General features: G+C 44.7%; 1 protein-coding gene across 1 annotated transcript; it reads right to left on the bottom strand.

Annotated features, from left to right (window-relative positions):
• Window positions 1-25,323: 25,323 nt before the first annotated feature.
• On the bottom strand, window positions 25,324-134,127 carry LOC126262766 (glutamate receptor ionotropic, delta-1-like). The gene is made up of 8 exons (XM_049959579.1): window positions 133,849-134,127; window positions 98,558-98,682; window positions 98,309-98,479; window positions 73,109-73,335; window positions 66,179-66,390; window positions 53,072-53,346; window positions 37,081-37,275; window positions 25,324-25,534 (listed from the first exon to the last, which is right to left on the bottom strand). Exons 1-8 carry the CDS (start codon window positions 134,125-134,127, stop codon window positions 25,324-25,326), a joined length of 1,695 nt encoding a protein of 564 aa, XP_049815536.1.
• Window positions 134,128-144,179: the final 10,052 nt, after the last annotated feature.

The following is a 144,179-nucleotide window of genomic DNA, read 5'->3' as shown; positions in this document are numbered from 1 at the left end:
CACTCCTACAAGAATATGATACAATATTGAGTCCTGACAGTACATTATTCATGTGAGTTGCTCAGATTTGAGTTTGGTTCTAGGAATGTGGCTACAAAGCAACTTAAAATTTAATTTTTGTGAAAGCTCTGACAATAAACCTTCCAAAAGTTTGCTATGTTCCATGTGTGCCAAGCCAGAGTCCAAGCAGATCAAAAATTATTCTTAGAATAGAATAGAATATTTTTATTAGCCTTTCAGTATTTTTCATACTATTGGCTTTGTCAAAGTTTACAGAGGGTTTTAGTTTCAGTACTATATTCAAATAGTTACAGAAAGGAGAGAAAAGGAACTAAAGACCTTATCTTCAGAATTATGTAAAACAATGTTTTATACAGTAATTAAATACACACATAAAAAAGGAATCACAGTAAATAACTAGCTTATATAATATCAAAACATTTTCTTCATAACTTAGGTAAAACATATATTTTGATGATTAGTTTCTAAGATTCAGGCATTACACATACTTCCATTTATCATTTCAGTAGGAACTGAAACACATCTGGCTCCTACTTAGTTACACCACTTTGCATTCTTTCAAATCAGATAAATCAGGTTGCTTACATTACTTCTTTCCATGTAATGCTGTCTGCATCATTTGACTGACTGGTATCTCATGGACAGAAGGAGTTTATGTTGAAATTATGGTATTACTTCATGTTCAGCAGTTCTTCTGTGCAGTAGAAGGAATTGTCAAGCAGGTATGACTTCAGTTTGTGTTTGGAGTTAATTTTATTATCTAGTAAATCCCCTACATCATTGGATTGGTGGGCACAGATTTCTATGGCGGATTATCTCACTCCTTTCTGGGCTATTGTTTTTGGACTGCATGAGACAGTAAAAGTACTGTGATGATGGCATTGGTATGCTCAGCTGTTTAAAGAGGTGTCTACAAGAGGTTTTAGACTGGACACTGCATATTAACCTCATTACACACTGCTGTGCACTAAACATTGGAAATAGAAAAAGAAAGTCAACTTTTCTTCCATCTCCAAAATCTGATATTATCCAATACACCAAAGTTGCTGAGCTTAGACATTTAAGAGGGACTGGATAGGAATTTGACTATTAAAAAAAGGTAAAGATTTCCCGAAGGGCTTCTGCAAAATTACAGAAATGGATTTACTTACAACAGTTGCAAGCCAAAAACTAGAAAATAAAACATGATTTTTCATTGTTAGTGGGCCAGTAGTAATAATAATAATAGTTCTTCACAAATCATGTCAATGCTTGGGTTGTGGTTTCAGTTTTCTCTGGGTGAACAGAACTGGAGTAATTAATTCCAGAGCTTTATTAGCAGCCACACCAACTAGACAGACAGATGCTGACCTTTCACTGGTTGCTCAGAGGAAAAAATTCAAGGCAAAAATGATGTGACCAGAAGAAATAAAGAAAATGCATACTGAGAAGATGAAAGAAGTATTGCACCTGAGAAAATTTCACATGAAATAAATGCTTCATGTAGTCCTCTAGCAACCTGTACACATATAATAATAATACCTGGAGTTTTCCCGGTGTACTGAATATTCTATGAGGTTTCGGGATTGCAGCCAAATCATGTTGACTTCTTGCCACAATATTTTGGCTGGCAACCGTTCAGCCATCTTCAGGCTGGAGACTGCTAGTTCAGGGTGTCAGGTTCTTAACAAAAATTGTGCACCACAGATGGAACAGTTGTTGCAGGGAGAGCGGACTTTGATAAACGATACTCCTGTGACAGCCACCAATGTGCATTCGTCTTCATGCCAATTTTTGCTATAAAGCCGACTCTGTGAACTAGCAGTCTCCAGTGGTTGACACCTGAAGATGGCTGAACAGTTGCTAGCCAAACTATTGTGGCAACAAGTCAACATGATCCAACTGCAAGCCTCAAACCTCATACAATAAGAATAAGAATAATTTTTCATAATACAGATAAGGTTAAAACAGAGATGGATGGTTTACCCTCATCCAAGAAGCCAATATTACTAATAACAACAAAACTGTCAATAATAAGATAATCATACAAGTTTACAAAAAGAAAGGAAAGAGACAAATAAATAACCAAAGTATTTTTCACTACTCATATCCGTATTCAGAAGATGTCATTCTACATTCACTGAAGCACAGTTGAGAACTGACTGACTAAAAGTTCTACACTCACTTGTTGACAGCACAACAATCATCTCAGATGCAGAGATAGTGGTTGAGGAAAATTGGTGAACAAGTGGACTTCTTGAGGTGGGGATAGTCTAAGGCTCCACAGTTGCAGTTGCCATCATCCCAAACAAGGTCCATGCTCAAATGAGGGTGGTATGTGGGTGTGTGATATTTGAGTCAGTCCGCTTGGATTAGCATCTCCAGGTGCTAATTTCATAAGTGGTCATGATAGTCAGGACAGCATTTGTATATGTGGCAGCTTTACTGTGACCTAAAGTATTGCAAGAGCTCGTTAGGGCCATCATAGCTTGAAAGAGGTAGTCTTATGCTTATATGACACTCATTACTTCCCTCACAGTGTTGCTGTCTGTTCTTCAACTTGCAAGTAGGATAAGTAAGATGTGAACACAGAAAAGGAAATCATTATACACACATTCAAAAGGCTTCAAGTTTCTTAATTCAACAGGGCAATGACTGGACATCATAACCCCGCTGACTGCAGCAATAGCAGTACTCTGATGCACTTCTGTGAATAATACACAAGAATTGTTAACAACATACCACAATTTCCAGGAAAGATGCAGACAAACAATAATCTCCAAAGTCAACAAATCACAATAATTTCCTGAAAATATCAGTTCTGAATAGTAATGACAAATGATACATGGCATCTATTGTTTTCACTATCTGAAATCAGAAGGGTGCACATAATAGATTAAAGGCTGGACTGTCACAGGAACTTAAAATAACTGATTTCATCCAAAATATATCACCTGAGTGTGTATATAGGTATGTAACAGCAACACTTAACACATATTACTTGGGTCGTCACTCTTATGTGGACATCCATGGCTAAATCAACTTAGATGTCAATAGCATCTTATGATTACTGAAGACTAAACTCCATCTGAACAGATGACAGGAGGCCCAATGGTAACAACCGGCCACCATGTCATCCTCGGCCAATAGGCATCACTGGATGTGGATGTCAAGGGGCATGTGGTCAACACACTGCTCTCCTGGCCACTGTCAGTTTTTGTGACCGGAGCTGCTACTTTTCAAACAAGTAGCTCCTCAATTGGTCTGACAAGGGTTGAGTGCACCCCATTTGCAAAAAGCACTTGGCAGATTCGGACAGTGACACATCCAACTGCTAGCTAAACCTGACGACACTTAACTTTGGTGATCTGATGGAAATCGTTGTTACCACTGAGGCAAGGCCGTTGGCATGATTACTGAAGAAGACAAAGCAAAAAAGGAGATAAACAAGACAGACAGACCATAAATGGAATAAAAAAGAAAAGGATAGTGGGTCAGTGGACTCAAGACTACATCCTACCAATGCAAGTATTTCAAGTTAAGCCTTTAACACATCTGACATAACTGATCATTCCAAGATGAAAAACTCAACTTTAAAATGTCAATCAGAAGCAACATCTATCTTTTACAATGACTCTATTAGTCCACAGCCCACTTGCACAATCATACATTTTACTTTGTGCCATGAATGAATGGAGAGGAAATTCTATTAAGTACAACATAATTTCTTTGCTATCATTTATCCCATCATAAGGAGTCTGTTGTTTCCATGATCTGTCAAATTTACTTCAGTTTAACTTTATGCCTGCATGCCATTTGTCAATATAGTTGTCACTTAACCTGAGAATGGGAAGTTGTGTTTGCCATCTCTCTCTGTATTCTATAAGGTTTTTTCTGTGTGTTATCACATTTTAACTGATGCACAGATTAGGAGTCAGACCTGTAATTGCCTAAATGGTTATGAAAAAACACCTAAAATTCACGCTCAAGCTTGCTGGTGTATCAGACGAATGGTAGTCAATCCATCATCTGAATTTGTTCTAGGTCACCTCTCGGTTTCACAAGTTTGCACATTTCTTGTTAACCTGCATGAGCTGATCAGTTGAATACAATATAATACTCCACAATAAAGGACTCATAAACAAATGCCACAATTCTTTCCCATACAATGGCAACAAATAAAGTCCAACATACATACACACTTACAAGAATGACTTTCTTCCTCTTGAAAACATTTTCACTTGCCATCTTCTCACAAATAGGTGCAACAGTGCCTCCTGGTAATTGGTCTCTAAACTACATATCAGAAACTTCAACATAAAAATAATCAACGCCATACAACATCATTAATGCATATAAATTCTCCTACTGCTACAAGAGGCCTCTACTCACCCACATTACTTATCTTTCTTTCAAATTAAATTCTATGCTTCATATTTTTTTCATTACTTCAAGACTGTATGTGTCACTTGACTATCTGGCATCTCATGGGCAGACAGGGGTGAGGTTAGATTATGGTAATTGGTAAGGAGCACCTTTCACTGCATGATAGACACTGATTATATATTTCATGTTAAATTAAAGTGCGTAATACGCAGTAGAGCCACGTGTTATCAACAGGAATTATGTATGGTGGAAAAGTTCCAAATAAAATGACAAGAAAAAATGTAAAGGCTTCCTTTAAAGCTTGAGCAGTTTACAGATTTAGGTCCTATATTAGTACCTACCGTCAACGTCATCAGCACCACATAGAAACAAAGAATGCTGGAAATAATTTTTCAGCAAAAGAACCAGTCCCCCACAACTTTTACATGGAGTATATATACATGCAAGAGATTCTTTACATAAAATAAATACATGTGTAAGAGAAACAGTAAACTATTACAGATCTAGACAAGGTTCCAATGCGTGTGCTAAAGGAATGGAGTAGCAGAGAAAAGTGCACCACAGAGATATTATAAATGAGTGCTTAACATCTGACTGCTTCTCTGATTATGTATGGCATGCATAAGTTCTTCTGATCCACAAAGAAGGTGATACAGAAAATGTAGAGAATCACAGAGCACTACTATCTTTATTTAAAAAGTAACAGGAGCTATTATGAAAAACAGACTTATGGATAGTTGAAACAAATACCAACTTCTGTGCGCAGAATAGGTTGGTTTCAGGTCTGGAAAGGGAACTGAAGCAACTGCAGCAAAATTTACAAAAATGTTTTTAAGAGATTTGGATTAAAAAGAACGAGTATATTTCCTAAACCTTAGTAAAACATTTAACACGTGATCCTGAAATACTTCTGTGTTAACTTGAAGCACTGGGAATAAATGAAGTGTAAATACATGGTTTACATCTTACCAATCATAGTGCATAAGGTAGAAATCTCCCCATATTTCCAAAACATACAGTGAAACATCTTTGAGACCTAAAACATGTGATCAGTGGAGTCCTTCAGGTGGATGCGTTAGGCCCAATACTGTTTCTTGTTTACATAAATTACTTCACACAGTGGATCACACAATGTCAACCAGTGTTATTTGCTGATGGCAGCAATATAATAATTACAGATAGAACCCCAGAAATGTTAGGTATGAAAGCTGAGAAGCCACTTATGGCAGTCCACAATTGGTCAGTAATAAGAACTTCTATACAAACAAAAATCATAATGTTGGAGGGACTGGAAAGTAAACACATAAATTGTTAACAAGTTTTTATTTTTAATCAATGATGTAATCATCCTCATCATCAAAAATATTTTGTCATCTTGTGTGCAAATTTTCAATGCCAGATGAATAAAAATCAATTGGTTTTTGAGAAAAATATCTGGAGATGGCATTTTGGACATCTCCCACATTTTCACATTTTTTGACACATAGAAAATTATGTAGCAGTTGGAATAAATGGAAATCCAATGGCACAATATTGGATGAGTATGGTAGATGAGGTAATACCTCTGACCCCAATTTATCAGTTTCTTGAAGGGTTCATCCTGAGCAGTGCATTGTTACATTATAGTGTTGCAGAATAACGGTTGTTCTGTTGTCAGTTGCTAGGCACTGTTTAATTAAAGATTGATTTACTCTAAGTAATTACTCACAGTAAAAATCTGCATTCACAGTGTGTCTTTGTTTCAGCGCTTCAAGATGAGGACCCATCGGATACTCCACAAACACACAAAAGCGCCTTGCTTGGGTGTGAACCTTGCTGCATTGTACTTAGTAGTGATTCATTCAGACAGCTACTGCCTTTTGCATTTTGGATTATCATAGAGGAACAATTTTTTCCTCCCATGACCAAGTGACCAAAAAACACTTCTGCATTGTGCTTGACGTTACTAGCTGCATGCAGTGAATCGATTAGCTTTGTTTGTCTTTAACAATCTGTTGCAAATGTTCTTGGATTGTTGACTAAAGAGTGAAAGAATGTTTGGTGGTTCCTCAACTGTCTGACATGGATTTGCTTCCACTTCCACACTTAAAATGTCTTTGTCTAAAGTTGTTGGTGTCCCTGATTGATATAGGTTGGAAAGATCAAAATTACAATTTGAACTTCGAATACCGGTACCACATCAGTCCGACACTCTTGGATAAACTTTGCAAATGTTTCTGGTAGGAACTGTTGCATTACTACCCTTTGCGAAACTCAAAAAGCATACAATGCCAGATATGTACTCTTCTGGCATTTGGCTGGTCATTTCACAATAAATTGCAAAAGAACTAAGATTTAATCATTTATGAGTAAACAACTCACAGTAACATTGAAATTCATTGGCATGATTATGAGGTACACGATGAGCTGACAAATGACTGTTGGTCTCCTTGCACAATTAATCACAAAACACAGTATCTTGGATTCAAAATTATTATTTAGAAACTTCCTTTTTGTTACAGAATCATTATCACACTCCAGTAACCAAACAACTGAACTCTAGATCTCCCGCTATTTGAATTTCAAAAAGTCATTTGTTTTGAAAAGAAAAAATAAAGTAAAAACAAAGAACAATTATTTACAGAACTGTAATTTATGAACATCAAAAAATCAGGTGACTTTCTTTGTGAGACTGTTGGAGGTGTGGAAAACTCATTCACTGATGAAGTGCCCCGTAGATTATCCTGTAGGTCACTGGTGTTTGAATTCATAAGGATGTACACAGGTTTCAATCTGTCTAGTGAAATGTCTGTTGGCACATCCTTAATTTTTAGAGTGAAATATTTTGTTTTTCTCTCCAAGACTTCATAGGAAGGCATAGTTTATCCATAAGTTCGTGTCACTGAGAAGTGAATGCTGGTAGATCTACTTTTAGTTTGTTTTCTGACCTTACAATGAAATCACTAGGCAATATCAGAGTTGTGCCATACAGCATCTCCGTAACTGTTGAGTTATTTTCTTCTCTCATACAGCAACGCAGTCCTAGGAGAATTGTTGAAATCATGTGACTCCATTTATTTTTACAATGTGCACTGATGGCTGCCTTCAATATTTGATGGAATCTCTCTATTTTCCCCTTTGATTGTGGGATTGTGGTATATCATAGTCAGAGTTATTTAGAACCACAAACCTTAACTAATGCTTGGAACAGCTGTGATTGGAAGTGTGCTCCTTGGTCAGTCACTATTTGGTTAGGTGGTACAAATCTAGTGGTCCAGGAGTTATAAAATGCTAGTGCCATGCTTTCTGCTCGAACATCATGTAATGGAATATTTTCTGTCCAGTTCATGAACCGCGAGATGCACGTTAAACAGTATACGAATTCATCTGAGGGAGGCAGAGCCCAATTAGATCGATTTGTACCACCTTAACTTGTTCATCTGTGCTTGTAAACTGACCAATAGCTGATTTCGTATGTCCTGTCACTATTCTTTTGGCATGCTATGCACGATTTCGCCCAGTTTTGGGTATCTCGTTTTATGTTTGACCAAAAAATCTGAATGTGAGTAATTGCACAGAAGACTTAATATCGAAATGTGTCGTACTGTGGTCAGCGTTGCCAACACAGAGAAATGTATTCTGCTAAACTGAAGTTAAAATTCTGTTAAAATTCGCTAAATGCTTATTACTGTTATTTACCCTCCTAAAAACGAAATTTCAATGCACTGATAACTTACAAAGACATTTTCTGTCATCGTCATGGCATATTATTATTATCACTAATACTAATAGGCTACTACTACTAAAAGGAAGTTTACTAAGTTCAGATTCCACTCACCATATTAATGCAGTTCAGGCCACAGTATTTCATTTTCCTCCTCATCCTGATGTAGGTTGTCTGTTGAAGCACTGGGACTGCGTGAAAGTATCCCTGGGGCGTACGCTGTCACGGTGGCGATTTCTTGGAGAACATTCTCTGGCAGATTGTAATAGTGACAGCACTTACCAACACGATTATGACCAACTCTTACTGTAGTTATGGCGTTCACCATAATAGTAGTTATTCTGTTTCAGAGAGATGTTTTTATTACAGGGTGTTTCAAAAATGACCGGTATATTTGAAACGGCAATAAAAACTAAACGAGCAGCGATAGAAATACACCGTTTGTTGCAATATGCTTGGGACAACAGTACATTTTCAGGCGGACAAACTTTCGAAATTACAGTAGTTACAATTTTCAACAACAAATGGCGCTGCAAGTGATGTGAAAGATATAGAAGACAACGCAGTCTGTGGGTGCGCCATTCTGTACGTCGTCTTTCTGCTGTAAGCGTGTGCTGTTCACAACGTGCAAGTGTGCTGTAGACAACATGGTCTATTCCTTAGAACAGAGGATTTTTCTGGTGTTGGAATTCCACCGCCTAGAACACAGTGTTGTTGCAACAAGACGAAGTTTTCAATGGGGGTTAATGTAACCAAAGGACCGAAAAGCGATACAATAAAGGATCTGTTTGAAAAATTTCAACGGACTGGGAACGTGACGGATGAACGTGCTGGAAAGGTAGGGCGACCGCGTACGGCAACCACAGAGGGCAACGCGCAGCTAGTGCAGCAGGTGATCCAACAGCGGCCTCGGGTTTCCGTTCGCCGAGTTGCAGCTGCAGTCCAAATGAAGCCAACGTCCACGTATCGTCTCATGCGCCAGAGTTTACACCTCTATCCATACAAAATTCAATTGCGGCAACCCCTCAGCGCCGCTACCATTGCTGCACGAGAGACATTCGCTAACGATATAGTGCACAGGATTGATGACGGCGATATGCATGTGGGCAGCATTTGGTTTACTGACGAAGCTTATTTTTACCTGGACGGCTTCGTCAATAAACAAAACTGGCGCATATGGGGAACTGAAAAGCCCCATGTTGCAGTCCCATCGTCCCTGCATCCTCAAAAAGTACTGGTCTGGGCCGCCATGTCTTCCAAAGGAATCATTGGCCCATTTTTCAGATCCGAAACGATTACTGCATCACGCTATCTGGACATTCTTCGTGAATTTGTGGCGGTACAAACTGCCTTAGACGACACTGCGAACACCTCGTGGTTTATGCAAGATGGTGCCCGGCCACATCGCACGGCCGACGTCTTTAATTTCCTGAATGAATATTTCGATGATCGTGTGATTGCTTTGGGCTATCCGAAACATACAGGAGGCTGCGTGGATTGGCCTCCCTATTCGCCAGACATGAACCCCTGTGACTTCTTTCTGTGGGGACACTTGAAAGACCAGGGGTACCGCCAGAATCCAGAAACAATTGAACAGCTGAAGCAGTACATCTCATCTGCATGTGAAGCCATTCCGCCAGACACGTTGTCAAAGGTTTCGGGTAATTTCATTCAGAGACTACGCCATATTATTGCTACGCATGGTGGATATGTGGAAAATATCGTACTATAGTTTCCCAGACCGCAGCGCCATCTGTTGTTGAAAATTGTAACTACTGTAATTTCGAAAGTTTGTCTGTCTGAAAATGTACTGTTGTCCCAAGCATATTGCAACAAACGGTGTATTTCTATCGCTGCTCGTTTAGTTTTTATTGCCGTTTCAAATATACCGGTCATTTTTGAAACACCCTGTACATTTAGTTGGCTAAAGGCCCTTTCCACTTCCGCATTGGACCATGCAGAAACCAAAAGCGTAATAGTCAGATCTGAGAGTTCTCGGAAAGGATTTAAGCGGCCGACACCTATGTGTGAAATAATTTCATTCCATAATGCCACAGTGTTGTTGATTGGTTTCCATTGGACAGTAGTGAGCTTAGACCACTGAAAATCAATTTTTGTTGCTGCACTGTCTGACAAGCCCATTTCCTTAGCCAGCAATTATTGGTTCTCTGATCACTATCAAGCATTCTGTTGGAGCAATTAAGGATAGTTTTTGCAACACCTTTACATTTTGGGGCAAGCGGCGTTGCAGCTCAGAAGCAAGGGATACAGGTAAATGTTCACATCTTTTCCTTATGGCCTTCTCAACCTCAGATGTAATTTTGTTGCAAGTATTCATATTCTGCAGTAAGACTTCGACTTCGTGACTTTAGTATATTCTTGACGACTTATATTTGCGAACATCCTCTGTTAAAAGATCGCCTCTGTACCCTGGTACAACAATTGGTACTGATTAGTAAAACAACATCGTTTAGGAGCCGTGATTGGTTTGCAGAATTTGACTGGAATTCCTTATTTACCAACTGACATTCTTCCAAGTAAAGTTTCAGAAAAGTAAGATAAATTTTGTCATCACTGTACATACTATGGAGGACTTGGGCAGTATAGCACTTCTCATGAAGCGCTGCTATCTCAAAGAGGGTTTTTAGTTCGAGCCACTGAGACAAAGCACGAGGAACAGCCCCTAAAATAGACATCCAACGTGTATTGCACTTCTGAACTACACTCCTGGAAATTGAAATAAGAACACCGTGAATTCATTGTCCCAGGAAGGGGAAACTTTATTGACACATTCCTGGGGTCAGATACATCACATGATCACACTGACAGAACCACAGGCACATAGACACAGGCAACAGAGCATGCACAATGTCGGCACTAGTACAGTGTATATCCACCTTTCGCAGCAATGCAGGCTGCTATTCTCCCATGGAGACGATCGTAGAGATGCTGGATGTAGTCCTGCGGAACGGCTTGCCATGCCATTTCCACCTGGCGCCTCAGTTGGACCAGCGTTCGTGCTGGACGTGCAGACCGCGTGAGACGACGCTTCATCCAGTCCCAAACATGCTCAATGGGGGACAGATCCGGAGATCTTGCTGGCCAGGGTAGTTGACTTACACCTTCTAGAGCACGTTGGGTGGCACGGGATACATGCGGACGTGCATTGTCCTGTTGGAACAGCAAGTTCCCTTGCCGGTCTAGGAATGGTAGAACGATGGGTTCGATGACGGTTTGGATGTACCGTGCACTATTCAGTGTCCCCTCGACGATCACCAGTGGTGTACGGCCAGTGTAGGAGATCGCTCCCCACACCATGATGCCGGGTGTTGGCCCTGTGTGCCTCGGTCGTATGCAGTCCTGATTGTGGCGCTCACCTGCACGGCGCCAAACACGTATACGACCATCATTGGCACCAAGGCAGAAGCGACTCTCATCGCTGAAGACGACACGTCTCCATTCGTCCCTCCATTCACGCCTGTCGCGACACCACTGGAGGCGGGCTGCACGATGTTGGGGCGTGAGCGGAAGACGGCCTAACGGTGTGCGGGACCGTAGCGCAGCTTCATGGAGACGGTTGCGAATGGTCCTCGCCGATACCACAAGGAGCAACAGTGTCCCTAATTTGCTGGGAAGTGGCGGTGCGGTCCCCTACGGCACTGCGTAGGATCCTACGGTCTTGGCGTGCATCCGTGCGTCGCTGCGATCCGGTCCCAGGTCGACGGGCACGTGCACCTTCCGCCGACCACTGGCGACAACATCGATGTACTGTGGAGACCTCACGCCCCACGTGTTGAGCAATTCGGCGGTACGTCCACCCGGCTTCCCGCATGCCCACTATACGCCCTCGCTCAAAGTCCGTCAACTGCACATACGGTTCACGTCCACGCTGTCGCGGCATGCTACCAGTGTTAAAGACTGCGATGGAGCTCCGTATGCCACGGCAAACTGGCTGACACTGACGGCGGCGGTGCACAAATGCTGCGCAGCTAGCGCCATTCGACGGCCAACACCGCGGTTCCTGGTGTGTCCGCTGTGCCGTGCGTGTGATCATTGCTTGTACAGCCCTCTCGCAGTGTCCGGAGCAAGTATGGTGGGTCTGACACACCGGTGTCAATGTGTTCTTTTTTCCATTTCCAGGAGTGTATTTTCAGTGCCTTAACTCCGTCATTTACTGCACTGAATAACTTTCTGGGGGTCAAACCGCACAATAACCCTGGGTTTGGTGTGGGGCGGCGGTGAGGTGGGTGGACTGCCGTGGCCTGTTGTCGGGTTGTGAACCACTGAGGGCTACGGCGGGACGAAGCCTCTCTGTTGTTTCTAGGTCCCTGGTTCAATAGACACACACATACACACACACACCACTACACTTGCTTCTATGCAAACGCACCTTTTTGAAAGGCTGCAGATGTGATCTACAGATCTTACAGCGCAATGGTTAGCCACAAATAAACATAATGCAGCTTCTGCAACAGAAACTTCATTGGACAGCCAAACTACATGTCCATCTACACTACTGGCCATTAAAATTGCTACACCACGAAGATGACGCGCTACAGACGCGAAATTTAACCGACAGGAAGAAGATGCTCTGATATGCAAGTGAGTAGCTTTTCAGAGCATTCACACAAGGTTGGCGCCGGTGGCGACACCTACAACGTGCTGACACGAGGAAAGTTTCCAACCGATTTCTCATACACAAACAGCAGTTGACCGGCGTTGCCTGGTGAAACGTTGTTGTGATGCCTCGCGTAATAGGAGGAGAAATGCGTACCGTAACGTTTCCGACTTTGATAAAGGTCGGATTGTAGCCTATCGTGATTGCGGTTTATCGTATCGCGATATTGCTGCTCGCATTGCTCGAGATCCAATGACTGTTAGCAGAAAATAGAATCGGTGGGTTCAGGAAGGTAATACGGAACGCCGTGCTGGATCCCAACGGCCTCGTAACACTAGCAGTCGAGATGACAGGCATCTTATCTGCATGGCTGTAACGGATCGTGCAGCCACGTCTCGGTCCCTGAGTCAACAGATGGGGATTTTTGCAAGACAACAACCTACTGCACGAACAGTTCGACGACGTTTGCAGCAGCATGGACTATCAGCTCGGAGACCATGCCTGCGGTTACCCTCGCCGCTGCACCACAGACAGGACCACCTGCGATGGTCTACTCAACGACGAACCTGGGTGCACGAATGGCAAAACGTCATTTTCTCGGATGAATCCAGGTTCTGTTTACGGCATCATGATGGTCGCATCCGTGTTTGGCGACATCGCAGTGAACGCACATTGGAAGCGTATATTCACCATCGCCATACTGGCGTATCACCCGGCGTGATGGTATGGGGTGCTATTGGTTACACGTCTCGGTCACCTCTTGTTCGCATTGACGGCACTTTGAACAGTGGATGTTACATTTCAGATGTGTTACGACCCGTGGCTCTACCCTTCATTCGATCCCTACGAAACCCTACATTTCAGCAGGATAATGCACGACTGCATGTTGCAGGTCCTGTACAGGCCTTTCTGGATACAGAAAACGTTCGACTGCTGCCCAGGCCAGCACATTCTCCAGATCTCTCACCAATTGAAAACGTCTGGTCAATGGTGGCCGAGCAACTGGCTTGTCACAATACGCCAGTCACTACTCTTGATGAACTGTGGTATCGTGTTGAAGTTGCATGGGCAGCTGTACCTGTACACGCCATCCAAGGTTTGTTTGGCTCAATGCCCAGGCGTATCAAGGCCAGAGGTGGTTGTTCTGGGTACTGATTTCTCAGGATCTATGCACCCAAATTGCGTGAAAATGTAATCACATGTATAATATATTTGTCCAATGAATACCCATTTGTCAACTGCTTTTCTTCTTGGTGTAGCAATTTTAATGGCCAGTAGTGAATTTCTCGTGGTGTTTCCACATTTTTGTCCAGCCCCTGTATGTACAAGTAAAAGTTGATTTCGTAAAATAGTTCTTGAATTATGGAACACAGCATTCGTAAATTGAAAGTCTAATTATTGGAATTTTCTGCTACCATATTTAAACTGTGTATTTTTTTTTAAATTCTTTATTGTAATGTGAAATTTTTTACCACAGTGCGTACTCTCTCTCTATTTCTGACAGCTAATTTTTCCTATATCCATTGTGCTATTAAAAGATGTAGTGGATCAAAGTGTATCAATAACTGTTGTTGGAGATTCATTTTCATTAAAATTGTTGTACTGGTATTTAACTAGGAGAAATTCAATAATGTGATGCAATAATCTTTATTATTGTTGCGAATATTCATTTTTAAGACTCAATAACACCGAGTATGGTCGTTTACAAACACAAAGCCTAATGAGTTACTGAACATACTGTATTACATAAAAATGCATATAAAAAGCAAAATACAGCACTGATTACTACTTTGCACAATAAAACTATTACGTTTACGAAATTCTCTCTTTTATTCCGGTACACAGCCTGAGAAATAAAAAAAAAACAGGCCTACGTATACTTGAGTTCTTCATGGTGGTGTAATAACGTGACGAAAGCAAAATTCGTATCAAATGGTTTCCTATGTGGAGATATGGTTCACTTCCTGACTTGTGCAGAGATTCTAGAACTACGTTTATTGCAGAGCTATGATAAAGAGAGACATTTTCCTACAGCGGCGAGAGGATATAGCGAAGTTAGCCAGCGTGCAGATTATAAGATGATCAGCTGTTGTGAATTTATTGTGGAGGGTCGACTTGGTCCCAATAGATGTTCTTGTCGAGAGACGGTAGCAATTTGATGAATGTCGCTGAACCGAACCGTACTTTCTGCCGTGCTGTTTGTAAGTTTCCCACTTTCTTCTTCAGATTCTGACCGGAGAGGTTTGGCACCACAGGTATCACTTCAGTCTGCGACCTGAAAGAGAAAAGAACAAATGAAGAGCAACATTGTGCCATTAACGCCTCAGAAGTATGCAGGGCCGGTCCGAGAATGATTTTCCACGCAAGCGACACATCATTTGGCGCCTACTCCCTCCTCCCCCTCCCCTGCCCCACCACACAGACATTAATTACCTTGCCACAACACAGAGATTCCTCTGTAACAGGACAAAATTTTTGAATCGTATTGTAGTACTGTGTATGAAAAGAACAAACAATTCATTTGCATTTCAGATAATGCATAAGATCATTAAAACATTAATAAAAGCTGGAAGAACTAGCCCTTGTAAGCTCCTCTTCTCTCTGCGCATTATTTTGGTACTCGTCCGGATTCTGGGCCGCTAGGGAGCCAGCTCACAAACTTTCTTGTTCGGATCCTGTACTGCCAGGTTAACACATAAGTCATCAGATACGAATGAAAGTTTACGTTTATTTTATCGATTGCAAAAATCTTAAATCGAAACAGTTATTAATTTCCTTAATGACCATGCGCCACTAGCAGACCGTCCTACACGTAATACAGGGTGTCCCACTCAAACGGCTCTGATTTCAAAGACCCAGGAAAGAAAAACCACAGTAGATACGACAATGAAGGATGCACCACATTGTAGAGCATCTCAAAGAACTTATTTATTTATCATCAATGCACCTCAACATGTGAACCATTTGTACCACGAAGAATATCGAGTCTATGTTCAATTTCTTGCAAAGTTATTTGTAACATTTCCCCTGTTATTGTTGCAATCGCATTAGCGATACAATGTCGCAACGTAGGAATATCGTACATTTTGGTCGCATACACGAGGTTCTTCACGAATCCCCACATGAAGAAATCAAGCGGCGTAATGTTGGGTGAATGTGGCGCCCAGGCAATGGGTGCTCCGCGTCCGATACAACGACTGGGAAATTTCCTATCCAGGAACTTGCGAACAGCCGTTGACCAATGCGGTGGAGCTCCATCTTGTTGAAAAATGATGTTGGGTTGCAAGTCTTGTATGTGAGGGTACACAAACTGCTTCAACATGTCCAGATACACTGACCCATTCACTGTTTGTTCCGCAAAGAAGAACGGTCCAACAATCCTGTCGTGCATTAGCCGGCACCAGACGTTTAGTAGAGGGCTATCACGAACATGTTCAATGACAACGAGCGGATTTTGCGAACCCCAAATCCGAACATTATGCCTATTAACCCTTCCTGATAAATGAAACGTTGCCTCATCTGAGAATAAACATCTTTCCAGGAAGCTGGAATCCGTATCAATACGCTGCAGCATATCCACAGCAAATTGTTGTCGGCATGGTTTGTCGTTCGACGTCAGATGTTGCAGAATTTGCACTTCGTAAGCACACATACGAAGACGCTGGTGAACTGCATGATGCATTGTTGATCGAGGTACATCAAGTTGCCGGGATGCTTGACGAATTGACTTGTGTGGACATCTGAGAAACGTTTGTCTGATGTCGTCCACTGTCTCCGCAACGTGCATCGCCAGAATGTTTCACAACACTTCCTGTTGCCAGAAACTTCCTATACCATTCCTTAATTGTTTTCACGTCAGGTGGATCACATTAATACACACGACGACAATTTCTTTGCACAGTAAACGACGGTTTTGTTTCTGCAAACCACACTACTGCTTGCGCGCGCTGTTGTGGAGTCGCCATTTTCACTTCATGTGATCATGCTGCGCTCTGGCGACGATACTTGGCACTTCTGATGTGGGAATATAAATTATTTGAGATGCTCTAAAACGTGGTGCATTTTTCACTGTCGTATCTACTGTGGTTTTTCTTTCCTGGGTCCTTGGAATCAGGGAGGTTTGAGTGGGACACCCTGTACAAATCATGCTACTCAATATACATGCCAGGCCATTGCAGTCTGCTAGACAAGCGTCCACTCTCACGGACCCTATGCATAGCGCTGAGCCCGCCTGATTTGCAGTTCTATTTGTCTCTGTTAGCTATTGCGAAAATTTTATGTCGTCTTTTTGTTCTGCTGGCTGACTACTACAAATTAAAATAGAACTTTATGACCATTTTGAAGTCCCATTTTGTCTCCGTTCTTCTCCTTGGCTGACGATCATAACAAGGTATATCGACTCCTCAAAATAGTTTTTCAACTTGTGAGGAAGAATTCGGCACTAATAAAATGCTAGCGTGATGCCTCTAAGATCCTGTCTGGTAGTTATGCTAACTGAGATTGTATGCTCTCATTTTTTTTACGGCACACGTTCGAACTTGCATCTCTGCGTGATATTTCAACACTAAATTCATTTTTTCTTGCTGTGATGCGAGTCGGCAGCCGCTATTTTCCGAGGAGCCAAATGTTATATCCAGTTGCTAATGATAAATGGGTGGAAGATGGCCAAGTGGATCTGTCGGCGTAAGAATCTGCACAGGCAGCCATTAGATTAGCTGACCCAAGTGGATGATGATGATGATGTTTGGTTTGTGGGGCGCTCAACTGCACGGTTATCAGCGCCCGTATAAATTCCCAGCTTGTGCTCAGTACAATGTCGCCACTTTCAGGAATGATGATGAAATGTGAGGACTGCACGGTTATCAGCGCCCGTATAAATTCCCAGCTTGTGCTCAGTCCAATGTCGCCACTTTCAGGAATGATGATGAAATGTGAGGACTGCACGGTTATCAGCGCCCGTATAAATTCCCAGCTTGTGCTCAGTCCAATGTCGCCACTTTCAGGAATGATGATGAAATGTGAGGACTGCACGGTTATCAGCGCCCGTATAAATTCTCAGCTTGTGCTCAGTCCAATGTCGCCACTTTCAGGAATGATGATGAAATGTGAGGACTGCACGGTTATCAGCGCCCGTATAAATTCCCAGCTTGTGCTCAGTCCAATGTCGCCACTTTCAGGAATGATGATGAAATGTGAGGACTGCACGGTTATCAGCGCCCGTATAAATTCCCAGCTTGTGCTCAGTCCAATGTCGCCACTTTCAGGAATGATGATGAAATGTGAGGACTGCACGGTTATCAGCGCCCGTATAAATTCCCAGCTTGTGCTCAGTCCAATGTCGCCACTTTCAGGAATGATGATGAAATGTGAGGACTGCACGGTTATCAGCGCCCGCATAAATTCCCAGCTTGTGCTCAGTCCAATGTCGCCACTTTCAGGAATGATGATGAAATGTGAGGACTGCACGGTTATCAGCGCCCGTATAAATTCCCAGCTTGTGCTCAGTCCAATGTCGCCACTTTCAGGAATGATGATGAAATGTGAGGACTGCACGGTTATCAGCGCCCGTGCTCAGTCCAGTATCGCCACTGTCAGGAATGATCATGAAATGATGAGGACACTACAAACACCCAGTCATCTCGAGGCAGGTGAAAATCCCTGACCCCGCCGGGAACCGAACCTGGGACCCCGTGCTCGGAAACTGACAACGCGACCGCAAGACCACGAGCCGTGGACGACACAAGTGGACTTTAAATAAATATATTGTAGTCAACTAGTGTGCGAAGAAATGCTACATTGTTGACAACTAGTGGCAGCCGTGACTAGCTGTAAGCAGAGGCCCACCACGGGTAACTCGGTGTAACGTTCAGCACCAACTAGCGACATGGAAGTAATCTTGAGCTAGAAGACTGATGTCCAGGGGCCGCCGCTTGTAACACAGTCCTGGCGGTCTTCATTGGTCGGCGGCCTGGACGTTCTTCATTGGTGATGATGTTCAAAGCGCAGTTCACGGCGCCCGCAGGAATCTTCGAGGCACAGGCTTCGGCAGTATCGATAAAGTACGATTCTACATTTGGCTAAATTAATTTTCTTTATAAATATTTACTATTAAAAACAGTCTTGATCACGATTTATTTATCAAGGTGACCGGTTTCGACCACTACTGTGGTCATCTTCAGACCACAGTAGTGGTCGAAACCGGTCACCTTGATAAATAAATCGTGATCAAGACTGTTTTTAATAGTAAATATTTATAAGACATTGATCACTGTGAAAGGTCTCTGTTGGATTCCTTTCATGCTTAATTTCTTAAATCTGTTGTCATTTACGGCATAAATTCCTCTTCTAAATTTACTGTGGCGTTTCTATCTGGGAGGAGACTGAGTAGTGGAACGTGTTACTTTTACACATAAACAAGAACGATCTGTCACACTACTACACTTTAAAACACAGTTAATATGTAATTCATGTCACACAGTCTCATACGGAACCTACATCCGCTTTCTTTTATATACTGTATATGATAAGATACTGTCATCCCCCTTCCCTTCTGTGTGAGAGGATGAATGAGCAATTGTATTTCTAGTTGCATGCTTGAGGGTAACAGACAAGGCTGTCTGCTAGAGAACAGTAGGACCAACGTCGGAACAGGTAGCTACGCTTTCTAAAAGCAAAGAGGTTTCTATCCTTAGTATGGTCCTGTCCGTCCGTTGTCATGTTGGTATAGGAAGCTGCCCCTCTGGCCACTTCCGTTTGTATTTGTGAGCCACCCTCAGGAAGCACGCTCGGTAGTAGCGCAGGTCAGTTGGTCCGTGGCGAGCGTCTGAAGTGGTAAGATCTCCGGCTAAGCGCGTGTCTGCTAAGTCCGTAGGACAATGGATTTGTTAAGTTCAGCCTAACTGAAAATTTAAACACCTTTATTTCGGGTTTAGCTCTAAAATATCTAAGGTTATTTTAAATTGCAGCGCAGTGTAATTCTCGTGTGAAGTTCAGATTATTTTCCGGTAGTTGCTTTGTCACTACTTTATGAGTAAGATGGAACCACGTGTTGATCAGTAACTCTAACTAAGATCAATCTTAAATGCGAATGCTTGTGTGATTATAACGTCTCGTCTCGACAATATTTTTCAATATAGCAACTTTTCTTTATGTTCAACCCACGTGGGGTGTACTTTGCGAGACCAGTACCACGTGCTTATATAACTGTTTGACCCGTCAGGTTAACAGTAAGACGTTAGTAACCAGTTCGAGGTTTTTCTTTTGTAAATTGCTTTTCGATCTAATTTATTTTAATTATCAAAATTATTGTGGAGTTATACGCTTTGTGTAAACCAAGTTGACCACGTGAAGCATGTGGTGTAATCATCAAAGTAGCCCTCAGCTATTCTTTTTGGGAAGATTTCACAGAGAGTTAGTATGAGTTTAGTATACCAGTGTGTGGTAATTACATGACGGACAGGATTGTGCTACGAACGTAATTTCTTTGGCTGAAAATTTGAATCTGTTTGTAGTGGTTAACTTTCTCTTGCATGCGTTTCAACGTTCTTTGTGTGTTGTTTTATGAATGCAGTGTTGTATGCAGTCTCCCAATCTTGGCTCCATATTTGATGTGTTCCGTAAGATAGCAATCTCACATTTTCACAATCCTAAATAAGGCACCAGTTTAGTTAGGAATCATGTGTAATATGCTGAAATTTCAATGATCAATCTTAAAATAAATTTCCAAATATAAACTGATTTCTTTCTTTTTATTTAAATTCTCTTTTTTATATATATATTACCGGTTGTTGTATGACTATTAAAAGATTATAATTAATGTTAGTCTGTTTGGGAATTTGGTAAACCTACACTAGATACCTGATGAAACAGTTGCTTAGTAATGCAGGATTAACTTCCCCAGACAGCTCACAGCTTTTAACCCGCTTTTATTGGCTAGCAGTAACGCTAACATAGCAAAATCAAAGTAACAACATTACAACTGCTGTTCCCGTAATGCATTGAAAAGTAATTTTCTTTATGCCTTGAGCCACCACATAGAGCGAACATATTTAATATAATTACTTTGCTTTCAAATGTGTTACACGTTATACCAACTGCGTCAAATATACTTAGCATTCTTCCAGTAAGCTTAAGCGAGACGCCTTCCTTCCCCAAGGCTGGATATACACTATGTGATCAGAAGTATCTGGTCACCTGGCCGAAAAAAACTTACAAGTTCGTGGTGCCATCCATCGGTAATGCTGGAATTCAGTATGATGTTGGCCCACCTTTGGCCTTGATGATAGCTTCCACTCTTGCAGGCATACGTCCAATCAGGTGCTGGAAGGTATCTTGGAGAATTACAGCCCATACTTCACGGTGTGCTGCACTGAGCAGAGGTATCGATGTCGGTCGGTGAGGCCTGGCACGAAGGCGGCGTTCCAAAACATCCCAAAAGTGTTCTATAGGATTCGTGTCAGGACTCTGTGCAGGCCAGTCCATTACAGGGATGTTATTGTCGTGTAACCTCTCCGCCACAGGACGTGCTTTACGAACAGCTGCTCGATCCTGTTGAAAGATGCAGTCGCCATCCCCGAATTGCCCTTCAACAGTGGGAAGCAAGAAGGAGCTTAAAATATCAATGTAGGCCTGTGTTGCGATAGTGCCACGCAAAAAAACAAGGGGTGCAACACAATCACGCCATAAGACCACAGTTGGCACTACACACGCTAACAGATGACGTTCACCGGGCATTCACCATACCTACACACTGCCATCGGATCGCCACATTGTGTACAATGATTCATCACTCCACACGACGTTTTTACACTGTTCAATCGTCCAACGTTTACGCTCCTTACACCAAGCGAAACGTCGTTTGGCATTTACCGGTGTAATGTGTGGATTATCAGCAACCGCTCGACCATGAAATCCAAGTTTTCTCACTTCCCGCCTAACTGTCATAATACTTGCAGTGGATCCTGAAGCAGTTTGGAATTCCTGTGTGATGGTCTGGATAGACGTCTGCCTATTACACATTACTACCCTCTTCAACTGTCAGCGGTGTCTGTCAGTCACCAGACGAGTTCGGCCTGTACGCTTTTGTGCTGTACGTGTTCCGTCACGTTTCCACTTCACTATCACATCGGAAACAGTGGACATAGGGATGCTTAGGAGTGTGGAAATCTCGCATACAGACGTATGACACAAGTGACACCCAATCACCTGACCAAGTTCGAAGTCCGTGAGTTCTGCGAAGCGCCCCATTCTGCTCTCTCACGATGTCTAATGACTACTGAGGTCGCTGATATGGAGTACCTGGCAGTAGGTGGCAGCACAATGCACCTAATATGAAAAACGTATGTTTTTGGGGTGCCTGGATACTTTTGATCACATAGTGTACGTGATCCACTCGCGGGGGAAACTCAACTCCTAGCTATCACAAGACTGTGGCTGACCCCTATGACTGATGGCCAATCGTGTGATGATGTGGCATCGGATCTTTTTTTCTAATTCCACGCATAACAGAACATTTTTATGTTGACACTCAGATGCCAGTCATTGTACCTGACACTGATCATCAGCAAGTCTCTCAGTATTTAGTGTAAAGATGTCACTTGCTTGTAAATAACTATATCTTCTGAGAACAGCCTCCTAGGTCTAAAGATGTTATGTACCGGATGATTTATACTGTAGCTACCCACCGCGGTTTCGGACGGATAGCATTAAAAACGGGAAGGCTTCAGACACAGCCAACCGATTCAGCTTACATTTGGCTGGTCGGCTGTTACATGCTAAAATGAAAGGCTTTAAGATATCTTGGCTCTACAGCCATCCATTTTTGAGAAAAACTACTTCTAAAGTTCCTGACATGCAATCGATTCAAAACTGACGGGATATACAGGGTGAAAAGTATTTAAACTGACAAACTCTGGGAGGTTGTAGGGGACATCAAAACAAATATTTTTCCCTAATGTCATTTTTTCCTATGAGGATTATTTAAACCACTGGAGGTCATATTACGCTCTTCAGTTGTTAGAGGCCGTATTACTGTTATTAGAGGTCGTATTACGCTCTTCAGTTGCAGGCAACTGCTGTCCACCAGTGTAGTAGTGCATTGTCTCTGTTTACTAATGGATCGATACACCTGGAGTGAGTACACTGATATGGTTGGTGCGTACTACATAGCGCATCACAACGGACGAGCTGCACAGCAGGTTTATCAACAACAATATCCTAATCGCCGTATCCCGCATCATACGACCTTTGCTGCTGTGTACCAACGTCTGCGTGAGACTGGGTCATTTAGCAGATTACGTGGATAGGGACGCCGTCGCACAGCAAGAACGCTGCAATTTGAGGAAGTTGCTGGAAGACGTCCCGCTCGTTACAAGACAACACATGTGGTTCCAACATGACGGGGCGCCGGCACATTTCAGTCGTCGTGTGCGTCGATTCCTGGACCGACGGTTCCCAGAAACGTGGATTGGCAGGTGGTCCTGTACCATGGCCTGCTCGATCTCCAGATATGTCCCCTCTGGACTTTTTTGTGTGGGGAGAGATGCGCAACCTTGTTTAGCAAACTCCTGCTGCATCAGAAGAGGATCTGGTTGCCCGGATAGTAGCAGCAGCAGGAACAATTCAGGATACTCCTGGGGTTTTTTCCCGTGTCAGACAGAACATGATCCGACGGTTTAACCTTTGTTTACGTGTCAATGGAGGCATTTTTGAAAATCTACTGTAATTGAAATTGGGTTGTGTTAATGTGTTGTCTCTTGGTCATAAAAAATGGAAAAGTGTTTGTTGGTTTAATTAATTTGCCGCCAGATAAATCTTCCTCTACCGGTTTAAATACTCCTCATAGGAAAAAATGACATTAGGGAAAAATACTTGTTTTGAGTCCCCTACAACCTCCCAGAGTTTGTCGGTTTAAATACTTTTCACCCTGTATATATCTAATGGAAAATTTTACATCTTTCGAGGCATATATGGTGTCCGCAAACGCACATTTTCATAGACATGTAGGAAAGAAACTGTTACGACTGTCCCTTACGTACCATAAGGTAGACGCTGATGAACAGAAGCGCCGCTGGTGTGCCGACCATCGCATTTGGCTGCGAAATTGAGAAACTGTGTTCTGTTCCCACCAAAGTTCTGTAGTTTTTTTTATTTGTACTTTCTTTGCATATCAGAATTGGTAAGAACACCAGGATTGACAAGGTAAGTATGCTGTGGCCGCCCACTTCATACATCACAGCGCCTACTGCATCGGCATCCCACTCCACGTCCAACCAACACGGGATGCCTGCATCACGCGGCGTATATTGATCAGGAAAACCTACGTCGTCTGTATTGTCATCACAAATATGTACCACCGGCCACAATGCAACTCAAGACCTGGTCTCCACCTACGGCCGCCAGGAACCGCTACCTGTTCGTGGAGCCTGCAGAACAGCTTCACCGGAGATCGCAGTTAGCCCAGGAACTACTTTGACACGCCAGGCACATGATCGCAAATAGTTCCGGCAGATACATCCCCCAAAAGGGCTTTATAGGGAGGGGCTCTGCCGGCAAAGGGCAGTTTGACGCACCGCTTGGAACTGTACAGAGCTACCACCTCAGCAGTCCATGCAAGATGTCTCTTCTAGCTGGCCGATCTCTTGCATATGGACTTGGTATAGTCGAATAACATCTTGACATTGTAGAATGGTTTTATTGTGGTCTCCCCCCTTGAAGAGACGGATCATTTCTATTATTACTTGTTATTTTATATTTGTGACGATCCGCAGTTGGGATCGAATATGTTGTTCTTTCGAAGATTGTATTTTTGTTTCGCTTTGGTGAGTACAACAAATTGTTTTCAGACTTGTGTTTCCCGCATTTTTATTCCGCTAGTGCAAATACTTCAGTGGCGACGAATTGGTTCAAGAGTTTCCCGCATTTGTTCTGTTGTTGTCCGCTATGGCAGACGGTATTCCAGATATTAATGAACAAACAGCGCGGGTTATAGCACTGCTGGAAAGTGTGCAACAAACGAACGAACTCATTATTCAGCGTTCACAGGCGATATCCACCCCCCACCCTTTTGGGGTGCCTATGCAGGGGTCACACCCAGCTTCCCCGCTTCTGGTGCTCTGTGCCGCGCCCCCTGCGTTTTCGACAAATCCCTTGAGCTTTAGGGCAACTACGTGGCTCTCATGCAGCAACACTTTATTGCTCACGATGTCAGTGGTGACGTTCAGCGTCGCGCATTTTTTCTCGCCTATGTGGGTCCAGAAGTTTATCACCTTCTGCAACAGTTTCATCCCAATACGGAACTTCATGCCCTCTCCTACGAGGTGGTGGCTTCTGGCCTTTTGGATTATTTTGACTCTCAGGTCCACGTGGCAGTGGCACGTCACAAGTTCTTCTGTTGTCAGAAGCTTCCCGCGCAGTCATACTGGGAATGTTTTGCTTTGTTGCAAAGTCTCTCCCGTGACTGTCGTTTTTACTGTGGCAACCTCCATTGCAAGCAGTCTTGTGGTTCGGCACTCTTTTCTGATATGATTCTTGTCCATGCCCCAGGTGATACCTTATGGAATGATCTTCTGAAGCTGAGAGATCCCTCTTTAGACACCTGTTTATCCATTATCCGCCCTCATGAGCAGTCTTTCGCTCTGCTTCCATGCTGCAGTCCCCGGCCCAGGACTTCGCCGCCCGCCCCACGCGACGCCAGTTCACTCACCGCTGCCTCCGTAGCAGCGGCGGGCGCCTCCTCCTGAGGCCGCACCCTCCCTCCAGGACCATAGCGCAGGTCCCCACCTGCGTCAACGGCGGCCGCAGCAGCAGCAGCGATGTCGGTTGCCCTCCTGTAGTCAATGCTTTGTCACATATTAGAGGCAAGATTGCCGCTTCTGGAGGGTGACCTGTTCGGCCTGCAGAAAGCGGGGTCACAAGGCCGAGGTCTGCCGGTCGTCAGCGTTGATGGCCATGGACCACACTGGTTTGGACGCCTCTGACTCTGTGGTGGATGAGACAGACCCGCTGCCACCAATTTCCTTTGTGAAGTCAGTTTTTCCACTCACTATGACAGTGTTCATTCTGTGGTTGGAGAGCACTCCTCTCCCTTTTGAAGTCGTTGAGGGGTCTTCCACTACCTACATCAAAGAGGATTACCACCATCAGCTGGGTTCACCTCTACTTCATCTGTTCCATACTTCCCAGAAGAGCTACAGTAATGACGTCATCTGACTACAGGGAGGGTTCTTGGCTTGTGACCAGTACGTCACTCACGATTTCACTGCCCGGGTTTTGATCCTCGCCGCTCCCAAGGCCACAAACTTACTGGGAATGGATCTTTTTCCCTTGCTGGGCCTCGAGATACATGACTCGGGCCCGGCTGTCCAATTGTTGTTGGCAAACAATCACTTACAGCAGCTTCTGGATGACTTCCCAGACATGTTCTCTGCCACATCTCTGGGTTCGAGCCCATGTCGAATTCCTCGCCTCAGCGTTCCCGAAGTTCCACAAGGTTCACTTGGTACCATTTGCCCTCTGTGACAAACTACAGCAGGCGCTTCGTCGCCTAGAGGCTGAGGGCATCCTGACCCCAGCCTACCATAGTAGTCCTTGAGAACCCAAACGGATCTTTTCTCATTTGTGGGGATTTTAAGGTCACTGTCAAAGCCCAGTCTGTTATTGACTTCTATCCCACACCAAAGGGTGATGACATATTGTCCGGGCTGGCTAGCAGCAAGGTGTTAGCCAAAAATGAGCTGCAGGATGCCTACCTCCAGTTGCCTTTGTACGAGTCGTCGAAAACGATCTTGGTAATCAATACCACTTTTGGGCTTCTCCATTACAGCTGCCTCCTGTTTGGCATTGCCAGCGCTCCAGCCATCTTCCAGCACTATTTGGAAACATTGACAAGAGACATTCTGGGGACAGATAACTACCCTGATGACATCTTAGTTGCTGTCATATCCAGCCCAGACATGGTCTGGAACCTCTGACACCTCTTCCATGTTCTTCAGGGTGCCAGCTTACGTTGAAACAAGGAGAAATGTCTTTTTTTTTTGTTCCTCAGGTGACCTACCTCGGCCATGTTTTGAGTGCTAATGGCATTCGACCGATGCCCCAGTATGTCGAGGTTATTCAGCAGCTGCACCCCCAAAGGACATCACCCAGTTCAAGTCAGTCCTGGGTCAACTCAATTACTATCGCCGTTTTATCCCACATGCCGCAGCTCTGGCGGAACCCCTTTCACTACTTCCTCCATAAGAATGTTACCTGATACTGATCACCGGCTTGTGATAGGGCGTTCCGCCATCTGAAGTCTTCTCTCCTGATGCTGGCTTGCCTTGTCCCTTATGACCCCCCCCCCCCCCCCCAAGCCTCTCACCTTGGCTGCTGATGCATCAGACTATGATGAGGGGGGCCATCTTGTCTCACATCAGCGATGGAGTCGAGCACCCAGTGGCCTTTGTCTCCAAAACACTACCCCTTGTTCAGTGTAACTACAGCCAAATTGAGAAGGATGCCTTGGCTATCATATTTGGGTATAAAAAAATCCACAATTTCATCTACAACCATCGCTTCACCTTATACACTGATCACAAGCCTCTGATCGTGTTGTTCAGTGCTAAGTCCGTCATCCCCAAGAGGACTGCTCGCTGCCTCGAGTGCTGGGCATTCTACCTCGTGGAATATTCCTGCAACATCCGTGTTTGGGCCACAGCTCTTCATGCCAACACAGATCTTCTCTCTCATCTTCCAGTGGGCGCCGACCCTGATTCCATGCTGACCCGGTTGCCTGTTTCCACTTGGATGATACCAGTGCTGAGGCAGTAGCTGATTTGCCACTGGACGCCAAGCTAGTCGCACATGTCACAGCAGACAACCTGACACTCCAGGTGCTGATGCACCACATTCAGCGTGGGTGGCCGTCAGACTGTTGTTAGATGCCACAGCTGGAGGTCCAGGGCTACTGGCACTGCCCTCAGGACCTGTCTGTCAGAAATGGTGTCCTCCTCATCTTGGGTGATAACGATCTTTGGCGGCTTGTACTGCCACCCTCCCTCCACCAGCAAGCCTTGGAGCTCCTACACGTTGGTCATAGGGGGATTGTCCTGACAAAATGGCTTGCATGCCAGCATGTCTATTGGAGGGGATGGACGCTGTCATCAGCCACATGGTGGCCTCAAGTCCCTCTTGTCAGTGGCAGCAGTCAGCACTCCCTTTCCCATTTGAACTTGGATTTTTGGGCCCATTCCTCCGATCCTCCAGGTTTAACCTTGTGGACACAGGCAGTGGGTTCCTTTACATCTCCCGCGCGTCCTCCACTACATCCGCCCATACCATCCAAGCTCTTTCCCGCATCTTTGCCATTGAGGGCCTTCCGGAGATGTTGGTGACCGACAACAGCCGTCAGTTTACATCTGCTGAATTTACCTCCTTCTGCACCACCCTGGGGATCCAGTTGATTCATACCACTGCCTTTTGCGACGGATTTTTTACGTGTATGCGTGCGATGCACCAATTGCGACGGATTATACGTTGCTGCTGCAGTGCAATTTCTTTTATAATTTTTTGTTCACCTACCTCTTTACAGCGGTAGATCTTCGCATGTAAAATCTCCTGACTGGAGCTACTTACGAGATCACAGAAAAGCAGTGTTGAGGAAACTGTAAAGCCATAGCTACACGCCAGGGACCACTATAAGTAAAATTTGCTGAAAATTGTCTATGTACTTTGAAGAAATGATTTGGAAAGGGGATGTCACTCGTACTTTAAACGTGAAGTTCAAATTTAAACCTTCAATAGATCTTTATTGCCATTAATCAAGATCATCAGCCCACATTTACGAAAATTACTAAAGTTTCTGCTCACAGTTATCACCATACCTAAAACCACCAGAACTTTTACCTTCCCAAATTCCGAAATCAATTACTTGTAACACAGTCAATGATCGGCCAAATACTTCAGTGGTTGTCTTTAGTTAAAGTTTATGCTCGCCATAAAATACTCAGTAAGAATACACTCAGTACCGCCACGCTATATAATTCAAAGTTCACTCGCGATTTTCGTCGGAACAAATTATCACAACACTCTAAAGTTTTCATAACCAGTTTATGGTCACTAACAGATACCATTAACACTGGACCGTAACGCGGAAGTCATCCCAAGACTTCATCTTACACATAATGCGAAAAGTCACATCCATTCCCGGCGGGGTCAGGGATTTACTCTGCCTCGTGATGACTGGGTGTTGTGTGCTGTCCTTAGGTTAGTTAGGTTTAAGTAGTTCTAAGTTCTAGGGGACTGATGACCATAGATGTTAAGTCCCATAGTGCTCAGAGCCATTTTTTTTTAAAAGTCACATCCAGCATAACCGCCTCCAACCAAAGCTAGGTCGCGACCCTCTCTCTCTCCCACTCCTTAAAACTATATCTCCTCGCTAGGCGGCCAACCGTCTCGCTCCTCATTGGCTGGCAGCACTTACGACCAATGAGAACTCACTTCTAGGGCGCGGCTCGCGCCAAAATCTAGCAAGCACCAACCACTTCTCTAGGCTCACTGACGTCATCAAATTAAGTAACACAAAACTCTCTAATTAAATAAACAAAACAAAATGAACTATAAGCTTTACTCTATATCTGGAAATTTATTATGTAGTCGCGAATGTTCTGGCTGTCTTATTCATAAGCATACATACTTGGACATCCGACATTCACTAGTAGGGGAACCACTAATGGATTCTTTCCCATGTTACGGAGTTGGAACACTTGCCAGTTCCTGTAGAGAATACATGAATGATTTTTAATGATGCCGAACGTCCCACATACTCTCACACACGCATTCTCATTCACACGCACCCTAGCACACAATACACATATTTACTTAGAATTCTTGAAATTATTATTATAGAAAAGTCACAGAGGTTTTCTGAAACTAAAAACTTTCCAAATTTGTATATGAACACTGAAAGTGTTATCAGATCATCGTACACAGTAACTGAATGTGAACTATTACATCACTGTATTTATTTAAATTCTTAACTGTCGGAAAATTACGTTTTTTTATGGAATTTTACTAACTTCCAAAATACAACTATTTTTTATGTCAGACTTTGACATATTGTTTATTTTCACAACAGAAGAATGTACATCAAATATGACGTTCCTCAGGTTATTCCTTTATTAGTTATTAATATTTTTAGATTCGTATAATGTAAGTGGCCTGCCAGCGCTACGCCACTGCTTTCACACGCGCAGCTGCAACAGATGGTCGTGACGTCAGTCTGCAGGACACAACTCGTCCGTTACTGACCGTATAATACTCTACCGGCTTACATTGCAGCCCACATACGTTCTGAAGTAAAGCTTTTAATAGACAAATGGGCGATTGCGCACTAGCTGTGACGCCACACTTTCATCGTGCATCTAATGGATGAGCCGAATGGCTTATCCATACATTCGAAGTCCAGATGTCGAAATTGCGTCCCCAACATTCCCTGGACGACGCCCTTTATACATAAATACACAGAAACATACTTAAATAGAATTGTACACGCACAATAATCTAATTTAAAAAAGAATATTTGTAGGTCAAAGACAAAGTAGTGGAAATGTTATGTTGGCAACACTACAAAACACAAACAGGAACACTTACATGAATTACGAAAACGAACAGAATACAGTGCTGTGCATAAAAGTGTGTTGTGAGAAGTGCATAGTGCTGGGGAACATCTAAAAGTAGACGAAAATTATCAGTTTCTAACACAGAAAAACAACGATGTGCTAGCAGAGGGCATTTCCCGATGTAAGCGAGGAATAAGTCGAAAAGTCACCGTAAGTACAAACCAACCTATTCTTAACGAACTGTTTTTCGATCTAAACAGCAAATCAAAATGTAAATAAACTTAATTACAGATCTCTGATGACGCTTTACCTCAATAAAGCAAAACGCGTCTGGTGAAAAAATCACGCATTTTTTTAGTTACAACGAGAGATAGCGGGCCGTTGTGGCCGAGCGGTTCTAGGCGCTTCAGTCCGGAACCGCGAGACTGCTACGGTCGCAGGTTCGAATCCTGCCTCAGGCATGGATGTGTGTGATGTCCTTAGGTTAGTTAGGTTTAAGTAGTTCTAAGTTCTAGGGGACTGATGACCTCAGATGTTAAGTCCCATAGTGCTCAGAGCCATTTGATCCTTTTTTTTGGTCTACATTTAGCATAGCCATCCTGCATAAGCCTATCAGTGTCTCCGAGTTTCTCAGAAAATAATAATTATGTCAAAACTGCCCATAAAGTTAAACAAAGTGCTGGACCATGGAGTTCGTGAGCAATGCATTGAGATGACAAAAGTCGCGGGATACCTCCTAATATCGTGTCGGACCTCCTTTAGGCCTGCCTGGCGTTGTGCAGCAGCTCAACGTGGCGTGGACTTAACAAGTCGTTGGAAGTCCCTTAGGCCGGTATTACACTATCAAATTTCTTTGTCCAATATCTTTGTCCAATATCTTTGTCAAAGATTTTTGATAGTGTAATAGGGACTTTGTCAAATGTCGTCCAATATTTGATCAAATCTAGGGCCTCGCTGTATATTTGATCAAAGAAACCGCTTGTCTTCTGTTCACTGCAATGTGACATGTTACCACATGGAGCGCTAGCATCGCTGCAGCGTTCTGTCGTCTGTAGTGTTTTTATAACCATTGCCGGTAAATACAATTGGTGTGTGCCGACAACTACAAAATTAATAAAGATGTCTGAAGCTGATGCGCTTTACAACGTGAGGCACCCTGAATACAAAAATAGATTAAGAAGATTGGAGACCTGACCTGACCTGACCTGACCTAACCTAACCTAACCTAACCTAACATAACCCTCTCCTATAGCAAGGAATCGGAGTGTTACAGTGGCCTGTCTTCTGAAGATGTAGCAGTTCTTAAGTGAATATTGTGCTTTGTGATATGAGGATACACTTCACTGAGCACATACAGAAATGTATGCTCATCCATTTTTAAGTAATTGATGTACGACTTGACGCCTTCCACTGTAAGCTCACGTAACAAGTTTTCTTGAATTCTTTTATCGTGTCGTCGTAAAACCCATGGCTTCACCCAGATTAGATTAGTTTTTCGTTCCATAGATCCGTGCTGAGGAGATCCTCGTGGATGTGGAACATGTCGATTTTTTTAAGCTGAAATAACAATACTAATAGTATGAATAAATACAATACACCATTTGTTTCTATTAAAAATTTCGCCAATGGAGTAGAAGGAGTTGGCCAGTAGTAAGTTTTTCAGGCTCCTTTTAAACTGATCTTTATTTCTAAATTTTTTATGTTTCCTGGCAAATTATTGAAGATGAGTGTTCCTGAGTAGTGGACCCCTTTTTGAACTATATTAAGTGCTTTTAAGTCCTTATGCAGATCATTTTTGTTCCTGGTATTGTATGTATGAACTGAGTTGTTTGTTGGAAAAAGAGATATATTATTTACGACAAATTTCATTAAGAAGTAAATATACTGAAAGGCAGTAGTTAGTATATCCAGTTCTTTGAAGAGGTTTCTGTAGGACGTCTGTGAATTTACTCCACAAATAATACGTATTACTCACTTTTGGACTCTTGAAAAATTTTGTTTGACTTCAAGATTTACCCCAAAATATTAGCCCATATGACATTATGGAATGAAAGTAGGCAAAGTATGCAAGTTTTTTCATTTTTATGTTGCCTATGTCTGCTAACACTCGAATTGCAAATACAGATTTGTTAAGGCGTTTCTGCAGCTCTGTGGTGTGCTCCTCCCAACTGAATTTATTATCAAGTTGTAATCCCAGGACTTTTAAGACTGTCAACCTCGTATGTATGGTTCCATTTTTCCCCCACTTCTTTTCCGCATGTGCACACAATGCAATTGGGGTACGTACAACTGCTGCGGTTAATAACAAGTTGTCAGCCATCTTGAACTTTGACGAAAAATTTGATGACAGTGTAATACCCCTTCTAGCGCTACGTCAAAGATATTTGTCAAATATATTCGACGGAATATTGGATCACATCTTTGATCAAATCTTTGACAAAGAAATTTGATAGTGTAATACCGGCCTTACGGAAATATTGAGCCATGCTGCCTCTACAGCCGTCCATAACTGCGAAAGTGTTGGCAGTGCAGGATTTTGTGCGTGATCTGCCCTCTCGATTATGTCCCATAACTGTTCAATAGGATTCATGTTGGGCGATCAGGACGACCAAATCATTCGCTCGAATTGTCGACTATGTTCTTCAAACCAGTCGAGAACATTTCTGGCCCAGTGATATGACACTGTTGTCTGCGAACATAGTGTGTCTATTAATTGCTGAAAATGGTCTCCAAGTAGCTGAACATAACCATTTCCAGTCAATGATCGTTTTACGAGGTGCATTCAAGTTCTAAGGCCTCCGATTTTTTTTCTCCGGACTGGAAAGAGATAGAAACATGCGCATTGTTTTAAAATGAGGCCGCGTTCATTGTCAATGCGTCCCAGAGATGGCAGCACCGTACGGCAGATGGAATTTTACCACCAGCGGCGAGAATGAGAACTGTTTTAAATACTTAAAATGGCGACGTTTTCCTTAGTTGAACAGCGTGCAATCATTGGTTTTCTGAATTTGCGTGGTGTGAAACCAATTGAAATTCATCGACAGTTGAAGGAGACACGTGGTGATGGTGTTATGGATGTGTCGAAAGTGCGTTCGTGGGTGCAGGCAGAACATCGTGTGACAACAAACCGAAACAACCTCGGGCTCGCACAAGCCGGTTTGACGACATGATCGAGAAAGTAGAGAGAATTGTTTTGGGGGATCGCCGAATGACTGTTGAACAGATCGCCTCCAGAGTTGGCATTTCTGTGGGTTCTGTGCACACAATCCTGCATGACGACCTGAAAATGCGAAAAGTGTCATCCAGGTGGGTGCCACAAATGCTGACGGACGACCACACGGCTGCCCGTGTGGCATGTTGCCAAGCAATGTTGACGCGCAATGACAGCATGAATGGGACTTTCTTTTCGTTGGTTGTGACAATGGATGAGACGTGGATGCCATTTTTCAATCCAGAAACAAAGCGCCAGTCAGCTCAATGGAAGCACACAGATTCACCGCCACCAAAAAAATTTCGGGTAACCGCCAGTGCTGAAAAAATGATGGTGTCCGTGTTCTGGGACAGCGAGGGCGTAATCCTTACCCATTGCGTTCCAAAGAGCACTACGGTAACAGGTGCATCCTACGAAAATGATTTGAAGAACAAATTCCTTCCTTCACAGCAACAAAAACGTCCGGGAAGGGCTGCGTGTGTGCCGTTTCACCAAGACAACGCACCCGCACATCGAGCTAACGTTACGCAACAGTTTCTTCGTGATAACAACTTTGAAGTGATTACTCATGCTCCCTACTCACCTGACCTAGCTCCTAGTGACTTTTGCCTTTTTCCAACAGTGAAAGACACTCTCCGTGGCCGCAGATTCACCAGCCGTGCTGCTATTGCCTCAGCGATTTTCCAGTGGTCAAAACAGACTCCTAAAGAAGCCTTCGCCGCTGCCATGGAATCATGGCGTCAGCGTTGTGAAAAATGTGTACGTCTGCCGGGCGATTACGTCGAGAAGTAACGCCAGTTTCATCGATTTCGGGTGAGTAGTTAATTAGAAAAAAATCGGAGGCCTCAGAACTTAAATGCACCTCGTAGTCAGACCAGAGGATCCAGTCCATTCCATGTAAACACAGCCCACACTGTTGTGGAGCCCCTATCAGCTTGCACAGTGCCTAGTTGACAACTTGGGTCCGTGGCTTTGTGGGGTCTGCGCCACATTCGATCCCTGCCATCAGCTCTTACCAACTGAAATCAGGACTCAGCTGACCAGGCCACAGTTTTTCAGTCATCTAGGGTCCAACAGACAGGGTCACAAGAACAGGAGAGGCGCTGGAAGTGATGTGCTGTTAGCAAAGGCACTCGCATCGGTCGTTTACTGCCGTAGCCCATTAACGCCAAATTTCGTCGCACTGTCTAACAGAAACGTTCACCGTACGTCGCACGTTGATGTCTGCGGTTATTTCAGTGTTGCTTGTCTTTGCCACTGGCAGCTCTACGCAAAAAGCCGCTGCTGCTGGTCGTTAAGCGAAGGCCGTCTGCCACTGCGTTGTCCGTGTTGGGAGGTAATGCGTAAATCTGGTGTTCTCGCCATACTCTTGACACTGTGGATCTCTCAATATTTACTTCCGTAACGATTACCGAAGTGGAACGTCCGATGTGTCCAGCTCAAAGTACGATTCCGCGTTCAATGTTTGTTAACCCCCTGGTGCGGCCTTAATGACGTCGCACACCTTTTCACGTGAATTTCCTGGGTATAGCTCATTCAGTGCACTGCCCTTTTATCACAGCAAACATAAACATAGCCAAAGCCTTGCAGACAAACAAAAATTACACGAAGCGAAATGTAGTGTGAGGAGGGCTATGCGAGAGGCGTTCAACGAATTCAAAAGTAAAGTTCTATGTACTGACCTGGCAGAAAATCCTAAGAAATTTTGGTCTTATGTCAAAGCGGTAGGTGGATCAAAACAAAATGTCCAGACACTCTGTGACCAAATTGGTACTGAAACAGAGGATGACAATCGAAAGGCCGAAATACTAAATGTCTTTTTCCAAAGCTGTTTCACAGAGGAAGACTGCACTGTAGTTCCTTCTCTAGATTGTCGCACAGATGACAAAATGGTAGATATCGAAATAGACGACAGAGGGATAGAGAAACAATTAAAATCGCTCAAAAGAGGAAACGCCGCTGGACCTGATAGGATACCAGTTCGATTTTACATAGAGTATGCGAAGGAACTTGCCCCCTTCTTGCAGCGGTGTACCGTAGGTCTCTAGAAGAGCGTAGCGTTCCAAAGGATTGGAAAAGGGCACCGGTCATCCCAGTTTTCAAGAAGGGACGTGGAACAGATGTGCAGAACAATAGACCTATATCTCTGATGTCGATCAGTTGTAGAATTTTGGAACACATATTATGTTCGAGTATAATCGCTTTTCTGGAGACTAGAAACTACTCCGTAGGAATCAGCATGGGTTTCGAAAAAGACGATCGTGTGAAACCCAGCTATTCGTCCACGAGACAGAGGGCCATACACACGGCTTCCCACGTAGATGCCGTGTTTCTTGACTTCCGCAAGGCGTTTGATACAGTTCCCTACAGTCGTTTAATGAACAAAGTAAGAGCATATGGACTATGAGACCAATTTTGTGATTGGATTGAAGAGTTGCTAGATAACAGAACGAAGCATGTCATTCTCAATGGAGAGAAGTCTTCCGAATTTAGAGCGATTTCAGGTGTGGCGCAGGGGAGTGTCGTATATACATACATGGCCTTGTGGATAACATCGGAAGTTCACTGAGGCTTTTTGCGGGTGATGCTGTAGTATATCGAGAGGTTGTAACAATGGAAAATTGTACTAAAATGCAGGAGGATCTGCAACGAATTGACGCAAGGTGCAGGGAATGGAAATTGAATCTCAATGTAGACAAGTATAATGTGCTGCGAATACATAGAAAGAAAGATCGTTTATCATTTAGCTACAATATAGCAGGTCAGCAACTGGAAGCAGTTAATTCCATAAATTATCTGGCAGCAGGCATTAGGAGAGATTTAAAATGGAATGATCATATAAAGTTGATCGACGGTAAAGCAGATGTCAGACTGAGATTCATTGGAAGAATCCTATGGAATGCAGTCCGAAAACAAAGGAAGTAGGCTACAGTACGCTTGTTCGCCCACTGCTCGAATACTGCTCACCGGTGTGGGATCCGTACCAGACAGGGTTGATAGAAGAGATAGAGAAGATCCAACGGAGAGCAGCGCGCTTCGTTACAGGATCATTTAGTAATCGCGAAAGCGTTACAGAGATGATAGATAAACTCCAGTGGAAGACTGCAGGAGAGACGCTCAGTAGCTCGGTACGGGCTTTTGATGAAGTTTCGAGAACATACCTTCACCGAGGAGACAAGCAGTATATTGCTCACTCCTACGTACATCTCGCGAAGAGACCATGAGGATAAAATCAGAGAGATTAGAGCCCATACAGAGGGATAGCGACAATCATTCTTTCCACGAACAATACGAGACTGGAATGGAAGGGAGAACCGATAGAGGTACTCAAGGTACCCTGCGTCACACACCGTCAGGTGGCTTGCTGAGTACGAATGTAAATGCAGATATACGTCGTGTATGCGATACTACCGCCATCTGTGTATTTGCACATCGCTATCCCATAACTTTTGTCACCTCAGTGTAATAATTTTTTGTTTTCGAGGAGAGAGCTGCAACTGACACATCGAAACTCCTCGTAATATCGCGACACGTCTGGTGGGCTGAGGCAGCGGTGCTGGCTTACCGACGGTACTGCCGGACCTCGAGCAGCAGCAGCAGGCCGGACAGGAAGATGGCGCAGCCGAGCAGCATGAAGGCGGGCGACATGGGCACCAGGTCCACGCTGGCGTACTCCGTCTCCGAGAGGCAGCGCACGCGTGTGAAGTACCACGCCTTGCGCAGGTAGCTGATGTGGCCGCGCTCCCACATCATGCGCAGTCTGCAGGCACACCAGGTCTTCCTCACTAACCTCGTATTGTTGTATAAATTGAAGGCGGATGGGGCAGAAAGGAAAGGAACTATTGATGTCCGCTGCATCGCGACTTTATAGGAATCAGCAGCAGCGAGTGAAAATGTGTTGTGGACTAGGATTCGAATCCGGGACCTCCTGCTTGCAAGGCAGTTGTGTTAGTAAGTGCGACATCTTGAACTATCTTCGTACACTTTCCTGTTGACCCACATTCCCATATGGCGCTAGCTGTCCACGGTCCCCATCCACGTCCTCCATGTTCGCTACTTTGGGATTCTCACACGAGGTCGAACTTAACTGCGCACGTCCGAAAGAACAGACACCACGCATTCATATAACTGATTCGTCTCGATGGGCAATGAATCCACCACCTTCAGCGCAGATGCACAATTACAACCGATCTCCTGTGAGAATCTCAAAGTAGCGAGCGTGGAGGACGTGCACAGGGACTACGGGTAGCTGACGTCACGTGGGAATGTGGGGCGGGCGGGAGGTGTGCCGAGATACTCGGCGTAGTTGTGACAAACACAGTGTCCAGATGGAGCAGTGGTTAACGTAACTACCTTGTAAATTCGAGACCCAGTCTGGCATACATTTTCAGTCGCAGCTGCTGATTCCACATAAATTCCCGATGCAGCACCTTTCCTTTCCTTTCTGCCCCCTCCACCTTCAATTTACATTGTTGTATTACAGCTTTGGATTCCATGTGGTGCCTGTTCTTTCGGACATGTCTGACAGAATATGTGTCTGTCCTTTCGGACATGTCGGAAAGAGCAAACTCCACACATTCATACAAACTAGAATTAGATACCGTCGGTAAATCAGACATCCCTCTCCTTAATAGTAGACGATGGAAAGATCACTCGAGAGGCATCTGTCGTATCGCTGAAGTCCTCTCCCCGTCTTCAAGCGAATACGTTGACTCCTAGGGTGTCAAACATAATCTGTTACTGGGCTGAGGATTCCTTGGCAGGCGGGATGCAGCATATTATCGCTGACGGAGAATGATCAACAGGTGAATGAAAACGTGAAACACGGAAAAAGTAAGTAAAATGTTTATTATTTTAAAAGTAATCGACATAACCGTTAATGCATTTAATCACAAGTTTGTTTGTGTGGTCATCCTCTGCAGCAAGCACATAAATACTTGTTTTGTAAATAAAACTGCCTTTTCCTGCTGCCAGTTACTTTATTTATCCCAGACGCGTTTCGCCTTCTCCTGTTCTAAGGCATCATCAGTGGGATCTATAACGATACAGTTTTGTTAGTTTTAGATTATTAAACAGTTCACTTCGCGATTTTTTTTGTAAAAAAAGTAATTACTTACGATTTGTGATCTGCGTTTCCTCACATCTGGTCTGGAGGTCACATTACAACTTTTATCACTCCCATGTGATCACATCTTTGTGTTCTCGCCTTCCACAGACTGTTCGCCATGTTTCTCTCTCTTTTTTGTGGTGGACTATTGTTCTTTTGTCACTGTAATAGTTGTATCGAGTGACAAAAGAACAACAGTCCACCACAAAAAAGAGTGAGAAAAATGGCGAACAGTCTGTGGAAGGCGAGAACACAAAGATGTGATCACATGGGAGTGATAAAAGTTGTAGTGCGACCTCCAGACCAGATGTGAGGAAACGCAGATCACAAATCGTAAGTAATTACTTTTTTTACAAAAAAAATCGCGAAGTGAACTGTTTAATAATCTAAAACTAACAAAACTGTATCGTTATAGATCCCACTGATGATGCCTTAGAACAGGAGAAGACGAAACGCGTATGGGACAAATAAAGTAACTAGTAGCAGGAAAAGGCAGTTTTATTTACAAAACAAGTATATACATTTAATCTACTGTGACATAATACGGTCAGTGCCTCCAGGTAAATATGTTTGCGGTTGCCTACGGAACCATGGTTGTACCCAGGTGTGCATCTGTTCCTCCGAAGCAAATATAGGAGTGTATGGAGGAAGTTTAAGGGCTTCCCTGCGAAACATGTGGACGCGCATCATCCTGCAGCAGCATGATGCCATCGATCAAGATTCCCGGGCGTTTCGAATTTATGGCGAGGTTCAGTTTTTGCGAAGTGTCCACGTACCACTGTATGTTAATTGCGGTGCCACGTTCCAGAGAGTCGATGAGCGGTGGGCCCTTCCAGCTAAAGAAACAAGTCATCATGACTTTCCCGGAGATGTCGTGTCTGTTATTTCGACTATGCTGCTGAAATTTCGCTGGGAAGCTCTTTAAACATCCCCCACGCAGTTCAGATCTCCATACTTTTGGAGGACTAAAGAAAGACGAGACTGTTGATTTGCTTTGGACGAAGAGATCCACGCCTGGGTACGACCATGATTCCGTAGGTGACCACAAACATTTTTCCATGAAGGCATTTGCCCTCACAATCTTGGATTACGTCACAGGACGGATGATGGCACCCTCTGGTGGCAGTATTGTGCACTAGGGGAGTTGGAGTCTAGATCTCGTGGTGGAGACACTGCCTGCAAAACAAAAAGCTGTGTTCAAGTTGTTTTCTCGCCATTTCACTCCACCATCTTGGATTACGTAACGAAACAGACGACAGCGCCCTCTGCTGGTGGTATTGAATACTAGATCCAGACCTTGTGGTGAACATACTGTTTGACACTGTCTTGAATAACTGTACTTGCGTCATCACCTGACGTCACGGTACCATCCTCTGGTGGTGACGATGTGTACTAAGTCAGTTGGGCTCTGGACCCAGTACCGAACACACCTGCTTGAAACTGGTTAAATAACAAAGATGTCCTTTTTTGCAACTAATCCTTAGGAGGAGGTGGCAGTCGGGCGACTTAGGTTAGTGGAAGTAGCCCAAGTGAACTATCTTCCCGCGATTTCCTTTGCTTCGTAGAGATAACCGCCATCTCGGATAATGGTACTTTTGGGTGGTAGCGCTGTTGTCCCAATACTCTGAGGTTGAGGTACTGTCAACAGAGTCAAACTGGAGAAATGTGTTCGTCGCCAGGGTGGCTAAGCTGGGAAGACATAAAGGATAAAGCTGTAGAATGTTAACAATGTCTGTTTTAGTTTAAAAGCCTTTAAGAGTTTCCACATAAGAAATTCTGAGGCATTACCTTTCAGCAAGCCCTCGTAAAGGAAAACTTCATTATAATATTTTGTGAGGCAAAAAGGAAAGTTCCAGGTGCAGTCAGTAAGGACATCAGCTGATAGTTCAGAGTCGAAAATATTCTCCCCTAAGAGAGCGCGCAGTTCTATTTATATAGCATAAATATTACGGAAAGTATTTCTATTAAATTAGTTATGAAGTCCCACAAAATTTTGAAAAATGCCAAGGCGAATAAAAAATTGTGGATGCAGCGAGACGCAAGCCCGCTCTACATTCCTTCATAATTTTCCTATCCACTACGCTTCACTGAATTCGTGTAACATACGGCCGTGTACTTTATATTACGATCTTCTGAAGGCTTTAATCGCCAATACGTTATTAACTGTTACTTAATTATAACAAATCGTACCACGAACGAAGTGTTTTTGACGAATGTTCATTGTACCATAGCCTTTCCTAACACACAAGCTATAATATGAAAATAACGAGGTATGAAAATTCTTTAAGCACCAATACTAGTAGGACGTTTCATGTCATTTTTCTATGCCCAGTCCTACCAGTAGCGACGCGTTCTCGAGAGATCCTAAATGTACTAGTGCTTTGAAACAGCATCTGTTATTTAGAACGTAACTTACCCACCAAATATGGGATTCAACAATATTGTTATGGCGATTAATTTTGAAAAAATAAACAGTTTACTTACTTTTTCCTATCTCTCTCGTTTTTATTTGACTGTCCCTTATGGAAGTAACTTTAAGCCACCACGAAAGTGTAAAGAGATTCATGTTGTATGTTAACGAACTTGCGGACAATATTAAAGGTAACCTCAGGCTTTACACAGGTAATATACTTATCTACAGGGTGTTTCAGACGCTTTGCAGCAAACGTCTATGCATGATAGATCACATCATGGGGCAAGCTTTTATTGGTGACAAAACGTTCATTGACGCTTCCCGGTGACAGTAGGCATATTTTTGTTCAGTTCGCCGGGCCTAAGACGACGAGGTTACACCGAACTAGCAGGGTTTACTAACCAGGTGTGCCGCGTCTGCGTACTGTCTACCCCTGCAAAGTGACAGAGTTATTTTTAAAAGAAAACCTTACGAATGAGTGTCTCTAAGTAGAGACAGAATCAGAAACTGGACCTATTGCTTCTGATGTGAGGTGGATAACATGTTTGTAGGCAACACACATTGCACCCGCATGCTGCAGAGTGTCTACGCTCTGCCGCCTCATGGGGACGCTTAGCGTTGTCATGAAGTGTCTCCGGGAAGCGTCACCAAACATTTTGTCTGTAACAAAAGTTTTTGACGATAACATGATCTACCACCCCTATGTGTTTGATACGAAGACTTGCTGACTTGCATAGTGAAGTACTAGATGAAAAATCTGCAGAAATAAGCAGTTAGATCTCGATAACATTCGTATGTGTTATGTTCTTTCTGACGGGAGGCGTGCAAGGGTAGTCATTGCAGTGGCGGTCAGAACTGTGTGGTGATGACTTAGTGGTCACTGTGTCTGCCTAGTGAGCTGGAGAACCGGTTCGAATCCCGGTCAGGCACAAATTTTCAACTTTCCGCATTGATGTATATTAATGCCCACTAGTAGCTAAACGTCATTAACTTCTTTGTGTTTAGATCTTGGCAACATCCAAAGTGCTGCAAAGACTGGCAACTTGTTTTAAACGTACAGAAATGTTAAATATTAATTTCACAAAACGAAAAAGGCATAGTATCCTTTGCCTGCAACGTCAGTGATTCATAATTACGAGGGCTATTCGGAAAGTAAGGTCCGATCGGTCGCTAAATGGAAACGAAAGTAAAAATCAGAAATGTTTTATTTGCAACAGTTAGCTATGCTTTCCAGCTATTTCTCGACATAGCTGCCGCTCGGACTGATATACTTGTCCTAGCATTCTATCAACTTTCCGATACCCTCATCATAGAAGGCAGCTGCCTCTGCTTTCTGCGAAGTCTCTACGCTGACCTGCAGCTTTTTGTCAGTGCCAAAATGTTGTCTCCATAGCCAGCGGTTCATGAGAGCAGAGATGAGAACCTGGGGGAGCCATGTCCAGGCCGTATGGTGGGTGATCAAACACATCCCATAGAAAACATCCTCATTTCCCCTGCAGTGTGCGGCAGAGAATTGTCTTGAAGAAGGAAGTTCATGGCAGTTATGTTGTGTGGGCTGCATGATATCAAGCGAAGTCTCTCACAGACACTCGTATTTGGCGGAAGACACTATTTTCTGTGCATATTTACGCGCTCGCTGTGCGCTCAGAACTGAAAATAGTGACGTGACGTGATCGATGAGCGTTTCAGAGACACTGTCCAACACATCTATGCAAAACTTCATCGGACCTTACTTCACGAACAGTCCTCGTAGCATCAGTCAACTCATACAAAAACCTAGGTATAACACTTTGTAGGCATATTAAGTGGAATGATTACACATGCTCGGTTCTAGGTAACGCAGGTGGCATACTTCCGTCCATTATTAGAATGCTAGAGAAATGCAACCGCTCTACATAGGTGATCGCTTACAAGACACTTCTGCATCTCATCTTAGAATATTGCTCAAGTTTGTGGGAACCATAATAAATAGGACTGACAGGAAGTATTGGAGAACATAGAAAAGAGAAGAAAGGCACGAATGATGAAAGGTTTGCTTGACACACGAGAGAGTCACTGAAATGTTGAAAAATCAGAGTTGGCAGTCTCTTGAAGATAGACGTAATGTATCCCACAACAGATTACTTACAATTTTAAGAACGCCGGCCGCTGTGGTCGAGCGGTTCTAGGCGCTTCAGTCTGTAACCGCGCGACGCTACGGTCCCAGGTTCGAATCTTGCCCCGGACATGGATGTGTGCGATGTCCTTAGGTTGGTTAGGTTTAAGTAGTTCTAAGTTCTAGGGAACTGATGACCTCAGATGTTGAATCCCATAGTGCTCGGAGGCATTTGAACCATTTTTTAAGAACTAGTATTAAGTGAAGTATCTAGACATATTCCTTAGCCCTTAAGTACCCGTAAGGATTGTGTAGACAAAATTTGACTAATTACAGCACGCACGGAGGAATGCATTTAAACTGTCGTTCTTGTTGCGCCCTATACGCGGCTCTGTACATGTGGTACAGTGCTAAGTACCCTCCGCCATGCAATTCACAGTAGTTTTTAGTGTAGGCACCTAGGTGTAGAAGACCCACACCCTACATTCTATGCTTCACACTCTTATTTCGGTTGGTGCTGCACTCTCTGTGTTTCTGCACCACCAAAATGGGACCCATCACCGGCTGAGGAAGACGACCAAGTGCTGTTTCCAAAAGACGCAGAGCCTTACTGACACAATCAGACTGTGGGATCGTGCCCACTCGTGTAATATAGGGTGCCTAGGAAGCTGTTTTCTCGGATAGCTAGACAACAGTTCAAGCAAATCTTATTAATGGAGTTTATTACAATAAGTTAAATTGACAATACTTAACTTTGCGCTCCTACAAAGATGGGTCGCAAGCAAATGGCGACATGCAGATAATCAGTGTCTTTCCATAAATACAATTTCCATGAAAGCAAATCACCAGAGTTCGTAAGTCACTGCTATAGAGTTTATATCACAACTCGTCTTCTAGAGCGGCTCTTCTCGTGAGGCCGAGCGCTTATTTTCTCTTCGTATCTGTCGTGGTGTCGTCCTAGTCAGCGTCTGACGTCGTCTCACAGCCTCCTCTGCTGTTGCGTTCCGGGCCGACGTGCCGGCGCTTGATGTTACGCCGGAACACAGACACGTTACTCAGTAGTCTCAGCTATACTCCCTAAGCCTGAAAGGTGTAAACATTTAGTAATAAACAAATAAGAGTCATGTCCTCTGCTTCGCTTTTCATATCGGATTAGCGTCCTCCACTCATATCTTGTTCCAATATCCGGTAACACACGTAGAATATTTACGCCAATCCTACACTATAAAGCATTCGAATCCCGGAATGTAATGCGGACTAGATGCCATGCGAGTCGCAGCTAGCCTAGGTACTACTATGCTGCTTAGCAGACTGGACTCGCATTCGGGAGGACGACGGTTCAATCCCGTCTCCAGCCATCCTGATTTAGGTTTTCCGTGATTTCCCTAAATCGTTTCAGGCAAATGCCGGGATGGTTCCTTTGAAAGGGCACGGCCGATTTCCTTCCCCATCCTTCCCTAACCCGAACTTGCGCTCCGTCTCTAATGACCTCGTTGTCGACGGGATGTTAAACAACACTAACCTAACCTAACTACTATGCTGCGCCAGGCACGTGCTCGCAAGTAGTCCCGGCAGATACATCCGCCAACGGGCTTTATAAGGCGGCGCACTGCCAGCAAAAGGCAGTTCGATGCACCGCTCGGAAGGATACACAGCTGTCGCCCCGGCAGCCACCGCCAGACGCCTCTTCTAGCTGGCCGATCTCATGGTAAAGTCGACGAACCTCTTGGCGTTGTAGAACTGTTTGTGTTCGCTCCCCGTGAAGAGCCGGATCTTTTTAATTATTATTATCTGTTATTTTGTATTTGCGTCAATCCGCAGTTGGGATCGAGTCTGTTGTTCTTTTGGATATTGTATTAATGTTTCATTTTGGTGAGTCCAACAAATTGTTTTCGGACTGACATCTTGGGTTGTCGGGTGTTCTGCCGGATATCAGCGTCGTACTTGCACGATATTTCGGTCACGTAGCTCGTAACCTTCATCAGGTGCGACCTGAGACTGCTCCTCGAGTGGACCTGGTCCAGTATTTATGCCTATGGCCTTCCCCCTCCACCAACGGCTGCAGGCGCTTTCTCTGTGGTCCGCGCCCATTCCCTGCGACCTGCTGGAGCGTTGCTGCTCCGTTTTCCGTCCGCTGCGGTTCTAGGTGTTCCCTCTGCGGTCCGCGCCCACCAACCCCGCTCCTGGGGGTTTCATCTACGGTCTGGGGTACCAAGCGTTCCCCCTGCGGTCCGCGCCCGCTCACCACGACCTGTTGGAGCGTTGCCGCTCCATTTTTTTCGTACCAGAAAGTCAGTATCAGCAGGAATAGCACCTAGATGCTCACCCTGCACCTTCACGAGCATAGGATTGCTCGCTAGTAAAAGTGCAGTGCAGTGCTCCATTTTTCGTCCACTGCGGCTCTGGATGTTCCCTCTGCGGTCCGCGCCCACCAGTCCCACTTCTGGGTGTTCCATCTTCGGTCTGGTGCTCATGGCAGTCCGTCAGGGGCTCGTTTTCCATCTCCATGTCTCTGGTTCTTCTGTTTGTGCAGTGTTGCAGCTGGCCCCGTTGCTCCTTTAACAGTTCCAGAGCCGGATCCCAGGCTCTGCTTAGCTGGTTTCCTGTGTCACGGTTCATAAGATCGTCAGCCATTTTAATTTCTATCGATTCTCTTATAACACTGTCCCAAAATCTGGGTGTTTGTGCTAGAATCCTGGTATCCTCATACTTCATGGCATGATCTAGTTCTAGACAGTGTTCAGCAATGGCTGACTTAGTCACCTGTCTTAATCTAGTGTGCCTCTGATGTTCTTTGCACCTGATCTCCACAGTTCTTGTCGTCTGGCCAATGTAGGACCTGCCACATTGACAAGGTATATTGTAAATCCCTGGTTTTCGTAACCCCAGGTCGTCTTTGACACTCCCCAGCAGTCCCCCAATCTTGTTGGATGGACAGAAAACACACTTGATATTGTGTTTACGGAGGATCCTACTGATTCTGGCAGAAATAGAGCCAGCATAGGGCAGATATGCCACCTTCTTTGTTTCATCTTGGTCTTCTTCAGGAACCTGTGGTATGGTGGCTGGTTGGAGTGCCCTCTCAATTTGTGTGTCCGTGTATCCATTCTTGGAGAAAACTGTTTTGAGACGTTCTATCTCTATAGGTAGATTCTCTTGGTCTGACAGGGCATGTGCTCTGTGGACCAAAGTCTTCAGAACCCCATTCTTCTGTGCAGGGTGGTGGCAGCTGCTGGCCTGCAGATATAAATCAGTGTTATATTTAGATTAAAGTTCAGTCTTGATCACGTTATGTCTGTTTTAATGAGTAACCGGTTTCGGTTTTTTCTATAAAACCATCTTCAGACCCATTGGCTCCTTTGGGCTGGTAGGTGGAGCTCTCCTTGATGTTGTGCAGTCAACATCAAGGAGAGCTCCACCTACCAGCCCAAAGGAGCCAATGGGTCTGAAGATGGTTTTATAGAAAAAACCGAAACCGGTTACTCATTAAAACAGACATAACGTGATCAAGACTGAACTTTAATCTAAATATAACAATTAATTGATCACTGTATTCCAGAAATGTTTACCAAAATTGTATAAATCAGTGTGTGTTGGTTTTCGGTACACACTGTGGCCAATTGATCCATCTGCTTTCCTCTGGACTAGTACATCCAGAAATGGCAGCTGGCCATTCTTCTCCAGTTCCATGGTGAACTTGATATTAGGGTGGCATGAGTTAAGATGTTCAAGAAACTCATTGAGCCTGTCCATCCCATGTGGCCAGATCACGAAGGTGTCATCCACATACCTAAAGAAGCATGTGGGTTTAAATGTGGCTGTCTCCAATGCCCTCTCCTCAAAACTCTCCATAAACATGTTGGCAACCACAGGGGACAGTGGGCTGCCCATAGCTACACCTTCAGTTTGCTCGTAATATTGGTTTCTGTACAGGAAATACGTGGATGTCAGTGTATGACTGAACAGGTCCAACAGAGCACCGTCAAATTTCTCTGCAATCAGTTCTAGTGAGTCCTTCAGTGGGACGCTGGTGAACAGCGATACCACATCAAAACTGACCATGATGTCCGAATCTGTGATGTGCAGTTGCTTGAGGCGTTGCAGGAAATCTTCTGAGTTGCGGATGTGGTGAATACATTTGCCCACATATGGAGACAGGAGACCTTTCAAGTACTTGGCTGTTGTGTACGTAGGTGCCCCAATATTACTGACAATTGGACGTAGGGGCACGCCCTCCTAGTGTATTTTAGGCAGACCATACAGTCTAGGTGGCACTGGCGCTTTTTCCCGTAGTTGTCTGATGATCTTATCAGGCATCCCTGTTTCCTTCAAGAGAGCACTAGTCTTCTTGGCCACCTTGTCCGTGGGGTCACACTCCAGAATTCTGTATGCAGGGTCCTCCAGAAGTTGGCGTACTTTCTCATCATAATCCACCCGCTGCAAGATGACAGTGGAGTTCCCTTTGTCTGCTGGCAGTACCACAATGCTGTTGTCTTCCCGGAGTTTCTTGAGTGCAAGCCTCTCCTCGGTTGTGATGTTCGATTTCGGCGGCCTGGCCTTGGTGAGGGCCCTGCGGGTCTCTCGGCGGACTTCCTCTGCCACATTAGGTGGAAGTGTGGCTGCAACTTGCTCTACTGCACTGACGAAACCTGAAATGGGTACATTTCTAGGGGTCGTAGCAAAGTTGAGACCCTTGCTGAGTACCTTTAAGGTTGTATCATCAAACTGTATGCCACTCAGATTCGTCACAGTGCGTGTCTCTTCCATCTGCTGTGCTTTCTTACTCATGCGGTCAAACTTTGCAGATTGGCAAGATGAGGCATTCCTTCTAGCACACTCAGCTAAAGACCAGGAGGCACGGTCTACCCAATCCCAATCTTCTCTTGTTAAGGAGGCTGCCATGTACAGATGAATGTGTAACAGCTCCCTGGCCACAGCATCTAACCTGTGTTTTCGGACTTGTTTTTTTCGAATTTCTATTCTGCTAGCGCAGATACTTCAGCGGCGACGAGATGGTTTACGAGTCTCCCGCGTTTGCTCGGTTGTTGTCCGCTATGGCAGCCGGTATTCCAGGTCTTGATGAACCCACAGCGCGAGTCATAGCGCTGTTGGATCGTATGCAACAGACGAGAGCTCCTTGCATTACCCAAGTTCGACAAATCCATTGAGCCTTGGGGCAACTACATGGCCCATCTGGAGCAACACTTTGTTGCTCATGATGTCACTGGCGACGTTCAACGTCGGGCATTTTTCCTCGCCTATGTGGGCCCGGAAGTTTATCACCTCCTTCAACAGGTGCATCCTTATACAGAACCTCATGCTCTCTCCTACGAGGCATTGACTTCTAGCCTATTGAATTATTTTGACCCTCAGGTCCACGTGGCGGCGGCTCGTCACAAGTTCTTCTGTTGTCAGAAGCTTCCCACACAGTCATACAAGGAACGGATTGTTATGCTGCAAGGTCTCTCCCGTGGCTGTCGTTTTTCTGTGGCAACCCCCATTGCAAGCAGTATTATGGTTCGACACTCATTCATGATATGAAAAATGAAATGATCGTATGGCATTGTTGGCCGGGAGGCCCCTTGCGGGGAAGTTCGGCCGCCGTATCGCAAGTCCTTTTTAGTTGACGCCACTTCGGCGACTTGCACGTCAATGATGATGAAATGATGATGATGAACACACAACACCCAGTCATCACGAGGTAGAGAAAATCTCTGACCCCGCCGGGAATCTAACCCGGGACCCCGTGCGCAGGAAGCGAGAACGCTACCGCAAGACCACGAGCTGCGGACATTCATGATATGATTCTTGTCCATGTCCCAGATGATACCTTATGGATTGATCTTCTGAAGCTGGAAGATCCCTCTTTTGACACCTGTTTATGCACTATCCGCACTGGTGAGCAGTCCTTTCGCTCTGCTTCCATGCTTCAGTCCCTGCCGCAGGTCTTCACCGCCCGCCCCCTGCATCGCCAGTTCCCATCACTGCAGCCGCCACAGTGAGGTTGCCACTTCCAGAGGGTGACCTTTTCGGCCTTTGCGGAAAGCAGGGTCACAGAGCCGAAGTCTGTCGGTCGTCTTCGTTGATGGCCATGGACCACACTGCTGTAGACACCTCGGACTCTGATGTGGATGAGACTGACCCGCTGCCATCAATTTCCTTTGTGCAGTCGGTTTCTCTGCACACAACGGTGGCGATCACTCTGACTGTGTGGCTGAATGGCACTCCTCTCCCTTTTCAAGTGAATATGTCCTCCGCAACAATCATCCATGGGGATTCCCACTGTCAGTTGTGTTCACCACCGGTTCATCCGTTTCATTCTTCTCTGAAGAGCTACAGCAACGATGTTATCTGACTACAGGGGTGGTTCTTGGTTTGAGTCCAGTACCCCACTCACGATGCCACAGCCTGGGGTTTCGGTCCTCGCCACCCCCACGGCCACCAATTTATTAGGAATGGATCTTTTTCCCATACTGAGCCTTGAGATACATGACTCGGTCCCGACCGTCCAGTCATTGTCGGCAGACAATCACTTGCAGCAGCTGCTGAATGATTTCCCAGACGTCTTCTCTGCCGCTTCGCCGGGGGTCTCTGGGTTCGAAGCCCATATTGAACTCCTCCCCTCACCTATCCCAAAGTTTCACAGGACACGCTTGGTACCTTCTGCTCTCTGTGACAAACTACAGGTGGAGCATCATCGCCTGGAAGCTGAGGGCATCCTGACCTCTGTCCACCATAGTCATTGGGCTACGCCCATCGTGGTCCTTGAGAAGCCAAACGGACCTCTTGACATTTGTGGTGATTTTAAGGCCATTGTCAACGCTCAGTCTATTATTGATTTGTATCCCAAGATTGATGACATCCTGTCCCAGTTGGCTGGTGGCAAGGTGTTTGCCAAAATTGACCTGCAGGATGCCTACCTCCAGTTGCCTTTGGATGAGTCATCGAAAACGATATTGCTAATTAATACCCCCTTTGGGCTCTTCTGTTACAATTGTTTCCCGTTTGGGGTCGCCAGTGCTCCAGCCATCTTCCAGCGATATTTGGAAACATTGAACAGGGACCTTTCTGGGGATGGCTAACTACCTTGATGACATCTTAGGCGCTGGCATCTCCACGCCGGACTTGGCCTGGAACCTCCGACACCTCTTCCAGATTCTTCAGAGTGCTGGCTTATGATGCAACAAGGAGAAATGTCTTTATTTGGTTCCCCAGGTGACCTACCTCAGCCATGTTTTGAGCCCTAATGGCATTCGTCCGATGCCCCAGTATGCCGAGGCTATTCAGCAGCTGCCACCCCAGACGGACATCTCCCAGTTCCAGTCAGTCCTGGGTCAACTCAATTACTACCGCCATTTCATCCCACGTGCCACGGCTCTGGCACAACCACTTCACTGCCTCCTCTGTAAGAATGTTGCCTGGGACTGGTCGCCGGCTTGTGATAGGGCGTTGCACCATCTGAAATCTTCTCTCCTGATGCCAGTTTGCCGTGTCCCTTATGACCCCACGAAGCCTCTCACCTTGACTTCCAATGCGTCAGACTACGGTGTGGGGGCCGTCTTTTTCACAACATTGGTTACACCGTCAGTGAGCGAGCACCGCGAGTTCCTGCGGCTAATAAGGCGAGTACACCGTTTGTTTACATGGGGGAGTTGGGAAATAAGTTTCTCCTATCAACTGTGGTCAGAGTTGTGTGTGAAAGGAAAAAAAAAAAGATAATGAGACCTGAAAGACATATCTTTATTTTTCTACATAATTTCCAAATGTATTGAGACATTTGTCATACCGCTTTATAAGCTTCAAAAAGCCTTCCAGGAAAAAATCAGGGCGTTGCATACGGAAGAAGCGTTGAACGGCTTGTTTGACGTCAGTATTGCTGCCAAAGCGCCTTCTGCCGAGAGTCTTCTTCAAAGCAGGAAACAGATGGAAGTCACTTGGTGCGAGATCCGTACTGTAAGGCGGATGGTGTAGCCGCTCCCAACCAAGAGTTGCAATACGGTTTTGCGTTCCCGTCGCCGTGTGTGGTCTCGCACTGTCGTGCAACAGAACAGGCCAGGCTGCTTTTTCCGAATCTCCTCTTTCAATTTCGACAGAGTGGCACAGTACCGCACAGCGTTGATGGTTGCTTCCTCCAGACAGTCCAGCAGCAAAACTTCTTTGCCGGCCCAGAAAACGGTAAGTAGCACTTTACTTGCAGACGGAGTGCTTTTTAATTTCTTTCGAACAGGTGATGACGGATGTTTCCACTCCATGGATGCGGCCTTCGATTCGGGCGTGTAGTGGTGGACCCACGTTTCGTCCCCCGTCACAATCCGAAACAGAAGGTTATTGCCAGATTCATGGTAACGCACGAGCTGTTCCAGGCTGAACGCCATGCATTATTCCATGTGTGTTGGGGTCAGTTGGCGGGGCATCCATCGTGCTGACACCTTCCTGTATAGAAGAATGTCTTGGATGATGTTGTGAGCTCGCTAGTGTCCGATTCCAAGTTCTGCCGCTACTCCATCGATGGTGATACGCCGGTTCGCTTTAATCATGTCATCCACCTTCCTGACATTTGCATCTCTAGTGGCCATGAGCGTCCGTTCAGCTCTCGAAATGTCCTGCACTTGCTGACGTCCATCACTGAATTGCTGGCACCGTCTCCGCACCATTTGCCTCGACATCACACCCGACCCATACACGTCAACAAGGCGGTTATGAATTTCTGTGCCCCTTAGGAACATGGCTCCCAAGGAGTGGAAGGAAGCCAGTGTGCACTCCGTGTGCATAACGGGGGGAGTCATTCCGGATGTGGGAAGGGTGCTTCTGGATGCCATGAGGAGAAGAGGGTGCAGTCAACTGCAGGTGGTGCCTCATGTCGGAGGAGATTCTTTCTGGTTTCGGGCAGCTAGCAGAAATGGTAAAGACTGCCAGTCTTGCTTCAGAGATTAAGGCAGAGCTCAATCTGCAGCATCGTCGACAGACCCGACTATGGTTCTTTGATGCAGAGCCGAGTGGAGGGTCTGAATCAAAGGCTCAGGCGGTTCTATGACCGTGTAGGCTGCAGATTTCTTGACCTGCGCCGTCGGGTGGTGGGTTTCCGGGTTCTGCTTAATAGGTCAGGAGTCCACTACACACAGAAAGCGGCTACACGGGTAGTGGGGGCTGTGTGGAAAGGACTGGGCGTTTTTTTAGGTTAGAGGGTCTCAGGAAACAACAGAAAGGGCGTCCGCCTAAAAGGGGGGAGGTAAAACACAGTAAGGTAGTTGTAGAAACGATCGGTATTGTAGTTGTAAATTGTCGTAGCTGTGTTGGGAAAGAACCAGAGCTCCAAACCCTAATAGAAAGCACTGAAGCTCAAATAGTTGTAGGTACAGAGAGCTGGCTAAAGCCGGAAATAAGTTCAGCCGAAATGTTTTCAAACGATCTAACAGTGATCAGAAAGGGTATATTAAATACAGTTGGTGGATCAGCACCATCACTTATTAATTTATGTCGTATATATCTCTCAATTGCTGTCGTTACTATCTCTTTGAAATCACTCCACAACGTTTCTACACTTACATGATAAAGCAAATGGAATGAAATGATCGAATGGCATTTAATAGCCGGGATATCCCCTTCGGGGTTCGGTCGCCGTATTGCAAGTCTTTTTAGTTGACGACATTTCGGCGGCTTGCGTGTCAATGATAATGAATATGATGAAGGGCTCACAACACCCAGTCCCCTGCCGGGAATCGAACCCGGGCCCCCTTGCGTGTTAGGCGGTAACGCTACCGCTGCGCTACGGAGGAAGCAAAGCCTTCACTATTATGGGTGTGAATGTGCCTCTCGGGGTCTCACAGCCCACAGAGCCTGCAATGGTTTTTCTCTCGCTCTTTCTATATCGGGAAATCAGCTGGTGCAAGCTTACAACAGGTGGATAATTAGGTGTTTAGCGGAGGAGGTGTGCACGCTACCCGAAGTTGAAGAGCTCCTTGACGGGCGAGTTCCTGCGGACGGCGGTGTAGGTGGCGACGGGCGTGAGCAGAGGTATGAAGACCAGCGCGCACTTGTCGTCGTCGGAGAAGAAGCGGTCGATGAGCGGCCCGACGCGCACGTCCTCGGCGTGGAAGGCGAACAGCTCGGTGGCCATCTTGCGCACGCCCACCTCGGCGGGGAAGAAGTTGGGCCGGCCGCCGGGCGGGTACAGCTTGCGGCTGCACAGCGCGCGGTCCACCGGGTCGTCGCTCTTCTGCGGGCACGGGGTCACCGACCGGGATAGCTCACTCACATCTATTTAGTTTATTTACATCTACAAATGGTTCAAATGGCTCTGAGCACTATGGGACTTAACATCTGAGGTCATCAGTCCCCTAGAACTTAGAACTACTTACACCTAACTAACCTAAGGACATCACACACGTCCATGCCCGAGGCAGAATTAGAACTTGCGACCGGAGCGGTCGCGCGGTTCCAGACTGAAGCGCCCAGAACCGCTCGGCCACCCCGGCCGGTTTTTATCTACAAGAGGCGTTTCAAAAGTCCGTGCAAACATAAAAACTACTTACGTGGTTAGCGTAAACCTTTTTTATTTTTCGACATAGTCTGCTTTTAGACTTATACACTCCTTTCAACGCCGTTCTAATTTGTTGATCCCTTCCGAATGATAGGAAATGTCCAAGTCTGCAAAATAGCTATTAGTTCCTGCAATCGCCTCCTCGTTTGAATAAAACCTTTATCCCGCCAGCCATTTCTTCAAATTAGGGAACAAATAGTAGTCTGAAGGAGTGAATTCTTGAGAATAGGGGGGGGGGGATGTGAAACGAGTTGGATTCCTATTTTCATTAATTTTGCGACCACAACTGCTGAGGTGTGTGCTAGTGCACTGTCGTGATGGGAAAGGACTTTTTTGTGGTCCAATCGCCGGCGTTTCACTTGCAGCTCGATTTTCAAACTGTCCAATAACGATGAATAATATGCACCTGTAATAGTTTTACCCTTTTCCAGACAGTCGATGAGGATTATCCCTTGCGAATCCCAAAAGACAGTCGCCATAACCTTTCCGGCCGAAGGAATGGTCTTCGCCTTTTTGGTGCAGATTCTCCCTTGGTAACCCATTGTTTAGATTGTTGTTTGGTCTCAGGAGTATAGTAATGTATCCGTGTATCATCCACAGTGATGGAACGACGCTTAAAGTCCTGCGGATTCTTCCTGAACAGCTGCAGACCATCCTTGCAATACTTCACACGATTCCGTTTTTGGTCAAGCGTGAGCAATCGCGGAACCCATCTTGCGGATAGTTTTCTCATGTCCAAATGTTTTTGCAAAATATTATGTACCCGTTCATTCGAGATGCCCACCGCACTAGCAATCTCCCACACCTTAACTCTTCTGTCATCCATCACCATATCGTGGATTTTATCAATGATTTCTGGAGTCTTAACTTCCACAGGGCGTCCAGAACGTTCAGCATCACTTATGCCCATATGGACACACCGAAAATTTTGAAACCACCTATAAACTGTTCTAATCGAAGGTGCATAGTCGCCGTAATCGTTTATCAAGCTTCTCTTTAGTCTCCTGAGGCGTTTTGTCTTTCATAAAATAATGTTTAAACACCACACGAAATTCTTTTTCGTCCATTTTTTGACAATCACTCGACTTTCTTGTTTCACACGAATGCCAAACACAAAGAAATACACCAATATGGCTGAAACTTGGTGTGCGTTCTTTGCAAAGATGCTACTAACTAAACATGACCTCGATAAGCGCCGGTGGTCCCACTTCTCGGACTTTGCACGGACTTTTCAAACGTCCCTCGTACATTTCCTTGTGCTGACAAACTATGGTATCATACACAAGACTCGATTCTGACATCTGAATTTATTTATTTCCATGAAAACTACACTGAAGTGACAGAAGTTAGCGATATGCACACGTGCAGATGGCAGCAGCATCGCGGCCAGAGATATAAAAGGGCAGTGCATTGGCGGAGCTGTAATTTGTACTCACAAGGGAACCTCCCCATCGCACCCCCCTCAGGTTTAGTTATAAGTTGGCACAGTGGATAGGCCTTCAAAAACTGAACATAGATCAATCGAGAAAACAGGAATAAGTTGAGTGGAACTATGAAAAAAATAAGCAAAATATACAAACTGAGTAGTCCATGCTCAACATAGGCAATATCAAGGACAATTGTGAGTTGAGGGGCGCCGTGGTCCCGTGATTAGCGCGAGCAGCTACGGAGTGAGAGGTCGTTGGTTCAAGTCTTCCCTCGAGTGAAAAGTTTAATTTTTTTTATTTTCAGACAATTATCAAAGTTCAGGCACTTACACATAATCAACTTGGCTCTCCAAAATTTCAGGACATGTTCGGATTTGCTTGGACATATGCAGGATTTGACGGTCTACACAAGGAAAAACGTTAAAAACCGTTAAAAACATATGTTTTGACAGAGCACAGGGAAAACTGTGCGACTGTGAAACTGTTGCATTCATTTGTTGCAGTTTATGTGACACACACTTATGTTTTCATCACTTTTTTGGGAGTGATTATCACATCCACAAGAAAACCTAAATCGGGTAAGGTAAAACCCATTCGCCAAGTGTACAAGTTAGGTGGGTCGACAACATATTCGTGTCATGTGACGCACATGCCGTTACCAGTGTCGTATAGAATATATCAGACGTGTTTTCCTGTGGAGTAATCGGTTGACCTATGACATTGCGATCAAATGTTTTCGATTCCCATTGGAGAGGCACGTCCTTTCGTCTACTAATCGCACGGGCGGTGCGGTCGCAAAACACAGACACTAAACTTATTACAGTGAACAGAAACGTCAATGAACGAACGGACAGATCATAACTTTGCGAAAAAAAAACTTTTCACTCGAGGGAAGACTCGAACAAAGGACCTCTCATTTCGCAGCTGCTCACGCTAACCACGGGACCACGACGCTCCTGAGCCTACAGTCCCCTTGATGTTGCATATCTTACACATGGACTACTCACTTTGTATATTTTGCTAATTTTTTCATAGTTCCACGCAACTTCTTCCTGTTTTCTCGATTGATCTGTGTCCAGTTTTTCAAGGCCTATCCACTGTGACAACTTATAACTAAATCTGAGGGGGGTGCGATGGGGAGGTTCCCTTGTCAGGTGATTCACCTTAAATGGTTTCCGACAGGATTATGGCCGCACGACGTGAGTTAAAAGACTTTGAACGCAGCATGGTAATTGGAACTAGACACATGGATGGTTTACTTAGGGAAACCGTTGAGACTACCAAATTTCAGGTATTATCGCTTACCACAGACAACGCAGTTGCCGACGGCCTTCACTTAACAACCGAGAGCAGAGGCATCTACGAAGAGTTGTCTGTGCTAACAGACAAGCGACAGTGCGTGAAATAACCGCAGAAATCGATGTGGGAAGTACGCAAAAGTATCCGTTACGACAGCGCGACGATATTCGGCGTTAATGGGCTATGGTAGCAGACAACCAATGCGAGTGCCTCTGTTAGCAGGACGACATTGCCTGCGGTGCGTCTCCTGGTCTCGTGATCATACTGGTTGGACCCTACACGACTGGAAAATCGTGGCCTGGTCAGAAGAGTCCCGATTTCAGTTGGTAAGAGCTGGTTGGTAGGGTTACAGTGTGGCGCAGACCCTAAGAATCCATGGACCCAAGTTGTGAACAAGGCACTGTGTAAGCTGGTGGTGGCTCTGTTCTGGTGTGGGCTGTGTTTACATGGAATTGACTGGGTCATCTAGCCCGACTGAACTGATCATTGACCGGAAATGGTTATGTTCGGCTATTTGGAGACCCTTTTACAGCCGTTCATAGACTTCATGTTCCCAAACAACGATGGAATTTTTATGGATGAGAGAGCACATGTCACCTGGCCATAGTTGTTCGCATTATGTTTGAACAACGCTCTGGACAGTTCGCGCGAATGATCTAGTCAACCAGATCTCCCGACATGAATCTCATAGAACATTTATGGGACATAATCTAGAGGTCAGTTCGTGAGCAATATCCTGCACCAGCAACACCTTCGCAATTATGGAAGGGTACAGAGGCAGCATGATTCAATATTTCTGCGGGGAAGTTCCAACGACTTGTTGAGTACATGCCATGCCAAGTTACTGCACTACGTGGGGCAAAAGCAGGTCCGACACGATATTAGGAGGTATCCTATGACTCCTGTCACTTCGCTGTATGTGATGCTCCCCGGCCGAGCAATGCGTAAAGGGGTGCGCTTGTGACTCATACTGGCAACATTGTGTAATGTTTGTTACTTTGATTTGGTATGAAAGTGTTACTGCTAGGCAATAAGAGCGGGTTAAACGCTGTGAGCTGTCTGGGGAAGTTAATCTTGCATTACTAAGCAACTGTTTCATCAGGTATCTAGTCTAGGTTTACCAAATTCCCAAACAGACTAACATTAATTATAATCTTTTAATAGTCATACAACAACCGGTAATATATATATATAAAAGAGAATTTAAATAAAAAGAAAGAAATCAGTTTATATTTGGAAATTTATTTTAAGATTGATCATTGAAATTTCAGCATATTACACTTGATTCCTAACTAAACTGGTGCCTTATTTAGGATTGTGAAAATGTGAGATTGCAATCTTACGGAACACATCAAATATGGAGCCAAGATTGGGAGACTGCATACAACACTGCATTCATAAAACAACACACAAAGAACGTTGAAACGCATGCAAGGGAAAGTTAACCACTAGAAACAGATTCAAATTTTCACCCAAAGAAATTACGTTTTAATAGCACAATACTGTCCGTCATGTAATTACCACACACTGGTATACTAAATTCATATTAACTCTTTGTGAAATCTTCGCGAAAAGAATAGCTGAGGGCTACTTTGATGATTACACCACATGCTTCACGTGGTCAACTTGGTTTACACAAAGCGTATAACTCCACAATAATTTTGATAATTAAAATAAATTAGATCGAAAAGCAATTTACAAAAGAAAAACCTCGAACTGGTTATTAACGTCTTACTGTTAACCTGACGGGTCAAACAGTTATATAAGCACGTGGTGCTGCTCTCGCAAAGTACATCCCACGTGGGTTGAACATAAAGAAAAGTTGCTATATTGAAAATATTGTCGAGACGCGACGTTATAATGACACAAGCATTCGCATTTAAGATTGATCTTAGTTAGAGTTACTGATCAACACGTGGTTCCACCTTACTCATAAAGTAGTGAGAAAGCAACTACCGGAAAATAATCTGAACTTCACACGAGAATTACACTGCGCTGCAATTTAAGATAACCTTAGATATTTCAGAGCTAAACCCGAAATAAAGGTGTTTAAATTTTCAGTTAGGCTGAACTTAAGAAACCCATTGTCCTACGGACTTAGCAGATACGCGCTTAGCCGGAGATCTTACCACTTCAGACGCTCGCCACGGACCAACTGACCTGCGCTCCTACCGAGCGTGCTTCCTGAGGGTGGCTCACAAATACAAACGGAAGTGGCCAGAGGGGCAGCTTCCTATACCAACATGACAACGGACGGACAGGACCATACTAAGGATAGAAACCTCTTTGCTTTTAGAAAGCGTAGCTACCTGTTCCGACGTTGGTCCTACTGTTCTCTAGCAGACAGCCTTGTCTGCTACCCTCAAGCATGCAACTAGAAATACGTTTGCTCATTCATCCTCTCACACAGAAGGGAAGGGGGATGACAGTATCTTATCATATACAGTATATGAAAGAAAGCGGATGTAGGTTCCGTATGAGACTGTGTGACATGAATTACATATAAACTGTGTTTTAAAGTGTAGTAGTGTGACAGATCGTTCTTGTTTATGTGTAAAAGTAACACGTTCCACTACTCAGTCTCCTCCCAGATAGTCAGAAACGCCACAGTAAATTTAGAAGAGGAATTTATGCCGTAATGACAACAGATTTAAGAAATTAAACATGAAAGGAATCCAACAGAGACCTTTCAATTGGTAACTTCTAGTCTAAGCTGACATGGACAGAATTTTATGAAGGAGCGGCAGTATAACAGCTCAATGTCAAGCGGCGTAAAGAACATTATAACTTGAAAATGATGGACTGAGGTGCAAAGAATGAAATGTTGAGTGGTGATACACCACAAAAAAAGAACAAATAGAAAAAGTATGTATATGGGTTGTTAATATAAAATGCTGTAATGTAAAACGTTTTTGTCTCTTCCTCTCTCTCTCTCTCTCTCTCTCTCTCTCTCTCTAGTGTAATACACAGCGATTCAGAAAGAACGCCCTTTTCATTTGGCTATTGTGACTGCACGTACATACCCAGATAGTCGATAACACGCTAGCAGCATTGCAAGGGAGTGGGAATTTCAGTTACGATGGCGAACTCAATAGTAGCGACCCAACGAGCATCTTGCAGATTAAACCATCCCCGTCCAGTCACGCGGTATCAACAGGATGGTGCAACTGCGCACACTGCCTGACTGCCCGTGGACGAACTGTGTGAAGCGTTTCCTGGGCGTCTCGTCTCCGGATCTGGTGATATGGCTTCTCTGGCACCTTCTCCCGATCTGACGGTTCCCGATTTCTTCCTCTCGGTGTGCTTTAAGTCCAGAGTGATCGAAACTCGCCGTGCAAACTTCCAGGCGCTGGAGGCCAACATCCTTAGGGAAGTCGTCCGGTATTCCGGTTTCTGTACTGGGGAACACTTTCCGATGCAACTTCGTAGCTCGTCTACATGAGTGCTCCGATAGAGACAGTGCTCATCTGAGTGACGTGATGTTTAAGAAGCAGTGCTATCTACTGCATGGAACACCAAAGTCTCAGTAACACTTCTGCATTTGTAAATCATGAAGGGCTGTGTTAATAAAGCTTTTGTACACGATTCAAAATGGGCGTTCTTTCTGGCTTAGCCTGTATTATGGAGAAGGTACGTCATTATCATTAATAATCATGTTTTAAGGAAAATTTAAAAGATGTAATTGGTTAGCGGTGTTTTAAATAAAACATACTTCATCCTCATAATGTTTGTTACCCCTTTGAAGTGTACTGCGTAGCAAGTTATGTAGAAATGCGCTTCTGAAATTATTTACTGTCTTGTACTTGCAGACGTTATTTCAAAAAATTAATAGACACCGGTCAGAGACATTGAGCCGTGATAAAAATTGCTGTTTTGAAGAGCGCGCCGCAGCGCGTAGTGTGAAGCAGTCGCCCTCCGTTTCTGGCGGTGGCGCAGCTGTGGCAGTCGCAGCTTTGGTGTCTCCCTCTGGTCGGAAAGGGGAAAGGTTGCCTGTTCACGTGCATTTAAGTGGCACTATGAGCTCGTCAGTCTGGGGAGTCGGTGCAGTGAGTTGACAGAGTCAGTCGGAAGGCAGACCTTCACATGTCAGTCAGTCGGCTCTAAGTTTCAGTCGCTGTTGGGCTATGGACTGAGTCGGGTTCGTCGTTACTCCGCTGTCGGACGAGTTGGCAGTCAGCAGCAGGCAGGTCCGCACGGTGCAAGTACGCGCCGGGACCGTGGTCGACGCAGACGGAAGGCCGTTGGTCGATCGGTCGGCTGGTCGTCAGATGGCGACATGTGGTCTGCTGAGCGCTGACACCGGCATCAGTCGGGAAGAGTTGGCAGCGAGCAACAGTCGGGTCCGTGGGGTGTTAGTATTCGCCGGGACCGCTGTCGGCGAAAGCGGGCTGCCGTTGATCGTTTGCTCGGCCGGTCGTCTTAGTCGACGACGTCTTCGATCCTCAGGATGAACACCATTTTCCGAGTCGGCGTGGGGTTGGACCTTGTTGGTTCGTTGGAACTGAGCAGCGACGCAGTCTCCACAGCATCAAGCCAGGCCGGGGCTTTTGGCGGCGGGCACGCGCTGTTGCATCTGGAGGCGATAGCTGCGAGAGCGACTTTTCGCTTTCCTCCGAAGCAAGATCCTCAAGTTGAGTAATTAGTTACTGCTTTTAAATCTCGACTGTTACGATTTGTTCGTTATTTGTGGATTTTTGTTTCCTCAGCCGTTCACGCGTTTGATAACGAATTGTGTGTTGTTCTCTAGAACCCGCAGCCTTTTTCCGTAGTGATTTGACAGTTGTGACTTGTATTGTCTGTATTCTTTTAAACTTGTCTCGAGTGGTGTTTGATGCCTTGATCTTGGAGAGTCCGAGTTAGAAGGTGTGCGTATCTTGGTTTACTCGACACCGGCCGATATTCTCTGTTGTTTGTGCAGTTGGATCTGACGGTTGCAAATCGGTCAGATCGACGGTGGGAGTGCTAGTACGTCTGTCGTTCGGATCAACCTTTAAAGCTGGCAAAATGAGAGTCTTTCCACTTCGCCAGTAAGAGAACTCAGCGTGTGGTCGCCCGGTCGGGGCTTGGTTCCTGCATCTGAGTCTGCACGTTAGGCCGCCAGTCTGCTCGAGTTTGCTCAGGCAACGGTCATTGGCGGTTGGGTAGATCGGTTGGTCGGTCGCGCAGTGAGACACAAGATGACTTGTCCGTCTTGAGCGTCGGCGCATGTGAGGTCGCCACGTGAGTCCAGTGGGCCGCGGCGCGTAGCGAGGGGTGGTGGCTTCGCGGTCGACACGAGAGCAACAGGAGTCAACCCACGACATCAGTCTGGCCGGTGCGAGCTGCGACGCCGTGGTGACTGGTTCTCCGAGCGCTTCTGGGCCCCTTCAGTTACCATCTTGTGGAGCTTGCTCGGTCCTTTCCTGCTGCAGGGATGTCGTTTTGTCAGTGGGCGTGTTTCCTCTGCATGGTTGGGTCCGAGCCAGTATTTCCGCCGTCGTGTGTCTGGAAGTGAGTGGGAGACGCACCAACAGTGAAGTCGCGACGGAGCAGCTGTCAGTCGGTCGGTTGGTGCGGACCAGGAAAGACGGGAGATCGGCGCGCCTTCCTGCGTCCGTTGAAGCGGCTGGCAGCGGACGGTTCGGGAGAGCGATTTGGGAGTGCTGCGCCAGGTCTTCTCCAGAAATCGCAGTTTAATAGAAGTTAAGTGATTGGTGATATGTTGTGTGATTTACTCTTGTTAAATTCTATTTGTTTTCTTGGTCAGTCCCTCGTCCCCAGCTTGCTCGTCTGTCTCTTGGCCGCATTTGTTAGGCAGTTGGTGTCTGTCTGTCGTTTGGAGCTGCCTGTGTCATGTTTGTCGGATTTGGTGTTTTAACGAATTTATTGCTTGCAGTGTAACGGCCTAATACCTGAAATATGTTTTGATCTTTGGAAACCTTGATATTATTACCTATGGTCTTGAGAGGCGGTATCTGTGTACTGTAGAGCTTCTTAACTATTGTTTGGCCAATCTTGTAGAATTTTATATAAGATTGGATTTCATATGGCTTTTATTTAAATGGTCATTTTAGTATATAAAGTTGCCACCCTTCCACCGTAAGACTTTTCTCAGAAGTTAAAATCAAGTTGCACCTTCGGTGGCAAGTTGATCTTTTAATTTTATTGTTTTGTACCATTTCCATCCCTCCTGCGGGTGCATAGTTTGTGTGCTTGTGTGAATTGTTAAAACGTTTACTTTAAGGTAATCTGGTGTGTTGCAGATCTGCACCTGTGTAGTCTTTCAGAGGTTGTTATGAGCGGTCGTAACTACGGCCGAGTCATGAGGGCGGCAAGGTTCTCAGCCCGAAAGCTCCTACACTCAAAAATTTGTTTCTTCCTGCCTCTGAGTAAATTGTATCTTGATGTTCAAAGGGTGCTTTCTGCTTATAATTTTAAGTCTGTTTCTTAAAAAAAAAGCTTTTAGCAATAAAATTCCCATTTGTTAAAAGCAATTTGGTATTGATTTCATCAGTTACTCCCTGGCAACTACTTCCACGCTCACATAGTGTGATTAAATTTGTTAATGTTCTGGATGAATCGCTAGTAAATAAAATAAATTTTTAAGAATATTCTTTGAAATTAAATCCACGGTTCAGACATAAAATTAACAAACTTGTTTTTACTCAGCTGTGATTTGTAAGACACACTGGCCTCGTTCCGTACCACAATGGGAAATCGCAGATTCTTTTTTTTTTTTTTTTGTTTCTATTGAGGCTGTCACTGCGAACGTTGCATGGCGACCAGTTGTAGTTTCTATAATATTCTGTTGCCATTTAAGCAGCGCATCAGTTTGCGAGTACATTAACTGGAACTTGCAAGGGCATGTGACTCCCACAACTATCTACCAGAACGTTTAGTAGCCATCTACAAAAACACATTCCACTGGACGGTAGGTGTAGTTAACAAAGGTGGCACTGCACATGCGGCACTCGGCGGTCAGCGGGCGAGTGTGAGGAGTGGGAATGAGCCGACAGCCGACAGCCGTGACCCCATGTTCAGTGCTGTAGTTTCACTAAAGAGATGAAGAAGCTGAGGTGACATTAAACGTTTGGATGAAGGGGGTTTAAATTTATAAGTCATTGGGAGATATCTGTAGGAAGACGGTAGGCGGTAAGATGGGTATTGGAAAAGACGGAAAAGAAGGACGAATGTGGATGGTGGAGAGGGCCATGGTGTCATGAGAGAAAGGGAGGAAGTGAAAGGGAGGGAGTGAAAAGGGGAGGGAGGAGAGAGGGGAAGTCCTGACGTTGAGTGAAAATACACTCCTGGAAATTGAAATAAGAACACCGTGAATTCATTGTCCCAGGAAGGGGAAACTTTATTGACACATTCCTGGGGTCAGATACATCACATGATCACACTGACAGAACCACAGGCACATAGACACAGCCAACAGAGCGTGCACAATGTCGGCACTAGTACAGTGTATATCCACCTTTCGCAGCAATGCAGGCTGCTATTCTCCCATGGAGACGATCGTAGAGATGCTGGATGTAGTCCTGTGGAACGGCTTGCCATGCCATTTCCACCTGGCGCCTCAGTTGGACCAGCGTTCGTGCTGGACGTGCAGACCGCGTGAGACGACGCTTCATCCAGTCCCAAACATGCTCAATGGGGGACAGATCCGGAGATCTTACTGGCCAGGGTAGTTGACGTACACCTTCTAGAGCACGTTGGGTGGCACGGGATACATGCGGACGTGCATTGTCCTGTTGGAACAGCAAGTTTCCTTGCCGGTCTAGGAATGGTAGAACGATGGGTTCGATGACGGCTTGGATGTACCGTGCACTATTCAGTGTCCCCTCGACGATCACCAGTGGTGTACGGCCAGTGTAGGAGATCGCTCCCCACACCATGATGCCTGGTGTTGGCCCTGTGTGCCTCGGTCGTATGCAGTCCTGATTGTGGCGCTCACCTGCACGGCGCCAAACACGCATACGACCATCATTGGCACCAAGGCAGAAGCGACTCTCATCGCTGAAGACGACACGTCTCCATTCGTCCCTCCATTCACGCCTGTCGCGACACCACTGGAGGCGGGCTGCACGATGTTGGGGCGTGAGCGGAAGACGGCCTAACGGTGTGCGGGACCGTAGCCCAGCATCATGGAGACGGTTGCGAATGGTCCTCGCCGATACCCCAGGAGCAACAGTGTCCCTAATTTGCTGGGAAGTGGCGGTGCGGTCCCCTACGGCACTGCGTAGGATCCTACGGTCTTGGCGTGCATCCGTGCGTCGCTGCGGTCCGGTCCCAGGTCGACGGGCACGTGCACCTTCCGCCGACCACTGGCGACAACATCGGTGTACTGTGGAGACCTCACGCGCCAGGTGTTGAGCAATTCGGCGGTACGTCCACCCGGTCTCCCGGATGCCCACTATACGCCCTCGCTCAAAGTCCGTCAACTGCACATACGGTTCACGTCCACGCTGTCGCGGCATGCTACCAGTGTTAAAGACTGCGATGGAGCTCCGTATGCCACGGCAAACTGGCTAACACTGACGGCGGCGGTGCACAAATGCTGCGCAGCTAGCGCCATTCGACGGCCAACACCGCGGTTCCTGGTGTGTCCGCTGTGCCGTGCGTGTGATCATTGCTTGTACAGCCCTCTCGCAGTGTCCGGAGCAATTATGGTGGGTCTGACACACCGGTGTCACTGTGTTCTTTTTTCCATTTCCAGGAGTGTAGTTGAAAAAAGCAGAAGTTGGTAGGACTGGTGAATGTCGGAGCAGATTTCACTGTCAAGGAGAGGGAGTCGGTTGAAGTTGCGTTCAGGTAGGATACTGAGTGTACGTAGGTGTATGGACGGTGCGACGTGTTTGAAAGGCGCGGCAGCGCACCAAGGTGCGTGAGTTGTTGATTACTGTGCCCTCTGCCAGTGTAAGTGGTAAAAATGTGAAGTATACAGAACATATTTCGCTGTTTGACATTCTTGAAAATTTTATAGTTTACAACCATTTCTGTTCCCAAATTACATTTATATATTGCATAATAGACATGAATAAAATCCGATTTATTTAATAGTTATTTGTATTTTTGACAAGATATTACTGTGACAGAGTCACAGTAAGTTTGCGTTCGATTTTCATTTTCTCTTTCGTGCATCAACACTCATTCACTCACTTATACACGCAAAGGTGCTTCGAGTAACAAGCAGACAAACACATAAAAAAAGAAAAGAATTATGTATACATGTGAATGGGAGAACAAACCAATCACTGTTGCATATTTGAAATCAATTTATTAACTGGTCAGCTAGTCACTATCTGGTATATTTAATAGAAAGAACCAAGAAATATCTTGAATCTAGTAGCATTTACCCATTCTGTTAACTACAGCCTACCGTACCTTCCTCATTCCAAATGAAGACCCCAGTACACTCTTTTTCCTGCATAGCTGCACTCCTAGCCACCTCCAACCACCTACATCCCATCTTATGACGCCTCTCATTCCTAATACCATATCCTTTCTTGTATCGTTTCCACTCCAGTCCCAATTACAACAAAATTTCTTACCTATAAAGTGTTATCAACATTCTCAGAGGACTGCACACATTGCCAAACTCTCATCAAGCTCCACGTCCGTGTTTTTGATTCCTCTCTTCCTGTCTATGTGTTTTTATGTATTTTAACTGTTTCACTGAAAGGCTGAAGAAATGGAAGAAAGGGAACTTGGCTGCAGGCAGTGAGTTCCTTATTGGGGGGAGGTGGAGGCGGAGGGGATATGAATAACAGACACAGAAAAAAGTAGGAAGTTAGCCGTACCACGAAGAACTGGTAGGTGTAGCTGACGTTCTCGAGGCCGAAGCCGAGCGGGCTGTCGGCGAGGTCCTTCTTGTTGTTGATGGTCCTGGGCGGCGGCATCAGCAGCGAGGACACGATGCCGGCCGCGTAGTGCGTGTCCAGCAGGTTGGTGCACAGGAAGCTGACGAACAGCAGCACGCGCCAGCTCAGCCACTCAGAGCTGCGCGACACGCCTGCCGGGCGACACACACAGTCAGCGGAGGGTGCCGCCCCGCCCGAGTTTCACTGTCGTCACCAGTGTGCGGCACAGCTTTTCCACTTTAACCTGGTGTAGTCGACACCGAGCCACATGTTACACAGGACGTCAACATATACACTCATGGAAATTGAAATAAGAACACCGTGAATTCATTGTCCCAGGAAGGGGAAACTTTATTGACACATTCCTGGGGTCAGATACATCACATGATCACACTGACAGAACCACAGGCACATAGACACAGGCAACAGAGCATGCACAATGTCGGCACTAGTACAGTGTATATCCACCTTTCGCAGCAATGCAGGCTGCTATTCTCCCATGGAGACGATCGTAGAGATGCTGGATGTAGTCCTGTGGAACGGCTTGCCATGCCATTTCCACCTGGCGCCTCAGTTGGACCAGCGTTCGTGCTGGACGTGCAGACCGCGTGAGACGACGCTTCCTCCAGTCCCAAACATGCTCAACGGGGGACAGATCCGGAGATCTTGCTGGCCAGGGTAGTTGACTTACACCTTCTAGAGCACGTTGTGTGGCACGGGATACATGCGGACGTGCATTGTCCTGTTGGAACAGCAAGTTCCCTTGCCGGTCTAGGAATGGTAGAACGATGGGTTCGATGACGGTTTGGATGTACCGTGCACTATTCAGTGTCCCCTCGACGATCACCAGTGGTGTACGGCCAGTGTAGGAGATCGCTCCCCACACCATGATGCCGGGTGTTGGCCCTGTGTGCCTCGGTCGTATGCAGTCCTGATTGTGGCGCTCACCTGCACGGCGCCAAACACGCATACGACCATCATTGGCACCAAGGCAGAAGCGACTCTCATCGCTGAAGACGACACGTCTCCATTCGTCCCTCCATTCACGCCTGTCGCGACACCACTGGAGGCGGGCTGCACGATGTTGGGGCGTGAACGGAAGACGGCCTAACGGTGTGCGGGACCGCAGCCCAGCTTCATGGAGACGGTTGCGAATGGTCCTCGCCGATACCCCAGGAGCAACAGTGTCCCTAATTTGCTGGGAAGTGGCGGTGCGGTCCCCTACGGCACTGCGTAGGATCCTACGGTCTTGGCGTGCATCCGTGCGTCGCTGCGGTCCGGTCCCAGGTCGACGGGCACGTGCACCTTCCGTCGACCACTGGCGACAACATCGATGTACTGTGGAGACCTCACGCCCCACGTGTTGAGCAATTCGGCGGTACGTCCACCCGGCCTCCCGCATGCCCACTATACGCCCTCGCTCAAAGTCCGTCAACTGCACATACGGTTCACGTCCACGCTGTCGCGGCATGCTACCAGTGTTAAAGACTGCGATGGAGCTCCGTATGCCACGGCAAACTGGCTGACACTGACGGCGGCGGTGCACAAACGCTGCGCAGCTAGCGCCATTCGACGGCCAACACCGCGGTTCCTGGTGTGTCCGCTGTGCCGTGCGTGTGATCATTGCTTGTACAGCCCTCTCGCAGTGTCCGGAGCAAGTATGGTGGGTCTGACACACCGGCGTCAATGTGTTCTTTTTTCCATTTCCAGGAGTGTAGTTCGCAGTGCCACTGTTCACCCTCTCTGGCTGGTATATAGCTCTCCGAAGCTGTCTCATATGTGGTAGTGACAGTCCTAGCACTCAATAACATGTATGGAAATTTCTGCTCACCAGTTGTGACTCCTCAAAGGGAAAATGGACAGTGGCTACCGATTCATGAAACAGTCAAAACTACTAACTGAACCATACATTATCAGTAAGTTACGGGACTGTCGAGCCCCTCCCCCTCCCCCCCAAACTACTTGAGACAGTGATAATGACTGCACTACCCTCGCAAAAAAGTGGCGTGTGACACATTAATAATGAGAATTGAAAATTAACGTTTTTCAGAGGTACCAAATTCAAATATGCCTTAAGCGATTTATGGAAGCAACGGGAAACCTACAGCTTGATAATTGGATGGGAGTTTGAGCCGATATTCTGTCGAATGAGAGTCCTTTGTCTTGTACCGTCTCGCTCGGTGTGCCAGAGATACACCGCCCTTAGGCAGTTTCCCGCATCCACCTTGGTGAATATGGGACTGGTCCCCATGTACCGCCGCATTGACACGATGCACCAACATTTCGAAAGATGTTCTGACACTTTCACATGTATAACTCTAGACCACCAGATGCGAACAGATGGTAATGGTAACACGAATTCCTTTGGGAGGCTGTGGGGCAGGGTGGGAGGGGGGGGGGGGAGGAAGAAGGAAGAGATGAGGGACAGGAAGGGCATCCAACCACCCTATACAACTAACACTGCCAAATACAGGTTACAACGCCAACCCCATTTAAAGGCACATTTGCAGGATGGGCGTAGACATATAGCAAAACGTACATATAAGTTTAGAATATAAATAAAGAATTACTTAAGATATTAATCGGTATAAGCGGTTCTATCGATTGTGGCGTGCAACCGCTGAAACATTAGAATAATTACGCAGTTCAGTTGTCTTGCCTAGATGACGGCACCTTTTTTGTTCTATAAGCCGTCCTGATCGGGCGCATATCTGCCATCGCTACAGAAAATTATTTGGCGCACCGCCATTATTCTCTGAGACGCAGTCTCACTAGGCGTTCTCATAGTAGCACACAGCAACACAAATAATGTAAATGTCTACGTAATTTAATTTAGTGTAATATTTTGTGAATACAGTGATATTATTTATTTAATCTTGTGTTTCATTTATGTTTCAAGCTAATGTTCCAATTAAACGACGTCTTAACAAGGCTAAAGGTTCCGTGTCACAAATTATATCAAAGGTCTAGAGCCAACCAAAGCTTTGGAATTATGCAATCTACGAAGTCCGATAAAGAAATATTTTCAGAAAAATCACTCATGGTCAAACTTACAATGAACGGACCTTATGCAAAAAGCCATTGTCAAGCGCGCAAAGGTTGTATAAACTGATCACATACTATTATCATTACTTATTATTATTTGTTTGTTCTCCGATATTGTCAAACGAGACAGAAAAAGCCACTATAAATTAAACCCATGAAGATACAGGATAACGCCAGGAAAAATAATAAGAAGAACAGAATAAAATGGAGAAATCTTGGAAAAGAAAAGGAACAAGGTATTAGGAAATACAACAATAGAAAACACATTTAAATTAAGAAGTAAAACAGATGTATACAATCAAGTACCAAAAAAATACAGGCAAAATTATGAAAAATCCAGTGATGTTCTGAGGACATATTCAAAGAATGAGTCTTAGCAGACTGAGAAGAAAAATTGTACAGGAATTTGAAAATTTAGAAGACAAACCGAACTGGCTTGGGAAAGTTCATGAAGACATAGAAGAAATTGACGGAAAGAAGAAAGAAATAAAAGACAGAACAAAATGTAAGAATGATATTGAAGTTGAAATGCTTTCCGAGACAAAGGCACCATAACAACTAGGGGGACAATGGGCAGCAGAGAGGAAAAGTAAAAAATAAAGAAAACAGGACAGATAAAGAAGTACTGGAGAAAGCGTAAAGCTTAATGGCTTAAACTTAATTCTTAGCAGGCTTGTACTGAAATAACAAAATAAAGAAATAGAAGGATTAAGTATGTAAGCTGCAGCAATGCAATTAAAGTACGTTAAAATAGTTTGATGTAGACAAAATAATCTGTTTTGTACAACTGCAGTCACCTTTAACAGAAGTCAATTACCTTCTTTCCATCACACACTGATATCAGAAAGAAAAGAATGAAATGCCCATTGTGTCAATGTGTCACATTTCCTAATTTTCAGTTATTATTTCGGAAAAAAACACTAGCATTATGGCATGTTGACTTTTATGGCAGACCTGTAGTATTTTTCAATTATGAGAAATTGTATGGTGGTAAGCTGACATAGTAAGACTCACGACTCCCTGTGATCATTGACTATATTCTCAGATGGTGGCTTTTGTGTGCTTGTGACCCAGCTGGTATCAGACCTCCGGCATTGCCACTGATGGCTCTAGCTGACAGTCACTGCATTCAGAACCAAAGTGATGAGCCAGCAGGTGCTGAAGTGTTTGACATCACACCCAGCGGGAAAGTGTCCTACATAAAGCACAATATCGAACTCTCTCACGCTGAGTGGATCTATCTCCTAGCGTTCTGAAAAATTTGCCTTGGGGTTGTTCATGCACTTGGCTGACGCACTCAGATAGTTCGTCTTTCCTCTCGAATTATTTGTTATAGTCTGGGAGACGAGTCTTTGGTATTGACAGCTCGGTAGCGTCTTTCCGTTGCCTAGCGACCGCAGGCAGGCAGCCAATGACGGCCTGACTTTGAGCGGGTAGCAAGGGCCACGTTGCCGCTCTGAAACCCGGTCGCGCGCGCGCGCTTATGAAACTTACCAGTGTCTCGCGTGCAGGCGGTGCGGTCGTTCGTCGTTTGTCTGAAGTTGAATTTGCAGTTTATTTCGTTTGTGTTGTTTTTAGTGTTTCTTTGTTTATGTTTCGTTGTAAACAATGTCTAGTGCGGCGGGTAGTACCAGCCCAACACAAGAAGTGAAACGGAGGAAGAAAAGTGTGCTACACACCCAGGCCCGTGAATTCGTGTGCTCTGTGAGGGATTACTTTGAGAAAGAAAAGGACAAAGGTGGGCCCTTAATTCTTGTTGTTCAGGTTGTGAAGAGAACTGCAGCAGCATTGAAAATAAGTAAGAACACTGTTGTAAAGAAAGGGAAAGAACAGTATAGTGTAGATTGTGACGAGAGTGTCACAACAAAGCTGCACACACCAGGAAAGAAGCGACCGAGAAATAAGCAGGTGACAGCTTTGGACGATTTTCAGAAAGACGCTATCCGTCGTCATATATACAGCTATTATAAGAGAAGGGAACATCCCACTCTATCTAAATTACAGGTGTCGCTTCAGAAAGACGATCTTTTTAAAGGGAGCAAATTTTCATTGCGTACAGTGTTGAAAGACATAGGCTTCAGCTATTCACTGTTTAACGGACGCAAAATGTTAATGGAAAGGACAGATGTAGTTGCATGGCGGTGCAGATTTCTGCGCAGGATCATGGGTGTGGAATTAAAGTATAGTGTGGTTAGATGAAACTTGGGTCAATGCCAGCCATTCTTTACGTAGAGGCTGGAATGATGGAACGCCCGAGAGGACAATGGCAGTGCCTGTTGGCAAAGGAGGGCGTATTATTGTCTTACATGCAGGAACATCGAAAGGTTTTGTGCCAAACCGCTTGAAAATGTTTCGGTCAAAAAAGACGGAAGATTACCATGAAGAAATGAACAGTGTACTATTTCAAGAATGGTTCGAGACATCGCTTATGACGAATCTGACAAGTCCATCAGTGATTGTTATGGACAATGCGCCTTATCATTCCGTTGTTCACGATAAGGCACCAACCTTGGCAACAAAAAAAGACGATATCATTCAGTGGTTGAAACGGCGAAAAGTAGATTTCAGAGAAGATTTAAGGAAGGCGGAACTGCTCGAAATTGTGGCACAAAAGAAACCCCAATTTCCAACATATGTAATTGACGAGATTGCTAAAAGGCACGGGCATGAAATCGTTCGGCTTCCTCCATACCACTGTCACTTCAATGCAATTGAAGGAGTGTGGGCGCAGATAAAAAATTACATTGCTGCAAACAATAAAAAATTCACGATCTCTGAAGTGGAAACTCTCCTTCCAGCAGCTATCAATAAAGTGACAAGTGAGACGTGGGCTAAAATTGTAAACAGCACTGCAAGTGCCATCAGAGAGGCGGCCAAAACCGAAGGGGTTGTGGAAGAATGCATCGAAAATTTAATTATACATCTGGGAGAGAGCAGTGATAGTTCGAGTAGTGCTGAGGAAGACAATGTCAAATCAGATTCTGACAGTGATGTGAGTGGTGTTTTTCCATTACAGTACAACGTATTAAGGAATGTAAGAAGGGAGTTTGCTATCGATCTACAACCAGATCATCATATTGTGAGTACTTTCTTCAGATTATAACTCTTAATACACTGACCAATTATTCTGTAGCTTGTAGTAGAACAAATTAATAATGCTAATACTTAACAATGGAAACCAAAACTGCCAATGTTCAACAACTTGCGAAAATAGTTTTCATTTCAGTTGTGAAGTTTAACAAATAACTTTATTATGTTTCAGCAGTTTTCGAGTTAATATATTCCAAGCATCAACCTTAAATAAATTCACGCGTACCAATACGACTTGTATTTTGTCTCGCTTTTATTTCTGCTGCTAGAGAATGCGTGTAGCAAACAGGGCGCCGCGTGCTGTGAGCCACGTTCGGCAACAGCGCCGTCTGCCCGCCGGAACTGTCAGTACCAATCACTCGTCTCACGGACTATAGTAATGCACACTCGTCTACAATGTTGCTCTCTAGAACCATTCCTGCATAATCTTGAGTAACGTTCAGTTTTCTAAAATGCGAAAAATTATATGTCATGCAGAATTCTGAATTCGTCAGGTCCCTTCGTCAACCTCCAACGCACTCAAGCTTAATTTACGGATCAAAATACGTGCGAAGTACCCATCCAGTCTGTCCGGCATACAATAGCGGAGCGTGCTTCTCTAGGGAGCAGCATCGTCCAGCGACTTTTCTTATCGACCAGGCCGGACGTTGGGGGTGCCCTGAGACACACACATCTCAACGCTGTGTGTCGACTTATTGCCCGTTGTTCTTCCGGACGTGGACGGCGGTGGCTCACCTTGCTGCCCGATGGCAGAGGAGACGAGGAGGAAGGTGGAGTTCCACGAGTTGTCTATCTCGTCGACGGTGGCGGTGACGCGGTGCTCGACCCAGCAGAAGAGCCGCGACACGACCAGGATCAGCACGAACAGCGCGCCGCTGCTCACCCACAGCTCCGCCGTGTACGGCTTGAAGATCGTCGTAAGGACGCTCGCCGACTTGGGGTGCCGAAACATTATTTCCGGCCTGCACGATAAGAAAGCGTATTAGTATCAGAGCCAAACCATCAGTAAGCACAGACGTAATTCAGCAACTTGTTATTTGTCTATCATATCGATTTATCTATGGTACACTCCTGGAAATGGAAAAAAGAACACATTGACACCGGTGTGTCAGACCCACCATACTTGCTCCGGACACTGCGAGAGGGCTGTACAAGCAATGATCACACGCACGGCACTGCGGACACAACAGGACCCGCGGTGTTGGCCGTCGAATGGCGCTAGCTGCGCAGCATTTGTGCACCGCCGCCGTCAGTGTCAGCCAGTTTGCCGTGGCATACGGAGCTCCATCGCAGTCTTTAACACTGGTAGCATGCCGCGACAGCGTGGACGTGAACCGTATGTGCAGTTGACGGACTTTGAGCGAGGGCGTATAGTGGGCATGCGGGAGGCCGGGTGGACGTACCGCCGAATTGCTCAACACGTGGGGCGTGAGGTCTCCACAGTACATCGATGTTGTCGCCAGTGGTCGGCGGAAGGTGCACGTGCCCGTCGACCTGGGACCGGACCGCAGCGACGCACGGATGCACGCCAAGACCGTAGGATCCTACGCAGTGCCGTAGGGGACCGCACCGCCACTTCCCAGCAAATTAGGGACACTGTTGCTCCTGGGGTATCGGCGAGGACCATTCGCAACCGTCTTCATGAAGCTGGGCTACGGTCCCGCACACCGTTAGGCCGTCTTCCGCTCACGCCCCAACATCGTGCAGCCCGCCTCCAGTGGTGTCGCGACAGGCGTGAATGGAGGGACGAATGGAGACGTGTCGTCTTGAGCGATGAGAGTCGCTTCTGCCTTGGTGCCAATGATGGTCGTATGCGTGTTTGGCGCCGTGCAGGTGAGCGCCACAATCAGGACTGCATACGACCGAGGCACACAGGGCCAACACCCGGCATCATGGTGTGGGGAGCGATCTCCTACACTGGCCGTACACCACTGGTGATCGTCGAGGGGACACTGAATAGTGCACGGTACATCCAAACCGTCATCGAACCCATCGTTCTACCATTCCTAGACCGGCAAGGGAACTTGCTGTTCCAACAGGACAATGCACGTCCGCATGTATCCCGTGCCACCCAACGTGCTCTACAAGGTGTAAGTCAACTACCCTGGCCAGCAAGATCTCCGGATCTGTCCCCCATTGAGCATGTTTGGGACTGGATGAAGCGTCGTCTCACGCGGTCTGCACGTCCAGCACGAACGCTGGTCCAACTGAGGCGCCAGGTGGAAATGGCATGGCAAGCCGTTCCACAGGACTACATCCAGCATCTCTACGATCGTCTCCATGGGAGAATAGCGGCCTGCATTGCTGCGAAAGGTGGATATACACTGTACTAGTGCCGACATTGTGCATGCTCTGTTGCCTGTGTCTATGTGCCTGTGGTTCTGTCAGTGTGATCATGTGATGTATCTGACCCCAGGAATGTGTCAATAAAGTTTCCCCTTCCTGGGACAATGAATTCACGGTGTTCTTATTTCAATTTCCAGGAGTGTATATCATTACCGATAGTGTGGAACATTCATAAGTGAAACATTCCGTTGGTACTTGTGGAAAATACAAACATTAAAAATTGATATACACGGTATTAATGTTCCACAATACTTATTTTATATCTTTTTTGTAGACCTTGTAAGTAGGCTGTGTAGGTTTTTTTGTTGGTGACGCCACGTAGCGTTCTGTATGCAAATCACTGACTGTGCTGTGTGCAGTCTGTGGCTGGTTGGACTCATTGTTGGAATATTCGCTAGTGTAGCGTTGGGCAGTTGGACGTGAACAGCGCGTAGCGTTGCGCAGTTGGAGGTGAGCCGCCAGAAGTGGTGGATGTGGAGAGAGGGAGATGCCAGAGTTTTGAGAGGTTACTATGAGCGGACGATCTGGACGTGTGTCCGTCAGAAAGACGAAATTTGTAAGACTGGATGTCATGAACTGATTTATTTATTTATATTATTTATGTTATGACTTTTGAACACTATTAAGGTAAATACATTGTTTGTTCCATATCAAAATCTTTCATTTCCCAACTACGCCTATCAGTAGTTAGTGCCTTCAGCAGTTAGAATCTTTTATTTAGCTGGCAGTATTGGCGCTCGCTGTATTGCAGTAGTTCGAGTAACGAAGATTTTTGTGAGGTAAATGATTCATGAAGGGTATAGGTTATTGTTAGTCAGGGCCATTCTTTTATAGGGATTATTGAAAGTCAGATTGCGTTGCACTAAAAATATTGTGTGTCAGTTTAGTGTTGATCAGAATAAGTAAAGAGAGTAATGCCTGAGTACGTTCAGTTTTGCTCAGCTGTTTGAAAATCAAATAACGTAAGAGTTTTCCCAGCACTGTCTTAATTTTCAAAGGGGATGTTTCAACCTGTTTTCGACTTTCTGTGCCGTCCTCCGACAACTTAAGTTGTTCACATCGAAATAGAATATAAATATTACGAAGAATTAATACTGTGAATGTCAGTTTTTAATTGTTGTTGTTGTTGTTGTGGTCCTCAGTCCTGAGACTGGTTTGATGCAGCTCTCCATGCTACTCTATCCTGTGCAAGCTTCTTCATCTCCCAGTACCTACTGCAACCTACATCCTTCTGAATCTGCTTAGTGTATTCATCTATTGGTCTCCCTCTACGATTTTTACCCTCCACGCTGCCCTCCAATGCTAAATTTGTGATCCCTTGATGCCTTAAAACATGTCCTACCAACCGATCCCTTCTTCTAGTCAAGTTGTGCCACAAACTTCTCTTCTCCCCAATCCTATTCAATACCTCCTCATTAGTTACGTGACCTACCCACCTTATCTTCAGCATTCTTCTGTAGCACCACATTTCGAAAGCTTCTATTCTCTTCTTGTCCAAACTGGTTATCGTCCATGTTTCACTTCCATACATGGCTACACTCCATACAAATACTTTCAGAAACGACTTCCTGACACTTAAATTTATACTCGATGTTAACAAATTTCTCTTCTTCAGAAATGCTTTCCTTGCCATTGCCAGTCTACATTTTATATCCTCTCTACTTCGACCATCATCAGTTATTTTACTCCCTAAATAGCAAAACTCCTTTACTACTTTAAGTGTCTCATTTCCTAATCTAATTCCCTCAGCATCACCCGACTTAATTCGACTACATTCCATTATCCTCGGTTTGCTTTTGTTGATGTTCATCTTATATCCTCCTTTCAAATAACTGTCCATTCCGTTCAACTGCTCTTCCAAGTCCTTTGCTGTCTCTGACAGAATTACAATGTCATCGGCGAAACTCAAAGTTTTTACTTCTTCTCCATGAATTTTAATACCTACTCCGAATTTTTCTTTTGTTTCCTTTACTGCTTTTTAATAAATAAAATTTTAATTTAAAAATTTAATTTAATTAAATATTATTTTAATAAATAAATTTTAATAAATAAATTTTAATAAATAAAATTTTTAATAAAGTATATTATTAATTAATTCGAGAAACAAAAAATATGTTTTGTGAAAATATGAACTTGAAAATATGTTTGAAGAATCCAGTGAAACAGGCAAGAAATCAGCATCGGTAACATAAACGGCTTTAATTCGGAATTTGGGAATTATCCAGATGGCAAAAGTCGCGGGATACCTCCTAATATAGTGTCGGATATCCTTTTGATCAGCGTAGTGCAACAACTCGAGGTGGCATGGACTCATGAAGTCGGCTGCAGTAACATTGATTCCTGCTGCCTCTATCGCTGTCCCTAATTGCGAAAATGTTGCCGGTGCAGGATGTTGTGCACGAACAGACCTCTCGATTATGTCCCATAAATGTTACATGGGATTCGCCATCTGGATGGTGGAACGTCCAGTATGTTCATCAAACCAGTCGTGAACAATTGTGGCCCGGTGACAATTCCTTCGTTGTTTCGGAATATCACGTCCATGAATAGCTGCAAATGATCTCTAGGTAACCTGACGTAACATTTACACTCCGTGTAAACACACACCACACCGCCGCGCGGAGTGGCCGCGTGGTTAGAGGCGCCAAAAAATGTGTGTAAAATCCTATGGGACTTAATTGCTAAGGTAATCAGTCCCTAAGCTTACACACTACTTAACCTAGATTATCCTAAGGACAAACACACACACCCATGCCCTAGGAAGGACTCGAACCTCCGCCGGGACCAGCCGTACAATCCATGACTGCAGCGCCTCAGCCCGCATCTCGTGGTCGTGCGGTAGCGTTCTCGCTTCCCACGCCCGGGTTCGATTCCCGGCGGGGTCAGGGATTTTCTCTGCCTCGTGATGGCTGGGTGTTGTGTGCTGTCCTTAGGTTAGTTAGGTTTAAGTAGTTCTAAGTTCTAGGGGACTGATGACCATAGATGTTAAGTCCCATAGTGCTCAGAGCCATTTTTTTGCAGCGCCTCAGACCGCTCGGCTAATCCCGCGCGGCTTAGAGGCGCCATGTCACGAATCGTGCCAGAGGTTCGAGTCCTCCCTCGGGCATGGGTGTGAGTGTTGTCCTTAGCGTAAGTCAGTTTAAGTTAGATTAAGTAGTGTGTAAGTCTAGGGACCGATGACCTCAGCAGTTTGATCCCTTAGGAATTCACACACATTTGAACACGTCACGCCACCAGCTTGTACAGTGCCTTGTTAACGACTTTGGTCCATGGCTGCGCCACAGTCGAACCCTACCAACAGCTCTAAACAACTGAAATCGAAACTCATCTGACCAGGTCACGGTTTCCCAGTCGTCTATGGTCCAACCGATATGGTCACGAGTCCAGGAGAAACGCTACAGGCGATGTCGTTCTCTTAGAAATGGCACTCGCGTCTGTCTTTTGCTGCAATAGCCAGTTAACGCCAAATTTCGCAGCTATGTCCAAACAGATACGTTCGTCGTACGTCCCACGTTGATTTCTGTGGTTATTGCGGGCAGTGCTGGTTGTCTGTTAGCACTGACAACTCGATGCAAACGCCGCTGCTCTCGGTTGTTAAATGAAGGCTGTCAGGCAGTGCGTTTTCCATGGTGAGAGGTAATGCGAAACTTGGTATTCTCGGCACACTCTTGACACAATGGATCGTCGAATATTGAATTCGCTAACGATTTCCGAAATGGAATGTCTCATGTGTCTAGCTTCAACTATCACTCCTTGTTCAAAGTCTGTTAACTCCCGTCGTGGCACACTCACGTCGGGAACCTTTTCACATAAATCACCTACAGGGTGTTTCAAAAATGACCGGTATATTTGAAACGGCAATAAAAACTAAACGAGCAGCGATAGAAATACACCGTTTGTTGCAATATGCTTGGGACAACAGTACATTTTCAGGCAGACAAACTTTCGAAATTACAGTAGTTACAATTTTCAACAACAGATGGCGCTGCAAGTGATGTGGGTGCGCCATTCTGTACGTCGTCTTTCTGCTGTAAGCGTGTGCTGTTCACAACGTGCAAGTGTGCTGTAGACAACATGGTTTATTCCTTAGAACAGAGGGTTTTTCTGGTGCTGGAATTCCACCGCCTAGAACACAGTGTTGTTGCAACAAGACGAAGTTTTCAACGGAGGTTTAATGTAACCAAAGGACCGAAAAGCGATACAATAAAGGATCTGTTTGAAAAATTTCAACGGACTGGGAACGTGACGGATGAACGAGCTGGAAAGGTAGGGCGACCGCGTACGGCAACCACAGAGGGCAACGCGCAGATAGTGCAGCAGGTGATCCAGCAGCAGCCTCGGGTTTCCTTTCGCCGTGTTGCAGCTGCGGTCCAAATGACGCCAACGTCCACGTATCGTCTCATGCGCCAGAGTTTACACCTCTATCCATACAAAATTCAAACGCGGCAAGCCCTCAGCGCCGCTACCATTGCTGCACGAGAGACATTCGCTAACGATATAGTGCACAGGATTGATGACGGCGATATGCATGTGGGCAGCATTTGGTTTACTGACGAAGCTTATTTTTACCTGGACGGCTTCGTCAATAAACAGAACTGGCGCATATGGGGAACCGAAAAGCCCCATGTTGCAGTCCCATCGTCCCTGCATCCTCAAAAAGTACTGGTCTGGGCCGCCATTTCTTCCAAAGGAATCATTGGCCCATTTTTCAGATCCGAAACGATTACTGCATCACGCTATCTGGACATTCTTCGTGAATTTGTGGCGGTACAAACTGCCTTAGACGACACTGCGAACACCTCGTGGTTTATGCAAGATGGTGCCCGGCCACATCGCACGGCCGACGTCTTTAATTTCCTGAATGAATATTTCGATGATCGTGTGATTGCTTTGGGCTATCCGAAACATACAGGAGGCGGCGTGGATTGGCCTCCCTATTCGCCAGACATGAACCCCTGTGACTTCTTTCTGTGGGGACACTTGAAAGATCAGGTATACCGCCAGAATCCAGAAACAATTGAACAGCTGAAGCAGTACATCTCATCTGCATGTGAAGCCATTCCGCCAGACACGTTGTCAAAGGTTTCGGGTAATTTCATTCAGAGACTACGCCATATTATTGCTACGCATGGTGGATATGTGGAAAATATCGTACTATAGAGTTTCCCAGACCGCAGCGCCATCTGTTGTTGAAAATTGTAACTACTGTAATTTCGAAAGTTTGTCTGCCTGAAAATGTACTGTTATCCCAAGCATATTGCAACAAACGGTGTATTTCTATCGCTGCTCGTTTAGTTTTTATTGCCGTTTCAAATATACCGGTCATTTTTGAAACACCCTGTAGGTGCAAATGACGGTTCCCCCAGTGCTGTGGCCTTTTAAAACACCTTGTGACCGCCGCGGCACTACCGCCATCTGTATATGTGTATAACGCTAACCTTTGTGCGTAATACCATGATTTTAGAGTGCAGAAGCCCTTAAATTTACATAGTGGCGTGCCACTTTATCTGAAGCAGGAGTTTCTAATCCTCGTGGTAGCGAACAAACTTCTCCTAGTTCCTCACGGAGTGATAGAAAATTGCACTGCCGCGCGGTGTAGGCGTGCGGTCTTGGGCGCTTTGCCACGGTTCACGAGCGCTACCGCCGTCGGAGGTTCGAGTCCTCCCTCGGGCATGGGTGTGTGTGTTGTCCTTAGCGTAAGTTAGTTTAAGTTAGATTAGCATTTGTAGACTTAGAGAGAGCTTTTGACAACGTTAACTGGAACACTCTCTTTCAAATTCTGAAGGTGGCAGGGGTAAAATACAGGGAGCGAAAGGCTATTTACAATTTGTACAGAAACCAGATGGCAGTTATAAGAGTCGAGGGGCATGAAAGGGAAACAGTGGTTGGGAAGGGAGTCAGGGTTGTAGCCTCTCCCCGATGTTATTCAATCTGTATATTGAGCAAGCAGTAAAGGAAACAAAAGAAAAATTCGGAGTAGGTATTAAAATTCATGGAGAAGAAGTAAAAACTTTGAGGTTCGCCGATGACATTGTAATTCTGTCAGAGACAGCAAAGGACTTGGAAGAGCAGTTGAACAGAATGGACAGTGTCTTGAAAGGAGGATATAAGATGAACATCAACAAAAGCAAAACGAGAATAATGGAATGTAGTCAAATTAAATCGGGTGATGCTGAGGGGATTAGATTAGGAAATGAGACACTTAAAGTAGTAAAGGAGTTTTGCTATTTAGGGAGCAAAATAACTGATGATGGTCGAAGTAGAGAGGATATAAAATGTAGACTGGCAATGGCAAGGAAAGCGTTTCTGAAGAAGAGAAATTTGTTAACATCGAGTATAGATTTAAGTGTCAGGAAGTCGTTTCTGAAAGTATTTGTATGGAGCGTAGCCATGTATGGAAGTGAAACATGGACGATAAATAGTTTAGAAGAGAATAGAAGCTTTAGAAATGTGGTGCTACAGAAAAATGCTGAAGATAAGGTGGGTAGATCACGTAACTAATGAGGACGTATTGAATAGGATTGGGGAGAAGAGAAGTTTGTGGCACAACTTGACTAGAAGAAGGGATCGGTTGGTAGGACATGTTTTGAGGCATCGAGGGATCACAAATTTAGCATTGGAGGGCAGCGTGGAGGGTAAAAATCGTAGAGGGAGACCAAGAGATGAATACACTAAGCATATTCAGAAGGATGTAGGTTGCAGTAGGTACTGGGAGATGAAGCAGCTTGCACAGGATAGAGTAGCATGGAGAGCTGCATCAAACCAGTCTCAGGACTGAAGACCACAACAACAACAACAAGTAGTGTGTAAGCCTAGGGACCGATGACCTTAGCACTTTGGTCCCATGGGAACTTACCACGAATTTAAATTTAAAATGGCACCGTTGACGGCGATCAGGGCTTTGGACGGGGCCACTAAATTGCAGACCCTCTTGACGCTATTGGACAGGAGCGGCCTTTGGTGGTTCAGAGCAAGCACAGAACACCTATTATATGATGACCTGGCCTGGATTACAACCCCTCTCCTTACAAATGCGAGTCCAAAGTGCAAACCATTGTCTTGGCCACCTAGCTCAGTAGCTGACCACGACGCCAAAACGTCTTCCAAAGAGAATTCGCTTACGAGAGTAAGACTCCAATGTAGACATTTTACACACTCACATTCTACAGGACATTTTAAGATCAAATCTCTTTAGCTGGCATCATCAATCGGTCTCTTATTACTCCTCAGATTCCACAGCCTTTGAGTGACAGATTCGGCACTGTCAAACACAATGGCGCGATCTATTTTTCTGTACAACGTATTTCCTTAATGGACTGAAGAACACTGACTCTGTCGTACTCACATTTACCAAATTTATTTTATTATTTGCCGGTTCTGAGTGCGTATACGGCTTCTACGGATTTTATACATTTAGTTTATTACATAAAATAAATATCAGATATGATATTTGTTCTCAACATTTTCACATTCATATTTACCAAAATACTAACACAGTGCCTTGTAAACATAGTCCGCAGAGCACTTGCACGTGAAGTTACAGCACGACAGCATGTATCTAACAGGAACATGAACATTCAATCGATTTTTTACACTATAGATTTGCGCAAAATATATCGAAGGATTGAGTTCGTTTTTGTGCGGGATTATGTCTAAGGCATTCAAAAACATAAAAGATTTGCCTTGTATTGGAAAAGATGTACACAATGTTTGACAACTCCTATTACAGGCTACTAGGGGAATTAAAGGGGACATTATAGATAAAGTTTTGATAGGTAAAAAGACGAGGGCTAATAGAAATCCTTGGGTAACAGAAGAAATATTGAATTTAATTGATGAAAAGAGAAAATATAAAAATGCAGTAAATGAAGCAGGCAAAAAGGAATACAAACGTCTCAAAAATGAGATCGACAGGAAGTGCAAAATGGCTAAGCAGGGATGGCTAGAGGACAAATGTAAGGATGTAGAGGCTTGTCTCACTAGGGGAAAGATAGATACTGCCTACAGGAAAATTAAAGAGACCTTTGGAGAGAAGAGAACCACTTGTATGAATATCAAGAGCTCGGATGGCAACCCAGTTCTAAGCAAAGAAGGGAAGGCAGAAAGGTGGAAGGAGTATATAGAGGGTTTATACAAGGGCGATGTACTTCAGGACAATATTATGGAAATGGAAGAGGATGTAGATGAAGATGAGATGGGAGGTACGATACTGCGTCAAGAGTTTGACAGAGCACTGAAAGACCTGAGTCGAAACAAGGCACCGGGAGTAGACAACATTCCATTAGAACTACTGATGGCCTTGGGAGAGCCAGTCATGACAAAACTCTACCATCTGGTGAGCAAGATGTATGAGACAGGCGAAATACCCACAGACTTCAAGAAGAATATAATAATTCCAATCCCAAAGAAAGCAGGCGTTGACAGATGTGAAAATTACCGAACTATCAGTTTAATAAGCCACAGCTGCAAAATACTAACGCGAATTCTTTACAGACGAATGGAAAAACTGGTAGAAGCCGACCTCGGGGAAGATCAGTTTGGATTCCGTAGAAATGTTGGAACACGTGAGGCAATACTAACCTTACGACTTATCTTAGAAGAAAGATTAAGAAAAGGCAAATCTTCGTTTCTAGCATTTGTAGACTTAGAGAAAGCTTTTGACAACGTTAACTAGAATACTCTTCTTCAAATTCTGAAGGTGGCAGGGGTAAAATACAGGGAGCGAAAGGCTATTTACAATTTGTACAGAAACCAGATGGCAGTTATAAGAGTCGAGGGGCGTGAAAGGGAAGCAGTGGTTGGGAAAGGAGTGAGACAGGGTTGTAGCCTCTCCCCGATGTTATTCAATCTGTATATTGAGCAAGCAGTAAAGGAAACTAAAGAAAAATTCGGAGTAGGTATTAAAATTCATGGAGAAGAAGTAAAAACTTTGAGGTTCGCCGATGACATTGTAATTCTGTCAGAGACAGCAAAGGACTTGGAAGAGCAGTTGAACGGAATGGACAGTGTCTTGAAAGGAGGATATAAGATGAACATCAACAAAAGCAAAACGAGGATAATGGAATGTAGTCAAATTAAAGCGGGTGATGCTGAGGGGATTAGATTAGGAAATGAGACACTTAAAGTAGTAAAGGAATTCTGCTACTTAGGGAGCAAAATAACTGATGATGGTCGAAGTAGAGAGGATATAAAATGTAGACTGGCAATGGCAAGGAAAGCGTTTCTGAAGAAGAGAAATTTGTTAACATCGAGTATAGATTTAAGTGTCAGGAAGTCGTTTCTGAAAGTATTTGTATGGAGCGTAGCCATGTATGGAAGTGAAACATGGACGATAAATAGTTTAGAAGAGAATAGAAGCTTTAGAAATGTGGTGCTACAGAAGAATGCTGAAGATAAGGTGGGTAGATCACGTAACTAATGAGGACGTATTGAATAGGATTGGGGAGAAGAGAAGTTTGTGGCACAACTTGACTAGAAGAAGGGATCGGTTGGTAGGACATGTTTTGAGGCATCGAGGGATCACAAATTTAGCATTGGAGGGCAGCGTGGAGGGTAAAAATCGTAGAGGGAGACCAAGAGATGAATACACTAAGCATATTCAGAAGGATGTAGGTTGCAGTAGGTACTGGGAGATGAAGCAGCTTGCACAGGATAGAGTAGCATGGAGAGCTGCATCAAACCAGTCTCAGGACTGAAGACCACAACAACAACAACAAGTAGTGTGTAAGCCTAGGGACCGATGACCTTAGCACTTTGGTCCCATGGGAACTTACCACGAATTTAAATTTAAAATGGCACCGTTGACGGCGATCAGGGCTTTGGACGGGGCCACTAAATTGCAGACCCTCTTGACGCTATTGGACAGGAGCGGCCTTTGGTGGTTCAGAGCAAGCACAGAACACCTATTATATGATGACCTGGCCTGGATTACAACCCCTCTCCTTACAAATGCGAGTCCAAAGTGCAAACCATTGTCTTGGCCACCTAGCTCAGTAGCTGACCACGACGCCAAAACGTCTTCCAAAGAGAATTCGCTTACGAGAGTAAGACTCCAATGTAGACATTTTACACACTCACATTCTACAGGACATTTTAAGATCAAATCTCTTTAGCTGGCATCATCAATCGGTCTCTTATTACTCCTCAGATTCCACAGCCTTTGAGTGACAGATTCGGCACTGTCAAACACAATGGCGCGATCTATTTTTCTGTACAACGTATTTCCTTAATGGACTGAAGAACACTGACTCTGTCGTACTCACATCTACCAAATTTATTTTATTATTTGCCGGTTCTGAGTGCGTATACGGCTTCTACGGATTTTATACATTTAGTTTATTACATAAAATAAATATCAGATATGATATTTGTTCTCAACATTTTCACATTCATATTTACCAAAATACTAACACAGTGCCTTGTAAACATAGTCCGCAGAGCACTTGCACGTGAAGTTACAGCACGACAGCATGTATCTAACAGGAACATGAACATTCAATCGATTTTTTACACTATAGATTTGCGCAAAATATATCGAAGGATTGAGTTCGTTTTTGTGCGGGATTATGTCTAAGGCATTCAAAAACATAAAAGATTTGCCTTGTATTGGAAAAGATGTACACAATGTTTGACAACTCCTATTACAGGCTACTAGGGGAATTAAAGGGGACATTATAGATAAAGTTTTGATAGGTAAAAAGACGAGGGCTAATAGAAATCCTTGGGTAACAGAAGAAATATTGAATTTAATTGATGAAAAGAGAAAATATAAAAATGCAGTAAATGAAGCAGGCAAAAAGGAATACAAACGTCTCAAAAATGAGATCGACAGGAAGTGCAAAATGGCTAAGCAGGGATGGCTAGAGGACAAATGTAAGGATGTAGAGGCTTGTCTCACTAGGGGAAAGATAGATACTGCCTACAGGAAAATTAAAGAGACCTTTGGAGAGAAGAGAACCACTTGTATGAATATCAAGAGCTCGGATGGCAACCCAGTTCTAAGCAAAGAAGGGAAGGCAGAAAGGTGGAAGGAGTATATAGAGGGTTTATACAAGGGCGATGTACTTCAGGACAATATTATGGAAATGGAAGAGGATGTAGATGAAGATGAGATGGGAGGTACGATACTGCGTCAAGAGTTTGACAGAGCACTGAAAGACCTGAGTCGAAACAAGGCACCGGGAGTAGACAACATTCCATTAGAACTACTGATGGCCTTGGGAGAGCCAGTCATGACAAAACTCTACCATCTGGTGAGCAAGATGTATGAGACAGGCGAAATACCCACAGACTTCAAGAAGAATATAATAATTCCAATCCCAAAGAAAGCAGGCGTTGACAGATGTGAAAATTACCGAACTATCAGTTTAATAAGCCACAGCTGCAAAATACTAACGCGAATTCTTTACAGACGAATGGAAAAACTGGTAGAAGCCGACCTCGGGGAAGATCAGTTTGGATTCCGTAGAAATGTTGGAACACGTGAGGCAATACTAACCTTACGACTTATCTTAGAAGAAAGATTAAGAAAAGGCAAATCTTCGTTTCTAGCATTTGTAGACTTAGAGAAAGCTTTTGACAACGTTAACTAGAATACTCTCCTTCAAATTCTGAAGGTGGCAGGGGTAAAATACAGGGAGCGAAAGGCTATTTACAATTTGTACAGAAACCAGATGGCAGTTATAAGAGTCGAGGGGCGTGAAAGGGAAGCAGTGGTTGGGAAAGGAGTGAGACAGGGTTGTAGCCTCTCCCCGATGTTATTCAATCTGTATATTGAGCAAGCAGTAAAGGAAACTAAAGAAAAATTCGGAGTAGGTATTAAAATTCATGGAGAAGAAGTAAAAACTTTGAGGTTCGCCGATGACATTGTAATTCTGTCAGAGACAGCAAAGGACTTGGAAGAGCAGTTGAACGGAATGGACAGTGTCTTGAAAGGAGGATATAAGATGAACATCAACAAAAGCAAAACGAGGATAATGGAATGTAGTCAAATTAAAGCGGGTGATGCTGAGGGGATTAGATTAGGAAATGAGACACTTAAAGTAGTAAAGGAATTCTGCTACTTAGGGAGCAAAATAACTGATGATGGTCGAAGTAGAGAGGATATAAAATGTAGACTGGCAATGGCAAGGAAATCGTTTCTGAAGAAGAGAAATTTGTTAACATCGAGTATAGATTTAAGTGTCAGGAAGTCGTTTCTGAAAGTATTTGTATGGAGTGTAGCCACGTATGGAAGTGAAACATGGACGATAAATAGTTTGGACAAGAAGAGAATAGATGCTTTTGAAATGTGGTGCTACAGAAGAATGCTGAAGATAAGGTGGGTAGATCACGTAACTAATGAGGAGGTATTGAATAGGATTGGGGAGAAGAGAAGTTTGTGGCACAACTTGACTAGAAGAAGGGATCGGTTGGTAGGACATGTTTTGAGGCATCAAGGGATCACAAATTTAGCATTGGAGGGCAGCGTGGAGGGTAAAAATCGTAGAGGGAGACCAAGAGATCAATACACTAAGTAGATTCAGAAGGATGTAGGTTGCAGTAGGTACTGGGAGATGAAGAAGCTTGCACAGGATAGAGTAGCAAGGAGAGCTGCATCAAACCAGTCTCAGGACTGAAGACCACAACAACAAAAACAAGGAACCCATGTCTTTAAATGTACCGTTTGGATATATAATAAGTTTGACTGGCGCATCACTTTTAGGTCTACCACTTCACGGTATGTACCCTGCGAAGATACTGAGGTCTGACTTATGTTCTCTACAGGAGTTACCCCACTTACCTGTTCGCTGCACAAGGTGTAACAGTGGCACATGCTGTTATACACACAGCTCACATATCCTGGTGCGCGTCCGTGGAGCACAAAATTCAACACTTCCAGTTGAGAACGTACCAGTAAACATGCACCCGTCTTGTCCTCACGTCAGCCGGAAATGGAAAACATGCATTGTGCAGCTATGTCATTATGTACCGTACCGCGAAGCGTGAGATTTGAAAGTGAGCCATTCCTCAAACACTTTCAGACATTAGTTCCTTATCAAATTTTTATCTACTAAGTCTCCTGTACAGCCCCTAGAAGTCTGTAATAGGAATAATTGTGAAACACCTTGTACGCATTACACTCTTCTTTTAAACAGGCTAGGGGAAAGACCAAAAAAAAAAAAAAAAAAAGATAATAAAACAAATCTGATAATCTGAATAGTGGCTTGCTGCTGCGATTTCGTTCTCAGTACCTTGACCTCTATGTTTTCACACAGCTGTGGCATGGGACGGGAAGGTCGTGTTAGCGAGCTGACAGGTATGTAGACGCTGGACCAGAAAGTCGAGCCTTATAATAGGGCTTAAGTCAAGTCGACGTTTCCGCCGACTCATACGCTATGAACAGAGCCCAACAGTTGGACTGACGCCATTGTTGTATCGGAAGATACCTCTGACTTGAGCAACGTGTTCTCTTATTCGGACTTTGTAATGATCTCTTTGTTGTTTAGAGGACGTAGTTGCCACAAAATACCGAACCCAGTTTTCGGGCTGTTTAATGCGGGTCACGCTGTTCTTCCCGTGCAGTACTCGTGAATCCAACTGGAGGAGTGTAGGATGTACTCTCTACCGCACATCGTAAGATGGCTCACCGAGCCCTCCCTGCTCGACCATCATATATTTCGCTGAAATTTTATGTAAACATTCGGACATATCCCTAAGGAACATTGGTAAATTTTAACGTTCGTCGAAGCAATACTGTCCGAGATTTAGTCACTTGTTTGACTCCTTGCGCGACTTTCCGCGGAGCGAGCGTGAATTTTTGGCGACTATGAGCTCTTGTGTTTCGGCCAATATTTTGTTGACAGAAATGAAATTCCACCATCTTGTACAATTTTATACATTCTCTCCAGAATAGTAATGGAAAGAATTTTATGAGCCATATTAGGCCAGAAAATTATACACAAAGTCGTCCAAAAAATTGGCGCCCTAAAAAATTTCGGAGTTTGGCTTTTAATATTTCGGGGACTAGAGGTATGACGAATGTAAAACTTGGCATGCAGTAACCCAGCAACACAAGGTTCTCAAATGTAAAGTTTCATTTTTGTACCGCTTCCCAACACTTAATAAATGAAGTATAAAATTGAAGAAATTGTAAAAAAAAAAAAAAAAAAAGCTTCGAAATTTTGTAGGGTGCCAATTTTTTTGGGCTATTTTGTCTAAAATATTCTCGCTGAATGTGGCTCATAAAATTCTTTTCATTATTATTCTGGAGAGATTGCATAAAATTGTACAAAATGGCCGCGTTTCATTTCTTTCAACAAAATATATGCCGAACTATAGCAGCTCAAATTCGCCAGAAATTCATGCTCGCTCTGTGCAAAGTCGCGCATGGAGTCAAACAAGTGACTGTATCTCGGTCAGTATTGCTTCGACGAACGTTAAACTTTACTGATGTTCGTTGGGGACATGTGCGAATGTTCACACAAAATTTAATCGAAAACCATGATGGTCGAGCAGGAAAATGTTACGAAATTAGGCGGTCTGACATGGAATGACCCTTACCTGGTATACATGTAGATGCAGATGTGGCCGTTGTGTCGCCCCATGGTGTACTGGCCTCAATTTCGCCTCTGGCCGCACTTAAAACTATTACTGTTTACTCCTAAATACAATTAATGGCGTGCAGATTGGCCCCTGACAACTTTCCTCGATTGAAGTTCGGACCACTTACCGAATAATGGCCCAAGAACGCGCGAAATCGCACAGGGGTGTGCGTTGTCTCTCACAGTACATCACCAATCCTGGTCTCACACCTCTAGCCTGATGATCAGTGGGTACCATAAATTACGGAGGCCAAACTACTCCAATAGGGGCTTTTTTTCAGTAATATTGTTATGAGTAAAACAATACCCACTCTGCAGCCGTTCTCAGCAGGACAACACTCTTTTTGTGTTGCAAGTAAATTACTGGCGGATTAACGAAGTTTTGTGAGTGGGGGTGGTTGCCTACAAGAGAAAGAAAACCCAAGGGTCCTCTCATTGAAAGTTATGGAAAAAACATTCAAAAACTACTGTTTTAGTTTGTTTTGATACTTAAAAATATCAAACAATAACAAAAATGTGTTTTACTTTAATTTATTGAAATGTGTAGCATTTACAACCTTTTTCTGACTAACCTCTTATATAATTGTTAACACACAGTACTAAGTTCATAAGCCTTTTGTTAACACAGAGTTGATAAGCAAATTAAATAGCAAATAAACTGAATTGAGAATAAAATACTTTTAAAGTTGTAGTTCTTAAATCGTTGACAGTTATATTTTTTCCAGTTTAGTTCATATATATATTTATATATTGAAAATTATGATTATAAAGCGTGCCGCTGTGGCAGATCGGGAATCTTCCGAAATTGGAATATTTGGCGCCCACAATTCGAACAACACGGGGACCACATGTCACTGGTACAGGTAGTACATTCTCGCGGGCACACAAAGTAAGGTGGCTTGGCGAATACTGAATTAAGTGAATAAATCCACTGACCAGGATTCTAAATTCGTTTGCTTAACATTGGCGCAGATTACAAAAATTACCATTTAATTTTCATTTAGTTTCAACTCTCGGAGGGGCCGAGCGGTTCTAGGCGCTACAGTCTGGAACTGCGCGACCGCTACGGTCACAGGTTCCAATCCTGCCTCGGGCATGGATTTGTGTGATGTCCTTAGGTTAGTTAGGTTTAAGTAGTTCTAAGTTCTAGGGGACTGATGACCTCAAATGTTAAGTTCCATAGTGCTCAGAGCCATTTGAACCATTTTTTTTTATGAGCTCTCGGAGGGGGTGATCGCCCCTCCGCTCGCCCCCCCCCTCCCTCTCCTCGCCCCCTTTAATCCGCCCTTGATTATTGGTCAATGAGTCTATCTTGACTGCCGTCAAGGGGCTAAAAATGAATATTGGAGTCGAATGTAAGGTATTCGAAATGCTATTGCTCAAGGACAAATTCAAGCCAATTTTATGACATACTGTGATGTCAAGGTAGTCGTGTGAGGACTGCTTTTGCCAAGGCGACCATAAATCTTACTCTCATAAAGTCATCGATAAGGCAGTCATAAAACCGTCGTCTGACAAAGTCCGTCCCAGATATCTGCCGAATTTTACGACCTTCTGCAACTAAGGACAGGCACATATATCTGCTCTCTTTCTCGTCCCCTTACAACAGCTTTTAGTGTGAGCAGATATCAGGGAACCAGAGGACTGGAGGTGCTCAGCCCATTATTTTGTCGGCTATACCGACTGCAGTATTGCTATCGTAAATGATGCTGGATGTAGTACAACTTCGCAATATCAGAAGATACACATACGACGCCTGCTAACTGATAGTATGCACTAAACGCCCATCTGAAATCCAATGAACCGTGGCGCAGAAGGTAATTGCCGATGAACTGGGAACTGTACTTGAAAGTAAGCAGACCTTCGTTAGTTCATTATTATGCCCTCAAGTACGGAAACAGAGCGTAAAATTCCATTATGATGGTTCTAGAATTTAGGTGAGATTCCAAATTTGAGTAGTCTGTCGACTGAATATAACTGAATTCGCTAGTGAGGAGATGCTACATTAGATGATAATCTTGGAGTACGTCGGAGGTACGATTCTACTAATGAGTAATGTTGGAGGAGTCGCATGGCACAGTTGGCTGGAAGCACCCGAGGTGTACGTTCGGCTAACTAATCGGTAAGTGTTTACATCCTCCACACACAGTGACCTCAAATGGTTCAAATGGCTCTGAGCACTATGGGACTTAATAGCTATGGTCATCAGTTCCCTAGAACTTAGAACTACTTAAACCTAACTAACCTAAGGACATCACACAACACCCAGTCGTCACGAGGCAGAGAAAATCCCTGACCCCGCCGGGAATCGAAACCGGGAGCGGAAAGCGAGAACACAGTGACCTCTCCCCACGCAGTGTCTGAGAAGTGTATCTGTTGAGAATTGGTCACATAATCTGTGTGTGTATAGTGTGGTGTTGTATGATGATGAGAGAAGGGAGACGGTTGAAAGCAGCGCTGGAACACAGCCTACCCCTCTTTGAATATCTCCGAAGGGATCAACGAGCTCAGCGTCCGTATCCGACCGACGGATCTCCATCGACAGTGATATATGCCCTCTCTCCATGAGACGGGGCGGAGGGGTTTGGAATATAAACCTGGAAAATGGCTATGGTGATCAGAAACTTTACCCTACAACCTCTTCTCGCATTGCCATTCAAATACTGGTGGTGAAAACTGCTTCCACCGCCTGGATTGGAACTGGCTATGATCAAGTTCTGCGCCACTGCATAGGTATGCGCCAGCGACCTCAGCTACACAGATGGGTCTAAGTGAACGCCGTCTTGTGGACCATATACACCATCCCCATCACAGTTACTATAGAAGCCCCTTCTGGGAGAGTACTGATGGTTCAAAACCCTGTATGGCCATACGGATTCGGTTTCCTGATTTCCTTAAATCGCTTAAGAAAAATTCCGAAATGATTTCTTTGAAAGGCACGGTCGATTTTATACCGCATTTTTCCTCAACCCGAGTTTGCAGTTAATCTCTAATGGCTTCGTCGTCGACGTAACGTTAAACACTAATCTTCGTTCCTCTCCTTTCGGGATGCCATGTTACGTCCCGTAAGTGCACTGTTCTGTCGCCGACCTATCGATAGTCGCTCCTCTGGCGAGGGTAGAGCGCATCAGTTGAGTCGTAGCTGGGCTACCGTAGGGCGCGTGCAATGTGCAGTGTTGATGCTGTGACTGAAACATGCATTTGTCAAGTTATTGTGATGTAATTAAATTTGTTTGCCAAAAAGCTGTGCATTTCATATCAGTGTTCAAGGCCCAGAATTAAGGTTTCTCTAAAAGATGGCGATTTTCGATGTCATGTGTCGTTTCGAGAGGTCAATCCTCAACGGCGTCGGGACGGTTTCGGGAAGATAGCGTGGACTGGATTGTTTCCAAAGAAAAATGTGTGGCTTGACTCTTTGAATATCATGAGCGTAGGTAGTTTCTCGTTTCGGATATCGCACACCAACTATTGAAACATCCGCCTCGCGATTCGGTCACGAGCACGCTCGTGTAATGAACGGAGGAACTGTTTAGTAATAGCTGGAAGAACCGTAGCTCCCCATAGCCATTAGCACATTTTGAACAGTGAATTTCATGCGTTTTCTTTGTTGCACGTATTTCAGCTGGATAACATTACTTCGACAATAACTTTAGTACGTCAAAACGGATTACGCGGTTGGAATGCAAATACTGATTACGTCAATTGTGAAATAATGTTAATTGCGAACAGTGCAGCTCAACACTGTGTGTATTTAACAGAATATAATGAATTCTACCAGAGTAAGTTGGCATTGCTTGCATGAATGCCTCCACACCGTGTCAAATAATTATTATTACAGGACACGTCGACGCGGGCAGTGCAAGCAGCGAAGAGCAACCGCCGTAGGAAAACGACTGTCTTTAGGGAGTATTTGTGCATATACAGTGATAAACCAAAACATTATGAGCACTGCCCACAGCGACGGTCGGCGTTGCGGGTGTGTGACGCGGTAAAAAAAGCATGTAAGCAGAGCAGGCACGGACCGGGAATCACCCTGGCGAAGACATGGGCTGCAAACGGGGAAATCCTTTCAGATAAGCGACTTTGACACAGGGCAGATTATTATTACTCAGAGCTTTTGACCGAGTATCTCGAAAACGGCGAAGCTGGTCGAAAGTTCACGTGCCATTGTCGTCAGCATCTACAGAAAGAGGTAGGACAGTAAAGGCGCTAAATGGTTGGACGTCCACAACTCTTCACAGGACGTGGGGTTCGAAGGCTTGCCTGCTCTGTAAAGTAGGACAGATGGTGATACACTCCTGGAAATTGAAATAAGAACACCGTGAATTCATTGTCCCAGGAAGGGGAAACTTTATTGACACATTCCTGGGGTCAGATACATCACATGATCACACTGACAGAACCACAGGCACATAGACACAGGCAACAGAGCATGCACAATGTCGGCACTAGTACAGTGTATATCCACCTTTCGCAGCAATGCAGGCTGCTATTCTCCCATGGAGACGATCGTAGAGATGCTGGATGTAGTCCTGTGGAACGGCTTGCCATGCCATTTCCACCTGGCGCCTCAGTTGGACCAGCGTTCGTGCTGGACGTGCAGACCGCGTGAGACGACGCTTCATCCAGTCCCAAACATGCTCAATGGGGGACAGATCCGGAGATCTTGCTGGCCAGGGTAGTTGACTTACACCTTCTAGAGCACGTTGGGTGGCACGGGATACATGCGGACGTGCATTGTCCTGTTGGAACAGCACGTTCCCTTGCCGGTCTAGGAATGGTAGAACGATGGGTTCGATGACGGTTTGGATGTACCGTGCACTATTCAGTGTCCCCTCGACGATCACCAGTGGTGTACGGCCAGTGTAGGAGATCGCTCCCCACACCATGATGCCGGGTGTTGGCCCTGTGTGCCTCGGTCGTATGCAGTCCTGATTGTGGCGCTCACCTGCACGGCGCCAAACACGCATACGACCATCATTGGCACCAAGGCAGAAGCGACTCTCATCGCTGAAGACGACACGTCTCCATTCGTCCCTCCATTCACGCCTGTCGCGACACCACTGGAGGCGGGCTGCACGATGTTGGGGCGTGAGCGGAAGACGGCCTAACGGTGTGCGGGACCGTAGCCCAGCTTCATGGAGACGGTTGCGAATGGTCCTCGCCGATACCACAGGAGCAACAGTGTCCCTAATTTGCTGGGAAGTGGCGGTGCGGTCCCCTACGGCACTGCGTAGGATCCTACGGTCTTGGCGTGCATCCGTGCGTCGCTGCGGTCCGGTCCCAGGTCGACGGGCACGTGCACCTTCCGCCGACCACTGGCGACAACATCGATGTACTGTGGAGACCTCACGCCCCACGTGTTGAGCAATTCGGCGGTACGTCCACCCGGCCTCCCGCATGCCCACTATACGCCCTCTCTCAAAGTCCGTCAACTGCACATACTGTTCACGTCCACGCTGTCGCGGCATGCTACCAGTGTTAAAGACTGCGATGGAGCTCCGTATGCCACGGCAAACTGGCTGACACTGACGGCGGCGGTGCACAAATGCTGCGCAGCTAGCGCCATTCGACGGCCAACACCGCGGTTCCTGGTGTGTCCGCTGTGCCGTGCGTGTGATCATTGCTTGTACAGCCCTCTCGCAGTGTCCGGAGCAAGTATGGTGGGTCTGACACACCGGTGTCAATGTGTTCTTTTTTCCATTTCCAGGAGTGTATTTGGCTTCTCTGCCGAAAGAGCACAATGCTGGTGCACGCACAAGTGTTTCGGAGCTCACCGTTCGTCGTACATTGTTGAACGCGGGGCTTCGCAGCAGGCTACCCACACGTGTTCACATGTCGACCCAGCGACATCGTCACATAAGACTGCAGTCAGCACGGGACCATCGACCGCCGATCAATGGAAACGTGTCGGCTCTTCGGGTGAATCACATTTTTCCTACAATACATCGCCTCCACAAACGCCGTCATCGAGAAGAACAACGGCTCGAAACGTGCTGCGCACTACAGGCTGTTGGGCACAGTATTATGCTATGGGAGACATTCTCCTGCCCTTGCATGGGACCTACGGTAGTAATCGAAGACACGCTGACAGCTGCGAATCACCTGTGCCCCTTCATCTTTGATGTCTTCCCCGACGGCCAAGTCGTCTTCCAGCAGTATAATTGTCCGTGTCTCGGAGCCAGAACGGTGCTCAGTGGTTTGAGAAAAAAATGGCTCTGAGCACCATGGGACTTAACATCTGAGGTCATCAGTCCCCTAGAACTTAGAACTACTTAAACCTAACTAACCTAAGAACATCAAACACATCCATGCCCGAGGCATGATTCGAACCTGCGACCGCAGCGGTCGCGCGGTTCCAGACTGAAGCGCCTAGAACCGCTCGGCCACACTGGCCGGCTGGTTTGAGAAGCATTATAGTGAACACACTATGGAACCCATCTGGGTCGCTATCGGGTGCCACCACCGCTGAAACTTCTTTATTAAGTTTTTACCTACTTACACTGAAATAACTGGGAAGATGAAACTTCTAAATTTAATTCTGAGACTGCTGAGTGAAACTGAATGCACGTGAACCTGCTTAAACTGCTGAGTGGAACTGAACGTACTGCCACTTTGCTTGTCTTTATCATTCCATATCTGCCCTAGAGAATTAATCTTGACAAATACAACGCAAACGCAATGTGACTGCTCAAATAATTAACACAAAAGAATGCCCCTGAATTATAAGAAATCTTAACAATAACCTACACATTTCATAAGAAAATCTTCATGACAAGAACTACAGCGATACAGCAAAAACCAATAACAAAAGATTCTATCTACTGTAGGCTCTGACTACTAATGGGCATGTGGTTAGCAAAGGAAAGATTTTGTTACACAGCAAATTTTACCTAAATCATGTGACATCCAGTTCAAAAAATTGTATAATCGTCCGTGGCAACCAAAAATGGCTCTGAGCGCTATGGGAGTTTACTTCTGAGGTCATCAGTCCCCTAGAACTTAGAACTACTTAAACCTAACTAACCTAAGAACATCAAACACATCCATGCCCGAGGCATGATTCGAACCTGCGACCGCAACGGTCACGCGGTTCCAGACCGAAGCGGCTAGAACCGCTCGGCCACACTGGCCGGCCGTGACAACCAGTTCCAGAAAATTGTATAATCAACAATAATCTTACATTTCTATGACGGACATACGTCCAGACCGTCCGCTCGCGCTAACACTTCAAACCTCTAACCTCCATCACTGCTAACTATTAAATTCCAACCTCCATCATTGAGGACTATACACCTCCGACTGCCGTCACAGCTGGCTGTTCACTCCCAACTGCGAGTCTGACCAGACACAAAAAGTCTCTTACAGAGAGGTCGCACGGCGCTGTCACAGTTATTGACGCAATCTACCGCGCTGCCAACATACACACATATAAACATACTTACACCGCGTACGCAAATCAGCGGCCTATTATTTAAGCGGATTACGTGATCTGTGGGTAGATATCTAATACCGCATACCTCCACGAACCTCCCAACAACCTGTCGCGTCCCTGACAGGCACAATCACTGACATACAGGGTGTCCGAAAAGACTTTCCCTGATTACATAAATTGGTGACTCAGGCTAGAAGTAAGATACAAATATGAAACTTGTGTGGAATTGTTTACAGCTATCAAAGTTTTTTTTTTCTGTTTTAGGTTCGCAGTACGTAAGTAGTGAATGAGGTGCAGTGCCCAAGAAGCCATGTTAACCAATCAGGAGAAGGCACAGTGTGTCCTGTGGTACCATGAGACACGATCACCAACCACAGTGCAGAGACACTTCCAGACAACATTTGGAATGAATCCACCTGATGTCAAGAGCATTAAAGCCTGGTATGAGAAGTTCAAGAACACAGGATCGGTTGCTGACCTTCCGAGGTCTGGTCGACCAAGAACCTCAGCAGACAGGGTGGAAGCTCTAAGGCAGTCTTTTCTGCGAAGTCCGAAGAAATCGGTGCGCAGGGCCTCACGTAAATTACAGATTCCAAAAAGCTCTCTCCATAACATTTTACACAAACGTTTATTGTTTCGTGCATACAAAGTGCAAATCGTTCAGGCCTTGTTGCCCAATGACAGTACACGTCGATATGACTTTGCAGTCGAAATGCTATCACGTATTGAGGACGATGATGGTTATCTCAGACGAATTGCCTTTTCCGACGAAGCGACCTTTTTTATCAGTGGAGCAGTGAATCGCCATAATGTGCGCATTTGGGGTTCACAACCCCCTGGCGAGGTCACGGAGTGCACCAGAGGCAGTCCAAAGGTGATTCTTTGGTGCGCGCTATTGCACGATCGAAATGTCGGGCCATTCTTCTTCGCTGAGGCTACCATCACATCTGCAGTGTATCTGGACATGTTGCAACTGTATGCTGTTCCTCAGCTGCTTCAGTATCACCCCGATGTCTTGTTTCAGCAAGACGGTGCACCACCTCATTGAGGTTTGGACGTCCGTGCCTATCTCGATATGACCTTTCCTGGGCGATGGATTGGTCGTGATGGGCCAACGGTTTGGCCTCCACGCTTTCCTGACATAACCCCATTAGACTTCCTTTTATGGGGTTATGTCAAGGACGAGGTCTACCGAACACGTGTACCAGATCTCGAAACCCTGCGGCAACGGATAACCACAGTCGTTGAATCGATCCCTCCAGTGATGTTGGCTAATGTGTGGACGGAAATTGAATATCGCTACGTGCTACCAAGGGTGCTCATGTGGAAGTTTAGTGATGTGTGAAGAAAACTTTGATAGTTTGTAAACAATTAGACACCAGTTTCATATTTGTATCTTACTTCTAGCCTGAGTTATCAATTTATGTAATCAGGGAAAGACTTTTCGGACACCCTGTATTTCGTTTAAAAGGCGGGCAAACGAGCTATTAAGCAGGTGGTGATAATGTTTTGGCTTATCAGTGTATAACTATCCCCCCGGTGCGTTACCATCCCCACTTGATGCCTACTTACGCCCACAGCCGGCCAGGTCCCGTGTAGTCCATGAAGTCCATGCGCCTGGTGGTCATTATGAAGCCAGCCGCTCCAAACTCGACGGTTCCGTTGTGAATGAGAGCGACCGCTCCGTCCATTTCGTTCTCACTCACCAGTGACCCAAAGTTGCGCACGCGGTACAGTATGATCCTGCGGTAAAATGACGGACATGTAGGCACGAGTCGCAGAAAAGTAGGTGTGATGTAAAGCAGGTGGGATGGTGCTTACGAAAAGTTGAGCAGCCTCGCCAGCGTGGTGGAGAGACCCCAGCCGAAGCGCGCCATCGTGTCCAGCTGGCGGTCGTTCACGTTCTTCAGGCGCTCGCCCAGGTTGTCCAGCGGCGTGTCCACGATCTGTGAAACCAGTCTCAAGCTGTATGTAAATACACTGGCGGAAAAAATCGCATCATAAAATCCAGTTGAGGGGGAACGTTGATGAAATTGACCAAAAATGTCTATTTTCGATTTACTTTTTAGTTGTTAGTACAACTCATGAACAATAAGTTCCCAAAGTTTCAATGTTGAAACCGCATCCGAAGTGCCTGAAAATTAATTAAAAGTGTGACGCGGCCTCCTTGCCACGCCCACAGAGGCGTAGCGCCTTCGCATCGCTCCTGTCACTTGTTAGGACATCGACAGATGTCACCAGCTGACATGGACCTGAGTTACAGAGCTGCACGTAGTTGTACTAGTAGGCGGCAGAGGTCAGCAGCTGACGGACAGTGCTAGCAGTCGTAGTCAAAACAATGTTGTAAAGTTATGTTTGATTGATATTTAATGTATTTGCATAATTATAATTGTTTTATATGTGTAGTAATTAGCAGTGTGAGTGTCGTATGAGTGAAGAAGAGCAGAAGTAAATGAAAATTGTTTTGTTTATTCACAAAGTACCAGTTAAACTATACAGGGGATTTACTGTAATTAAATATGCAGTCAGTTTATGGTACTAATAAATCGTGAGTAGAACACAAATTAATCGGTAATTTCAGAAGGAGTAATTTTATATTTGATACTTTTCTAAATTTCTTTATTTAGCAATTGCCACAGAAAGAAATGTTTTACTATGATTGGTCATTGAAGTAAAGCGCGGGTTAGAGCGGGATAATACTGCAACCTGATTTGCTGTCTGTGATATCAGCCAATCAGAAAAATGCAGGCTCGCGCCAATCTATGCTGGGAACAAAGTCTTTGGTGTGATCTAGGGGAGTCGGGGCTGAGTGTTCGAACTAGTAACGTCTCATTGAAAGCAGCTCCGACTAAAGTACAGTAAAATCGCGGAAAAATGCTAATTACGAGTTCGCGAAGTAGTACAAAGTGTATTTAAGTGAACGGTATAGTGGAAGTCGTGTGGAATTTCGGACGGAATATCAAAATTATTGCTTTTGACTGTTAGTTAAAACCGCGTGGCGTGTTGTGCGATCTAAGACTGGAACAGGTATTACGCGTAGAGCAGAGTGCACAACATTTGAGCGAGCATTTTCATAACTAAACTTCGGTAACGGGTGTAAATACCATAAACTGGCTACGTGTGTGATTGTGGTGTGCGTGTGAACTTTACATTGTGTTGCCACTTAGTACGGACTTGGGAGTATTAACTGTGATCTTTATCGTAAAAATACACCTGAAAATTTACATTGCCAAGTTAAAACTTTTATTTCAGTAGCTAGCCACATCCAGTTTACCGGACAATTATATGTATGTTGCGACCTGCAATAGACAGTAGTGGTCTAGTATTTTCTGTTACAGCTTTTAGCTAGACAAGTGAACATTGCTGGACACTGGCAGGGCGGTAAAAAGTAACGTGCCGCGCCAAACCACGTTTTGAAGCAGCCCTTTGATACCAGCTCAGTGAACAACGATTCTGTGTATTACTTTCAACCAAACGTGAGCGGGATACATCTAGGAGGCCGTGATACACACTCTTTGGTTTTATAGATCATCTTTGACTCTGTTCCGTATGTTATAAACAATAACAAACTAGCTGCATCGTTTATGCCTTGTGATACTGACAGAGATTTATACAAGTGTTCGATTCTTTCTCCATTCTGTTATGCCATGATCAGAAAGAGTGTATGGGCTACATATTTCCACATGTTGTCAACAGATGAACATCCTATTCATAATCTGTGCCACAATAGCTGGTGTAAATATCTACAAGCTTAAAGGGATAACAATCCCTACATTCACAAGGAGAGGCTTCCAGATTGTATCCTGGATCTTGTCAAGCCCACTTACAAGTTTATGGCCGATCCTGCACTTCTCAAAAAGTGTGTTCATGACAAAACCCAAAATCCAAATGAGTCTCTAAATTCACTCATATGGAAACGATGCCCTAAAAACACATTTGCATCTGATACAGTTGTCAGAATTGCAACTTATGATGCAGGTATTTTATTTAATGGCGGGATCGTCGGGAGGATGAAGGTATTAGAAAGAATGGGCTTCAAGATAGGAAAATTTACTCACGACAACATCTACATGACTACTCTGCAATTCACATTTAAGTGCTTGGCAGAGGGTTCATCGAACCACAATCATACTATCTCTCTACCATTCCACTCCCGAACAGCGCGCGGGAAAAACGAACACCTAAACCTTTCTGTTCGAGCTCTGATTTCTCTTATTTTATTTTGATGATCATTCCTACCTATGTAGGTTGGGCTCAACAAAATGTTTTCTCATTCGGAAGATAAACTTGGTGACTGAAATTTCGTAAATAGACCTCGACGCGACGAAAAACGTCTTTGCTGTAATGACTTCCATCCCAATTCGCGTATCATATCTGCCACACTCTCTCCCCTATTACGTGATAATACAAAACGAGCTGCCCTTTTTTGCACCCTTTAGATACCCTCCGTCAATCCCACCTGGTAATAATCCCACACCACGCAGCAATATTCTAACAGAGGACGAACTAGTGTAGTGTAAGCTGTCTCTTTAGTAGACTTGTTGCATCTTCTAAGTGTCCTTCCAACGAAACGCAACCTTTGGCTCGCCTTCCCCACAATATTATCTATGTGGTCTTTCCAACTGAAGTTGTTCGTAATTTTAACACCCAGGTACTTAGTTGAATTGACAGCCTTGAGAATTTTACTATTTATCGAGTAATCGAATTGCAACGGATTTCTTTTGGAACTCATGTGGATCACCTCACACTGTTCGTTATTTACTGCCACCTGCCACACCATACAGCAATCTTTTCTAAATCGCTTTGCAACTGATACTGGTCTTCGGACGACCTTACTAGACGGTAAATTACAGTATCATCTGTAAACAACCTAAGAGAACTGCTCAGATTGTCACCCAGGTCATTTATATAGATCAGGAACAGCAGAGGTCCCAGGACGCTTCCCTGGGGAACACCTGATATCACTTGAGTTTTACTCGATGATTTGCCGTCTATTACTACGAACTGCGACCTTCCTGAAAGGAAATCACGAATCCAGTCGCACAACTGAGACAATACCCCATAGGCCCACAGCTTGATTAGAAGTCGCTTGTGAGGAACGGTGTCAAAAGCTTTCCTGAAACCTAGAAATACGGAATCAACTTGAGATTCCCTGTCGATAGCGGCCATTACTTCGTGAGAATAAAGAGCTAGCTGCGTTGCACAAGAACGATGTTTTCTGAAACCATGCTGATTACGTATCAATAGATCGTTCCCTTCGAGGTGATTCATAATGTTTGAATACAGTATATGCTCCAAAACCCTACTGCAAACCGACGTCAATGATATAGGTCTGTAGTTAGATGGATTACCCCTACTACCCTTCTTAAACACTGGTGCGACCTGCGCAATTTTCCAATCTATCGGTGAGCGAGCGGTTGTATATGATTGCTAAGTAGGGAGTTATTGTATCAGTGTAATCTGAAAGGAACCTAATCGGTATACAATCTGGACCTGAAGACTTTCCCATATCAAGCGATTTGAGTTGCTACGCAACCCCTAAGGTATCTATTCTAAGAAACTCATGCTAGCAGCTGTTCGTGTTTCAAATTCTGGAATATTCCATTCGTCTTCCCTGGTGAAGGAATTTCGGAAAACTGCGTTCAATAACTCCGCTTTAGCGGCACAGTCGTCGGTAACAGTACCATCGGCACTGCGCAGCGAAGGTATTGGCTGCGTCTTGCTGCTTGTGTACTTCACATACGACCAGAATTTCTTCGGATTTTCTACCAAATTTCGAGACAATGTTTCGTTGTGGAACCTATTAAAAGCATCTCGCATTGAAGTCCGTGCCAAATTTCGCGCGTCTGTAAATTTTAGCCAATCTTCGGGATTTCTCGTTCTTCTGAACTTCGCATGCTTTTTCCGTTGCCTCTGCAACAGCGTTCGGACCTGTTTTGTGTATCATGGGGGATCAGTTCCATCTCTTACCAATTTATGAGGTATGAATCTCTCAATTGCTGTTGCTACTATATCTTTGAATTTGAGCCACATCTCGTCTACATTTGCATAGTCAGTTCGGAAGGAATGGAGATTGTCTCTTAGCAAGGCTTCTAGTGACACTTTCTCCGCTTTTTTTAAATAAAATTATTTTGCGTTTGTTTCTGGTGGATTTGGAAGAAACGTTATTGAGCCTAGCTACAACGACCTTGTGATCACTAATCCCTGTATCAGTCATGATGCTCTATATCAGCTCTGGATTGTTTGTGGCTAAGAGGTCAAGTGTGTTTTCGCAACCATTTACAATTCGCGTGGGTTCGTGGACTAACTGCTCGAAATAATTTTCGGAGAAAGCATTTAGGACAATCTCGGAAGATGTTTTCTGCCTACCACCGCTTTTGAACAAGTATTTTTGCCAACATATCGAGGGAAGGTTGAAGTCCCCACCAACTATAACCGCATGAGTGGGGTATTTATTTGTTACGAGACTCAAATTTTCTCTGAACTGTTCCGCAACTATATCATCGGAGTCTGGGGGTCGGTAGAAGGAGCCAATTATTAACTTAGTTCGGCTGTTAAGTATAACCTTCACCCATACCAATTCGCACGGAGTATCTACTTCGACTTCACTACAAGATAAACCACTACTGACAGACACAAACACTCCACCACCACTTCTGCCTAATCTATCTTTCCTGAACACCGTCTGAGACTTCGTAAAAATTTCTGCAGATTTCAGGCTTTAGCCAGCTTTCTATACCTATAACGATTTCAGCTTCTGTGCTTTCTATTAGCGCTTGAAGCTCAGGGACTTTCCCAGCACAACTACAACAATTTACAACTACAATTCCGACTGTTCCTTGATCCAAGCACGTCCTGTATTTGTCATGCACCCTTTGAGATTGCAGCCCACCCCGTACTTTCCCGAGGCCTTCTAACCTAAAAAACCGCCCAGTCCACGCCACACAGCTTCCGCTACCTGTGTAGCCGCCAGCTGAGTGTAGTGAACTCCTGACCTATTCAGCGGAACATGAAACCCCACCACCCTATGGCGCAAGTCAAGGAATCTGCAGCCAACACGGTCGCAAAACCGTCTGAGCTTCTGATTCAGACCCTCCACCCGGCTCTGCACCAAAGGTCCGCAGTCGGTTCTTGGAAAAATAGATTTATAGGGCGTCTCTGCAGCTGAAATGTCAGTTGAAGACCTGGTAAAGGAAAGAAGACAGACAACAAGAAACCAGAAGAGAAGTGTTGAAGGGAAAGACGACCCAGAGTACAAATGTGGTGCCTTCTGAAGAAGTGCCATAAGGAAAAAAGTTAGGTTGAACTTTAAATTGCGTTTCAAATGGCTCTGAGCACTATGCGACTTAACTTCTGAGGTCATCAGTCGCCTAGAACTTAGAACTAATTAAACCTAACTAACCTAAGGACATCACACACATCCATGCCCGAGGCAGGATTCGAACCTGCGACCGTAGCGGTCGCTCGGCTCCAGACTTTAGCACCTAGAACCGCACAGCCACTGCGGCCGGCAATTACGTTTCCTGAAAACTTTGTTTTTTAAAGTTTATGTACCTTTTCCTCAGATACTATGAATGCTAGAATTATGAAATTTTATACACAGACTTCTGTAAACCTAATAAACGTTGTCTCCAGAGCAAATTTTGAATGCATGAATTTAAAATTGTACTTGTGGAATTATAATCAAAAAATTACGAAAATTATACTATTTGACCTATTCCAAAACCCTCATGAGAGAAGCTTACTACATATAAAGAGATGAAACAGAGAAATTTTTGTAGAAATCTCTTGAATGCTTTCTGAGGAAAAGGAACATACATTATTTTTTGAAAATAAAAATTTCAAATTTCATTCAAATAAAAAGTTGAAGATATGTAATCAAAGGATTTTGTATGTAAATGTGTTACTTTCATGTAAAGCGCGATACAAAATGTCACTACCATATCTCCAAAACTGTGGATTTGGTGCATTTTTGAAATAGTGTGTGTTTTTCAAATAATGGCTCTAAGCACTATGGGACTTAACATCAAAGGTCATCAGTCCCCTAGACTTAGAACTACTTAAACCTAACTAACCTAAGGACATCACACACATCCATGCCTGAGGCAGGATTCGAACCTGCGACCGCAGCAGCAGCGCGGTTCCGGACTGAAGCGCCTAGAACCGCTCGGCCACAGAGGCCGGCGTGTGTTTTTCATCGACGTCCCCCCTTAATGTAGAGCAATGAAATTTCGGGAATACATGTGTCTAGATAATATATTTAAGTGATTAACATTGCAAGATCACAGGTATATGTAAGGGCGAGGTAATCCATTGCAAATGTGAAACGCTGGTACATTAATAACCGGTGTAGCCGCAAGATTATGGAAGCCTGCAAACGTGCATGCATTGTGTTATACAGGTGCCGGATGTAAGTTTGCGGGATGGAGTTCCATGACTGTTGCACTTGGTCGCTCAGTACAGGGACCATTAACAGGTTGTGGATAACACTGGAGTTGTCCGATGACATCCCATATGTGCTCGATTGGAGACAGATCTAACGATCGAGCAAGCCAAGGCAGCATGCAGACACCCTGTAGAACTTGCGTTACAACAGCTGTATGTGGCCGAGCGTTAACCTACTGGAAAACACCCCCTGGAATGCTGCTCACGAATGGCAGCACAGCAGGCCGAATCACCACACTTACTTCCAAATTTGGTGCTAGGGTGCGTGGGATGGACACCAGAGTGCTCCTGATGTCATACGAAATCGAACCCTGGACTTTTAACTCCAGGTGTAGTTGTGTAAGTTGACTGTTTAGGTTTTTATGTTGGTAACGCCACGTAGCGATCTATATGAAAATCACTGACTGTGCTGTGTGAAGTTTGTGGCTGGTTTGTATTGTTGGAATATTTGCTATTGTAGTATTGGGCAGTTGGATGTGAACAGCGCGTAGCGTTGCGCAGTTGGAAGTGAGCCGCCAGCGGTGGTGGATGTGGGGAGAGAGATGGCAGAATTCTGAGAGCGAACGATCTGGACGTGTGTACATCAGAAAGAGTAAATTTGTAATGTTGGATATCATTTAGTTATATATATATATATATATATATATATATATATATATATATACACTCCTGGAAATGGAAAAAAGAACACATTGACACCGGTGTGTCAGACCCACCATACTTGCTCCGGACACTGCGAGAGGGCTGTACAAGCAATGATCACACGCACGGCACAGCGGACACACCAGGAACCGCGGTGTTGGCCGTCGAATGGCGCTAGCTGCGCAGCATTTGTGCACCGCCGCCGTCAGTGTCAGCCAGTTTGCCGTGGCATACGGAGCTCCATCGCAGTCTTTAACACTGGTAGCATGCCGCGACAGCGTGGACGTGAACCGTATGTGCAGTTGACGGACTTTGAGCGAGGGCGTATAGTGGGCATGCGAAAGGCCGGGTGGACGTACCACCGAATTGCTCAACACGTGGGGCGTGAGGTCTCCACAGTACATCGATGTTGTCGCCAGTGGTCGGCGGAAGGTACACGTGCCCGTCGACCTGGGACCGGACCGCAGCGACGCACGGATGCACGCCAAGACCGTAGGATCCTACGCAGTGCCGTAGGGGACCGCACCGCCACTTCCCAGCAAATTAGGGACACTGTTGCTCCTGGGGTATCGGCGAGGACCATTCGCAACCGTCTCCATGAAGCTGGGCTACGGTCCCGCACACCGTTAGGCCGTCTTCCGCTCACGCCCCAACATCGTGCAGCCCGCCTCCAGTGGTGTCGCGACAGGCGTGAATGGAGGGACGAATGGAGACGTGTCGTCTTCAGCGATGAGAGTCGCTTCTGCCTTGGTGCCAATGATGGTCGTATGCGTGTTTGGCGCCGTGCAGGTGAGCGCCACAATCAGGACTGCATACGACCGAGGCACACAGGGCCAACACCCGGCATCATGGTGTGGGGAGCGATCTCCTACACTGGCCGTACACCACTGGTGATCGTCGAGGGGACACTGAATAGTGCACGGTACATCCAAACCGTCATCGAACCCATCATTCTACCATTCCTAGACCGGCAAGGGAACGTGCTGTTCCAACAGGACAATGCACGTCCGCATGTATCCCGTGCCACCCAACGTGCTCTAGAAGGTGTAAGTCAACTACCCTGGCCAGCAAGATCTCCGGATCTGTCCCCCATTGAGCATGTTTGGGACTGGATGAAGCGTCGTCTCACGCGGTCTGCACGTCCAGCACGAACGCTGGTCCAACTGAGGCGCCAGGTGGAAATGGCATGGCAAGCCGTTCCACAGGACTACATCCAGCATCTCTACGATCGTCTCCATGGGAGAATAGCAGCCTGCATTGCTGCGAAAGGTGGATATACACTGTACTAGTGCCGATATTGTGTATGCTCTGTTGCCTGTGTCTATGTGCCTGTGGTTCTGTCAGTGTGATCATGTGATGTATCTGACCCCAGGAATGTGTCAATAAAGTTTCCCCTTCCTGGGACAATGAATTCACGGTGTTCTTATTTCAATTTCCAGGAGTATATATATATATATATATATATATATATATATATATATATATATATATATATATATATATATATATATATGATGACTTTTGAACATTATTAAGGCAAATACATTGTTTGTTCTCTATAAAAAATCTGTCATTTGCTAACTATGGCTATCAGTAGTTAGTGCCTTCAGTAGTTAGAATCTTTTATTTAGCTGGCAGTATTGGCGCTCGCTGTATTGCAGTAGTTCGAGTAACGAAGATTTTTGTGAGGTAAGTGATTTATGAAACGTATAGGTTAATGTTAGTCAGGGCCATTCTTTTGTAGGGATTATTGAAAGTCAGATTGCGTTGCGCTAAAAATACAGGGTGATTCAAAAAGAATACCACAAGTTTAAAAATGTGTATTTAATGAAAGAAACATAATATAACCTTCTGTTATACATCATTACAAAGAGTATTTAAAAAGGTTTTTTTTCACTCAAAAACAAGTTCAGAGATGTTGAATATGGCCCCCTCCAGACACACGAGCAATATCAACCCGATACTCCAACTCGTTCCACACTCTCTGCAGCATATCAGGCGTAACAGTTTGGATAGTTGCTGTTATGTCGCGTTTCAAATCATCAATGGTGGCTGGGAGAGGTGGCCGAAACACCATATCCTTAACATACCCCCATAAGAAAAAATCGCAGGGGGTAAGATCAGGTCTTCTTGGAGGCCAGTGATGAAGTGCTCTGTCACGGGCTGCCTGGCGGCCGATCCACCGCCTCGGGTAGTTGACGTTCAGGTTTCATAACTAACGTTTTTCGTAGGACTCTCCATACAGTTGATTGTGGAATTTGCAGCTCTCTGCTAGCTCTGCGAGTCGATTTTCCTGGGCTTCGAACAAATGTTTGCTGGATGCGTGCTACATTTTCATCACTCGTTCTCGGCCGTCCAGAACTTTTCCCTTTGGACAAACACCCATTCTCTGTAAACTGTTTATACCAACGTTTAATACACCACCTATCAGGAGGTTTAGCACCATACTTCGTTGGAAATGCACGCTGAACAACTGTCGTCGATTCACTTCTGCCGTACTCAATAACACAAAAGGCTTTCTGTTGAGCGGTTGCCATCTTAGCATCAACTGACGCTGACGCCTAGTCAACAGCGCCTCAAGCGAACAAATGTACAACTAAATGAAACTTTATAGCTCCCTTAATTCGCCGACAGATAGTGCTTAGCTCTGCCTTTTGTCGTTGCAGAGTTTTAAATTCCTAAAGTTGTGATATTCTTTTTGAATCACCCTGTATTGTGTGTCAGTTTAGTGTTGATCAGAATAAGTAAAGAGAGAAATGTCTGAGTACGCTCAGTTCTGCTCAGCTGTTTGAAAATCAAATGACGTAAGAGGTTTACCAGCACTGTCATTCATAAATTTTTCCAAGGCGACGTTTCAGGTGCAATGAGTCAGCATGGAGACAGGTTAGTTGCAGGCCGGACTACTCAACACACGGCCATCACTGGCACAGAGGCAGAACTAGGTTTCATCAGAAAACACAAGAGATCTCCACCCTGCCCTCCAGTGAGCTCTCGCTAGACACAACTGAAGTCACAGTTGGTGGTGGTTCCGAATCAATGAAACGGACGCGTCAGTAGGATGGACGCTGCAGGGCGACTGGCTCGGAGCTGTCCTTGAAGTAACCGATTTTTAACAATTCGTTGTTTCATTGTGGTGCCAACTGCTGCTCAAATTGCTGCTAAAACTGCAGTACGAAGCGCCACAGCCACACACCGAACGAGATGGTATTCCCCGTCGGTACTGCTACGCGGCAGTCTCGAACCCGTTCTTTTTGCGGCTGTACATTCTCATGATGACCGTGCTAGCAACCCCAAGTCTTTCTGCAGTATCGCAGAATGGACATCCAGCTTCTCGTAGCCCTATTACACGACCTCGTTCAAATTCAGTGAGGTGTTGATATTGGCGTCTTTGTCACATTAAAAGCATTCTAGACCAACATCAATTCACCACGGCCGATCTCAAAGATAACTGATGCTCACTATTGTTATTGTGTGTACTTAAAGGGAACCTAATTTGCCTCTTCATTGTGGCACTGAAAGCGTCTTTGTTATGCGACTGGCGCGAAATTTAAATAGACATCATCTTTCAGATGCAGAAAGACGCCTACTGACTTTCGCTTATGTCGCACAACTCCTTCTAGGTACTCAGATTTTTTTTCCCGTCAGTGTATATACGTTGAGAAATGGCTCTGAATTTTGCATCCCGGAGTACAATTGAAAAAAAAAACCCTTTAGACAACAGAAGCACTCGTTATCTACTGGTAAAATGTTTCTTAACAATGGCAACCCAATTCGCTACAGACAGGCAATCAGGAATAGTAAAAATTTTTTGTGGTTTTCACTGCAAGGTGGTACCTTTCACAATGACAAAGAACCAACAACGATTACGCACGTGCACTTAAATTGCAGGAAATTTCAAACCCACCTGTTCCAAATAGGATTAAAGCAATCTCCATTATGTCATTTATGCAATGACGAAGGAGATGTGGACCATCTAGTATTTATGATACCATATACAAGTGAGAACTTTTTTTTTATCCGTGAGTTGGTTAATGTAGGAATCCCATTCCAACATCGGCTGCATGTTGCTGCCAAGCCAGTAGCATGCGCTAGTATTAAATGTGATGTTCAACCACTTAAATATAAGTGATATAACTATCAATGGCTAATGTGCACTTTATGTGCAGAAATTTTCTATGATGGTATATTTTTTTCTAAATTTACAATATAATTTCTTCAAGGATATAAAATGTAGACTATCAATGGCAAGGAAAGCGTTTCTGAAGATGAGAAATTTGTTAACATCGAGTATAGATTTAAGTGTTAGGAAGTCGTTTCTGAAAGTATTTGTATGGAGTGTAGCCATGTATGGAAGTGAAACATGGACGATAACCAGTTTGGACAAGAAGAGAATAGAAGCTTTCGAAATGTGGTGCTACAGAAGAATGCTGAAGATTATATGGGTAGATCACATAACTAATGAGGAGGTATTGAATAGGATTGGAGAGAAGAGAAGTTTGTGGCACAACTTGACAAGAAGAAGGGATCGGTTGGTAGGACATGTTCTTAGACATCGAGGGATCACCAATTTAGTACTGGAGGGCAGCGTGGAGGGTAAAAATCGTAGAGGGAGACCAAGAGATGAATACACTAAACAGATTCAGAAGGATGTAGGTTGCAGTAGGTACTGGGAGATGAAGAAGCTTGCACAGGATAGAGTAGCATGGAGAGCTGCATCAAACCAGTCTCAGGACTGAAGACCATAACAACAACCATTTCTTCACGCGTAATTTAGTCACACTTCCATTTTTTTGTAAATAGAAATTAACGAAATGTGTCGTAGAGTAGCCATTGAGAATAACATACACATGTATTTGTATCTACTTATTTATTTCCCTAGCGTAGTTTCCAGCGCCAATGTTCTTTTTTTTCATTTCTTTATTGGAATTTGGCCATTCATCACATTTACATTATACAGGATGCTCTGCTTAACTCTGGCACCTCATACAATTCCGAAATGAAACATAATCTGTGCCAGGGATGCTCCTGTTTCAGGTTACTCCAGAGAAGAAACAAAATATTGGCTGTCATGAAGGCCTTTATATGCTGTACGTTTTATATTTGCTATGGTTCCATTTCTTATCATGAAATTCAAACTTTTAGATTGTACATCATTCGTATTAGAGCTGAAACACGTTCGGTCAAAACAAATCTGCCCAGAAGCGCACTTCATGCTGTTGTATCTTCCCAAAAGAAATAATACGAATGAAGTTAATGCCATACTTTACTTATGAAGGACAGTCTAATAGTCAGAGAAAAATGTCACTTGTGGTAAAATTAGGTGACACGTCCAAGATGCAATATTCTCCACTCTTACTTTACAAAACCGATAAACCACTTAATTATACATGCAAACTGACTGTATGCCCGTGTTACGCGAGGGAAGTTAAAGAATTTGATTAGACCATGTACTTAGTGTGCGAGTGGATAAAATATTTATTTTACTAGGAACAATGATTGGAAATGTTAGGTGAAGCCTCTTAGTTTTATTTCGTCAGCAATACTGTATTATTCAGCATTTGATCTGTAATGTGCTTTAAATTAAAATTCAAGTCAATGAACTGAGTTGAAGATTATTCTGTGACGTGATCTTCTTTGTATTATCTTTTGAAGCCAATATGTTTAAGTTTTTATTCTTGAATTTCCTCACAATGCTGTGATTAAATGGATCAACAATCTCGTAAGTCCCATCCATAATTTACACTGTCCACTGAATTTCAACATTGACGCCCATACGTGGCTCTATTATTTGTAGTACTTCTTGAAGAGCTGGAAAAGGCTGATGTTCCTTCAAATTACCATAGGAAATTTGACATTTCTGTTTTTTCCTTCTTCATGATGATACTCTTTTAGCATATGGACCTGTTCCAATGTGAGATCTTTAACAGGTTCCTGAAGCATATCGTGTTGTTCCAAATGCTTCTCTTTTTTCATAGCTAGACAGATATGGAAGTGGCGATACGTTACTTGAACGCTGTCTTTTGTTAACTGCCCATGAGATACAACAAAATCAACTCCATGTAATGCAGCAGCCTTCAGTGATGCTATTATATTCTGACAGATTTCAGAACATGTTTGCATTTCTAATTTAAGAGACGTTCGAAGCTCTCAATAGTCACCATGCAAGCCTAACCATGACTCCTTCCAGAAGTGAGAGTATGAAACACTTGTGCTACATTCATACTGCTTGACTGGTTCTAAAATAGGACGTCAACATTTAATTCACCAAAAGGGTGCCGATTAGCAACAGTTAGTGGAACCACAGAACGCCCTTCGTTTCTCAAGTAAACTTCATTGCTGATTAAACAAACCATTTCCAATGATTTTCCCTAGCAAAATAATTTTTCCCCTTGGACAGTAATTACATTGTCTGTTCAAATTATTTGTTACTTCTTGCGATTGCTTTCTTTTAAGATTTTTTTCTACTGTTCGTTCACCATCTGTAAAGGTAAAGCATGAAGTCCTGCCTCACTTAGAATTAGGGTGTTCTCAACCACATGCTAGGCGAGCTGGTTGTGGGGCAGGAGTTCCAATTAGAAATACTTTGGAAGGGGTTTGCAGTTGCGACATTTGCCCAACAGCAAACCTCGGGCAGAACTGGTGGAAAGCAGTTTTAAGTTAATTCTGAGGTGATGTCGAAGACTTGCCCGGCGCGTGTCGTCAGTCGCTGGTGATGTGATCGACGGGCGGGGGGGGGGGGGGGGGGCATTTTACAGGAATTGGCTGTGCTGGAGTACTATTGGATAGGCGAATCTTGAATAGACAGCAGTAAAAGGAGTAAATAATTCTGTAGTCATACACGAAGCGTAAGTGCAAAATTTAGAGAAATTCAGACAGCCGTTTATCGAACACCTTATCAGTTAAACTCTATACATTTCCTACTACTGTCTTTGTGTCTGACGGCTAAAATATACTGACTGAGAATAAGGAAATTCAATAGAAGATGCGGTTGCAAACTGGACAAAACAAACACATAAGATCATATACTATAGTACATTGTTAAAACTAAACTAAGCTCCTCCCGAACAGGCCATGAAGGCGTAACGGTACTGACCGGCCGCCGTGTCATCTTCAGCTCATAGGCATCACTGGTTGCGGATACGGAGGGACACGTGGGCAGCACACCGCTCTCTCGGCCGTATTTCAGTTTCAGAGACCGGAGCCGCTACTTCTCAATCAAGCAGCTCTTCAGTTTGCCTCACAAGGACTGAGTGCACCCCGCTTGACAACAGCGCTCGACAGACCGGATGGTCACCCATCCAAGTGCTAGCCCAGCCCGACAGCGCTTAACTTCGGTGATCTGACGGGAAGTGGTGTTACCACTGCGGCAAGGCCGATGGCTTAGTACATTATCAGTATACATAAATGCGGACAGCCGTTTATCGATCACCTTACCAGTTAAACACTATACATTTCCTACTACTGTTTCTGTGTCTGACGGCTAAAATACACTTACTACGAATAATGAGATTGAGTAGAAGATGCGGTTGCAAACTGGACAAAAACACACAAGATCATATACTTTATTATATTATTAGTATACGTAAGTTTCATTTTGTACGCCCAAATTTTTACACTATCCCTTCTTGAACAACTGACTTTCTTCTTCCGTTACTACCTCTTGTTTACTTTCGTGCTGTGTATATTATTTTCGCCTCGTGATGACTGGGTGTTGTGTGATGTCGTTAGGTTAGTCAGGTTTAAGTAGTTCTAAGTTCTAGGGGACTGATGACCATAGATGTTAAGTCCCATAGTGCTCAGAGCCATTTGAACCATTTTTTGTGTATTATTTTCTTCTAAGGGTCAACAATATACCCGCATTCTTATTTAGTTCCTCGGGATGCTAGATGTGGAACACAATTTTAAATACGCATTTCGTACCCATATTATTCCCTTGGGGACGAATTTTGCAAAATACTTTGTTAGTGAATGCTTACGTTACGTAACTACTGTTTGCCAGATTTTCAAGTTTCTATAACAAATAGATTAGCATGTGTATTTATACGCGGACAAAATTTTGAAGCCCTGTTAGCATTTAGTGGCTGAATTTAGAAAAATCTTTTCTCAGCGGGCGTGTAAGTCACATAAGAAACATTTTCGCTAAATTTAAAGTTTCTGGAACCAGTGGTTTACGCTGAATTTCGATTCGACAAGGAAATATGAGCAGCGGAGCCGCATGTCAAAATTTCCAAATTTCATCTTTCTAGGAGCAGTGGCTAGGGTTGCGCGTTGTTATGCCAGACAATCAGTTTTTTTTTCTTTTATGAACTGCCTGAGAAAAAAAGTGAAGTACACAGAAGGAGGGGAGGAAACGAAGTGAAAGTTCACTGGTTCAGAGGGTGTGATGTTATTGCAGTTTTCACAAAACCGATTCAGATTTACAAAGGTATTGCAAGTATGAGCCCACTTCTCAGTATGACGTTGCACCCGCTATGGCGTGGTGCGTGTTCCCATTCGGGTGGGATAAGCCGCTGCATCCTCTGCCTAAGCAAGCTGGCCCACAGCTGTGCATACTTGATATCCTGCATACTGACACACACACACATGTTCTATTGGGACAGATCTTGCTAGCCATCTCTAACATTACGCAGACAGTTCATAGAGACACGAGCCACGTGTGTACAAGAGTCTTCCTGTTCGAAAATGGCACCACGATACTGTCACATGAAAGGCAATACACGAGGACGCAGGATGTTTGTGACGCACCGTTGTGCCGTCAAAGTTCCCTCAGTCACGACTAGCCGCGACCTGATGTCGTAACTGATGGCTTCCCATATCTAAACGCCAGGAATAACACCGCTGTGCCTCCCCAGAACATTGGAAGAATGGGACTTCTTCCCAAGCTGCGTCATACGACGGCAGTTCAATAAGTAATGCAACACATTTTTTTTCTGAAACAGGGGTTGTTTTATTCAGCATTGAAATACACCAGGTTATTCCCCAATCTTTTAGCTACACAACACTATTTTTCAACGTAATCTCCATTCAATGCTACGGCCTTACGCCACCTTGAAATGAGGGCCTGTATGCCTGCACGGTACCATTCCACTGGTCGATGTCGGAGCCAACGTCGTACTGCATCAATAACTTCTTCATCATCCGCGTAGTGCCTCCCACGGATTGCGTCCTTCATTGGGCCAAACATATGGAAATCCGACGGTGCGAGATCGGGGCTGTAGGGTGCATGAGGAAGAACAGTCCACTGAAGTTTTGTGAGCTCCTCTCGGGTGCGAAGACTTGTGTGAGGTCTTGCGTTGTCATGAAGAAGGAGAAGTTCGTTCAGATTTTTGTGCCTACGAACACGCTGAAGTCGTTTCTTCAATTTATGAAGAGTAGCACAATACACTTCAGAGTTGATCGTTTGACCATGGGGAAGGACATCGAACAGAATAACCCCTTCAGCGTCCCAGAAGACTGTAACCATGACTTTACCGGCTGAGGGTATGGCTTTAAACTTTTTCTTGGTAGGGGAGTGGGTGTGGCGCCACTCCATTGATTGCCGTTTTGTTTCAGGTTCGAAGTGATGAACCCATGTTTCATCGCCTGTAACAATCTTTGACAAGAAATTGTCACCCTCAGCCACATGATGAGCAAGCAATTCCGCACAGATGGTTCTCCTTTGCTCTTTATGGTGTTCGGTTAGACAACGAGGGACCCAGCGGGAACAAACCTTTGAGTATCCCAACTGGTGAACAATTGTGACAGCACTACCAACAGAGATGTCAAGTTGAGCACTGAGTTGTTTGATGGTGATCTGTCGATCATCTCGAACAAGTGTGTTCGCACGCTCCGCCATTGCAGGAGTCACAGCTGTGCACGGCCGGCCCTCACGCGGGAGATCAGACAGTCTTGCTTGACCTTGCGGCGATGATGACACACGCTTTGCCCAACGACTCACCGTGCTTTTGTCCACTGCCAGATCACCGTAGACATTCTGCAAGCGCCTATGAATATCTGAGATGCCCTGGTTTTCCGCCAAAAGAAACCCAATCACTGCCCGTTGTTTGCAACGCACATCCGTTACAGACGCCATTTTAACAGCTCCGTACAGCGCTGCCACCTGTCGGGAGTCAATGAAACTATACGAGACGAAGCGGGAATGTTTGAAAATATTCCACAAGAAATTTCCGGTTTTTTAAACCAAAATTGGCCGAGAAAAAAAATGTGTTGCATTACTTATTGAACTGCCCTCGTACTTGCTGACGATGGTAATCCGACCCATCGCTGAACACGATGCCACACCGTTCATCGACTGCCCATCCATCCTGGTCACGGCGCCACCTGAAACGCAGCCGTTTGTGTCTCTCCTCAGTACTTCACTGGGAGAGCACCTCTGTCGAGAGCGAATCGGAGTGCGACTCTATATTGAGTCCTTGCGATTGAGCGTTGTTCACTGTGTTGGCCGCTACACTTATTGTGCTGTGTGAACGGACAGAGTTAAACGCCTGCGAGCGAATTTTTGAGTGGCATCGCGGTGGACTGGTTATCTGACCGGTTTACCTCGCCAATAGTTAGACTAGGGTCGAATAGGAGTCCTTGACTTCATCAAGGCGTAGGGAGAGTTTGATTGGCGGAGGTCAATCCAGATAGAACGAGAGTTATCTTATTTGTCAGCAGCGAGCGGCGCAGACAGTCATCGCAGCTTATGGTATTGTGCGCTACAGCTCTTGCGAGCCCCATATTTCCTCCACGACAGTACACTTCACTGCATTTCACACGCGACAGCCTCGACCGCACCTAGCAATATTCTAACGGATAATTATTCAAGTTGAGTAGGCGCGGCTCTCAGCCATTCTGCCAAGTCAATAACAATCTTAAACTTTGTGTAGAAATTTCATTAGCGAGTCATATCCTTAAGAGGTAACTTCACATTCTGAAAAGAACCCGGAAATAACTTGTTCAGTTCATAACTAAAAGTGCCATTGTGATTTCTCAGAATTTTTGCAAAATAAATAATAATTTTCGTTAGTTTCATGTTTTTCTTACACTAACTAGCACTACTCCAGTACCCAAGTATCCCACTAGTTACGTAAGAAATTTTGTGATTTGTTGTGTCATTTGCTTACAGCGGACGACTCCAGAAGATATTTATTGCTGAAAGTTTTTCAGGCATTTCTCTTTAGGAGCGTCTGTCTGACTTCTGTAGTAGTGTGGGGGTGGAAATTGCATCTTGCAGGAGCCACAGGGTAAAGGGTACATCTCAGATTAATCCGTTGCGCAGAATGACAGAATAGCACCCACACGCTCACAACACACACTGGTGACCTCTGGGCCATTTTCTGTACCGCAACTTCCCATTTGCTATCCTGAAAAATTGAGTCAGCATCCCTCCATAATGAGTGAGATGACGAGCTCAGAAAGAGCGAGAGGTGTTAGTATTGTGCTGTGCATAGCTTGAGGGGAGAGTGTTTCTAGAAAGGAAAAAAAGACGGAAAAAAACATAAAATGAAGGTGTTATGTGGAATGTCGGATGTTTTATATTCATTATTGTTATTTATTTGTATAACATTTTTTAATCAAACCCCTACTCTGTTTTATCTAAGTAATCCTCCAATGTATAAAATGTATTGCATAACACGTACTTTTTAGCTGCCTTTTTAAATAAGTGTGTTTCTGCAATTTCTTTAATCTCTTTTGGTAGTTTATTGAACAATTTTATTCCTTGGTAAAAATGTTGTTTTGAGTTTTATGTTTATTTTTTCTTGGTAAATGTAAGTTGAGTCTATCTCTTGTTTCATTGTCATGGACAGAGCTGTTTGTGCAGTAATTACCAATGTAATCTTAATGTGTACAACTGATTGGTAAATGTATTCACACGGAGTAGTTAAAATCCCCCAGTGTTTTGAACAGATGTTTACAATGAGCTCGACTAGTATTTTTTGTTATTATTCTTATGGCTCTTTTCTGGAGTTTGAAAATTGGGGTTCATATTTTGTGCATTTGTTCTCCAAAAAAGAATGCCATAGCTAAGAATTTAGTGTACATATGAATAATACGAGGTGTGGCTAGAAAAAAACCGGACTAGTACTGGTGAAACAATAAAACGAATGCAATAAGGCTGAAAGTCGCGTGGCCTGTCACGTGACTCTCGCTCCGCCTACTGCTCGAGTTTCATCTGCCTCCTGCACTCAGTCTGCCCGTGGCGTCTGTTTTAAGTAGTTGACGTTTTGTCTGTGCGTCGGAAAATTTTGAGTGTACAGAAAGAACAGCGTGTTAACATCAAATTTTGTTTCAAACTAGGAAAATCTGCAAGTGAAACGCTTGTAATGTTACAACAAGTGTACGGCGATGATTGTTTATCGCGAACACAAGTGTTTGAGTGGTTTAAACGATTTAAAGATGGCCGCGAAGACACCAGTGATGACACTCGCACTGGCTGACCATTGTCAGCAAAAACTGATGCAAACATTGAAAAAATCGGTAAACTTGTTCGACAAGATCGCCGTTTAACAATCAGAGCAGTGTCTGAGTTAACAGGAGTTGACAAGGAAAGTGTTAGGCAGATTCTTCATGAAAGTTTCAACATGAACAAAGTGTGTTCAAAAATGGTTCCAAAGTGTCTCACAATTGAACAGAAGGAACGCCGAAGAATGATTTGTTCTGACATCCTGGAAAACATTGAAAGTGATCCCACCTTCTTACAAAATGTTATTACTTGCGATGAATCGTGGTTTTTTACTTACGATCCCGAAACTAAACGCCAATCGATGCATTGGAAAACTCCAGGTTCTCCACGACAAAAAAAAGCACGAATGTCAAAATCGAAATCCAAGGCAATGATGATTGTTTTTTTTGACATCAAAGGGATTGTGCACATTGATTGGGTACCAGAGCCGTGCGGTTAAAGGCGCTGCAGTCTGGAACCGCAAGACCGCTACGGTCGCAGGTTCGAATCCTGCCTCGGGCATGGATGTTTGTGATGTCCTTAGGTTAGTTAGGTTTAACTAGTTCTAAGTTCTAGGGGACTAATGACCTCAGCAGTTGAGTCCCATAGTGCTCAGAGCCATTTGAACCATTTGAACCATTGGGTACCAGAGGGACAAACAGTGAATCAGAATTACTACATTAGCGTCCTGGCTACCCTACGTGAGCGAGTACGGAGAAAACGGAACGATTTGTGGAGAAAAAAGTCACGGATCCTTCACCAAGACAATGCCCCAGGTCACAGTGCGTTGTCAGTGAAGACGTTTTTGGCAAAACACAACATTCCCATCTTAGATCATCCACCCTACTCACCCGATTTGGCCCCTGTGACTTTTTTCTTTTCCCTAAAGTCAAGTCAGCTTTGAAAGGAACTAGATTTGAGACTGTTGAAGCAGTAAAAGAAAAAGCGACGGAAGTAATGTATGGACTTACCGAAAATGATCTGCAGCATTGCTATGAACAGTGGAAAATTCGTATGGAGCGGTGTAGAGACCGAGGAGGAGAGTACATTGAAGGAGATAACATGAAATTGTAAATAATTGTAAATAAATGTTTTTTCCAGCATCAGTCCGGTTTTTTTCTAGCCGCACCTCGTATGTGACTAAGACAGTACATGTTACACACTGATGATAGGATTCTAAGGGCATAACATTCTGATGACATTCTGTTTGTAAGTACCTTTGTGTGTTCACACCACTTCAACTGAGAATCAATATTCATTCCTAGAAATTTTGCATTTGTTACAGTCTATAGAGGTTCCATCTACATTTAATTTAACATTGTCATTTTTCCTCTTCAAACTGAAATTCATGGCATAAGTTTTCTTTATGTCAATGTCACTTTATTTCTTACTGAGCAATCGTAAACTTCCTTGAGAGTTTCATTTGCTTTCTCGGCAAGGGATTTTCTCAGTGACTATAATATTGCTGTCATCAGCAAGAGAATTTTTTCACCATGAGTAACACTACTGGGAAAGTCATTGATGTATATCAGGAATAGTATTGGTCCTAATAGGCTACCTTGCGGAACCCCGCCGTGACTAGTTTGACCGTGCTTGGAAACGGAAGTTAAAGAAGGGATTCCTTATGGGATTTGAGTGGCGAAGTAATATTGGTAGGTGTATAATGAACAGGAAGCTGGGAAATGAAATTCGTGTAAAAATGTTTTGCAAAATGTTAATGCAGAACTTAGAGAATTTTAGACAGCCATTTACGTGAGCACTGTAAGTGAAACAGTTCTGCATCAAGTCAACTCCTACAAATCTGAATGTATGTCGCGAAGCACCTTCTGAGTGGGAATTGCCGTTTTGTTACAGAGGGTTGGGGTTTCTGTATCCGTCAGCGACTCCAGCGGGGTTTGGAGGACCACAGCCTCATCGCTGGCGGCGCTCCACCCCAAAGGCTTGCGACGCTATATACAGCAGACACATGCGTCACTCGTGCTCTCTGGGCTGGGGCTGCATACGAAGCCCAGCACAGCATAGCGGGCACCAGCAGTTGACGTGCTCGCACGCTTAATGTCCATCCCGCTACTACACCCAAGGGACGACACGTCGCGGTTTGCTGCACTGCGCCGATCCTCGCTTGCTATTTACTAACGGCTACTGCCGAACTTGCTTCTGTGCATCTGACGTGTACGAAGTGCAATACAAGTTTTTATTTATCACATCGAAACAAATAAAGATACACTCTAAAACAAGAAACCGAATGGGACGGAAAACGGCAGATATGATGTACATTTACACGCAAACGAACGCGTACAATTTCGGAAAAACTAGATGATTTATTCAAGAGAAAGAGCTCCACGAACTAACAAAGTCAATAACGCGTTGGTGCACCTCTGACCCTCATGCAAGCAGTTATTCGGCTTGGCATTGATTGATACAGTTCTTGGATGTCCTACTGAACGATACCGTGCTAAATTCTGTCCAACTGGCACGTTAAATCGCTAAAATCCAGCGCTAGTTGGAGGACCCTGCCCATAATGCACCAAACATTCTCCATTGGGGAGAGAACCGGCGACGCTGCTGGTAAGCACGAAGACAAGAATTAGAAACAGTCGCCGTGTGCAGGCGGCCATTATCTTGCTGAAATGTAAGCCCAGATTGGCTCGCCATGACTGGGAACAAAACGGGACGTAGAATATCGTTGACTTACCGTTGTTCTGTAAGGGTGCCGCGGATGACAAGCAAAGGAATCGTGCCACGAAAAGAAATGGCACGCCAGACCATACCTCCTGGGTGTCGGGCCTTAGGGTGGGCAACAGTCGGGTTGGTATCTCGACATTGTCCGGAGAGTCTGCAAATACGTTTTTGCTGATCATCAGGGTTAAATTCGAAGCTGGACTCATCACTGAAGAGAATTCTACTACAGTCAACTAGATTCCAGGCCGAAGAAGAATGTGGAGAGGCCCCAGGCACTGGTTGGGTACCAACCTGACTGTCGCCCGGCAAACAAAAGTGATGGGCTGGGGTTCCATTTCTTTCCATAGCAGGACATAGGAGGACGACAGTTCAAACCCATGTCTGGCCATGCTGATTTAGGTTTTCCGTGATTTCCCTGAATCACTTCAGGCAAATGCCAGGATGGTTCCTTGAAAGGGCACGGCCGACTTGTCGCGTCCCAGCACAGTTTTGTAGTGTGATCAGAACGTTGATGACAATCTGAGGGTTGTTTGAGTGCCCACCTTTATTGTCGGAGATGAGAGGGAGAAAGCTCTCCGAGGTAGAACTGGGTGGTTATTGGTTGCAGTGGTAATCTTTTTAGGATTAATGGCATGATGGGTATGCTGAAGAGTTCAGTATTTATTTAAGTAATATTTTTATTCTCTTTGATAACTTATAAAAGAGGTGCCAGTTCCTAACCCCTTTCTATATTACTTGTCAGACTCAATTTATTCTTATCAACAGGCCACTCGCCTAAGCTTACAAGAGGCAATTACTATTCTGTAAATTGTTCTTGTTAATTACGAAGCTACAGGGTGTTTCAAAAATGACCGGTATATTTGAAACGGCAATAAAAACTAAACGAGCAGCGATAGAAATGCACCGTTTGTTGCAATATGCTTGGGACAACAGTACATTTTCAGGCAGGCAAACTTTCGAAATTACAGTAGTTACAATTTTCAACAACAGATGGCGCTGCGGTCTGGGAAACTCTATAGTACGATATTTTCCACATATCTACCATGCGTAGCAATAATATGGCGTAGTCTCTGAATGAAATTACCCGAAACCTTTGACAACGTGTCTGGCGGAATGGCTTCACATGCAGATGAGATGTACTGCTTCAACTGTTCAATTGTTTCTGGATTCTGGCGGTACACCTGGTCTTTCAATTGTCCCCACAGAACGAAGTCACAGGGGTTCATGTCTGGCGAATAGGGAGGCCAATCCACGCCGCCTCCTGTATGTTTCGGATAGCCCAAAGCAATCACACGATCATCGAAATATTCATTCAGGAAATTAAAGACATCGGCCGTGCGATGTGGCCGGGCACCATCTTGCATAAACCACGAGGTGTTCGCAGTGTCGTCTAAGGCAGTTTGTACCGCCACAAATTCACGAAGAATTTCCAGATAGCGTGATGCAGTAATCGTTTCGGATCTGAAAAATGGGCCAATGATTCCTTTGGAAGAAATGGCGGCCCAGACCAGTACTTTTTGAGGATGCAGGGACGATGGGACTGCAACATGGGGCTTTTCGGTTCCCCATATGCACCAGTTCTGTTTATTGACGAAGCCGTCCAGGTAAAAATAAGCTTCGTCAGTAAACCAAATGCTGCCCACATGCATATCGCCGTCATCAATCCTGTGCACTATATCGTTAGCGAATGTCTCTCGTGCAGCAATGGTAGCGGCGCTGAGGGGTTGCCGCGTTTGAATTTTGTATGGATAGAGGTGTAAACTCTGGCGCATGAGACGATACGTGGACGTTGGCGTCATTTGGACCGCAGCTGCAACACGGCGAACGGAAACCCGAGGCCGCTGTTGGATCACCTGCTGCACTAGCTGCGCGTTGCCCTCTGTGGTTGCCGTACGCGGTCGCCCTACCTTTCCAGCACGTTCATCCGTCACGTTCCCAGTCCGTTGAAATTTTTCAAACAGATCCTTTATTGTATCGCTTTTCGGTCCTTTGGTTACATTAAACCTCCGTTGGAAACTTCGTCTTGTTGCAACAACACTGTGTTCTAGGCGGTGGAATTCCAACACCAGAAAAATCCTCTGTTCTAAGGAATAAACCATGTTGTCTACAGCACACTTGCACGTTGTGAACAGCACACGCTTACAGCAGAAAGACGACGTACAGAATGGCGCACCCACAGGCTGCGTTGTCTTCTATATCTTTCACATCACTTGCAGCGCCATCTGTTGTTGAAAATTGTAACTACTGTAATTTCGAAAGTTTGTCCGCCTGAAAATGTACTGTTGTCCCAAGCATATTGCAACAAACGGTGTATTTCTATCGCTGCTCGTTTAGTTTTTATTGCCGTTTCAAATATACCGGTCATTTTTGAAACACCCTGTACAAATGCTAGCTGTTCCTTGAGACAAAAACAGATCGTCTATGTTCAGAGCTATTCCCCAGAACAGATAATGATGACTTATCTTGCAGTTGGTGTGTGTGCCTCCAGATCTGATCACCGACTTCTCGCTGCGAATATTACTTCTGCAAACTCAGGTTGCGGCTGACTGGCGTACTACTGCTCGCTGACTCCTCCGTCAGACTACTCCATCAGAATTAAGTTGCAGCTGACCCTCGATAATAGCCTTTCGGGATATTTCCATTAGCTGGCTCCCTTGACACGTAAATACTTTAATGTTGGATTTCTCCTAGAGGTTTCCGCTCGTTTTGTTGACTTTCTTGGCAAGCCTTCGTTGTCTTACATTTCAGCAAGATAATGCCCGCCCGCACAAGGCGACAGTTTCTACTGCTTATCTTCGTGCTTGCCAGACCCTAGCTGGGCCAGCAGGGTCACCGGTCCCCTCCTCAATTGAGAACGTTCTGAGCATTGTGGACAGGGCCCTCCAACCGTCTCAGAACTTTGACGATCTAACGCCCCTATTGCACGGAATTTGGCACGGTGTCCCTCAGGAGGACACCCAAGTACCCTATCAATGAATGCCACGCCGAATAACTGCATGCATAAGTACCACAGGTGGACCAACGCGTTATTCAGTTGCTCAGTTTGTGAAGCTCTTTCTCTTGAATGACTCAACCAATTTTTATGAAATGTTAATCGTTTGTTTGTCTGTACATGTACATCACATCTACCGACTTTCGTCCTATTCGGATAATTCCTTCGTGGTTTTTTTCTTACAGTGTACACAATGGTTTTTTTTTTTTTTTTTTTTTTTTTTTTTTTTTTTTTTTTTTTGGAGGTACAAGTCTGTAATCCTGTTACAAATTGAAAGCCTGGCGCGATTATGGGGACTGTCAAGACGAAGTGTGTTAAGTGGGCTGTTCAGGTTTTCATATTGGTAACGCCACGTAGCGCTCTGTATGAAAATCACTGGCTGTGCTGTGTGCAGTCTGTGGCTGGTTTGCATTGTTGTTTGCTATTGTAGTGTTGGGCAGCTGGATGTTAACAGCGCGTAGCGTTGCGCAGTTGGAGGTGAGCCGCCAGCAGTGGTGGATATGGGGAGAGAGATGGCGGAGTTTTGAGAGCGGATGATCTGGACGTGTGTCCATCAGAGACAGTAAATTTGTAAGACTGGATGTCATGAACTGCTATATATATTATGACCTTTGAACACTATTAAGGTAAATACATTGTTTGTTCTCTATCAAAATCTTTCATTTTGCTAACTATGCCTATCAGTAGTTAGTCCCTTCAGTAGTTAGAATCTTTTATTTAGCTGGCAGTATTGGCGCTCGCTGTATTGCAGTAGTTCGAGTAACGAAGATTTTTGTGAGGTAAGTGATTCGTGAAAGGTATAGGCTATTGTTAGTCAGAGCCATTCTTTTGCAGGGATTTTTCAAAGTCAAATTGCGTTGCGCTAAAAATATTGTGTGTCAGTTTAAGCACAGTCATGTATAATTTTTCTAAGGGGACGTTTCAAGTGTTGCGGGAAGCTGACCAAGACGGACAGCTATTTTTGCACGGAACATTTACACAAGCTCCTTCCTTTTTCCATTTATTTTTGAATCTAACACCATGAACAAGTTTCATGGACTTTACCGATATAATATGACAACCTTGCGACCAGCCCTCGTACTTTGTACAAACTGCTCTTGTCCATTGTGTTCAATTAACGCGACGTGTGTCATGTCACCATACGCGAGGCTTAAACGCTGTTTCTCACTGAACGGATCCAGTTAAAATTGTGATCTGTTCTACAGAGCTTTAACTTGCATCTTACTGTCATTACAAAATTTTTGGCAGTTTCAATTTTTTTACCATGGCTGATGTGCCCACACGAAGTATACACGTATGGAACGGCAGACTCGACGATTTCAGAGTGCTCAAAAATTCCACATGGTGATTTACTACGTCATCTGTGTCTATCACCGTGTCTATTAAAATAATAGTATATCAGTTACTCAGTTTCGAATAATCTCACGAGAATATTATTGATGACAACGCTTGTTCCTTTCCTTTTTTGGGAGGGGGGGGGGGGAGAGCTAAGACTGGCGTTTCTTTCAACCATTACAAAGGCTTGTCGCTAATTGGGGCAATGTCTGGATAAATTATTGCAAACAGTCCTCAACTGTAGTCACTACAGTGCACAATCATTCAGCATATACTCTTACATCAGACCGTTGTAACATCCACAGGCGGCTATTTTCTCCAAATAATAACTTTCATTCTGCATATAATGAACTAAGAAATCAATGGAGCAGCCTTCAGCTGCTATATTAATATTTTGCAACAACATGTAAGAATATCTCGCTTAGCTATTTAAAAAATATGTTCCTACTTGTCTATCACACTCTAGCTTTCTAGTAGCTCTAGTAGACAGATGCACCTGTATATGTTCTAGGGCTAGGCGAAAAGTAACACTGTAAAAACGCAATTATCGCCTTTCAAATAAACAAGCCGATTGTAGAACAGTTTTTATTTATTAATTTCGAATACGACGGATGAACTTCTCTAGTCCATAGCACCAGCTGAGAGCAGAGCACGATCAGATGTTTTCTGCCGAGAAGAAAGGACGACTTCGAAACAAGAGGTAGAAGTTTAATTTCCAGCAGTGTCTGACTGCCCTCCTGCAGAATAGGAATCCAGCGTCCCCAACAAAGATTTTGAGATCGTCTGTTTCTGGTTAGTCATTGTTTCTCAGATGCACAAAAGATGTGAAAATTACCGGCTGGCGTACCGCCTCTCACATGCGCTCTCAGATTTTTATAAGTTTGAGGACAATAATTGAGCATCACAGAGGATATCTGTTGAGACACAACGCGAGTTCTTTCGATATTACAGGTAAAGCTTGGCGAAAACCTCTCACTAGTAACCATGTGACATTACCCATTAACGCAGAGTTACTTTTACTATTCTGAGTATCAAAAAATGTTGCATGAAGCAAGGAGCAAAACATGGGCCAGTGTTACTGAAGTACCAGAACTATCAGTAGCACTAGGCTAAAGGGTAGACAAGAACTAAATACCAACCTGAATGAAATTTGTGTAATTGAGGAAGATTCATAAGATTTTGTAAAGAATGTAAACAGCTAGTGAAACTTTCATAAAAAAAAATAGTCGCAATAGTATCTTCTCGAAGACTGGAAGGCACAACAGATACGAAAAAGGTCTATTCACGCAGACCTCGTTAATACTGGTGATATCTTAAAATCGTTTTAATAAAGTAGTTTCCATAACATAGACTACCTTTCTGTTAAGATAGCTCTATTAGCTGAATTAAATTTGGCAAGAGGAAAAACTAATGTGATGTTGATGAAGAAAATGGCTCTGAGCACTATGCGACTTAACTTCTGAGGTCATCAGTCGCCTAGAACTTAGAACTAATTAAACCTAACTAACCTAAGGACATCACACACATCAATGCCCGAGGCACGGCCACTCCGGCCGGCGTTGATGAAGAACATAACTAATGACAGAATACGTCTGGTTAAAATGGAAACATGTTTCCGTAGCCATGAGTTCAGAAGAAAGGAAACGGACATTTATGTAGTATATACATTTTGAAACTATTTCTGGATAAAGCTCTCTTTGAGATTAGTACCTAACTTCGTGGTAAAATCTCTATAACCTTTGAGTCTGGCTAAGGTTGACGACAACCTTCTGTATGCTTTGTGCATCTTCCCTTGTAACGACATTTTCATCATGCGGTTACCATAATTCATCAAATAACATCAGGTCATCTGGAAAAACAAGTAAAACAAATCTTTGTTCGCTGATAACGAATTTGTGAGTTGGCAATGTTCAGTGCTGCCACGCTAGAGTTGCCTGTGGTATTCAGTAATTTTAACAGTCGTTCAGGACTCCTTGATGAGTACAGTTGCGAAGTGAATCCGCCTATATTTCGGGCCTATTATGATTTAGTATTTGCTTTAATTCGAGACGCATCCGCACAGGAGTCGAGTAGAAGCCGTACGTTCAGTGTCGAATACCCCCTTTGCAAACAGTGGCAACCAGTATAGTTATTTGTAATTAATGTTCAGTCTTGATGATTAATTCAGCGAAATCGATACTAAAAGCAGAAGTTCATAACAATGACGTTTTGGTATTTGACTCACACAAGTAAGTTCGTCTCCGTCCATGCAATTGAATGTAGCAATCTGATTCAAACAAAGAACGTTTCAGACAATTTTGTAACTAGAGCAACAACAGCTTAAGTAATTAAACATAATCGATTGACCATTCATACAGTATAGCAGGTATTTACATACAGGTGTTAAAACTTTTAAAATATGAAACTGAATGACACAGGCCCACTGAAGCATATTTTAATCGGTCAAGAGATGACAGTTCATGGCGATTTTAATACAGGTCAGTCCCGTTTTTTGTCAGCTGTTCCACGTTTTTATTTTAGTTAATGGTTTACTGTTTTTTCATCAAGAATCAGTTTCTGATTCATAATTACATCCTTTCGCTTTTATAGACTGGACATTCATCATTGATGATGGTTTTTACTAACTGAAGATGGCTGAGAATGTTGGCTAGCCACACCAACCGTTACTTTGCGGCATTCTATAATAGCTCCCTATACCATATGACATAGTATTGTAAGTAACCATGCGGCTGGTCCCGGCGGAGGTTCGAGTCCTCCCTCGGGCATGGGTGTGTGTGTTTGTCCTTAGGACAATTTAGGCTACGTAGTGTGTAAGCTTAGGGACTGATGACCTTAGCAGTTAAGCCCCTTAAGATTTCACAGACATTTGAACATTTTTTTTGTAAGTAACCATAATCTGGTGTGAAATTACAGATCTTATTTATTGTATACGAGTAGGCACGTCCTTTGTGGGGCACATGTGATTCCCATCTAGTTTCCTAACTAGATGCATAATATTTTCTTCTTTATTTAAATTTCTTCACTCAGAACTTTGAAAATATCTCAGCTAATTTCATTTTCCCATTATGAAAGTATAAGTCATAAAAATGTCTGTACAGGTATACACTAGAAGACGCAACTTAAAAGTTGCGAAACACGTTGTAGGAGTCTGTAACCGTCTTCAATAAATACAGCTATTGCGGACTACCTGCATTGTCATTTAGTCTTATATCTTAAAAGTTTTGACACCTGTATGTTAACACCTGTTACACAGTATGAACAGTCAGTAAGTTATGTAAAAGAACGTCCCCATTGGTCAGACGTAGTAGGCTCTGATCACTATGGGACTTAACTTCTAAGGTCATCAGTCCCCTAGAACTTAGAACTAGTTAAACCTAACTCACCTAAGGACATCACACACATCCGTGCCCAAGGCAGGATTCGGACCTGCGACCGTACCGGTCGCGCGGTTCCAGACTGTAGCGCCTAGAACCGTTCGGCCACCCTGGCCGCCAGACGTAGTAGGATTAATACGTTGACGGAAATGGAAAGTGTTATCTTGAATACTTTGAACGACCACACCAAACTGATACTTATGTACACTCCTGGAAATTGAAATAAGAACACCGTGAATTCATTGTCCCAGGAAGGGGAAACTTTATTGACACATTCCTGGGGTCAGATACATCACATGATCACACTGACAGAACCACAGGCACATAGACACAGGCAACAGAGCATGCACAATGTCGGCACTAGTACAGTGTATATCCACCTTTCGCAGCAATGCAGGCTGCTATTCTCCCATGGAGACGATCGTAGAGATGCTGGATGTAGTCCTGTGGAACGGCTTGCCATGCCATTTCCACCTGGCGCCTCAGTTGGACCAGCGTTCGTGCTGGACGTGCAGACCGCGTGAGACGACGCTTCATCCAGTCCCAAACATGCTCAATGGGGGACAGATCCGGAGATCTTGCTGGCCAGGGTAGTTGACTTACACCTTCTAGAGCACGTTGGGTGGCACGGGATACATGCGGACGTGCATTGTCCTGTTGGAACAGCAAGTTCCCTTGCCGGTCTAGGAATGGTAGAACGATGGGTTCGATGACGGTTTGGATGTACCGTGCACTATTCAGTGTCCCCTCGACTATCACCAGTGGTGTACGGCCAGTGTAGGAGATCGCTCCCCACACCATGATGCCGGGTGTTGGCCCTGTGTGCCTCGGTCGTGTGCAGTCCTGATTGTGGCGCTCACCTGCACGGCGCCAAACACGCATACGACCATCATTGGCACCAAGGCAGAAGCGACTCTCATCGCTGAAGACGACACGTCTCCATTCGTCCCTCCATTCACGCCCGTTGCGACACCACTGGAGGCGGGCTGCACGATGTTGGGGCGTGAGCGGAAGACGGCCTAACGGTGTGCGGGACCGTAGCCCAGCTTCATGGAGACGGTTGCGAATGGTCCTCGCCGATACCCCAGGAGCAACAGTGTCCCTAATTCGCTGGGAAGTGGCGGTGCGGTCCCCTACGGCACTGCGTAGGATCCTACGGTCTTGGCGTGCATCCGTGCGTCGCTGCGGTCCGGTCCCAGGTCGACGGGCACGTGCACCTTCCGCCGACCACTGGCGACAACATCGATGTACTGTGGAGACCTCACGCCCCACGTGTTGAGCAATTCGGCGGTACGTCCACCCGGCCTCCCGCATGCCCACTATACGCCCTCGCTCAAAGTCCGTCAACTGCACATACGGTTCACGTCCACGCTGTCGCGGCATGCTACCAGTGTTAAAGACTGCGATGGAGCTCCGTATGCCACGGCAAACTGGCTGACACTGACGGCGGCGGTGCACAAATGCTGCGCAGCTAGCGCCATTCGACGGCCAACACCGCGGTTCCTGGTGTGTCCGCTGTGCCGTGCGTGTGATCATTGCTTGTACAGCCCTCTCGCAGTGTCCGGAGCAAGTATGGTGGGTCTGACACACCGGTGTAATGTGTTCTTTTTTCCATTTCCAGGAGTGTATTTCCATTCCTGCGGTGTGTATTGATTAAAAGTTCATCCTTATGCAAGCTAATTTTCAGTAGAGAAAAATGGCTTTTCTACAGACGAACAATGGTGTGAGTGCTCGATGATAGCGTCTAACAGTACTGGGTTTTCAGGAGACGACAATACAGGAGGTGCGCGTGTTGCTTATTGCTATCATCCGGACTTTTAGAAAGTCTAATGATTGGCACGAAGGACATGCGACCATTATAGCGACATATCACACAGAGTTCCGCTATGGTTCAATGATCGCAGAATAAGCGTTGATAAGACGGACTCAGGGCAACAGTGTGACAAGAAGAGCTGGCTCTGCTCGTTCCACACTGTCTACAGCACAAGCAGATCGTAGTATTGTTAGACTGGCTGTGACGAACAGACGGATGACAACAGCGAAAATCTGGGCAGAGGGTTGGGTTATTTGGGGAAGGTGACCAGACACCGAGGTCATCGGTCTCATCGTATTAGGGAAGGACGGGGAAGGAAGTCGGCCGTGCCCTTTGAAAGGAACCAATTCGGCATTTGCCTGGAGCGATTAAGAGAAATCACGGAAAACCTAAATCGGGATGGCCGGACGCTGGATTGAACCGTCGTCCTCCCGAATGCGAGTCCAGTGTCTAACCACTGCGCCACCTCGCTCGGTTCAATCTGGGCAGAGGTTTCAGGCATAGTTTCACCACGAACCGTCGGGATCATATTAGTGGGCTGAGATATCGAGTTGTAATGTGTCGTTTACGGCTGACACCGTGTCAGAGATAACAAGGACTTGCATGGCGTCGAGCATGAGGCAACTGAGAGGCTAAGTGTCATTCTGTGGTGTTCAGCGATGAATTTCGCTTCTGTCTGTGGCGGTGACAACAACACCAACGAGTCCACAGACGATCGTGTGACGGCTCAGAGGAAGTAGAGACTTCTTGAGACCCATATCTTTCTCGAACCGTGCTGTGGGAACTACTGGATTTGACAACAGGGCAGATTTGGTAATCACTGAAGAGAGGCAATATGAGACAACAATCGTAAGCCCTGTTGTGATATCCTTCATGATCAGGGAACCAAATGGCATTTTCCAGCAGGATAAAGCAATATCCCACACTGCAGTTCGCACCAAAAACGCCTTGAGGAATGTGCAGATACTTGATTGACTTGCCCAGTCCTCTGATTTGTCACGCACAGAGCATGTGTGGGATATCGTCGGTAAAGCAGATGCCAGACTGAGATTCATTGGAAGAATCCTATGGAATGCAGTCCGAAAACAAAGGAAGTAGGTTACAGTACACTTGTTCGCCCACTGCTCGAATACTGCTCACCGGTGTGGGATCCGTACCAGACAGGGTTGATAGAAGAGATAGAGAAGATCCAACGGAGAGCAGCGTGCTGCGGTACAGGATCATTCAGTAATCGCGAACGCGTTACGGAGATGGTAGATAGATTCCAGTGGAAGACTCTGCAAGAGAGACGCTCAGTAGCTCGGTACGGGCTTTTGTTGAAGTTTCGAGAACATACCTTCACCGAGGAGTCAAGCAGTATATTGCTCCCTCCTACGTATATCTCGCGAAGAGACTGTGAGTATAAAATCAGAGAGATTAGAGCCCACACAGAGGCATACCGACAATCTTTCTTTCCACGAACAATACGAGAGTGGAATAGAAGGGAGAACCGATAGAGGTACTCAAGGTACCCGCCGCCACACATCGTCAGGTGGTTTGCGGAGTATAGATGTAGATGTAGAATACATAGACCTAAAACTTCATACCAGCTTCCAGCCAGCAATCTTCATGAACTGACACAGCATTTGTTTCAGACATGCCAAAAAATTCCTAATATTGATGATGGACAACAATTACGAACGGAATGATAGTTTAATGATTCAATATCTGTAACGCTTCCCACTTTCGCCAGTGTATAACTTCGGTAGAATGTGTGTTAACTGAAAGCAACCCATCGTGTCGAGGCTTGCCGTCACAGACGAATCACTAACGAATAGGGCTCGAGGAATCTGTTGCAGATGCAATCTTCTCTGAAGCTAACAATCAAATTCACGTTTCTTACGCGCCATTGCCTATCAGGCCAGATACCAATGGATCCCTGCCCATTTAGAATCGATACGAGGTAACAGCTCCTCTGTACACTCGCACTTTCAGGTTACTACACTACTGGCCATTAAAATTGCTACACAAAGAAGAAATGCAGATGATAAACGGGTATCCATTGGACAAATATATTATCCTAGAACTGACATGTGTTTACATTTTCACGCAATTTGGGTGCATAGATCCTGAGAAATCAGTACCCAGAACAACCACCTTGGTACGGCTGGGTATTGAGTCAAACAGAGCTTGGATGGTGTGTACATGTTCAACACGATACCACAGTTCATCAAGAGCAGTGACTGGCGTATTGTGACGAGCCAGTTGGTCGGCCACCATTGACCACACGTTTTCACTTGGTGAAATCTGGTGAATGTGCTGGCCAGGGCAGCAGTCGAACATTTTCTGTATCCAGAATGGCCTGTGCAGGACCTGCAACATGGGGTCGTGCATTATTCTGCTGAAATATAGGGTTTCGCAGGGATCGAATGAAGGGTAGAGCCACGGGTCGTAACACATCTGAAATGTAACGTCCAATGTTCAAAGTGCAGTCAACGCGAACAAGAGGTGACCGAGACGTGTAACCAATGGCACCCCATACTATCACGCAGCGTGATACGCCAGTATGGCGATGACGAATACAGACTTCCAATGTGCGTTCACCGCGATGTCGCCAAACACGAATGCGACCATCATCATGCTGTAAACACAACCTGGGTACATCCGAAAAAATGACGTTTTGGCATTCGTGCACCCAGGTTCGTCGTTGACTAACACCATCGCATGCGCTCCTGTCTGTGATGCAGCGTCAAGGGTAACCGCAGCCATGGTCTCCGAGCTGATAGTCCATGCCGCTGCAAACGTCGTCGAACTGTTCGTGCAGATGGTTGTTATCTTGCAAACGTCCCCATCTGTTGACTCAGGGATCGAAACGTGGCTGCACGATCCGTTACAGCCATGCGGATAAGATGCCTGTCATCTCGACTGCTAGTGATACGAGGCCGTTGGGATCCAGCACGGCGTTCCGTATTACCCTCCTGAGCCCACCGATTCCTTATTCTGGTAACAGTTACTGGATCTCGACCAACGCGAGCAGCAAAGTCGCGATACGATAAACCGCAATCGGGATAGGCTACAATCCGACCTTTATCAAAGTCGGAAACGTGATGGTACGCATCACAACAACGTTTCACCAGGCAACGCCGGACAACTGCCGTTTTTGTATGAGAAATCGGTTGGAAACTTTCCTCATGTCAGCACGTTGTAGGTGTCGCCACCGGCGCCAACCTTGTGTGAATGCTCTGAAAAGCTAATCATTTGCATATCACAGCATCTTGTTCCTGTCGGTTAAATTTCGCGTCTGTAGCACGTCATCTTCTTTGTGTAGCAATTTTAATGGCCAGTAGTGTGGATGATAGCTTGGAATCTGACTACAGCTGTTTCGACGGAAGGCAGGAGTTTGGTTGGGCGAGGTCGGGTACGCACCGGCAGCGCGGCGCCCAGCGCCAGGCCCTGGAGGTTCTTCTTGGCGACCCACTGGAGCCTCCGGTTGTCGTACTGGAGTCCGGCGGCGGGCGCCCACCGCCCCACGTGCCAGCGCGCCAGCGGCCAGCCGGGGTGGAGGCGGATCAGCCCCCACAGCACGGCGTCGCCCCCGCCCACGCGCCACGTGGCCCACGTGACGTCACTGTCCACCCGCACCTGCAGCCTCTCGTCCGGTTCCTGCGTGCTCCACACAAGCCAGCGCGTCGACGTGTTCATCATCTCGGCCTTGGCGCACTGCAACGTAAGAAGTCCACGTATGCGAATCGGAGATTGGAATGCAGTCTTAGGTGGAGACAGGAAACAGAAAATAACGAGAGACTTTGGTCACTACTTAGCGAAATCTAAAGGGAGGAAGATTAATGCATACAGTTCTATGCGTGGCAAGAGTTAGCTGTTGCAAATAAACTTTCTTAGAGCCACTTGAATAGGCAGTACAGTGTAAGATGCCAGCGATCAAAGCAAAGGTCAGAAGCAGTCTGAAAGGCTTGTAGGGGTGTTGCAAGAGAAGTTGTGTCGAGAAATAATGTTTACGAAAAAAATTCGATGCGTTGCGCCGTTTCCGATTTAATTGGCGTTAAAGTTAGCCAGTCAGGTCACTGCGCGTGAAAATTCAAACAGTCTGCTACACACAACGTTGCCAAACGCGATCTTTGTCCACAGATGTCTATGTATTGCCCAATTTAGGCGCATGCACGTGCTTGAATTTAAGCACGCAATTGGCAGTTGGCTAACATCAGTGCTAATTAAATCGAAAACGTAGCAACATATCGATTTTGTCTTAACAATTATTTCTCAGCACAACATATCCTGCGACACCCTTACAAGCTTTGAGACTTTTCCTGACCACCCTGTGGTTTAGTAAAACAAAGATTCAGGAATGAAAGAATGCAACGTATCTACGTGTCCACGCTGATAGTGATCATAACCTTGTACTAATGAAATGTCAGTTGAAATTCATGAAGTTAAACATCTGTCTTCTGAAACGTTAGAATCTACATAACTTAAAGGAACTGCAAACTCAGTCTTAAAAAACATATGACAAGCAAAGCAAATGACGGAATAGTACAAGGGTCTGAGCCAGGGAAGATACAGGCCAGTGCTTCTTTCTGTCACAACTGATGCCTAATTTGAAAATTGAGAAGTCAGCAAGGGAAGGGACTATCCAGATGTGAGATTTGTTTGACACGGACAGAAAATCATAGTGGTACATTTTGCTGGTGTCACAGCATTGGCCACCGACAGTGAACAGGAATTGAGAACGGTGCTTTATTAAACTGAACTTCTGTTAGCTGATGACTATAACACCCACAGAAGCAAAACCAAAACCAAGGCAACGGTGTGCACAGCAGCTAGACTTCCTTCGGTACCGAAATAACAAGCTATTGAAGAGTTGGATGAATTTCGCTATCTCGTTAGTATTATAGATAACACCAGTGGGAGACGACATTTACCTACCGTTTATAGACTAGGATGTCTATGGATTCATTGCAGGGGGTACAGACAGACAGTCTTGGGAAGTATTTTTGAACGCCACGAACTTGTAAGTCATTTTCAAAATGGTTCAAATGGCTCTGAGCACTATGGGACTTAACTGCTGAGGTCATCAGTCCTCTAGAACTTAGATCTACTTAAACCTAACTAACCTAAGGACATCACGCACATCCATGCCTGAGGCAGGATTCGAACCTGCGACCGTAGCGGTCGCGCGGTTCCAGACTGTAACGCCTAGAACCGCTCGGCCACTCCGGCCGGCAAGTCATTTTCAGCCAGGTGTCCGGATACTTTTGATCACAGTGTATTTCTTTCGGAATAACACGTCTGCTCATTTTGATTGAAAATGTCGTGGCATATCGGGTTAAAATAATGCGGAAAAGATTGGCGCAAATTTTTCTGGATCGTTCCACGCTCGAATAACACCAGTACTGACGGCTGCTGGGTAAGTTTTTTAAGTGCTAAGATGCGTGTTCCGTGAATCAGTTTGTCACTCAAAGCTGGAAGAAATTCAATAAAACAAACCCGCTTTTCAGTCACTATTTGTATGTTCTGAAAATTATTCTGCAAATTTTAAGCGTGGAAAAGCCACATCTTATTACAACGAAGCAGTACTACAAAAAAATAAAAAATGGTAGACTTCAACTGTTTTCACAGATAGACTTCCTTTTTATTCAAAGTTGTACATACAGATTAATTTAAGTGATAGGATAAACATATTTCTGGATATTCGGTATTTGACCAAGAATTTTAAACTATTACTTTCTTTATGTGCAAGATACAGTACAAAATGCACCTGACATTCCAGAGATACGCATTACGTGTGGACCGTTCCTACCGCCAATCCCACCCGAAAGTTTTAAATGGCATCGAGACTGTCAACAAGCAGCCTAGCAACCCCTAAAACTATAGCTTCGTTAGTAATATAGTTCGTTTTAGATTATTTTTACATGCCACATTCTTCACAGTCTGTAGTACCCCTAAATGTGTTGCGGTGTATACCTTAATAAAAAAATTCCCAAGATAGTATGTCGTACATGTACTATGTTTAGTTGAAATGACTTCAGAAATTTCGGAGTTACGTTTATGTTAACTATTTCCTAACTTCAACCCTACCCCCACAAATATGGGTGCAAGGTATGTCTCACTCTTACAGTAATTGTCTTCTGGTACTAATACGGTGCAAAGTTTAGTTGAAATTGCTCCAGATATTCCAGAGCTATGCCACAAACACACACACACACACACACACACACACACACGTACACCTCCTTTTCATATCTGTAAATTACTGTGAGCAAACACTGACCTGTGCAAGAAGGACTTGGTTCCGCTCGCAACCGTAGTCCAGGAAGACAGAGCTGCCATACGGTATGTGCCGAGGGTCAGGTGACAGCATCAGCCACGCCCGGTGCCTCGCGAGCAGATGGTGCGACAGGCGCCTGCTGTCTGGAAAAGGACAGGGGAAACAAACAGCTGACGGCCGAGGCAGCAGTTACGTTGAACGTTCCTGACAGGTTCACCCCTCAAGTCCGGTCAGGACTTGCACCTCGAGGTTGCAAGCGATGAGCAGAATCAGTGGCACGCTGAAGCTGTGTCTCAAAGTGCAAGGTTTCCTCGCAAATGCCACCGTAAACAAACAGCACTTTTCGCGGACGAGGCTGTCACGGGTCTGTGGTACGGCCCGGTAAACAGTTTCTGGATGTTGTGACCCAGATTACATCAATAGATTACAGTTTAAGAAACGATAAATACAGGAGCAATAACATATATTCACAATCAAACAAATATTTTTTCGTGGTGAATAAATCTGCGCCAGTTGTACTTGATAAGTCCTTTACTTGGATGAAATCGTACACACGACCCGGATTTCAGGGAGTAAATACCATCTTCATGCGTAAAAAAAAATGGAAAGCTAAGAGGGACTCTTCTTAAAATTAATGAACATTAAATGGGCCTGTTCAAGAACATCAGGTTATACTTTCATTGTGTAGGAGAAAGTCGCATTAGTCACGTAAACAATCCAGCAAATTTATTAAGTAGCATGCGAGATCCCGCGAGGCTGTGGCATGAAAAGCTTCTCTGGAAAAAAAAAAAAAATGGTTAAAATGGCTCTGAGCACTATGGGACTTAACATCTGAGGTCATCAGTCCCCTAGAACTTAGAACTACTTAAACCTAACTAACCTAAGGACATGACACACATCCATGCCCGAGGCAGGATTGAACCTGCGACCGTAGCAGCAGCGCGGTTCCAGGCTGAAGCGCCTAGAACCGCTCGGCCACACCGACTGGCGGTCGTCTCTCACAGCACAGTGCATACGACTCTGGCGCGGAGGAACAGACAAGAACATATTCTGTAGAAGTGCCCTCTCCGTATTTCTAAAAGTGGCTGAAAATGTGTGTGGAGTGACATCTAGTGCTGCAATCTGGCTATAAAATTTAAACATTGTGCTGTAAATTCATAGTGTGTATAGAAACACAATCCCATTTTCCATCCTGGCTGTATACCACGATCCGTTGATGTTGACTGTTTACCATTTTCAAGTGCGAACTTTTACACTCATTAATTTACACCGTAACCCTTTATGGCTATATACAAATGTATATCTGTCATTTTAATAGTAACCGTTGTCACAGTAAAAACAAGTGAGAACAACGTTCCATATTCGTCAAAACTTTGAAATAACATTACTGTTGTGTTGTTTAAGACAGCAGTTACGTATTAAAAAGACAAATGTTCTTTTGTATACACCCACAAAGGGCGACATTTTAACTTTACTAGTTTATGAGTACGCGCTTGAAAATAGTTAACAACCGAAGTCAGCTGATCGTGGTGTACATTAGAGATTGTGTAACGCCCAGGGTGGAAAACGGAATTGCGTTTCAATAAATTTGCGGATGTGACACCTGAAATGAAAGAAAATTATACTCTGTATACACTGCTCTGCAAAACCTAAGGACGAAGTAGATAACGTAATTAACACACTAACTGTGTAAATCAGTGAAAGTGTGTGGCCACGTTGCCAGGGGCCTCTCAGTCGTACGCATTAACATTAAAAGGGCCCGTTCCTGAAAATCAGGTTATACTTTCATTGCGTACGAGAAAGTCGCACTAGTCACGTAAACAATTCAGCAAATTTATCAAGTAGCGTGCGAGATCACGCGCAGCTGTGGCATGAAAAGCTTCTCTGAAAAAAATTGTTCAAATGGCTCTGAGCACTATGGGACTTAACATCTGAGGTCATCAGTCCCCTAGAACTTAGAACTACTTAAACCTAACTAACCTAAGGGCATCACACACATCCATGCCCAAGGCAGGATTCGAACCTGCGACCGTAGTGGTCGAGACTGAAGCGCCTACAACCGCTCGACCACATCGACCGGCTCCCTTCTGTTACTTTGTCCCCTCTGCCACTCTGACGTAACTGGTTGCAGAGGCTGATAAATGACTGCCGAGATGACTGAGGTTTATTGGGATATCTCGCCACAAACGCCGTACAAGAACGAACTGCTTTCTTCCTACACTCTCCATACACCATGTCGGCTTTTTCTGCAGTAGTAAATCCCATCGTCCACTCACGACCTAGTGCTTGGGCTGTCACACACTGGCCGGCCGCGGTGGTCTCGCGGTTCTAGGCGCGCAGTCCGGAACCGTGCGACTGCTACGGTCGCAGGTTCGAATCCTGCCTCGGGCATGGATGTGTGTGATGTCCTTAGGTTAGTTAGGTTTAAGTAGTTCTAAGTTCTAGGGGACTGATGACCACAGCAGTTGAGTCCCATAGTGCTCAGAGCCATTTGAACCATTTTTTTGTCACACACTGACTGAGGGACCGATGACCTCAGCAGTTTGGTCCCATAAGACATTACCGCAAATTTCCAAAACTTCCACACTGACTAGCAAGTCGCAATGCACTGATGGAACACATAAACACACTTAAGCAAACATAACAACACCATGGCTACCAACTATGCAGGTTGAATGGCGCTTAAAGTATCGGTGTGAAAAATTTTCAGAGTACTGTATCTCGTAAACGTCTCGCACTAGACTCCTGCAACAAACACCACAGACATTTTAATTTACCCTACTTTTAGTCTGTTAATCACAATAGGCATTGTTCCATTTTAAAAAAGTGCATGTTTGCACAAAAAATACGCTTTGTAAGTATTATTGCAATCTGATAATTGGCTAACAAAACCAGCCCCTGGCTACTAATACATTCTGTGAAAACCGTACATCAAAAGCACCTCCCATTTCTGCAATATTTGCGGTCCACGTTTTAGGTGGAGCAACCTGTGTGAGGAAAGACTATGCAGCGGTTTTCTCATTCAGAACCCGCATTAGAGCGTTGTTTGTTTGTGAGGTAATCGTGTTGTGGCTGGAAGGACAAGCGTCTTCCAGCACGTATCGGAGTTCTACAGCAGCATGATCGTGAGCTATCGCGACTGCATTTTATCGTTACGTGATATTGCTGCTCGCGTTGATCGGAACTGCAATACCGTCATGTGAATGTGGAATCGATGGGTTCAGGAAAGTCATACGCAACGATATGCAAGGATCTCAGCGGCCTCAAGCGATTAGCGCAGTAACGCACAGACATGCAGGGTGTCCCTATCAAACCTGCCACATTTCAAAGGCCCAGGAAGAGAAACTACAGTAGATACGATAATGAAAGGCACCACATGGTAAAGTACCTCAAACGATTTACTTAATAACCGTCAGTACACGTCTACATGTGAACCATTTGTAGCACGAAGAATATCGATTTTGTGTTCAATTTCTTGCCATGTTCTTCGTAACATATTGTCTATCTCTGTTGCAATGGTATCAGTCATACGGCTTGATAGCACGCACGCGGTCCTTCAGGAAGCCCTACAAGAAGAAATCCGGAGGGCTAATGTCGGGGGAACGTGGTGGCCAGGCAGTGGGTCTTTCGCATGCGATCCAGCGATTGGGAAATTTACTATCTGGGAACTTGTGGACAGCCTTTGACCAATGCACCGGAGTTCCATTTTGTTGAAAGACGATGGTGGGTTGCAAGCCTTGTATCTAAGGGTACACAAACTGCTCGAACATATCCAGATATACTAACCTATTCACTATGTTTGTTGCGAAGAAAAACGGCCAAAGTATCCTGTCGTGCATTAGCTCACAAAGATTCAGTTGAGGGCTCTCACTAACATGTTCAATGATAGCGTACAGATGTTGCGAGCACGAAACCAGAACACTGTGTCGATCAACCATCACTGATACATGAAAGACTGCCTCATCTGAAAATAAACATTCATTTCAATGCGCTGCAGCATATCCGTAGCAAATTGTTGTCTGCATGCTTTGTCAGATGTTGCAGAATTTGCACTTTGTAAGCACAAAAACGAAGACGTTGGTGTACTACATGATCCAGTGTTGCTCGGGGCATATCAAGTTGTCATGCCTGCCGAACTGACCTACATTGGGTTCTGGGAAACACTAGTCCAATGTCCTCCACGTGTAATCTTTCTATGTAATTTATCAATATATGAAACACTGAATATTCTTTTTTCGAAAATTTTCTCCTCGTGTAACGTGCGCTTTAGATATCGTATTAAATCGCTGAGCAGAACTGTTTGTTTGCCCTGTGTTGCGCATATAAACAGTGTTGTCAGACAGAACTTACATTTTAATGACATAGGTACTTAATATGAAATAATGAAAATGAATGTAATTAAATGCGAAAAGCAATTAATTATGTCTTCAGTGAAAACTATTTAACTGACACTCGATACTGAAGTACACTATGACGGATATGTAACATGAACAGCAATGTCTGACTTGAAATATCCAAGAAATAAAATACTTCAACACGTAAGAAAATGACTGTTTAATATTACCTTCACTGTTCATTGTAAATTAATCTGTTTATTAGCACAACACCTGGAAATTCTGAGGATGCATTGTTTGCTCACAAGACTGCAAAGTGAGACCTCCCTTGAAAGAAAATTAACTTACCTTTTGCTTAACTTGCTATTATATGTTTGGTGTAATGTTGTTCTCGAAAGCGGCTGTGTGTGGCAGTAAGGTGCAATGCAAAAACCACAAAATATTTTAAACTTCACTAAGAATGATGGAGGAGGGTTTTATTTAAAGAAAAACGTTATTGATAAATTAAACTCTAGTTGTCAAAAAGACTGTACAACATAAAAAGACTAAAAATTACGAAGTTATCTCATTACAAAAATTACAAACATTTCAACCAACCGTGTAATTCGTAACATAATGAAGGCAGGGAGGTATAATTAACACAGTCATGAATATAATTAGCTGTCTAAGGGACGTAGATTTCCTTGAGTTAATAGTTCTGGCAAACAATCATTTCATTCTTGCACATGCATGGGTTAGCCTGAAATATTGTCCCAAAAATCTTCTCCATTAATGCAATCAATAAAATAGCTTTATAAGCAAGTTTTCATCTCCATAATAAAGTATTCTTGATAATTTCTCCCAGATTACAAATATCAGCTCTCCTCCTCTAAAATTCAACTGCTCGCTACTCCGCCTCAAATAACAATGCCCCAGCACTGCACAACTGACTGATGACTAAGTGCACCACAGATTACATTAAATACAAATTCAAGGATCTTATCTACTGCTCGTGTAGAACGCTCATGCACCTTTGTCCCAGTGCAGTTAAGGTGAATTATTTACGATGGTAGAAAACGAATAAAAACCTTACACACTGTCTCCTCTGAAACACTACAACCTACACTGCCAGATTGTTTAAGAATACTTTCAGCTGCCAGAAAGTTTCGACACCATTCCTTAATTGTATTCACATCAGCTGAATCACACCCATATAACCTACGATTATTTTTCTGCACAGTAATCGACGATTTTGTTTCTGCAAACCACGCTACTGCTTGCACACACTGCTTTGGAGCCGCCATTTCCACTTCTTGCGATCGCGCTGCACTCTGGCGACAGTAGTTGGCACGCCTGACGCGACGGTATAATTTTTTTGAGATGCTTTAGCATATGGTGCAATGTCATTATCACACCTGTTTAATGAAGTGCGCGTCATTTTCGACGGCGGCCGAGTTTAGGTAAGTTCTGCGCATCTGACGTCACAAGACACAGTCAGCCAATGAACAGAGAACGACGTTGCTAGAGCTCGACTGCAGTGCAGAGCACGGACGAGTGTCTTCAGTTTTAGAAACGTTCAGTCATAATAAAGTAATTGAACAAAAGCAATGTCTTGATAGCAGACTTTCTATAAAAGTTTGGAAAAAGCATTCTTTATACCAACTCCTTCATATTCTATTAATTAATTAAACCAAACAAGCAATAAGCCTCCAAATTCAGGTAATAGCAAGGAAATTCATTCTCACCAACCGCTTTTTCGCAATAAAGGACTGTGGTAATCGTTTATTTCCTATTGTACTTCGACGAAACGTGAGTAATTCATAGTCATACCAACAGTGTTTGTCGGTATTTTGCGTGACATTTTAAAGTACTCCAGGAAATCTGCTGGACGCCGAGCTACATTAGTGTAACGGTGAAAGTAATTGGCTGCTAAACAAAACGTTCCGAGTTCAAATCTTCTTCGGTGCTTTATATTTTCTTCATTTAAAAACAATATCGAAGTGTCTTACTTCATGAATTTTATTCATTTGAATGTAATTTTTCGAAATTAGTGGCAACTAAAATCGACCATACGGAAAGTATACGCTGTGGACTTTTACTTCTGGAAACTCTTAAAAATTTCGTGTAATGGTTTAGTACATTTAATTCTGCACAATAACTGCGTTGAACATGGAAAGAAAATTAAGTCATTTATGGGGGGAAGGTATCAGTCAAGAAGATGTGTAAAAATCAAATTTTTGGGCCAAATAGTTTTCGTGAAATCGAATGATAAGTGTGTCAAAGCAGTCGAAACACCATGTGTCTGCACAGGTGAGCAGCGCAGTTCAAAATGGCTCTGAGCACTATGGGACTTAACATCTATGGTCATCAGTCCCCTAGAACTTAGAACTACTTAAACCTAACTAACCTAAGGACATCACACAACACCCAGTCATCACGAGGCAGAGAAAATCCCTGACCCCACCGGGAATCGAACCCGGGAACCCGGGCGCGGGAAGCGAGAACGCTACCGCACGACCACGAGCTGCGGACGAGCAGCGCAGTGATGACAAAATCGCGCACAGAGCGGAATGCGGGGAGCACGTCTCTGAAGCAGCGAAAGGGTTAATGCGGTCGTGGTGGCTTTACTTCATAAACTGCGCGCTCCCCCCTAAACGCAAGTTTGCGAACTATATTATACTATGGCGCTGCTTCTCTAGGCGCGTGCAACTGGCAACGCAGCAATCTCCCTCGTCTGGGCGGGCATGCGCGAGCCGCCAAGATAAAGAATTGAACTATAGTTCTTCCCCTGGGCCTTTGAAATGTACGAGATTTGAAAGGGACACCGTGTATTGTTAGTTCTACCGCATAGGCTACGTCACATCCGTCGTGTGCGGAAATGAGCTTGTTTTGCAGTAAGGAAAATGTCAACAAGGAGAATCCTACGGCTGACGGACGGTCTACACAGCGACCGTCATTCTGCCTTCCCTTGACGCGTCAGCTGTGGTGGGCCCAACGACATCACTCAACTCGTGAGTGTCCGCCCCAATAAGTGAACGGTCAGCGTGACAGACTGCCGTCCTAAGGGGCCCGGGTTCGATTCCCGGCTGGGTCGGGAATTTTCTCCGCTCAGGGATTGGGTGTTGTGTTGTCTTCATCATCATTTCATCCCCATCCGGCGC

This window comes from Schistocerca nitens, chromosome 6 (assembly GCF_023898315.1).
Source record: "Schistocerca nitens isolate TAMUIC-IGC-003100 chromosome 6, iqSchNite1.1, whole genome shotgun sequence".
Classification (NCBI taxonomy): Eukaryota; Metazoa; Arthropoda; class Insecta; order Orthoptera; family Acrididae; genus Schistocerca; species Schistocerca nitens.
The sequence above is the reverse complement of the archived record's forward strand: the minus strand, read 5'-3'. Positions and strand labels throughout refer to the sequence as shown.

What these genes read in the sequence shown, in the direction of transcription:
- LOC126262766 (XM_049959579.1), bottom strand. Translation starts at nt 134,127, where the DNA reads ATGATGAACACGTCGACGCGCTGGCTTGTGTGGAGCACGCAGGAACCG. An exon ending in CGCTGGGCGCCGCGCTGCCG is followed by an intron (nt 98,683 to 133,848) that starts GTGCGTACCCGA and finishes CTGGTTTCACAG; the next exon opens with ATCGTGGACACGCCGCTGGA. An exon ending in GCGAGGCTGCTCAACTTTTC is followed by an intron (nt 98,480 to 98,557) that starts GTAAGCACCATC and finishes ATTTTACCGCAG; the next exon opens with GATCATACTGTACCGCGTGC.